Genomic DNA, 142,239 nt, shown 5'->3' with positions numbered 1-142,239 from the left:
CATCTACTAGTACTCTACTAGTCTGTGGTACTCTACTAGTCTGACATCTACTAGTACTCTACTAGTCTGACATCTACTAGTACTCTACTAGTCTGTGGTACTCTACTAGTCTGACATCTACTAGTACTCTACTAGTCTGTGGGGACCTAAATCCCAGAACTGGACAAGAACCTGACACTGTTAGCACACAGGGGGACAAACAGCTACCTGGAGGTGACAGTATTCCCTCCCAAGTATGGCCCCCCTAGACACAACTATGATAAAACAACCAACACAAATGGGTCATAACTCCTGCAGCTCTGTCGCACGCTGTGTCTGTACATAGTCAACATTAGGCTTCGAGGAGACTCCTGGTAGGTACACCTACAGCTCATCCCTTGGCAGTAGTACTGTAGATTCATTTATCACTGACCTCAACCCAGAGTCTCTCAGAGCGTTCACAGTCAGCCCACTAACACCCTTATCTGATCACAGCAAAATCACAGTCTACCTGAACAGAGCAAGACTCAATCATTAGGCATCAAAGCCAAAGCAACTGCACAATATTAAGAAGAAAGTGAAGGTGTAACTTGGCAGTAGAAAGCCTAAACAGTATGAAGACAGAACAACCCTAAAAAAGAAATTGAGAAACCTATCCAACCAAAAACATAGAGACCCAGACAGAAGTAATTATATCATTCGTGCAAATTATGCCTATAGAAACACAATTGGGCAGTTTGGGCTCATTCTGGACAGATTTTGGCGAGAGTGAGCCCTCTCTCTTCGACCTCTTCCTCTCTGCTGAAATGATGTCACCAGAGAAAGCATCAGAGTGAGAGAAACAGCGCCCCTCTATATGTAGACCGTGTATCTGATGCTGTGTGGACAGAAATATTATGACATGCCATACTCTGTTTGTCCAGACAGCATCAGATACATGGTCTACACATACGGAGACAGAGGGGCGCTGTTTCACACGGATGCTTTAACCCTCCATAATCTAAACCCGTCTAAACCGGCGGGGGTTGGGAGGGGGGGGTCATACCGAGGATCATTTAGTTATTTGATTTGGAATTTTAAAAACCATTGAACTATAAAAATATATATATACAAAATTATTTGAAATTGGCCTTAATTATGTTAGCCCATAAACGCATTGACTCACAGATTCACTACATGTCAAACCCCTTGTAGTATAAGAATATACACACTACCGGTCAAAAGTTTTAGAACACCTACTCATTCAAGGGTTTTTCTTTATTTTTACTATTTTCTACATTGTAGAATAATAGTGAAGATATCAAAATTATGAAATAACACACATGGAATCATGTAGTAACCAATTTTTTTTTAACAAATCTAAATATATGTTATATTTGAGATTCTTCAAATAGCCACCCTTTGCCTTGATGACAGCTTTGCACACTCTTGGCATTCTCTCAACCAACTTCATTAGGTAGTCACCTGGAATACATTTAAATTAACAGGTGTGCCTTCTTAAAAGTTAATTTGTGGAATTTATGTCCTCCTTAATACATTTGAGCCAATACGTTTTGTTGTGACAAGGTAGGGGAGGGGTATACAGAAGATAGACCTATTTGGTAAAATAGTAAGTCCATATTAGGGCAAGAATAGATCAAATGAGCAAAGAGAAATGACAGTCCATCATTACTTTAAGACATGAAGGTCAGTCAATACGAAAAATTTTAAGAACTTTGAAAGTTTCTTCAAGTGCAGTCGCAAAAAACATTAAGCACTATGATGAAACTGGCTCTCATGAGGACCGCTACAGGAATGGAGGACCCAGAGTTACCTCTGCTGCAGAGGATAAGTTCATTACCAGCGTTACCAGAGTTACCAGCCTCAAAAATTGCAGCACAAATAAATGCTTCACAGAGTTCAAGTAACAGACACATCTCAACATCAACTGTTCAGAGGAGACTGTGTGAATCAGGCCTTCATGGTCGAATTGCTGCAAATAAACCACTACTAAAGAACACCAATAAGAAGAAGAGACTTTCTTGGGCCAAGAAACACGAGCAATGGACATTAGACCGGTGGAAATTTTGGCCTGGAGTCCAAATTGGAGATTTTTGGTTCTTTGTGAGACACGGTGTGGGTGAACGGATGATCTCCGCATGTGTATTTCCCATTGTGAAGCATGGAGGAGGAGGTGTTATGGTGTGGGGGTGCTTTGCTGGTGACACTCTCTGTGATTTATTTAGAATTCAAGGCACACTTAACCAGCATGCCTACCACAGCATTCTGCAGCGAGACGCCATCCCATCTGGTTTGTGCTTAGTCGGACTATCTTTTGTTTTTCAACAGGACAATGACCCAACACACCTCCAGGCTGTGTAAGGGCTATTTTACCAAGAAGGAAAGTGACGGAGTGCTGCATCAGATGACCTGGCCTCCACAATCACCCGACCTCAACCAAATTGAGATGGTTAGGGATGAGTCGGACCGCAGAGTGAAGGAAAAGCAGCCAACAAGTGCTCAGCATATGTGGGAACTCCTTCAAGACTGTTGGAAAAGCATTCCAGGTGAAGCTGGTTAAGAAAATGCCAAGAGTGTGCAAAGCTGTCATCAATGCAAAGGGTGGCTATTTAAAGAATCTCAAATATAAAATATATTTTGATTTGTTTAACACTTTTTTGTTTCATACATGATTCCATGTGTTCTTTCATAGTTTTGATGTCTTCACTTGTCATTCTACAATGTAGAAAATAGTAAAAATAAAGAAAAACTCTTGAATTAATAGGTGTTCTAAAACTTTTGACCAATAGTGTATATACAAAAATTATTTGAATTTAGCCTTAATGCTATTAGCCCATACAAACGCATTGACTAACAGATTCACAGATAGTCCCCCCAAAAATCTAAAGGAAGTTTGTTCTGAAGTGTCTGTCCCATATCTGAGAGATATAAGAAAGATCAGGAAACGTTTTATTGTATATTTTTTATATATATATGTGTATTTGACCCCTTGTTTTTGGCACTAAACTAGCTCCGTATATGCTTCAATAATGTTTTAAAAACTGGTACCAGGACCTTCATACGAGTCTTGTTAGGCTTGTGGGTGTCCTAGAGCAAAACAACCAACATGTACATGTTCACGAGAGACTCACCTTTCCACGGAGGGGTTATTAGTGTGTAGTCCAGACTGTTCAGACGCTACAGACAGATGTTGGCAGATGTACCGACTTCAGATACTGAAAGAAGTTAACAGATCAGCTGTACAGACTTCAGACTTGTGAGGGTCGCAGAGCAAAATAGAGAACACCATGGTTTTGGTGAGAGTCTCATCTTTCCATAGAGGGGTCATATCAATACAGTTTTTGGTGAATTATATTAACCTGCATTGAACTGCATCCATCTATTCTGACAACATCATGGAATTTGGAGTCAAATATAACCTATTTTAAAAACCTGTTATGAAGTTTTTGCAGCATAAACTGTGAATTTGATATTTTTCACTGATATTTTGATTGTCTGTTTGTTTCATATCTGCTAAATAGTTCAAAGGCTCTCAGTTTCACTTTAAGCTGCTGATGTAACTTTTGTATATTTTATTGAACTTTTTTTTCTGTTGATGTTTTAACCTGCTGACTTCATCACTGAGCTCCAGAGCTGGTGTTTCCTATGTGTGTTTTACCCTGCTGTCTTCATCACTGAGCTCCAGAGCTGGTGTTTCCTATGTGTGTTTTAACCTGCTGACTTCATCACTGAGCTCCAGAGCTGGTGTTTCCTATGTGTGTTTTAACCTGCTGACTCCATCACTGAGCTCCAGAGCTGGTGTTTCCTATGTGTGTTTTAACCTGCTGACTTCATCACTGAGCTCCAGAGCTGGTGTTTCCTATGTGTGTTTTAACCTGCTGACTTCATCACTGAGCTCCAGAGCTGGTGTTTCCTCTGTGTGTTTTAACCTGCTGACTTCATCACTGAGCTCCAGAGCTGGTGTTTCCTATGTGTGTTTTAACCTGCTGACTTCATCACTGAGCTCCAGAGCTGGTGTTTCCTGTGTGTGTTTTACCTGCTGACTTCATCACTGAGCTCCAGAGCTGGTGTTTCCTATGTGTGTTTTAACCTGCTAACTTCATCACTGAGCTCCAGCGCTGGTGTTTCCTGTGTGTGTTTTACCTGCTGACTTCATCACTGAGCTCCAGAGCTGGTGTTTCCTATGTGTGTTTTAACCTGCTGACTTCATCACTGAGCTACAGAGCTGGTGTTTCCTGTGTGTTTTAACCTGCTGACTTCATCACTGAGCTCCAGAGCTGGTGTTTCCTGTGTGTTTTAACCTGCTGACTTCATCACTGAGCTCCAGAGCTGGTGTTTCCTGTGTGTGTTTTAACCTGCTGACTTCATCACTGAGCTCCAGAGCTGGTGTTTCCTATGTGTGTTTTAACCTGCTGACTTCATCACTGAGCTACAGAGCTGGTGTTTCCTATGTGTGTTTTAACCTGCTGACTTCATCACTGAGCTACAGAGCTGGTGTTTCCTATGTGTGTTTAACCTGCTGACTTCATCACTGAGCTACAGAGCTGGTGTAGGAGCGGAACTTCCTGTGTGTTTTTGACAGTAGGCATGCTCACCTTGGCTGAGAGTAACATTGGCTGATAGTAACCTTCTCTCCATCTTTTTATCTTCCCCTCTTTCCCTCTTTCAACTTATCTCTCCACTCCCCTTCTGTCCACGTTAAAGGGCAACCTATCACGGCCCCAGAGCTAGTGTGTGGGCGGAGCCTGGTACAGGTGAGTCTCAACAGGACTAACCTGGAGGCTGCTGGTCTGAACGCTTCCTCTTCTTACCTGGCTGACAACAAGGAGGCTAACGGCAAGGTGTGGTACCAGGTTGGAACACTCTGGAGGTGAGAACAAATTTCCTCAATTTGTGCCAAAAGATTATGGAGGAGGAGGAGTAACTGACTTTGTAAATAAAACATCTACCTTACTGCCTTTTGTCTTTTCTCCAGACCAACGCCACCCGTGCTGTCTACTCCAACAGCCATTTAGTTTAAGAAGCTGCTGGACTCCCTCACTCGACCAGTGAGCCTTCCTTTCTCCTGTATCTTTCCCCTGGAGAGCAGACGAGCCTTCCTTTCTCCTGTATCTATCCCCTGGGGAGCAGACAAGCCTTCCTTTCTCCTGTATCTATCCCCTGGAGAGCAGACGAGCCTTCCTTTCTCCTGTATCTTTCCCCTGGAGAGCAGACGAGCCTTCCTTTCTCCTGTATCTATCCCCTGGAGAGCAGACGAGCCTTCCTTTCTCCTGTATCTATCCCCTGGAGAGCAGACGAGCCTTCCTTTCTCCTGTATCTATCCCCTGGGGAGCAGACAAGCCTTCCTTTCTCTTGTATCTTTCCCCTGGAGAGCAGACGAGCCTTCCTTTCTCCTGTATCTATCCCCTGGAGAGCAGACGAGCCTTCCTTTCTCCTGTACCTATCCCCTGGAGAGCAGACGAGCCTTCCTTTCTCCTGTATCTTTCCCCTGGAGAGCAGACGAGCCTTCCTCTCTCCTGTATCTATCCCCTGGAGAGCAGACGAGCCTTCCTTTCTCCTGTATCTATCCCCTGGAGAGCAGACGAGCCTTCCTTTCTCCTGTATCTATCCCCTCGAGAGCAGACGAGCCTTCCTTTCTCCTGTATCTATCCCCTGGAGAGCAGACGAGCCTTCCTTTCTCCTGTATCTATCCCCTGGAGAGCAGACGAGCCTTCCTTTCTCCTGTATCTATCCCCTGGAGAGCAGACGAGCCTTCCTTTCTCCTGTATCTTTCCCCTGGAGAGCAGACGAGCCTTCCTTTCTCCTGTATCTATCCCCTGGAGAGCAGACGAGCCTTCCTTTCTCCTGTATCTTTCCCCTGGAGAGCAGACGAGCCTTCCTTTCTCCTGTATCTATCCCCTCGAGAGCAGACGAGCCTTCCTTTCTCCTGTATCTATCCCCTGGAGAGCAGACGAGCCTTCCTTTCTCCTGTATCTTTCCCCTTTAGAGCAGACGAGCCTTCCTTTCTCCTGTATCTATCCCCTGGAGAGCAGACGAGCCTTCCTTTCTCCTGTATCTATCCCCTGGAGAGCAGACAAGCCTTCCTTTCTCCTGTATCTATCCCCTGGAGAGCAGACGAGCCTTCCTTTCTCCTGTCTCTTTCCCCTGGAGAGCAGACGAGCCTTCCTTTCTCCTGTATCTATCCCCTGGAGAGCAGACGAGCCTTCCTTTCTCCTGTATCTATCCCCTGGAGAGCAGACGAGCCTTCCTTTCTCCTGTATCTATCCCCTGGAGAGCAGACGAGCCTTCCTTTCTCCTGTATCTTTCCCCTGGAGAGCAGACGAGCCTTCCTTTCTCCTGTATCTTTCCCCTTTAGAGCAGACGAGCCTTCCTTTCTCCTGTATCTATCCCCTGGAGAGCAGACGAGCCTTCCTTTCTCCTGTATCTATCCCCTGGAGAGCAGACGGGCCTTCCTTTCTCCTGTATCTATCCCCTGGAGAACAGACGAGCCTTCCTTTCTCCTGTATCTATCCCCTGGAGAGCAGACGAGCCTTCCTTTCTCCTGTATCTATCCCCTGGAGAGCAGACGAACCTTCCTTTCTCCTGTATCTATCCCCTGGAGAGCAGACGAGCCTTCCTTTCTCCTGTATCTATCCCCTGGAGAGCAGACGAGCCTTCCTTTCTCCTGTATCTTTCCCCTGGAGAGGAGACAAGCCTTCCTTTCTCCTGTATCTATCCCCTGGAGAACAGACGAGCCTTCCTTTCTCCGGTATCTATCCCCTGGAGAGCAGACGAGCCTTCCTTTCTCCTGTATCTATCCCCTGGAGAGCAGACGAGCCTTCCCTTCTCCTGTATCTTTCCCCTGGAGAGCAGACGAGCCTTCCTTTCTCCTGTATCTTTCCCCTGGAGAGCAGACGAGCCTTCCTTTCTCCTGTATCTATCCCCTGGAGAGCAGACGAGCGTTCCTTTCTCCTGTATCTTTCCCCTGGAGAGCAGATGAGCCTTCCTTTCTCCTGTATCTATCCCCTGGAGAGCAGACGAGCCTTCCTTTCTCCTGTATCTATCCCCTGGAGAGCAGACGAGCCTTCCTTTCTCCTGTATCTTTCCCCTGGAGAGCAGACTGGATGTAGCCGTCACACCTTCCTGGGAGAAATATGACATGTTTACACAGTGTGTTTGCCAAATTACATTTTTCCTGGTTTTCATTTACATTCAAATTGAACCTGTGATCCTTGACGTTGCTAATGCCGTGCTCTATCAACTGAGACATATCTGACTTAAATTGATACTTTGACTCCATTTCTTTTGCTAAATAGCTTTAGCGAGCGCTAGTCGGCTGTACATGCAACTAAACTCCAGTATTTTTCATCCTATATCTTGTTCTCCATCTTGTTTTTAAATAGTGAGTCAACATGTTTTCAACACTTTTATTTCCATGACTGATCAGAACTCATTTTCTCATGATCTCTTGTCTCTCTGCAGCAGACATATATTGAGCAATATGTTTAGAACATCACACATATATTAAGCAATATGTTTAGAACATCAGACATATATTGAGCAATATGTTGGGAACAGCAGACATATATTGAGCAATATGTTCAGAACAGCAGACATATATTGAGCAATATGTTGGGAACAGCAGACATATATTGAGCAATATGTTTAGAACATCACACATATATTAAGCAATATGTTTAGAACATCAGACATATATTGAGCAATATGTTGGGAACAGCAGACATATATTGAGCAATATGTTTAGAACATCACACATATATTAAGCAATATGTTTAGAACATCAGACATATATTGAGCAATATGTTGGGAACAGCAGACATATATTGAGCAATATGTTCAGAACAGCAGACATATATTGAGCAATATGTTCAGAACAGCAGACATATATTGAGCAATATGTTGGGAACAGCAGACATATATTGAGCAATATGTTCAGAACATCAGACATATATTGAGCAATATGTTCAGAACAGCAGACATATATTGAGCAATATGTTTAGAACATCACACATATATTGAGCAATATGTTTTGAACATCAGACATATATTGAGCAATATGTTTAGAACATCACACATATATTAAGCAATATGTTTAGAACATCAGACATATATTGAGCAATATGTTGGGAACAGCAGACATATATTGAGCAATATGTTCAGAACATCAGACATATATTGAGCAATATGTTCAGAACATCAGACATATATTGAGCAATATGTTCAGAACATCAGACATATATTGAGCAATATGTTGGGAACATCAGACATATATTGAGCAATATGTTCAGAACATCAGACATATATTGAGCAATATGTTCAGAACATCAGACATATATTGAGCAATATGTTCAGAACATCAGACATATATTGAGCAATATGTTGGGAACATCAGACATATATTGAGCAATATGTTCAGAACATCAGACATATATTGAGCAATATGTTTAGAACATCAGACATATATTGAGTAATATGTTCAGAACATCAGACATATATTGAGCAATATGTTCAGAACATCAGACATATATTGAGCAATATGTTTAGAACATCAGACATATATTGAGCAATATGTTCAGAACATCAGACATATATTGAGCAATATGTTTAGAACATCAGACATATATTGAGCAATATGTTGGGAACATCAGACATATATTGAGCAATATGTTTAGAACATCAGACATATATTGAGCAATATGTTTAGAACATCAGACATATATTGAGCAATATGATCAGAACATCAGACATATATTGAGCAATATGTTTAGAACATCAGACATATATTGAGTAATATGTTCAGAACATCAGACATATATTGAGCAATATGTTTAGAACATCAGACCAAACAATAAAATAATTACTTGGGTTTGATGTGTTTCTATGAGATTGTGATATATATATATTAATGTTTAAAACATGTTAGGGTAACTGAGGGCAGGCGCCTCTTTCCCACTGCGTCCCGAGAGGCTAGCAAAAGGCAATTACCAGTTAGCTGATCAGCAGGCAGGCTTGGGGCGGCTCGTCATTGGGTGAAGAGTTCAGAGGTCAGAAGGTCATGTGTTAGTTGCCGGTGGCGGCTCTGTCTGCGGTCACAATCCTTTGGTAAGGATGTGTTTGTCACTGGTAACCTTGTATTTTCACTGCTTGTCTTCTAGGGACCAAAGGGTCAGAGTGAACCAAACAGCACTGCAATGGGACAACAGAGAGCTTCTGTATCTTAACGACTGAGATAATAAAGTTAACTGTACCTTTTTACTATTACATCAGTCTGTTGTGTCATTATATCAATGTCTGCTGTTGACTTTAGGTTAAGCAGAGTTAGGGCTAAGCTGAGGTTCTGATAGAATTTCATCTTGTTCATGTCATTTATTTTCATCATTATTTTTCGACTTAATGTTTCACAGTTAACGTGACTAAACAGCAGGACTTAAATCATTAAGAGAAGTTGCTTCCTTCTTCCTCTATTAAAGGGTTCATGTATTTTTTGTTGGTCCTAATTTGAGAACGGTAGACCCATTTCTTTTATTATGTACAGAAGGATACATGACATGACCATATTGGTCGTAGGCCCGTTGCTAAGGTGTTGAGTATGTTATTTACTAAGTTTTTCTAATTGATTGATCAGGCTTAATGTTATTTGACTCCCTTGTAAGCAATAAAAACAATGTTTTAAAGTATGTGCTAACTTCATAACTGCCAAACCAAGCGGTGATGCAGCCAGTCACGATCCTCTCAATGGTGCAGCTGTAGAACATTTTGAGGATCTGAGGGCCAAAACCAAATCTTTTCAGCGTCCTGAGGAGAGAGGAAGCGTTGTCAGGCCTCGTCACGACTTAAAATATAAGGGTGCAACAATTTTTTTTTTAAGTATGTGCTTAACTTCATACATGAGTTTCATGGATTCACAGGGACTCTAAACATTAAATACAAAGCTCTCAAATTGTTCAAGCATGTGGAAGTGACTTAACACTAAAACAAAATAACTAAACTTGCTGTATCGTCTATAAGCCATAGAGAGAGGGATAATGCCTGTGGAACACTATGGATCTGTTTCAAATGGCACCCTATTCCCTATTTAGTGCACTACTTTTGACCATCTTAGTGAACAAAAGTTGTGCACTATACAGGGAATAGGGTGCCATTTGAGTCTGTGTTTAGATGAGTGGGAACAGTTCACCTTTCCCTCAGTGTGAATAGTTGATATAATGTCATCATGGTGACAACTGGCTATTGTTGGTCATCTAGAGCAAAGAGAAAAGGGTTTGGAATAAGACAAAGGGATTGGGTCAGATCTTTTCCTGTTATTAATCCGCTGACTAATTGGAGATGTGTTACGCAACACAGTTGAAACAGGCATATCTATAGTACAAACAGAAGACAAAAAACTGAACGATAAAGGGAACAGTGACAAGAACACTGGACAGTGAGCTCCAAAAGTATTGGGACAGTGACACATATTTAATTGTTTTGGCTCTGTACTCTAGCACTTTTGATGTGAAATGATTGGCTAATGTTGAGGCTAAATTGCAGACTGTCAGCTTTAATTTGAGGGTATTTTCATCCATATCAGGTGAACTGTTTAGAAATTACAGCACCTTTTGTATACGGTCGACTGATTTTAGGAGACCAAAAGTATTGGGACAAATTCACTTATATTCACTTATATTAAAGTAGTAAAAAGTACAGTATTTAGTCCCATATTCATAGCACACATTGACTACATAAATGAGTTGGATGCATTTGCTATTTGTTCTTGTTGTGTTTCAGATTATTTTGTGCCCAATAGAAATGTATGTTAAATAATGTATTGTGTTATTTTGGCGTCACTTTTAATGTAAATAAGAATAGAATATGTTTCTAAACACTTCTACATTAATGTGGATGCTACCATGGTTACAGATAATCCTAAATGAATTGTTAATAATGAGTAAGAAAGTTAAAGGCATACATTTCATACTCTCACCCCTGTTATTGTAATGGTGAGAGGTTCGCATGTCTTGGGGGTAAGAAGTTGTTCTCTGGGTTATTGTCAGACATTAATCACCTCATAAATCATATGGTGTTGACCTAATGCCTCCCATCAGCCACCACACCTGTCCTGTTGATTTAAGGTTTTAGAGATTTCTTTTAAGTTTGCTTAATTCGTTTGAAAACATCCAATTTATTCGACATGCCACCCAACAGAGCATATAGACTTTAGCTTAATCACAGCCCAGGTTTCCATGGTTATCAGGCGATTGTTGCATTCCTTACGTATGAACGTTGATAGTTGCCATTGAATCTCTTCCAGACCCATTGTTAGCCTGAAATCCAGTCAGGTTGGGCTGACGTTTCACTCCTTTACTCAGGGTCATTGCCAAACAGTTTATCATGACAAGGAGTGTCAAGGAGTGGTATGAGAGCTAAACATACTGGGACCCAGGCTAAGGTATTGTCCCTGGGAATATTGCACAATGTGTCCCGTTTCCCCCACTCCCCGATAACCAGGGTATAAATGCTGAGCTTACAGGTGGGTCCAGCAGTCAGCATCAAGATTTGGTAAGTCAGTACTCCTCTCAGATCACTATTCATACTGTATGGTGAAACAAAGTTATTTTTGGTTTGGTGAAATTAATATATCTGAACTGACTAAGTTTGAAATGTTATATTACCCTCCAGAGGATGTGTGTGTCCACGCTTAATATCTGTAGTTGTATTTGATGTTTTGTAACGTGGTTTATTGCAGTCTTGTGACAGAAAATTAAATATTTTTTATCACAATAGGATGACCTGTATAGATACAGTCAAATTAAATCAATTCAAACTTGAATTTAAAAGTGACTGACTATCCAGTATATGTAAATTGTGGATAAATATAATATAATAAGTGTATTTTCCTTCAGGTTGTGTTCCTCGTTTCTGCCCCTGTAGAAGTAACTACTGTTGATGAGGATGATCCTGGTAGCTCTGCTGGTGCCTCTACTGGTTCTGTCCAGCGCTGGACATACCTCAGGTACACACAATTATACTATATATTTAATACATCAACAGCTGGAGATACCTCAGGTACACACAATTATACTATATATTTAATACATCAACAGCTGGACATACCTCAGGTACACACAATTATACTATATATTTAATACATTAAAATATTTACAGTACCAGTCAAAAGTTTGGACACACCGACCCATTCAAGTTTTTTTTTAAATGTTTACTATTTTCTACATTGTAGGATAATAGTGAAGACATCAAAACTATGAAATAACACATATGGAATCATGTAGTAACCAAAACAAGTGTTAAACAAATCAAAATATATTAAATATTTTTGAATCTTCAAAGTAGCCTCCCTTGCCTTGATGAGAGCTTTGCACACTCTTGGCATTCTCTCAACCAGCTTCATGAGGTAGTCACCTGGAATGCATTTCAATTAAAACTTCTTATGGCTTAGATCCCGCTACCGGGATCGATATGACAACAGCCAGTGAAAGTGCAGTGCGCCAAATTCAAACAACAGAAATCTCATAATTAAAATTCCTCAAACATACAAGTATTTTACACCATTTTAAAGAAAAACTTGTTGTTAATCCCACCACAGTGTCCGATTTCAAAAAGGCTTTAAGACGAAAGCACACCAAACGATTATGTTAGGTCAGTACCTAGTCAAAGAAAAACACAGCCATTTTTCCAGCCAAAGAGAGGAGTCACAAAAAGCAGAAATAGAGATAAAATGCATCACTAACCTTTGATGATCTTCATCAGATGACACTCATAGTACTTCATGTTACACAATACATGTATGTTTTGTTCGATAAAGTTCATATTTATATCCAAAAATCTCAGTTTACATTGGCGCGTTACGTTCAGTAATGTTTTGCTTCCAAAACATCCGGTGATTTTGCAGAGAGCCACATCAATTTACAGAAATACTCATCATAAATGTTGATGAAAATACAAGTGTTATGCATGGAACTTTAGATAAACTTCTCCTTAATGCAACCGCTGTGTCAGATTTCAAAAAAGCTTTACCGAAAAAGCACACCATGTAATAATCTGAGTACGGCGCACAGACACAAAAATAAGCCATACAGATATCCGCCATGTTGTGGAGTCAGTAAAAGTCCGAAACAGCGTTATAAATATTCACTTACCTTTGATGATCTTCCTCAGAATGCACTCCCAGGAATCCCAGTTCCACAATAAATGTTTGTTTTGTTCGATAAAGTCCATAATTTATGTCCAAATACCTCCTTTTGTTCACGCGAGTTCACAAATCCAAATTCACGACGCGCAGGTCAGATGAAAAGTCAAAAAATGCCATTACAGTTCGTAGAAACATGTCAAACGAAGTATAGAATCAATCTTTAGGATGTTTTTAACATAAATCTTCAATAATGTTTCAACCGGATAATTCCTTTGTCTTTAGAAATGCAATGGAACGCAGGTCGCTCTCACGGGAGCACGCGTGATCAGCTCATGCCAGACACCTGATTAAAAGAGCTCTTATTCCCCCCTCCTTCATAGTAGAAGCCTGAAACAAGGTTCTAAAGACTAGTGGAAGCCTTCGGAAGTGCAATATGAGCCCATAGACACTGTATATTCGATAGGCAATGAGTTGAAAAACTACAAACCTCAGATTTCCCACTTCCTGGTTGGATTTATTCTCAGGTTTTTGCCTGCCATATGAGTTCTGTTATACTCACAGACATCATGCAAACAGTTTTAGAAACTTCAGAGTGTTTGCTATCCGAATCTATCCTATATATTACTCTGGGCACCTTATTCATCCAAGCTACTCAATACTGCCCCCCAGCCATAAGAAGTTTTAACAGGTGTACCTTGTTAAAAGTTAATTTGTGGAATTTCTTTCCTTCTCAATGCGTTTGAGCCAATCAGTTGTGTTGTGACAAGGTAGGGGTGGTATACAGAAGATAGACCCTTCAATGAGTAGGTGTGTCCAAAATATATATTACATAATGAATACTATATATGACAGACAATATATAATTTGTAAAATAGATTTTCTCATTGAGTGTCTGCCATATTAAGAGATCAAGTATATTTGGTTAGACAGTATAGGGATAAATGTATCATGTATTAAGTATTGTATTTACTAAGTATTTAATAGAGTTTTTATAAACTGGGTGGTTCGAGCCCTGAATGCTGATTGGCTGACAGCCGTGGTTTATCAGACCGTATACCAGGGGTATGACAAAACATCTAGTTTTACTCCTCTAATTACATTGGTAACCAGTTTATAATAGTAATAAGACAACTGGGGTTTGTGATATAGGGCCAATATACAGGGCTAAGGGCTGTGTCCAGCTCCACGATGCATCGTGCCTAAGAACTGCCCTTAGCCGTGGTATATTGGCCACATACCACACCCCTTCATGCCTTATTGCTTAAACAACCCACCACACAATTGACTTCTGTATTTTCTCTGCTCTTTAGTCTCAGAACCTTAAAATGGAGGCATCAAAACAATGCAGGTTTATCATGATAACTCAACCTAGAAATGGAGGCATCAAAACCATTCAGGTTTATCATGATAACTCAACCTAGAAATGGAGGCATCAAAACAATGCAGGTGTATCATGATAACTCAACCTAGAAATGGAGGCATCAAAACCATACAGGTGTATCATGATAACTCAACCTAGAAATGGAGGCATCAAAACAATGCAGGTGTATCATGATAACTCAACCTAGAAATGGAGGCATCAAAACCATTCAGGTTTATCATGATAACTCAACCTAGAAAGACAAAGAACCCATATATTCCCATATTCCCACAGGTACGATTGTCACCAGCTGCGAGGCGTGTCACGAACAAGCCGTCTGCCGCACCTCGCCGATGGCAGGTGACATCACATGCACCTGTAAGAAGAGCTTCTCCGGCGACGGCCTCATCTGTTTACCTGGCCACACCGCCGCCGACGACCACCACCACGCCCCTCGCCGTGTCCGCCGCTCCTATCCCACCTCCAACACCAACCTCGCCCATGTCCGGTTCAGCTGCGGCTTTTATGAGTGCGCCGACGGGGAGGACTGCATCACGGTCGACGGCATCCAGCAGTGCGCCAACCCTTGCAAGATCTACACGGTCCTGAACGACGCGTGGCGTTCCACCAACAACAATGGGGGCGAGAAACACTGCGACCGCAACGTCCACTGGGACGGCTATTACCGCATGTTCATCGGCAACCAGAGTGTGTCCATGCCGGACAAGTGCGTGGATTCGTTCAAGTGCGGCACCCAGGCTCCCTTGTGGCTGGCGTTTCCTCCCCCCCAGCAGGTGGATGAAATTGTCCGGAGTGCAGTCTGCGCCAGCTTCAATGAGGACTGCTGCTGGGTACAGTCTCAGCCCATCCACGTCAAGGCATGCCCTGGGAACTACTTTGTGTACAAGTTGGTCATGCCTCCCGGGTGCTACTTCGCCTATTGTGCATGTAAGGTTTCGCCCCCTGCTTTGCCAAGTTCTGAGTGGGACTTGTTGTTGTTGTTCTGCCTTTTGAATTGAAGTTATTGTATTTACTTCTTTAACTGTTTACTGCTTAGTCATTCACCAGCTGGTTATATACACCATGATGTTCTTCTTATGGCCCTAGATATCAACAGTACTCAGCATATTCATCCATTCATTCATATAGGTGTATTGTATGATCCTGGTAATACCAGCATACTTGTTCTTTCAAAACATGAGCGATGAATGTTCCCTCGTAACTGTGTCTCCTGTTTAACTCCTTGTTCCAGATGTGACAGCTCCCACCACAACACCAAAACCAGTCACAACAACAACCACCACAACAACAACCACCACAACAACAAAAGCACCTGTAAAGGTCACCACGACAACAAAAGCACCTGTAAAGATCACCACGACAACACAAACACCTGTAAAGGTCACCAAGACAACAAATGCACCTGTAAAAGACACCCCAACAACACAAATACCTGTTACGATACCCACGACAACACAAACACCTGATAAGATCACCACAACACCGCAAACACCTGTTAAGATTACCACGATAATGCAGACACCGGTTAAGGTCACCACGACAACACAAACACCTATTAAGATCACCACGACAACACAAACATCCGTAAATATCACCACTACGACAAAATCACCAGTAGATGTTGTCACCTCGACAAGAACACCAGTAGACAACAATCGCACCACAACAACAACACAGTCACAGGTTGCCACGACTACGCCAAAAGCAATGTGTGGTACCTGCAGAGCGGGGGAGACCTGCGTGAGCAATGATGGGGTCACTTGGCGGTGTGAGAGGCCAGGTGAGTTCTCAGAAAACACCTGTTTGAGGGACCTATGTACACTCTTAGAAAAAAAGGTGCTATCTAGAACCTAAAATGGTTCTTCGGTTGTACCCATAAGAGAACCCTGTGAAGAACCCTTTTTTGGTGCCAGCTATAACCCTTTTGGTTCCAGGTAGAACCCTATTGGGTTCCAAGTAGAACCCATTCCTGGAACCAAAAAAGGTTCTACCTGGAACCAAAAAGGGTTCTACCTGGAACCAAAAAGGGTTCTACCTAGAACCAAAAAGGGTTCTACCTAGAACCAAAAAGGGTTCTTCGGCTGCCCCCATAGGAGAACCCTTTGAAGAACCCTTTTTTGGTTCCAGGTAGAAGCCTATTGGGTTCCAAGAGGAACCCCTTCCCTAGAGGGTTCGACATGGAACCAAAAAGGGTTCTCTTATGGGGACATTCGAAGAACCCTTTTGGAACCCTTTTTTCTAAGAGTGTATATGAGAATTTGTAATTCCTTCTTTTCATTTTGGGTTCTTGAATAACTTCTTTCCTGTTGTGTTTCTTTTCTCATCCCTCTGTCGCTCTCCTTCTCTCTTACAGATCAGCCTGTTTTGCTGCACCCAGCGGTAGTGTGTGGGCGGAGCCTGGTACAGGTGGGTCTCAACAGGACTAACCTGGAGGCCGCTGGTCTGGATGCCACCACCGCTAACCTGGCCGACCCCCGGTGTAACGCTCACGAAGAGCGTGGCGGCATGGTATGGTACCAGGTGGAGCGCACGGAGGGCACCTGCGGAAACACTCTGGAGGTGAGAACAGACCCCGACCCGTTCACCCCGTTCCTCACCAAAACCTTCAACAGAGAACACTTCCTGTGAGACATGTTGCCATCAACAGAAAATGATGAACAGATGAACTGAAATACAATAGTCCAAGAATTGTATTATTCTGAGGACTGGTGAGAGGTCCTCTCCTGGCTTCTAATCTTCTTCCCTTTTCCCCCTTTCACCAGACAAACGGATCTGATGCCATCTTTTCCAACAGTTTATTCATCTACCACATTCACAACGTGTCCTTCAGCCGACCCGTGAGCGTGCCCTTCTCCTGTGCCTACCCTCTGGAATCAGAGACCAGCCTGGATATGGCCATCAAACCCTACCTGTCGTAAGTGGAGACGTTGCAGTAAACAATGTCAAACATGGACAATGTAACACAACAGGGGTGCAACTTTCACTTGGGACGGGGGGGGACATGTCCCCCTCCTCCACATTCTGAATTTACATTTTTGTCCCCCCCCCAAGTTTTATCATTGGAATGTGATTCAATAAAGGCAATGGTGTACTTTAGGACCATGCAGACGCCTCCGAGCAGTCGGGTAGGCTGTTTGGAGGGTTTATACGACTGGATTTAAACATGATAATAATTATGTCCCCCCCACTTCTAAAACCAAACCCTGTAACACAATGTAACACAATGCAGGCGAACACATGTCGGACTGTCAGTATCCTGTTAATGTATAGACAGTTATTACTTTAAACCTGTGGTTCTTGATGATCCTTTAGATAACTAGATAAGAGTTTTGCACCTCCTCTGTCCGCTCATCACAGTACTGGTTGTTCTGGTTGTTCTGGTTGTACTGGTTGTTCTGGTTGTACTGGTTGTACTGGTTGTTCTGGTTGTAGTGGTTGTTCTGGTTGTACTGGTTGTTCTGGTTGTAGTGGTTGTTCTGGTTGTTCTGGTTGTACTGGTTGTTCTGGTTGTTCTGGTTGTACTGGTTATTCTGGTTGTACTGGTTGTTCTGGTTGTACTGGTTGTTCTGGTTGTACTGGTTGTTCTGGTTGTACTGGTTGTTCTGGTTGTTCTCGTTGTTCTGGTGGACTGGTTGTTCTGGTTGTACTGGTTGTACTGGTTGTTCTGGTTGTTCTGGTTGTACTGGTTGTTCTGGTTGTACTGGTTGTTCTGGTTGTACTGGTTGTTCTGGTTGTACTGGTTGTACTGGTTGTTCCAACAAAATACTCAGCTGAAGCTGGCTGTGTAATAGTGTTAAAACTATAATAATAATCATTTCTTATCTTATCTAAAGTCACTTTGGGTGTCTTGAAAAGTGCTTCAAAAATAATGTGTATTTATTGTTATTATTATTATTATTATTTTAATTATAATTATTGTTATTATAAATAATAATATAAACGATTCATTTTACTGAGCCTGTAAAGTGCATTTCTCGCATTTCTCACCCAAGTCACTTTGTTTGTCCTTCACCATCTCTGACGGCATCTCTTATTAACCAAATCTCCTATTTGCCCATTTGACAGGCTGAAGGATGTCCAAGTCGGTAAGGGCTCCAAAGTGGGCTCCAACATGACTCTGTACCACAGCGACAACTTCACAAAGGCTTACCCAGCGGGCGGAGTCACCTTGCCGGTGGGTTCCGTGCTGCACGTGGGTGTGTCCGTAGAGGAGTCCGAGACGGAGCGTTTCGTGGTCGTTCTGGAGGACTGCTATGCCACACAATCCCCCGACCCTGAGGACATCATGCGATACTACATCATTCAGAACAAGTATGTGTGTCTTGGTTTATACTCAAGGAACACATGGAGGTTTTCCCAGACACAGATTATGTCTGGTCCAGGACACTTTAAATTGAGCTTCTCCATTGAGAATGCTTTTTACTCCAGGACCAGGCTTATTCTGTGTCTGAGAAACCGGAACCCTAATATTTGTGTATTTTCTGTTGCGTTATCTAACCTAAACCCTGACCCTCCCTGTTTCTTAGATGTCCGACTGAATTACGTCAGGTGAGGGTGGAGGAGAGCGGCTCGTCTCTCAGGGCTCGCTTCTCTGCTCTGCTGTTCCTGTACCAGGGGGACTACCGGGATGTCTTCCTGCACTGCAGACTCAGCCTTTGTGACCAGAGGAGCTCCTCCTGCACTCCAGTGAGTCCTGCATCTTTCCCGCTGACTCATCCACTCTGTTTGTGGTCTCTCTCTGGTCTCACTAATTTTGTGTGTGGTGGTTTCTGACTCTCCTGAGTCTCTCTGTCTCAGTATCTGGTCTCTCTGACTCCTTCCCGTCTCTCTGTCTCAGTGTCTGGTCTCTCTGTCTCAGTGTCTGGTCTCTCTGACTCCTTCCCGTCTCTCTGTCTCAGTGTCTGGTCTCTCTGACTCCTCGTCTCTCTGTCTCAGTGTCTGGTCTCATTGACTCCTTCTCATCTCTCTGTCTCAGTGTCTGGTCTCTCTGACTCCTCATCTCTCTGTTTCAGTGTCTGGTCTCTCTGACTCCTCGTCTCTCTGTCTCAGTGTCTGGTCTCTCTGGCTTTCCTGAGTCTCTCTGTCTCAGTGTCTGGTCTCTCTGGCTTTCCTGAGTCTCTCTGTCTCAGTAGCTGGTCTCTCTGACTCCTCATCTCTCTGTCTCAGTGTCTGGTCTCTCTGACTCCTCATCTCTCTGTCTCAGTGTCTGGTCTCTCTGGCTCTCCTGAGGCTCTCTGTCTCAGTAGCTGGTCTCTCTGACTCCTCATCTCTCTGTCTCGGTGTCTGGTCTCCCTGACTCCTTCTCGTCTCAGTGTCTGGTCTCTCTGAGTCCTTCTCGTCTCTCTGTTTCAGTGTCTGGTCTCTCTGACTCCTTCTCGTTTCAGTGTCTGGTCTCTCTGACTCCTTCTCGTCTCTCTGTCTCAGTGTCTGGTCTCTCTGACTCCTCGTCTCTCTGTCTCAGTGTCTGGTCTCTCTGACTCCTCGTCTCTCTGTCTCAGTGTCTGGTCTCTCTGACTCCTTCTCGTCTCAGTGTCTGGTCTCTCTGACTTCTTCTCGTCTCTCTGTCTCAGTGTCTGGTCTCTCTGACTCCTTGTCTCTCTGTCTCAGTGTCTGGTCTCCCTGACTCCTTCTCGTCTCTCTGTCTGGTCTTTCTGACTCCTCGTCTCTCTGTCTCAGTGTCTGGTCTCTCTGGCTCTCCTGAGTCTCTCTGTCTCAGTAGCTGGTCTCTCTGACCCCTCATCTCTCTGTCTCAGTGTCTGGTCTCTCTGACTCCTCATCTCTCTGTCTCAGTGTCTGGTCTCTCTGACTCCTTCTCGTCTCTCTGTCTGGTCTCTCTGACTCCTCGTCTCTTTGTCTCAGTGTCTGGTCTCTCTGACTCCTCATCTCTTTGTTTCAGTGTCTGGTCTCTCTGACTCCTCATCTCTCTGTCTCAGTGTCTGGTCTCTCTGGCTCTCCTGAGTCTCTCTGTCTCAGTAGCTGGTCTCTCTGACTCCTTCTCATCTCTCTGTCTCAGTGTCTGGTCTCTCTGACTCCTTGTCTCAGTGTCTGGTCTCTCTGACTCCTTCTCATCTCTCTGTTTCAGTGTCTGGTCTCTCTGACTCCTCGTCTCTCTGTCTCAGTGTCTGGTCTCTCTGACTTCTTCTCGTCTCTCTGTCTCAGTGTCTGGTCTCTCTGACTCCTTCTCGTCTCTCTGTCTCAGTGTCTGGTCTCTCTGACTCCTTCTCGTCTCTCTGTCTCAGTGTCTGGTCTCTCTGACTCCTTCTCGTCTCAGTGTCTGGTCTCTCTGACTCCTTCTCGTCTCAGTGTCTGGTCTCTCTGACTCCTTCTCATCTCTCTGTTTCAGTGTCTGGTCTCCCTGACTTCTTCTCGTCTCTCTGTCTCAGTGTCTGGTCTCTCTGACTCCTTCTCGTCTCAGTGTCTGGTCTCTCTGACTCCTTCTCGTCTCAGTGTCTGGTCCCTCTGACTTCTTCTTGTCTCTCTGTCTCAGTGTCTGGTCTCTCTGACTCCTTCTTGTCTCAGTGTCTGGTCTCTCTGACTCCTTCTCATCTCTCTGTTTCAGTGTCTGGTCTCTCTGACTTCTTCTCGTCTCTCTGTCTCAGTGTCTGGTCTCTCTGGCTCTCCTGAGACTCTCTGTCTCAATGTCTGGTCTCTCTGACTCCTTCTCGTCTCTCTTCTCAGGTATGCACCAAAAGGAAATATCGCTCTGTCACCCCCTCCGTCCCCCTCGAACCCCTCACCATCGGACCAATCACCTGTGAGTACGACCTCATAAGTTATCAATCAAAACCAATAAGTGAATAGATGTCAATCAAACAAATTATTTTGATGTCAGTGATGGACACTCAGGTAACTAACTAAATAACTAACAGTGTATTTGATTTTGACTTTCAGGGTCCCAAAATGAAGTTTGAACTTCATGAATCCCTGTCATGCTTCCTGTATCCTAAATAAACAATGAACTCAGTTATTTAAATGATTTATGTGAAGTTCATAAACCTATCTCACCTATACATCATTTATGTCGTAAACCAAGCCATTTCATATTTAACATCTTACATACATCCAGTTATAAATAAGGATATTTTTAGGATATTTTAATATTTTTCTTATGACTAGAATAATTGGGAAAACATTTATTTATTGAATCAACACAAATTCATTGTTGAACCTTTAACTAAGGCGTGAGGCCAGAAAGTGTATGTGCTGGACACTAATGTTTGAAACTAAATGGACATCTAGTTGGGATTATAGCAACACAAACATCTCCCTTTTCTAGTTCACACTGCAGCTATAATATTATTTCATCCTATTATTCTAAAATGCTTTGTTTATGCAGTAATTTAATAGTGTTATTAAAGATGATAAATGCATGTATCAATGTATTAATGTACTGTGCATGTAGTGTACTATTGCTCTAAAATGCTTTGTTTATGCAGTAATTTAATAGTGTTAATAAAATATAAATGATAAATCTATGTATAAATGTATTAATGTATGAATAATGTACAGGGAATGTAGTGTACTATTGCTATAGCTTAGTTCTTTCTCTTTGGGATCAGTCAAGACAATGATGAACCAGTAGGTGTCAGTATTACCACAGAAACACTGGTAGAAGTCTGCATCATGACGACACAACAACAGCACACTTACAAAACCTTTTTTATTAATTCAATAATTAACTGGCAATTCCACCCATTTTCGACCTCCTTTTTATTATTTCCAGCACAATACCATTGTCTACATATGTGAAAACTGCAAATTTCTACCTTTTGTAGAAAATAATATATAAAGTTCTACCTGATGACATCGAAAGTTAAAAAATAAATAAATATTGATTTTCAAATACTGAGATTATGAAAAGTACCCTCCTCTGGCTAGAAAAATCACTGCTTTTAAAAACACTTTAGATCCTGACATTTTTTAAGGACCTTTCTTCTTCTCTTTTTAACCACCGATCATAGAAACATGCCATTTTCACATACAGCGAGGTCGGAAATGATTGACATCCTTGATAAATATGAGCAATAATGACTGTTTAAAATAAATCATTCAAATACTGAGATATATTTAATCCTAAAAAAAAAGTGATTTTTTTATTTTTATACTAATTGCTCAGAGAAAGAGATTTTGTTTAACAAGTAAAATTATTTACACCCCTTAAAGATTCTTATAAATAATGTAGTCAAAAGTTTAGTATTTTGTCCCATACTCCCAATACATTTTCAACTCCCCTGTTATTGTAATGGTGAGAGGTTAGCATGTCTTGGGGATATGATATATAATGCTAACCTCCCTGTCATTGGTCATGGTGAGAGGTTAGCATGTCTTGGGGGTATGATATATAATGCTAACCTCCCCTGTCATTGGTCATGGTGAGAGGTTAGCATGTCTTGAGGGTATAACATATAATGCTAACCTCCCCTGTCATTGGTCATGGTGAGAGGTTAGCATGTCTTGGGGGTATGATCTTTGACCCTCTGTAACTTTCTCACTCATCATTATTCTTCGATTCACATAGGAGTATCCATAACAATGGTAGCATCCACATTAAATGTAGGTGTTCAGAAACATATTATATTCTTATTTACAATAAAGGTGTCTCCAAAATGACAACACATTATTTACCATTACCATCTATTGGGCACATAATAATCTGAAACACAACCAAAACTCACTGCAAATGCATCCAACAAGTTTGTAGTATCACAACCTTGATGTAGTCATTGCGTACTAGGAATATGGGACCAAATACTAAACTCTTGGCTTCTTTATTAATAAGAATTCTTAAAGGGTGCAACTAATTACCTTTTTGAGAGAAAAAGTATTACTATATATATATGTATCTGATCAATTGTATTAGTATAAAATAGTTTATACCACAGCATTGTTGAATATTAGTTTATGATTAGCTAGAAGGGCAATCTAGAATGGACATTAAAACAAAAAAAACAAAAAATAATTAAATAAGATATCGGGACACGTTGTAATCAAACTCCGCCCCACCTCGTCCCGCTGCGTCATCCATTGTTTCCGAGGTAATATACAGAACGTCTGCGTTTATTATTTACATCATTTCCCCCCCAAAAAATAGCATACAACATAGCACAGTATTTGAATTATTTATTTTATACAGTCCTGGTTGATCATATTTTATCAAGGGTGTCAGTAATCTCGTTCCACACTGTACATCGATACTGACATCGTGCTGGAGATAATGAATATGAGGTTGAAAAGTGGAGTAATTGTACTTTTTATATTGTTTCTTCATGTGTTGAATCTCTTCATCTTTTTAAAAGTAATTGTATTCTCCCGAGCGGCGCAGGGGTTTATTTTGTAAATAAGGTATTTCAGTTGTCATTTTTTTTAAACATTTGATGATGATCATTTGATGATGGCCCTTCATACCACATGTCACTGATGGCCCTTGATACCACATGTCACAGATGGCCCTTCATACCACATGTCACTGATGGCCCTTCATACCACATGTCACTGATGGCCCTTGATACCACATGTCACAAATGGCCCTTGATACCACATGTCACTGATGGCCCTTGATAGCACATGTCACTGATGGCCCTTGATACCACATGTCACTCATGTGGGTAATAATTGTTTAATTGCATTTCTGCTACTTCTGTTAATGATAGAATATCTGCATCATGAAATTAACAAACATGCTGATATTGAGGACGTACGGAGGTAAACACAGTTGGAGCAAAGTATTTGTGCCTAAGTGTGAACAACAGGAGAGTCTGTCCTCTTGACTCACCAAGATAAACGTGGTTATTTTATCCAACTGAAGTAGAGATTGTAATCACACATCTTCCGCTGCAGGAAACAGTCTAGAACAAACCCTTGTTGTAGCCTTTAAGGGCGAACCGAAGTACTTATAGTTGTGATCCGCGGTAGACTGTTCATTAACATTGTTCCACATTTTGGATGTTAATTTAATATCTGGTCTGCTGCTTTGTTATGTACTGCAGGGAGCTGATCCAGCATCTAAGTGGTAAAGGAGGATGGTGATGTTTGTATATTTAATGTGTCTTCAGCTTTTGTATCAACCAGTGCTGTGTTTTCTGATTTAGGTGGAGGACAGTCATACGTGGTGGCATTAATGAGTACAGCCGCCTCGTTGTGTTTCTCCGTGCTTCCAGCAACAGTCGCAGCAGTACTGTCATGGATTGCTTCATGAATGCTGTCTGCAGATGTGGTCTTCCCTCCAGAGTTAGGACGGACCAGCGAGGAGGAAACAACATTGCTTGTTGAATGTAATAGATATTGAAAATATTATTTAGAAAATAGAGCTACATGCATCATTAAAAGGTCTTCTTGACCTACACGTTGATTACATTCTGTAGTGAGTGATGCATGCGGCTACATTTTCTTCTGTAAATGATGTTTGACAGCTTTATTGCTTTCTCCATGCTTTTGAAATGTATAAGCCTTTAAATTACTTTTTACAGACTACTTCTACAAATGAGGTTACACCTGCGGCAGCACCTATTCCTGTGGCCGCCCATCTTCTGCACCACTTCTTGTAAATATGTATACTTTAACTTTTGATACTAAGTATATTTTAGCAATTACATTTACTTTAGATACTTAAGTAGAATTTTATTAACCAAATACTTCTAGACTTTTTCTCAAGTAGTATTTTACTGGGTGACTTTCACTTTTACTAGAGTCATTTTCTATTAAGTTATCTTTACTTTTACTCAAGTATGACAAGTGGGTACTTTTTCCACCACTGGGTTAAGACCGTATTCTCTTGTATCAAACGGAGCAGATCCCTTGGCTTTAATGTCATGGTAGGGGACACAATGGTTACTGCCAAAGATACTGTAAGCTACCTTGGATGGAAGTTAGATAGGTGACTACCTGTACCACATCCATACTGTAATGCAATTGTTTTATGCATTAAAGAAAAAAGCATCAGTGTTGCTGCACAGTCATTGCATGGGCCACGTTCAGTCTCCAGATAGAAATGCCAGGAATAGAGCCGACATGATTCATTGTTTTACATGTCATAGAGACATGTTTGTTCTACATAACATTATTTCTATCTGAAGGTTCCAGAACGTTGTGTCCTGCTGAACACGCCCCTTGTCTAGGCCGTGTGTGTTTTTAATTGCACAAATCACGTCTACAATACAAAACAGATGAAAGTGTAGACTACAAAGCTTAGCATAGGCTTTTACAAAAATACCTTGACGTACATCCCACAGGTGTTTTATAACTCTGTTGGTTTCTTAGCCTCTAGCCTAGTTTCTAATGACCGTCTCTGAACAGAACATAAGAAACGTGTACAGGAATTTGTTTTTTCTTGGCAAATCATGAATGGTAATCATGGTTACCTGGGGGGGGGGAGGCTACGCTGCAGTAGATGGGGCAGACTTAGTGATTTGGAGGCCCATGTCTATAGAGAGCAATAGAAATTGTGTATTTTTGTAGGCACCAATGCTAGTCGGAACTAGGAAACTCAGAAATATCCAACTTGTTGATTCGTTGGACACTGCACGTATATAACTACTACCAGTTAGCAAGTCGGAAATGTGAGGGGTTTTTTTTCTAGTTACGACTAGCATGTGAAAGCAGCGCAACTCTGCCATGGCTCGTTGGCCAAAGCCTATGGGAAAATTCATGTTTTTGGGGGGATAAATGGTGAAAATAAGGTCTGTGCCTTGACTAATTAAGCAAATACATAAATAGATATTCTCTCAGAATAAAATCGCTCAAAAAATGTATTACAAACTAACAAGCCTGTCTGAGAGAAATATTTGGATCAGTTCGGCCTATGGGTCTCCTTTCGATAGGTTACCAGGTATAGTGATGCACATTAGTAGGACAGTCATATTGTTACTGGTCTCCTTTCCATAGGTTACCAGATATAGTGATGCACATTAGTAGGACAGTCATATTGTTACTGGTCTCCTTACGATAGGTTACCAGGTATAGTGATGCACATTAGCAGGACAGTCATATTGTTACTGGGATATACTGTATATTGGTATTAACAGATAGAATCAGGAGAAGCACATAACTCTAATTGTGAGATACGCTGCCTGTCCTGGTCTGGTGGAACATCATTCTTCTGAGTGCACTCTAGCCTATTCGTATCGCAATTTGAAACAGTTCAATCATTTTAAAATCATGGCCACACATTTCTCTATCCCAGGCCCATCGAACATTGGAGCCCTTGCTCTGCCAGTGACTACAGCTGAGAGACAGCAGTAGTCTTTTTCTTGATACAGAGTGAAACCCTCCCAGCCCACATCAATTCTCGGAATTTGAGACCCAGCCTGGTAAAATCCTCAAGCATGAACATTAAGGCAAATTATGTAGGCCATGTTTTATTTTGTTACCATAATTATATATATTTTTTAAATACATATTTTTAAATAAAGATGGTGGACAAATGAAGATAGCTTACTCAGGCCTTTTATCATTGAAAAACATTGTCAGTTCCGGACTGGGTGACTGCCATAGACACCAATGGAATAGCAGCTGGGTTTGGTCTACTATAGTTCATTGACTTTAATTGAACCAGAAAAAAAAGTGAGTGGCGTGTCTAGCTTCCGCTTCCGTCTCGGTTGACTGTTATGCCTAATGGTAAATCTGCCACTGAGACGAGCAATTACAGGCGTTTTCTGATAAAGCCATTTCTTGAGTTAAATTACACCCAGTGATGCTCGTCATTGGTCCGTGGCCGTTTCTTTCGCATTTGGGACAACAGCTGTTGAAGACTGGCAATAGCTAGGTTTCCATCCAATTGATGACAGATTTTCATTCGAATATTCTCAAATCCGCATATAAACAATATGCGCATTTTCCCTACAGACAGGTGTTTTCATCAAATTGACTTGTTGCAGATAAAAGGCTGTGCGTGATGACGTAGTGCACATAAAATACACTTTGCTGTAAAATTCCCCATGTACCAAATAAAATAAAGATAAATCACTTTTGCATTGGAACACACAGAATAGTACTCATCAATCCACGTTCTAAATTAAGTCACATCTGTTTTCCCCCGACTTCGCCATAGGCCAGGGAAGGAAGCCAGGTTCCAAATCGAATGCGATCAACTTTCAGCTGGTGTTAAACGGGCGAGATTAATCGAACCTACTCACTGTAGTGAAGCCTAACCCGCCACGTCAGTTATCCTAACCTGCTATATAATACAAATAATTAGTGTCGAGAAACGGTCAGTCTCACTATCATCGGAATTGACCAAAGACAAGCACCAATGGGCGTTTCCTGCTGTCAAGAAACGATCACATCAAGAAACGCCCCGAAATGCGTTCTGCAATTACACCATATTGGAGACTGCGTAAACTACAAAGTGGTTACATGCACACAATAATACGATTATTGTGGATAGTCAGATTAATATAATAGTTCGTTTAAAAACGTTTACATGTTTTGCAAGAATAACGATTTATCTAATAAGCCAATTTATATGGCCACATCTGAAATCAGGATACTGCTTTGCCATTTGATAAATGCAGAAAATCGCCAATCAAAATAAACGTTCTACCACGGGTGACCATGTTATCTTTGCGAAGACTATTTGATTCTGATTTAGGACATATAAAGACAAAGTTTGTCTGTGAATTTTGTTTATAAGATGCATACTTTCAGTTTTTCCGAACTCCTCTCATTCGCGCAAAAGAGCGAAGCTTCGCGCTACCGGCTGCTGGCCCATCAGCAGATTAAATGCACCGCAGACCACGCCGATTCTGCTGTTTACGTGTCCTAATAATGTTTTTGAATTGCTCAGAAACCCAGGTGTGTTAATCAACGTATGCTTACTTCGATCATGACCTTGCGCCGATTAAGATAAGAAGAACAAGGTGTTTACATGACTATTGCCATACTCGGCCTTCATCCATAATCAGTTTAATATCAAATAGTTAGTGTGAATGTGAACGTACTTAGTGATCGATTGACCGACAACCAATTAGAATGTTGTTGTTGAGGAAACGTTGTGTCGAGTGGGCGGGGAGAGAACGACAGACTGACTGCTTCACAAACTCTTGACACTTTCACTCACAGTCGCCCTAGTAGGATAACCTACTTTCGCACTTCTGACCCTCGACATGTCAAACAACAACGCCAGCAGCAACTTGGTCGTCGCTCAGAGAGTAGTGAAACAGCTGCGGTTGGAGGCCAGTGTCCGTAGGATCAAGGTAAAAGGGATAGTAGCAGCAACACTAACACCAAACAAACACGGAAGAGCTGTTAACGACACTCCTGTCGCTGGAACAGCGTAGCGGCTTGGAGTAGGCTAGGCTAGTGACGTGAAACAAAGTAACAAACACGACGTTACAATGATGCAAAGGTTGCTTTATGAAGTTGTTATGTTAGGTATAATACAGTCGTACATGTTGCTACCTTGTATCAATGTTGTCATGTTACAAATGTCTATTGAACAGTAGGCTGGTCTACATCGTCGCCTCCTGTCAGTAGGCTAGTATTGTTGACATAGCCAAAAATAATAAAGGAGATCAAATAGGAAAGTAATTCATAATTGCATCAACTTTTGCCTGCTATCGAGACAGTCCTAGGACCATGGTCCTGCATCGGTGGCCTAGTGAACTAGATTGAAAGTCGGGTCAGAGTGTAGGCCTATCTTGGATGAGTCAGTTCACTGACATTCCCACGGGTTAGTAATATTCCGAAGCCATTTTTTTCTTTCTCCAAGTAAACTTGTCATATCTCTGCCTAGTGTAGCTAGGCTACTCCTAGCTCCCGAAAACCCTTTTCCGCATGTATGGTTTTCAGCCATTACATTTGGCTCTATGTATGTAAACTACAATTCTGAAGCTGTGCTTTAACATCAATAATCATCGCTTTCGGAACCTATGCTAATATGCCTCTTGTCTCAGAATATTTTAAATAAATAATACATATACAGTTACTGTAGCCATAGACGCTGGTTGGGTGGGTGGGGAGGGGCTGTGTCTACAGTAAGTGTATATTTTTTATTTGAAATATTATTTCTAGCTGACATTAAAGATAAGGGGCATATCAGCATATGTTGCGAAAACCGTTTCGGGAAATCGATGATTAATGACGTGTGTATCTTATTGTAGCCATGGGGGGCGGCATTTCTCCCCGCACTGCTGACCAGTATTTTGCTCAGCCCTTTCACGAGTAGACTAAAAGGCCTAGTGCACTAATTTGATTTGATGGGGGGGAAATATGAATGACCTTTATAACTGATTTACCAGGGGTGCTGCAGCACGCCCAGGACCACTCCCCTTGGCTATGTGCATTTCACACTATGTTGAGGTTAAATCTGACTAATTTTTGTATGGATGTCAACCCCAATACTTGTTTACGTCACCAATCAACTGCATTAGTTTAACGACTGACTACCACCAATGATTTCTGTAAGCTAGTTATGCTACCAGTTTATATGAATGGTAGTTAGCATTTAGCAGTCACTTCTTCTAAACCTGAAAAGGAACAACTTCTAAATGTTATGCAGTGAAAACAGTCAAATATATCTAAATCAGATTTTAGTAACCACTCTTACAATACATCAATCATGACGGATTTGACAAATATCCACTTTATTTCAGATTTGTTGGCTGTGCACCAATCCAGCATCCTATCCCCCACTGTCTGCATTCCAATTACCTCTTTACCACATCTATCCCCATTACCTCCCGGATCTCTTTCCAGGAGTTCAAACCAATCCCCCCAACTCCACCCCCACCGTCAACCAATCATGTCAATGTGGAGCCCTTCGCATTGTTACAAAATGTGGCGCGCGTTACGCACAGGTGTTTGGAGCAGCTAGATAGGCCGCCACCTGTGCTAATTATCTATGTCTTCCGCAAACAAGCGCTGTAACATGGCCATGTAGGAACACTAACCGTAACTCTTATGGTGTGTAATCATTTACATGTTGTTGTTTTTTTAATGTATTTCTCGCTGAAATTATAGATTTAATTTATTTATTTAACCTTTATTTAACTAGGCAAGTCAGTTAAGAACAAGTTCTTATTTACAATGCCAGCCTACCCCGGCCAAACCCGGACGACGCTGGGCCAATTGTGTGCCGCCCTATGGGACTCACGATGACAGCCAAATGTGATACAGCCTGGAATCGAACCAGGGACTGTAGTGATGCGTTCCTTATGTTTCCAAAACGGTACCACAAGCGATGTGTTTTCATGTTTATAGCAAAGCATCAGGGCTCCTAACAAAGATCCCCTGGTCAGCAGACACTTATCGTCAATAAGCACTAAAGTGGTTGTTCCACTGGATATCATAAGGTGAATGCACCAATTTGTAAGTCGCTCTGGATAAGAGCGTCTGCTAAATGACTTAAATGTAAAATGTAAATGTAAAGTAGTTAGAATCTATGAATGGGGTAGGCTACTTCCTGTACAGGGCATGAAGTACTCTCTTCTTTGCATTGGAAATCCAGCTGTAGCCTAACTGTTGTTTAGTCACTAGAAAATGTATTCAAAACTTCTGTGTTAATCTGTTACTATGGAAATGAGGCTGTGTAGTAACACCAGTGCGGTACAAGTTTTAATGTCACATGCACAAGAACAGTGAAATGCCATTTTGGTCAACTCAAAACCCGACAATGCAATAATCAATAACAATGTATTACTAGAAAAAAAAACACGTGAAATAAGAAATATCAAGTACAGGATAAAGTACAGTATGTAGGTCGGCATTCTATATACAGGAAATATTTTGAGTCAGTTCCAATACCATATTTACATGTGCAGGGATACTGGAGGGATGGAGGTAGATATGTATAGGGGCAAGGAGACAGGGACACTGGAGGGATGGAGGTAGAGATGTATAGGGGTAAGGAGACAGGGATACTGGAGGGATGGAGGTAGATATGTATTGGGATAAGGGGACAGGGACACTGGAGGGATGGAGGTAGAGATGTATAGGGATAAGGGGACAGGGATACGCCATGCGATCCAGGGCGGTGCTATTGCCATACCGAGCAGTGATGCAGCCAGTCAATATGCAGTACGGAGCCCTTGTTTCCTCTGTCAGCTCTCCACTGTGTCGACACCTGTCATGTGTTAGTAGCATACAGGCCCGGGTTCCCAGGTTAAACCTAGTCCTGGTGTGTCTACACCTGTCATGTGTTAGTAGCATACAGGCCCAGGTTCCCAGGTTAAACCTAGTCCTGGTGTGTCTACACCTGTCATGTGTTAGTAGCATACAGGCCCGGGTTCCCAGATTAAACCTAGTCCTGGTGTGTCTACACCTGTCATGTGTTAGTAGCATACAGGCCCGGGTTCCCAGATTAAACCTAGTCCTGGTGTGTCGACACCTGTCATGTGTTAGTAGCATACAGGCCCGGGTTCCCAGGTTAAACCTAGTCCTGGTGTGTCTACACCTGTCATGTGTTAGTAGCATACAGGCCCGGGTTCCCAGATTAAACCTAGTCCTGGTGTGTCTACACCTGTCATGTGTTAGTAGCATACAGGCCCGGGTTCCCAGGTTAAACCTAGTCCTGGTGTGTCTACACCTGTCATGTGTTAGTAGCATTCAGGCCCGGGTTCCCAGGTTAAACCTAGTCCTGGTGTGTCGACACCTGTCATGTGTTAGTAGCATACAGGCCCGGGTTCCCAGGTTAAACCTAGTCCTGGTGTGTCTACACCTGTCATGTGTTAGTAGCATACAGGCCCGGGTTCCCAGGTTAAACCTAGTCCTGGTGTGTCTACACCTGTCATGTGTTAGTAGCATTCAGGCCCAGGTTCCCAGGTTAAACCTAGTCCTGGTGTGTCTACACCTGTCATGTGTTAGTAGCATACAGGCCCGGGTTCCCAGATTAAACCTAGTCCTGGTGTGTCTACACCTGTCATGTGTTAGTAGCATACAGGCCCGGGTTCCCAGATTAAACCTAGTCCTGGTGTGTCGACACCTGTCATGTGTTAGTAGCATACAGGCCCGGGTTCCCAGGTTAAACCTAGTCCTGGTGTGTCTACACCTGTCATGTGTTAGTAGCATACAGGCCCGGGTTCCCAGATTAAACCTAGTCCTGGTGTGTCGACACCTGTCATGTGTTAGTAGCATACAGGCCCGGGTTCCCAGGTTAAACCTAGTCCTGGTGTGTCGACACCTGTCATGTGTTAGTAGCATTCAGGCCCGGGTTCCCAGGTTAAACCTAGTCCTGGTGTGTCGACACCTGTCATGTGTTAGTAGCATACAGGCCCGGGTTCCCAGGTTAAACCTAGTCCTGGTGTGTCTACACCTGTCATGTGTTAGTAGCATACAGGCCCGGGTTCCCAGGTTAAACCTAGTCCTGGTGTGTCTACACCTGTCATGTGTTAGTAGCATTCAGGCCCAGGTTCCCAGGTTAAACCTAGTCCTGGTGTGTCGACACCTGTCATGTGTTAGTAGCATACAGGCCCGGGTTCCCAGGTTAAACCTAGTCCTGGTGTGTCTACACCTGTCATGTGTTAGTAGCATACAGGCCCGGGTTCCCAGGTTAAACCTAGTCCTGGTGTGTCGACACCTGTCATGTGTTAGTAGCATACAGGCCCGGGTTCCCAGGTTAAACCTAGTCCTGGTGTGTCGACACCTGTCATGTGTTAGTAGCATACAGGCCCGGGTTCCCAGATTAAACCTAGTCCTGGTGTGTCGACACCTGTCATGTGTTAGTAGCATACAGGCCCGGGTTCCCAGGTTAAACCTAGTCCTGGTGTGTCGACACCTGTCATGTGTTAGTAGCATACAGGCCCGGGTTCCCAGGTTAAACCTAGTCCTGGTGTGTCTACACCTGTCATGTGTTAGTAGCATACAGGCCCGGGTTCCCAGGTTAAACCTAGTCCTGGTGTGTCTACACCTGTCATGTGTTAGTAGCATACAGGCCCGGGTTCCCAGATTAAATTTAGGCCTGGACTAAAAGCATGCTCCATTGAGATTCTCTATTTAAAGCTCATTTTGATCCAGAACTAGGCTTGATATGTGTCCGGGAAACCGGCCCATAGTGTATATAGCTCCTGTATGTTTTCACTCCAACCCCAGGTGTAACCAACCTGGTTCAACGCATCAACCAGCTAATTATTAGAATCAGGTGCGCTAGATTAGTGTTGGAGCGAAAACCTACAGGAGGGTATCTCTCCAGGAACGGGGTTGGAGTGAAAATACAGGAGGCTATCTCTCCAGGAACGGGTTTGGAGTGAAAATACAGGAGGCTATCTCTCCAGGAACGGGGTTGGAGTGAAAATACAGGAGGCTATCTCTCCAGGAACGGGGTTGGAGTGAAAATACAGGAGGCTATCTCTCCAGGAACGGGGTTGGAGTGAAAATACAGGAGGGTATCTCTCCAGGAACATGGTTGGAGTGAAAATACAGGAGGGTATCTCTCCAGGAACATGGTTGGAGTGAAAATACAGGAGGGTATCTCTCCAGGAACATGGTTGGAGTGAAAATACAGGAGGGTATCTCTCCAGGAACATGGTTGGAGTGAAAATACAGGAGGGTATCTCTCCAGGAACATGGTTGGAGTGAAAATACAGGAGGCTATCTCTCCAGGAACATGGTTGGAGTGAAAATACAGGAGGGTATCTCTCCAGGAACGGGGTTGGAGAGCCCTGGTATCTAGGGGCAGTTTCCCGGACACAGATTAAGCCTGGTCCTGGACTAACTACAGCTTTTAATAGACATTCTCCATTGAGATCACTGTCTAGTTCAGGACTAGGTTTAATCTGTGTCTGGGAAGCCGCCCCATAATGCATCAGTCCCATTCGTATATCTTCTTGTATTCTGTAATGAATAATTATTGTAATGAACCCCCAGGTGTCTCAGGCTGCAGTGGAGCTGAAGAACTACTGTCTGCAGAATGCTCACCAGGACCCTCTCCTGATGGGGGTACCCTCCAGTGACAACCCCTTCAGACCCCCCAAGTCCTGCAGCCTGTTCTGAGGTAGTCTAGAACACCTTCGTCCACTCTCCTCCTCTTCTCGACAGGTCGCCTCGAGGTTAGAGCACTGGACCAGTAACCAAAAGGTCGCTGGTTCGGACACCGGAGCTGACAAAATGAAAAATCTGTCGCTGTACCCTTGAGCAAGGCACTTAACCCGAATGACTCCAGGGGCGCTATACAATGGTGACCCTGGTCGTGACCCCACAGGGGGAGTTGGGATATGCAAGAAACACATTTACATTACACACTTGTGTAACAGGACAAATATATGCCCCCACCCCCAAATTAAAGTCCTGCAGCTTGGTCTGAGGTAACCTAGTACACAATCTCCTGTCCTCCTCTTCCTCCTCTTCTTCTTTTCTCACCCCCCTAATTCCTGCAGCCTGTTCTGAGGTAGCCTAGAACACCTTTATCCACTCTCCCCCTCTTCTCCTTCTCTCTCCAGAGTCCTGCAGTCTGTTCTGAGGTAGTCTAGGACACCTTTATCCACTCTCCCCCTCTTCTCCTTCTCTCTCCAGAGTCCTGCAGTCTGTTCTGAGGTAGTCTAGGACACCTTTATCCACTCTCCCCCTCTTCTCCTTCTCTCTCCAGAGTCCTGCAGTCTGTTCTGAGGTAGTCTAGAACACCTTTATCCCCTCTCCCCCTCTTCTCCTTCTCTCTCCAGAGTCCTGCAGTCTGTTCTGAGGTAGTCTAGGACACCTTTATCCACTCTCCTCCTCTTCTCCTTCTCTCTCCAGTGTCCTGCAGCCTGTTCTACGGATGTACACCTTCGTCTCCTCTTTTCCCTCCCTCTCTCTTCTCCACTCTCTCCCCTGTTCCAGTCTCCTCTTCTCCACTCTCTCTCCCCTGTTCCAGTCTCCTCTTCTCCACTCTCTCCCCTGTTCCAGTCTCCTCTCCACTCTCTCCCTTCTCTACTCTCTCCCCTGTTCCAGTCTCCTCTTCTCCACTCTCTCTCCCCTGTTCCAGTCTCCTCTTCTCCTCTCTCTCCCCTGTTCCAGTCTCCTCTTCTCCTCTCTCTCCCCTGTTCCAGTCTCCTCTTCTCCACTCTCTCCCCTGTTCCAGTCTCCTCTTCTCCACTCTCTCCCCTGTTCCAGTCTCCTCTTCTCCACTCTCTCTCCCCTGTTCCAGTCTCCTCTTCTCCACTCTCGCTCCCCTGTTCCAGTCTCCTCTTCTCCACTCTCGCTCCCCTGTTCCAGTCTCCTCTTCTCCACTCTCGCTCCCCTGTTCCAGTCTCCTCTTCTCCACTCTCGCTCCCCTGTTCCAGTCTCCTCTTCTCCACTCTCGCTCCCCTGTTCCAGTCTCCTCTTCTCCACTCTCGCTCCCCTGTTCCAGTCTCCTCTTCTCCACTCTCGCTCCCCTGTTCCAGTCTCCTCTTCTCCACGCTCGCTCCCCTGTTCCAGTCTCCTCTTCTCCACGCTCGCTCCCCTGTTCCAGTCTCCTCTTCTCCACGCTCGCTCCCCTGTTCCAGTCTCCTCTTCTCCACGCTCTCTCCCCTGTTCCAGTCTCCTCTTCTCCACTCTCTCTCCCCTGTTCCAGTCTCCTCTTCTCCACTCTCTCTCCCCTGTTCCAGTCTCCTCTTCTCCACTCTCTCTCCCCTGTTCCAGTCTCCTCTTCTCCACTCTCTCTCCCCTGTTCCAGTCTCCTCTTCTCCACTCTCTCTCCCCTGTTCCAGTCTCCTCTTCTCCACTCTCTCTCCCCTGTTCCAGTCTCCTCTTCTCCACTCTCTCTCCCCTGTTCCAGTCTCTTCTCCTCTCTCTCCCCTGTTCCAGTCTCCTCTTCTCCACTCTCTCTCCCCTGTTCCAGTCTCCTCTTCTCCACTCTCTCTCCCCTGTTCCAATCTCCTCTCCTGTCTGGGTTTTAGGATGGGATAGATGCTGGTGAATTGGCAATATGTCAGATCCTCCTAATTAGAATAATTATGTGTGTGGTTGATAGTGTTTTGTTTATTTACCATACCTCTCTGTGCCCCCCCCCTCTCTCTCTTTGTCTCTGTGTGTCTCTCCCTCTCTGTGTGTCTCTCCCTCTCTCTGTGTGTGTGTCTCTTTCCCCCCACCCCCTCTGTCTGTCTCTCTCTGTGTCTCTCCCTCTCTCTGTGTCTGTCTCTCTCTCTCCCCCCACCCCCTCTGTCTGTCTCTCTCTGCAGCAGCAGTCAGTGTATGGAGGAGGAGTTGTTGCTGTATGTCCTATGAGGGACCCTTCCTCTTCTCTCTCTACTGCTGGTCTGTTTGTGTGCTGCAGCTATCCCAATGTTAACCTCTAGCCTGATCCCAGATCTGGCATGCCAAGGCACGACAATGACCATATAGATGTTGTCAAGACCGCAGAAACAGATCTGGGACCAGGCTAGACAGTCCATGTATTAAGATAAAGCCTAGTAGTGCCATTATACATGTATGTTCAGGATGTTGATGTGATATCCTATTTGTTATGATGATGATGATGACATTGTATTAGGGTTGTAACTTCCTGAAAATTCCCCAGTTTTCCAGAAATTCCTGTTGGAAGATTCCTGGAATCAGGAGGGAATAAGCAGAACATGCAGGAATCTTCTACTGGAATTTCAGGAAAATCTGGAAAGTTACTGTAGTTCTGAAACCCTACATTGTATCTATGCACTGTACTTTCCATCAGTATGATATCAGCCTCTGACAGGCAGCCAGTGAATGTGCCTTTTGAGGTTGTCTCTCTTGTGTCTCCCAAATAGCACCCTATTCCCTATATAGTGCACTACTTTTGACCAGAGCCCTATAGTGCAGTATATAGAGAATAGGGTGTTATTTATGTGTCCGACGACATGTACAGCACAATAAGGAAGTGACCAACAGTTGACTGTTTTAACCAGGGTATGTATTGATATTTAGCCTACAGTTCTTAGCCTATTTGCCTACATGCTGTCTTGTCACCTTCTATTGCTCGTGTTCCACATGCAGTATACTTCCTGGTACAAACTACCACATGGTACAGGTTGACATTCTCAACCCAGGGATACAGAACCATAGAATTAGAATATAGAATTCATGCAGAACACTAACCACATATTCCCCAGTTGTTCTCTATACAAGAGACTGGCAGGTACATGTTTCTTTTAAACTTTCCTCTACCTATTTTATTTAAGGTTTTATGAAATAATCTGCCTTTTTATCGAAGGGTTCGTTCATTCGGTCATGATGATACTGATGTGATCTTAAATGTTACATTGTTGTGCCCTCCTGTACCTTTTTTAGGAAGACACTCCTGTCCTGGCCTTTCTCCCTGGAAATTCTCATGTCCTTCTCACATTTTTCCACTAGCCTACATTCAGTCACCGATAACACTGTAGCACGTTGTTCCACTGGCCTACATTCAGTCACCGATAACACTATAGCACGTTTTTCCACTAGTCTACATTCAGTCACCGATAACACTATAGCACGTTGTTCCACTAGCCTACATTCAGTCACCGATAACACTGTAGCAAACGGGAACGTATTTAACTAAGACAAACACTCATTTCCATATGCCACAGCTGGTGCTTCAGCTTGTATCAGATTACTGATTAGCCACATCACCATGACTGCCATTTTTATGATTCCATCAGCCTATATAAGTTTATATTTATATCGTGGAACTGTCTAGCCTAGCTACCTGCCTTGAATGAGGAGTTTTAATTTGATACCTGATGTACTGTCGATCCTCTGTGCCTTAACTTTGTAACTGAGTTTCCAACCTAGTAAATCACATTTACCACTGTGTGTGTGTGTGACTACTTTATGTATGTATGTGGGTGGTTTTCTGGATAGATTGTTGACGCCTAAACATTTTTGAAAGGCATTCTTCCAATGTGCCGACAAAGCAACAAAACAAACGTCAGGTCCTTGGCAGCAGGCCAGCATTCAGGAGTCACCTCTCCACTGTTGAGACTGGTGTTTGGCGGGTGCTATTTAATGAAGCTGCCAGTTGAGGACTTGTGAGGCATCTGTTTCTCAAACTAGACCGTCTAATGTACTTGTCCTCATGCTCAGTTGTGCACCGGGGCCTCCCCCACTTTCTATTCTGGTTAGACCAAGTTGGTGCTGTTCTGTGAAGGGAGTAGTACACAGCGTTGTACGAGACCTTCATTTTCTTGGCAATTTCTCAAATGGAATAGCCTTCATTTCTCAGAACAAGAATAGACTTACGAGTTTCAGAAGAAAGTTGTTTGTTTCTGGACATTTTGAGCCTGTAATCGAACCCACAAATGCTATTGCTCCAGATACTCAACTAGTCTAAAGAAGGCCAGTTTTATTGCTTCTTTAGTTAGCACAACCGTTTTCAGCTGTGCTAACATAATTGCAAAAGGGTTTTCTAATGATCAATTAGCCTTTTAAAATTATAAACTTGTATTAGCTAACACAAAGCGCCATTGGAACACAGGAGTGATGGTTGCTGATAATAGGCCTCTATCCCTATGTAGATATTCCATTAAAAATCTGCTGTTTCCAGCTGCAATTGTCATTTACAACATTTAACAATGTCTACACTGTATTTCTGATCAATTAATGTTATTTTAATGGGCAAAAAAATTGCTTTTCTTTCAAAAACAACAATTCTAAGTGACCCCAAACTCTTTAATGGATATATATATATACACACACATTATTGGACTACACTCTATCCACCAGGTTTGAGAAACAAGGTCAGATAGCCTTGGTATTTCACAAGATGCAGCTTCTGTTATGCCCCGACTGACTGTGGGTGGCAGTATAGCAACAGTTTGCTTGATCGTCAAGTCTGAGCCGACGAAGCAAAGTCAAGTAGCAAAGATGGCGGTATCGGTGTTTCCCTGTGTGCGGTTGCGGTCCATCGGGGACGTGAACGGAGAGATCCAGCGGCACTCCGAGCAACAGCCCCTGAGGTTGGAGGTCAAAAGCACCCCAGACACGGCTCTCCTAAATCTCTCCAATAGTAAGTAGCTGCTATAACCAGCTCCCGGCGTATTGATTATCCGCTAGTTAGATAGCGCTTCCTGCCTTGTGGTAGCCCGAGAACCCTTCACGATGCTATGAAGAATGAATAGGATTCAGTGAAGCAGCGGCTAACTAACTTTAGCATCTAGCTAGTTAGCCAGGTAGCATTTCACTGTGATGGGCCGGTGCGTTGGGATAGCACAAGTTTACCCAAAATGTGTTTTTCAAAGTGAACTAATGTTACTGTTGTATAAACTGGGTGGTTATTACCAGAATATTGATACACTACATATAAAATAGCATCTTATTAACGTTATGAGATAGCTAGGTAACTAGCATGCTAAGTTTGAGGCTGGCTATGCCTATACATCTTGGTGGCTTTGTCCTGTAACTACAAATCTTCATTGTAGAGTAACGTTAGCCCGTCAGTTAGCCTGGAAACCTGACGTTGAATTTCATTGAATTTGATGTTGGGCATAATTTAATCGTTGTGATCAGGAAAGTTAACTCTCTCGACCTCTGCAAGCCAGAATGTTGAATAAAAATATATTTTAACTTACTTTACCCGTGCGGTTGGTCCATTACACGTAGGAATGAGACAATACAAAAAAAGTGTAATTAAATCAACTTTTCAAAGTACTAGTGTGTTAAAATGTCTCTCACCTGAAGCATGTGCACAAGATGAGAATAGAAGCATGCGTGCTTGCCAAGCTCTTGCACCTGTTTACCTGCTTCTGCAGATGCTTCAGGTAGTGCCACTGATAGTGCCATTTTAACTCCCTACCAGTGCTTTGAAAAGTTGGTTTAATTCGACTTTGTAAATATTGTGTGTGTGTGGCTTTATCTGACCTGTCTGATGGTTTGTCAACAGGCGATGAGACCTCAGTCTTCAAGTGTTCGTTGTCCAGGGAAACGGAATGCAGCCGTGTGGGGAAACAGTCATTCATCATCACACTGGGCTGCAACAGTGTCCTGCTACAGTTCTCCACACCTGCAGGTAGGCTGTGTGGATGTTTACAAACGTTGTGCAGTGATTGCCTCGTCGGTGGTGATGTTCAGTCTGTTTCTAACTGTGTGTGTGTGTGTAGAGTTTACTTCCTTCTATAACATTCTGAAGAGTTGCCGGGGCCACAATGCAGAACACTCCGTCTTCAGTGACCGGACGGAAGAGTCCTCTGCTGTGCAATACTTTCAGGTGGGCACGCGCACACACACACACACACACACACACACACACACACACACACACACACACCTGCGCTGGACTACTGTGAGTCCAAGGCATTTCCTGCAGTTCCATCTAATCCAACTCTCACACGGTGGTGTAGTGGAGGGGTAACGCAAGTTAACACAGTTTACACATCTTTTTTTAGGCCCAACAGTTTACACATCTTTTGCCGAAAAAATGCATTGAAAGAAAAGGAAGCGTTACTTTTTCCACTGTGACCGGCCATCAGTTTACCCACCTATTATTTATTTTATCACTGCGCGCACACACACACACACACACACACACAGCGTTATCAAGTCTAAAAGACATTGGAGATAACTGCTGAATTTTGACTGGTTGGCCTCTGAATGACCTTTGCCTTCTCCCTTTTGACCCTCGTCTCCCTCTAGTTCTATGGCTATCTCTCTCAGCAGCAGAACATGATGCAGGACTACGTTCGGACCGGAACCTACCAACGTGCCATCCTTCAGAACCATGCTGACTTTAAGGACAAGGTACCACACACGGGCACAGACACACGGGTCACAGACACACGGGTCACAGACACACGGGTCACAGACACACGGGTCACAGACACACGGGTCACAGACACACACGGGTCACAGACACACACGGGGCACAGACACACACGGGGCACAGACACACACGGGGCACAGACACACAGAGCACAGACACGCGGTGACTGATTTTATGTGTGCTGCCAATCCAATGATCTGTGATCTCTCTCTCCCCCTCTTCCTCCCTCCCACTCTCTCTAGGTGGTGTTAGATGTGGGCTGTGGTTCAGGTATTCTGTCGTTCTTTGCGGCGCAGGCCGGAGCCAGGAAGGTCTACGCTGTGGAGGCTAGCACCATGGCCCAGCATGCAGAGGTAACACACAAACACTGACCACCACACTGACCACCACACTGGCCACCACACTGGCCACCACACTGGCCACCACACTGACAGTACGAGTGTGGGTTTGTTTCTTTTGCTGTGATGTATTTTTATTATGGTGATTCGTAGTGATAAAGCTGTTGTTAATTAGACTACAATGAGAGGCCTCCTCAACCATGCGCACTATCACACACACACCCTACCTCACACACACACACACCCTAACCCCGTGTGTGTGTGTAGGTGCTAGTAAACTCCAACGGAATGGGGGATCGTGTGGTGGTGATAGCAGGGAAGGTGGAGGAGATCTCTCTACCAGAGCAGGTGGACATCATCATCTCTGAACCCATGGGATACATGCTCTTCAACGAGAGAATGCTGGAGAGTTACCTCCACGCCAAGAAGTTCCTCAAGCCCAACGGTGAGGAGGGATGGAGGGAGGGAGGGAGGAGGGAGGAATTAGAGAATGCTGGGGAGCTTCCTACACGCCAAGAAGTTGTTAAAGCTGAGAGAGGGAGGTTTTGATTGATGAGTGAGGAGGTGATTGATGAGGGAGGGAGTGAGGAGGTGATTGATGGGGGAGGGAGTGAGGAGGTGATTGATGGGGGAGGGAGTGAGGAGGTGATTGATGGGGGAGGGAGTGAGGAGGTGATTGATGGGGGAGGGAGTGAGGAGGTGATTGATGGGGGAGGGAGTGAGGAGGTGATTGATGGGGGAGGGAGTGAGGAGGTGATTGATGGGGGAGGGAGGAGGTGATTGATGAGGGAGGGAGGGAGGGGGTGATTGATGAGGGAGGGAAGGAGGGGGTGATTGATGAGGGAGGGAAGGAGGGGGTGATTGATGAGGGAGGGAAGGAGGGGGTGATTGATGAGGGAGGGAAGGAGGGGGTGATTGATGAGGGAGCGAGGGAGGGGGTGATTGATGAGGGAGCGAGGGAGGGGGTGATTGATGAGGGAGCGAGGGAGGGGGTGATTGATGAGGGAGGGAGGGAGGAGGTGATTGATGAGAGGGAGGGATGAGGTGATGGATGAGAGGGAGCGAGGGAGGGGGTGATTGATGAGGGAGCGAGGGAGGGGGTGATTGATGAGGGAGCGAGGGAGGGGGTGATTGATGAGAGGGAGTGATAGAGGAGGTGATGGATGAGAGAGGGAGGGATAGAGGAGGTGATGGATGAGAGAGAGAGGGATAGAGGAGGTGATGGATGAGAGAGGGAGGGATAGAGGAAGTGATGGATGAGAGAGGAATACAGCCCAACGGTAAGATGGATGGAAAGATGGAGGGGGATGAGGCAATGGAATTAGTAGAAGGTGTATACAGGTGTTGCCGACAGCCCTAACCCTCTCTCCTCTCCTAGGTGACAGCCCTAACCCTCTCTCCTCTCCTAGGTGACAGCCCTAACCCTCTCTCCTCTCCTAGGTGACAGCCCTAACCCTCTCTCCTCTCCTAGGTGACAGCCCTAACCCTCTCTCCTCTCCTAGGTGACAGCCCTAACCCTCTCTCCTCTCCTAGGTGACAGCCCTAACCCTCTCTCCTCTCCTAGGTGACAGCCCTAACCCTCTCTCCTCTCCTAGGTGACAGCCCTAACCCTCTCTCCTCTCCTAGGTGACAGCCCTAACCCTCTCTCCTCTCCTAGGTGACAGCCCTAACCCTCTCTCCTCTCCTAGGTGACAGCCCTAACCCTCTCTCCTCTCCTAGGTGACAGCCCTAACCCTCTCTCCTCTCCTAGGTGACAGCTCTAACCCTCTCTCCTCTCCTAGGTGACAGCTCTAACCCTCTCTCCTCTCCTAGGTGACAGCCCTAACCCTCTCTCCTCTCCTAGGTGACAGCCCTAACCGTCTCTCCTCTCCTAGGTAACAGCCCTAACCCTCTCTCCTCTCCTAGGTGACAGCCCTAACCCTCTCTCCTCTCCTAGGTGACAGCCCTAACCGTCTCTCCTCTCCTAGGTAACAGCCCTAACCCTCTCTCCTCTCCTAGGTGACAGCCCTAACCGCTAACCGTCTCTCCTCTCCTAGGTAACATGTTTCCCACTTTAGGTGACGTCCACCTGGCTCCCTTCACAGACGAACAGTTATACATGGAACAGTTCACCAAGGCCAACTTCTGGTGAGTAACCTTTCATCTTTACCTGGAAAGTGTTTTTGTGGGGGGGGGGGTTCACCAGGCCTTTGTTACAACTATACAAAAATATTTAATTGTCACTAAGTCAAATAACTAAAGTCACTTCCCACGGTCTCTCTCTCTCTCTCTGTCTGTCAGGTATCAGCCATCGTTCCATGGTGTTGATCTGTCATCACTGAGAGAAGCTGCAGTAGACGAGTATTTCAGACAACCCATTGTGGTGAGTCTCTCTCCTCTCTCCTGTATCTGGTTCTCATCCTCAGTTCTCTCTCTCTCCTGTATCTGGTTCTCATCCTCAGTTCTCTCTCGCTCCTCTCTCTCCTGTATCTGGTTCTCATCCTCAGTTCTCTCTCGCTCCTCTCTCTCCTGTATCTGGTTCTCATCCTCAGTTCTCTCTCTCTCCTGTATCTGGTTCTCATCCTCAGTTCTCTCTCGCTCCTCTCTCTCCTGTATCTGGTTCTCATCCTCAGTTCTCTCTCGCTCCTCTCTCTCCTGTATCTGGTTCTCATCCTCAGTTCTCTCTCGCTCCTCTCTCTCCTGTATCTGGTTCTCATCCTCAGTTCTCTCTCTCTCCTCTCTCTCCTGTATCTGGTTCTCATCCTCAGTTCTCTCTCGCTCCTCTCTCTCCTGTATCTGGTTCTCATCCTCAGTTCTCTCTCTCTCCTGTATCTGGTTCTCTCTCGCTCCTCTCTCCTCTCTCTCCTGTATCTGGTTCTCATCCTCAGTTCTCTCTCGCTCCTCTCTCCTCTCTCTCCTGTATCTGGTTCTCATCCTCAGTTCTCTCTCGCTCCTCTCTCTCCTGTATCTGGTTCTCATCCTCAGTTCTCTCTCGCTCCTCTCTCTCCTGTATCTGGTTCTCATCCTCAGTTCTCTCTCGCTCCTCTCTCTCCTGTATCTGGTTCTCATCCTCAGTTCTCTCTCGCTCCTCTCTCTCCTGTATCTGGTTCTCATCCTCAGTTCTCTCTCGCTCCTCTCTCTCCTGTATCTGGTTCTCATCCTCAGTTCTCTCTCGCTCCTCTCTCTCCTGTATCTGGTTCTCATCCTCAGTTCTCTCTCGCTCCTCTCTCTCCTGTATCTGGTTCTCATCCTCAGTTCTCTCTCGCTCCTCTCTCTCCTGTATCTGGTTCTCATCCTCAGTTCTCTCTCGCTCCTCTCTCTCCTGTATCTGGTTCTCATCCTCAGTTCTCTCTCGCTCCTCTCTCTCCTGTATCTGGTTCTCATCCTCAGTTCTCTCTCGCTCCTCTCTCTCCTGTATCTGGTTCTCATCCTCAGTTCTCTCTCGCTCCTCTCTCTCCTGTATCTGGTTCTCATCCTCAGTTCTCTCTCGCTCCTCTCTCTCCTGTATCTGGTTCTCATCCTCAGTTCTCTCTCGCTCCTCTCTCTCCTGTATCTGGTTCTCATCCTCAGTTCTCTCTCGCTCCTCTCTCTCCTGTATCTGGTTCTCATCCTCAGTTCTCTCTCGCTCCTCTCTCTCCTGTATCTGGTTCTCATCCTCAGTTCTCTCTCGCTCCTCTCTCTCCTGTATCTGGTTCTCATCCTCAGTTCTCTCTCGCTCCTCTCTCTCCTGTATCTGGTTCTCATCCTCAGTTCTCTCTCGCTCCTCTCTCTCCTGTATCTGGTTCTCATCCTCAGTTCTCTCTCGCTCCTCTCTCTCCTGTATCTGGTTCTCATCCTCAGTTCTCTCTCGCTCCTCTCTCTCCTGTATCTGGTTCTCTCTCGCTCCTCTCTCTCCTGTATCTGGTTCTCTCTCGCTCCTCTCTCTCCTGTATCTGGTTCTCTCTCGCTCCTCTCTCTCCTGTATCTGGTTCTCTCTCGCTCCTCTCTCTCCTGTATCTGGTTCTCTCTCGCTCCTCTCTCTCCTGTATCTGGTTCTCTCTCGCTCCTCTCTCTCCTGTATATGGTTCTCTCTCGCTCCTCTCTCTCCTGTATCTGGTTCTCTCTCGCTCCTCTCTCTCCTGTATCTGGTTCTCTCTCGCTCCTCTCTCTCCTGTATCTGGTTCTCTCTCGCTCCTCTCTCTCCTGTATCTGGTTCTCTCTCGCTCCTCTCTCTCCTGTATCTGGTTCTCTCTCGCTCCTCTCTCTCCTGTATCTGGTTCTCTCTCGCTCCTCTCTCTCCTGTATCTGGTTCTCTCTCGCTCCTCTCTCTCCTGTATCTGGTTCTCTCTCGCTCCTCTCTCTCCTGTATCTGGTTCTCTCTCGCTCCTCTCTCTCCTGTATCTGGTTCTCTCTCGCTCCTCTCTCTCCTGTATCTGGTTCTCTCTCGCTCCTCTCTCTCCTGTATCTGGTTCTCTCTCGCTCCTCTCTCTCCTGTATCTGGTTCTCTCTCGCTCCTCTCTCTCCTGTATCTGGTTCTCTCTCGCTCCTCTCTCTCCTGTATCTGGTTCTCTCTCGCTCCTCTCTCTCCTGTATCTGGTTCTCTCTCGCTCCTCTCTCTCCTGTATCTGGTTCTCTCTCGCTCCTCTCTCTCCTGTATCTGGTTCTCTCTCGCTCCTCTCTCTCTAATTCAGTATGCTTTACATGATTGACAAGGTGAATGTTGCTGAAGCCAAGTTACTCAGAACAATTATCAAAACAACAATAAGAATAGTGGCTATAATACAAAATTTAAAAAACTATATATACATACAGTTGAAGTCGGAAGTTTTCATACACCTTAGCCAAATACATTTAAACTCAGTTTTTCACAATTCCTGAAATTTAATCCTAGTAAAAATTCCCTGTTTTAGGTCAGTTAGGATCACCACTTTATTTTAAGATGGTGAAATGTCAGAATAATAGTAGAGAATAATTAATTTCAGCTTTTATTTCATTCATCACATTCCTAGCGGGTCAGAAGTTTACATACACTCAATTAGTATTTGGTAGCATTGCCTTTAAATTGTTTAACTTGGGTCAAACGTTTCGGGTAGCCTTCCACAAGCTTCCCACAATAAGTTGGGTGAATTTTGGCCCATTACTCCTGACAGAGCTGGTGTAACTGAGTCAGGTTTGTAGGCCTCCTTGCTTGCACACACTTTTTCAGTTCTGCCCACAAATGTTCTATAGGATTGAAATCAGGGCTTTGTGATGGCCACTCCAATACCTTGACTTTGTTGTCCTTAAGCCATTTTGCCACAACTTTGGAAGTATGCTTCAGCTCATTGTCCATTTGGAAGACCCGTTTGCGACCAAGCTTTAACTTCCTGACTGATTTCTTGAGATGTTGCTTCAATATATCCACGTAATTTCCCTCCTCATGATGCCATCTATTTTGTGAAGTGCACCAGTCCCTCCTGCAGCAAAGCACCCCCTCAACATGATGCTGCCACCCCCGTGCTTCATGGTTGGGATGGTGTTTTTTCGGCTTGCAAGCATCCCCCTTTTTCCTCCAAACATAACGATGGTCATTATGGCCAAACAGTTAAATTTTTGTTTCATCAGACCAGTGGACATTTTTCCAAAAAGTACGAGCTTTGTCCCCATGTGCAGTTGCAAACCGTAGTCTGGCTTTTTTATAGCGGTTTTGGAGCAGTGGCTTCTTTCTTGCTGAGCGGTCTTTCAGGTTATGTCGATATAGGACTCGTTTTACTGTGGATATAGATACTTTTGTACCAGTTTCCTCCAGCATCTTCACAAGGTCCTTTGCTGTTGTTCTGGGAATGATTTGCACTTTTCGCACCAAAGTACGTTCATCTCTAGGAGACAGAACGCGTCTCCTTCCTGAGCAGTATGACGGCTGCGTGGTCCCATGGTGTTTATACTTGCGTACTATTGTTTGTACAGATGAACGTGGTACCTTCAGGCATTTGGAAATTGCTCCCAAGGATGAACCAGACATGTGGAGGTCTACAATTGTTTTCTGAGGTCTTGGCTGATTTCTTTTGATTTTCCTATGATGTCAAGCAAAGAGGCACTGAGTTTGAAGGTAGGCCTTAAATACATCCACAGGTACACCTCCAGCTGACTCAAATGATGTAAATTAGCTTATCAGAGGCTTCTAAAGCCATGACATAATTTTCTGGAATTCTCCAAGCTGTTTAAAGGCACAGTCAACTTAGTGTATGTAAACTTCTGACCCACTGGAATTGTGATACAGTGAAATAATCTGTCTGTAAACAATTGTTGGAAAAATGACTTGTGTCATGCACAAAGTAGATGTCCTAACCGACTTGCCAAAACTATAGTTTGTTAACAAGAATTTTGTGGAGTAGTTGAATAACTAGTTTTAATGACTCCAACCTAACTTTATGTAAACTTCCGACTTCAACTGTCTATCTCTATCTATCCAATACAGAAATGTAATGATCTCTCTCTCTCAGGACACCTTTGATATCCGTATCCTCATGTCCAAGTCTGTCAAATACACCGTCAACTTCCTGGACGCAAAAGAGGGGGATCTGCACAGGTGAGTCCATCGCCTCCTCTCTCCTTCTGGGACATGTATTTAGAGAGCTCTCCTTCTGGGACCTGTATTTAGAGAGCTCTCCTTCTGGGGCCTGTATTTAGAGAGCTCTCCTTCTGGGGCCTGTATTTAGAGAGCTCTCCTCCTGGGGCCTGTATTTAGAGAGCTCTCCTCCTGGGGCCTGTATTTAGAGAGCTCTCCTTCTGGGGCCTGTATTTAGAGAGCTCTCCTCCTGGGGCCTATATTTAGAGAGCTCTCCTCCTGGGGCCTGTATTTAGAGAGCTCTCCTCCTGGGGCCTGTATTTATAGACTTGGGAGTAGGAGTGCGGATCCAGGATCAATTTATCTATTTTTAGATGATAATGAATGGACAGGGGGGCCTGATCCTAGATCAGCAATCTGAGACTGGTTATGAATCCAGGGCCTGATGTTGTTTAGTCTGAGGGTTGTGGTGACTGAGGTTACTGCTGAGAGTTTACTCATCCTTAAACTATTCCATCTCTCTCTCCTCTCTCTAAATACTCTCTCGCTCCTCTCTCGCTCCTCTCTCGCTCCTCTCTCGCTTCTCTCTCTTCTCTCTCTCTCCTCTGTCTCTCAGGATGGAGATTCCCTTTAAGTTCCACATGATGACATCAGGTCTGGTCCATGGTCTGGCCTTCTGGTTCGACGTGGCTTTCATCGGCTCAGCGTGAGTCCCTGTGTTGTTGTGTAAACTCTGTCCGTCTAACTGTGTTGTTGTGTAAACTCTGTCCGTCTAACTGTGTTGTTGTGTAAACTCTGTCCATCTAACTGTGTTGTTGTGTAAACTCTGTCCATCTAACTGTGTTGTTATGTAAACTCTGTCCATCTAACTGTGTTGTTGTGTAAACTCTGTCCATCTAACTGTGTTGTTGTGTAAACTCTGTCCGTCTAACTGTGTTGTTGTGTAAACTCTGTCCATCTAACTGTGTTGTTGTGTAAACTCTGTCCATCTAACTGTGTTGTTGTGTAAACTCTGTCCATCTAACTGTGTTGTTGTGTAAACTCTGTCCATCTAACTGTGTTGTTGTGTAAACTCTGTCCGTCTAACTGTGTTGTTGTGTAAACTCTGTCCATCTAACTGTGTTGTTGTGTAAACTCTGTCCGTCTAACTGTGTTGTTGTGTAAACTCTGTCCGTCTAACTGTGTTGTTGTGTAAACTCTGTCCGTCTAACTGTGTTGTTGTGTAAACTCTGTCCGTCTAACTGTGTTGTTGTGTAAACTTTGTCCGTCTTGATTGACTCAGCGTGAGTCCCCTGTGTGTGTTATCATCTAACTGTGTGTGTGTGTCCATCTAACTGTGTTGTTGTGTAAACTCTGTCCGTCTAACTGTGTTGTTGTGTAAACTCTGTCCATCTAACTGTGTTGTTGTGTAAACTCTGTCCGTCTAACTGTGTTGTTGTGTAAACTCTGTCCGTCTAACTGTGTTGTTGTGTAAACTCTGTCCGTCTAACTGTGTTGTTGTGTAAACTCTGTCCGTCTAACTGTGTTGTTGTGTAAACTTTGTCCGTCTTGATTGACTCAGCGTGAGTCCCCTGTGTGTGTTATCATCTAACTGTGTGTGTGTGTCCATCTAGCTGTGTGTGTGTTATGTAAACTCTGTCCGTCTTGATTGACCTGCTGGCCTTAATCGTCTGTGTATGTGTGTGTGGTCATCTGTGTGTCTGTCCATCTAGCTGTGTGTGTGTGTGTGTGTGTGTGTGTCCGTCTAGCTGTGTGTGTCCGTCTAGCTGTGTGTGTGTGTGTCCGTCTAGCTGTGTGTGTGTGTGTCCATCTAGCTGTGTGTGTGTGTGTGTGTCCATCTAGCTGTGTGTGTCCATCTAACTGTGTGTGTGTCCATCTAACTGTGTGTGCAGGGTAACAGTGTGGCTCTCCACCTCCCCTACGGAGCCTCTGACCCACTGGTACCAGGTCCGCTGTCTGCTCCAGTCCCCTCTCTTCACCAAGGCAGGAGACACGCTGTCCGGCACTGCAACGCTCATTGCCAACAAGAGGTGAGACACACACACACACACCCGGGTAACTTTACCATACACACGCCTAAACAGGTAACTACCATGCACACCCACCTACACACCTAAACAGGTAACTACCACACTGAACACACACACCTGCCAAGGTTCCCCCTTAAAGGATTCATCTGACCTGTGCTCCCAGACAGAGCTATGACATCAGTATGGTGGCCCAGGTGGACCAGACAGGAAGCAAGTCCAGCAACCTGCTGGATCTCAAGAACCCCTTCTTCAGGTCAGAAGCACTTTTCCTCTCTCTACCTCTTCTCACTCTCTCTCTCTGTTCCTTCCCTTTCCTCTCTCTACCTCTCTTCTCACACTCTCTCTCTCTTTTCCTTCCCTTTCCTCTCTCTACCTCTCTTCTCACACTCTCTCTCTCATTTCCTTCCCTTTCCTCTCTCTTTTCCTTCCCTTTCCTCTCTCTACCTCTCTTCTCACACTCTCTCTCTCTCTCTCTCTGTTCCTTCCCTTTCCTCTCTCTACCTCTATTCTCACACTCTCTCTCTGTTCCTTCCCTTTCCTCTCTCTACCTCTCTTCTCACACTCTCTCTCTCTCTCTCTCTTTTCCTTCCCTTTCCTCTCTCTACCTCTCCTCACACTCTCTCTCTCTTTTCCTTCCCTTTCCCCTCTCTACCTCTCTTCTCACACTCTCTCTCTCTTTTCCTTCCCTTTCCCCTCTCTACCTCTCTTCTCACACTCTCTCTCTCTCTCTTCCTTCCCTTTCCTCTCTCTACCTCTCTTCTCACACTCTCTCTCTCTCTCTCTCTTCCTTCCCTCTCTCTGCCTCTCTTCTCACACTCTCTCTCTCTCTCTCTCTCTTCCTTCCCTTTCCTCTCTCTACCTCTCTTCTCACACTCTCTGTCATTTCTTCAGGTCAGGTCAGCATGGACATTCTACCATTTCCTTGTTTTCTCCATCTCTTTCCTTTTACAATTCTACTCACTCCCTCTCTCTTACTCCCCCTCTCTTACTCCCCCTCTCTCACTCCCCCTCTCTTACTCCCCCTCTCTTACTCCCCCTCTCTCACTCCCCCTCTCTTACTCCCCCTCTCTCACTCCCTCTCTTTCACTTTCTATCCTTCTGTTGTTCCTAAAGCTGTTATTTATCTGCTATCTATCCTCTTCATCGTGGTCTAAAACCTCCTCTTTCCCTGCTAAACATGTTAAAGTCCTTTGTATACTGACTGTCCCTGAGCTCGCCTCCATCTGATTGGTTGATTGTGTGTTCCGCAGGTACACAGGCAGCACGTCAGCCCCGCCCCCAGGCTCTCACTACTCCTCCCCCTCAGAGAACATGTGGAGCAATGGAGGAGTCTACAACATGAACCAGGGTACGTACACACACACACACACACACGGCATGAATCAGGTACCACACACACACACACACACACACACACACACACACACACACACACACACACACACGGCATGAATCAGGTACTACACACACCACACACAGGTGAATACAGAATAGTTTATTTCCTGTTGTTAATTTGTCTCTCTGTCTATCAGGGGGGATGCCTGCGGTGTATGACCTGAGTACAGTCATTGGTGGCGGTGGCTCCACCGTGTCCCACAACAATCTCATCCCTCTTGGTACGCTGTGTGTGTGTGACTGACCAATCCCTACCCTCCTTACTGTATAGCCCTTCAATTCACATCTGGATCTCTAAGCCAGTTTCACTGCTTTTTAAAGATGCATCCCTTCTAATCAGGGAGGGATTTCCACCTGGGAGACCAGGTGGGGGTCCAGGTGGGAGACCAGGTGGGGTCCAGGTGGGAGACCAGGTGGGAGACCAGGTGGTGGTCCAGGTGGGAGACCAGGTGGGGGTCCAGGTGGGGGTCCAGGTGGGAGACCAGGTGGGAGACCAGGTGGGGGTCCAGGTGGGAGACCAGGTGGGGGTCCAGGTGGGAGACCAGGTGGGGGTCCAGGTGGGAGACCAGGTGGGAGACCAGGTGGGGGTCCAGGTGGGAGACCAGGTGGGGTCCAGGTGGGGTCCAGGTGGGAGACCAGGTGGGAGACCAGGTGGGAGACCAGGTGGGGGTCCAGGTGGGAGACCAGGTGGGAGACCAGGTGGGGGTCCAGGTGGGAGACCAGGTGGGAGACCAGGTGGGAGACCAGGTGGGGGTCCAGGTGGGAGACCAGGTGGGAGACCAGGTGGGGGTCCAGGTGGGAGACCAGGTGGGGGTCCAGGTGGGAGACCAGGTGGGGGTCCAGGTGGGAGACCAGGTGGGGGTCCAGGTGGGGGTCCAGGTGGGAGACCAGGTGGGGGACCAGGTGGGGGACCAGGTGGGAGACCAGGTGGGGGTCCAGGTGGGGGACCAGGTGGGGGTCCAGGTGGGGGTCCAGGTGGGGGTCCAGGTGGGAGACCAGGTGGGGTCCAGGTGGGGGTCCAGGTGGGAGACCAGGTGGGGTCCAGGTGGGAGACCAGGTGGGGGTCCAGGTGGGGGTAATGAGTCATCAGGTAGAAAAGCAGCACTAGTCTAGACTTTACAGTGTTACATGTGAATAGCTCTGCTGTAGAGGGTTACAAAATACTGGCCCCCACGTTTTCCACAAACCCCAGTTAGATTATTCCAGGAAATCCGTTGGTCGTCCTACCAGGATTTCTGTAAAGGTTGGGAAAGTTCCTGGAACGTTGCAACCCTAACTGTGCTGTGTGTAATGGCAGTTGTGTGTCTATATGTTGAACTCCAGCTATATCTGTAACTGGCCTTTTTGTATTCTAGTTCTGCTGTGTTTTGTTGCTCCAAATAAAACGTGTCAATTTGTGAATTATCTCCTCTGTGTGTGTGGGCAGTGAACACAGGGGTAGTGAACCATACATCGTCTAGAGTTGGGTCTATCATGAGTACAGGCGTGGGCCAGGGTGAGTGAGTGTGTCGCCATAGTTACAGAGCTACAGCTGTTTACTGTTGCTAATGTCGTAGTCTTGTCTTCAGTTCGTGGATGGTCTGACATTGTTTTACTGTTTGTTTTATTTGAGATATAAAGTGTTTCTTAGTCCAGGACTAGGCTTAATCTGGGTCTGGGAAACTGCCCCCAGCTGCTCTTTGAAGACCCCAATTCACTTCCTGTTTCTCTCTTCCTCAGGAGTGGCAACTGGCCAATCGGGGCCCGGCAACAGTCCTCAATACCCAATCAACAACAGCCAGTTCACCATGGGCGGGCCTTCCATCTCCATGTCGTCTCCCATGGCGATGCCTAGCAACACTATGCACTACGGGAGCTAAGACCTACCAACCGTCCGTAGCTCCCCTCCTTCCTCCCCTTCTCTGGACCTCCAACAGCTGGAAACCAAACTGGACTGACTCCTCCCGTCATCCCTCCGTTCTCTGGGTTCTGATCTCTCAGGCCCAGTCCAGAATCAACTAGACGCTGAAACGATTGGATAGGTTTAGGGTTGTCAAATGTCCAGGTTTTCCAGAAATTCTGGTTGGAGGATTTCTGAATTCCTACTTATTCCGTCTGGATTGCAACCGTTGATAGGTTTAAGTAATGTTGCTTAAACATATCCTTTTGTCTCAACACCATTCTGAGGCAGACTGAAAGGTGTGTGCTTGTAACCATTATGTTTAATGTATCCACAGCCCTCATAGAAACATTTAGAAGGATCTTATGTACTTACTGTGGCTATAGGGGTTTAGAAACGTACACACACAGTTCTATTATACACACACACACACACACACACAGTTGTATTATACACACACACACACACACAGAGCCTCCTGCAGGACAGAAATGACTTTGAGCTTCTGTGAAGTTTTACCAATCACTTCCCTCTTCCCCAGCCCGTCGCTTTTGACCCAACGTCCCGATCAATAAATTCTTGAATCCTAACCTTTCACCCAAGGTTACCTTTTTCAACCGACCAAGCAAAGCAAACAGTCTTGAGTGTCTAACCAAACCGGTAGCTGCGAGGGAGAGAGGGTGATCCAGGTTTTAGCCAATCGGGCCAGAAGATTGTCTCTGTAGGGTTGAGTTTGGCCAGGTTTTAGCCAATCATGACAGGAGATTGTCTCTGTAGGGTGGTGTCTGTAGCCGCTGTAGACTAGCCAGGGGTTCTGTAGGGTGGGGTCTGTAGACTAGCCAGGGGTTCTGTAGGGTGGGTTTTGTAGACTAGCCAGGGGTTCTGTAGATTAGCCAGGGGTTCTGTAGGGTGGGGTCTGTAGATTAGCCAGGGGTTCTGTAGGGTGGGGTCTGTAGACTAGTCAGGGGTTCTGTTCTGTAGGGTGGGGTATGTAGACTAGCCAGGGGTTCTGTAGGGTGGGGTCTGTAGACTAGTCAGGGGTTCTGTTCTGTAGGGTGGGGTCTGTAGACTAGCCAGGGGTTCTGTTCTGTAGGGTGCATCGCTGCAGATATATAATAATAGTGCAGCATTTCTCTGTCATGTTAAAACAGGAGTCATGTCACCTTACTGAATATGGCCCCTGTTGTTTAGGGTGTACTGTTTTAGCTGTTTAACAAGTGTTTATGGGGAACTGTGAGAGACGTTGTGCAACCTCCTGGGATATCCCAAATGGCTCCATATTCCCCAGTCTACTCATTTGATTAAGGTCCCTTGTGGCTCTGGTCAACAGTAGTATGCTATATAGGGTGCCATTTGGGACACTGGCAGTCTCCTTGCAGACACATCATGTAGAGTGTTGGTCCCATGTTTCATCAGCTGAAATAAAAGATCCCAGCAATTTTCCATACGCACAAAAAATTATTTCACATTTTGTGCACAAATTTGTTTACATCCCTGTTAGTGAGCATTTCTCATTTGCTAATCTACCTGACAGTTAAGGAATATCAAGAAGCTGATTAAACAGCATGATTGTTACACAGGTGCACCTTGTGCTGGGGACAATAAAAGGCCGCTCAAAAATATAAACACAATGCCACAGATGTCTCAAGTTGATGGAGCGTGCAATTGACATGCTGACTGCAGGAATGTCCACCAAAGCTGTTGCCAGATAATTTAATGTTAATTTCTCTACCATAAGCCACATCCAACATAATTTTATAGAATTTGGCAGTACGTCCAACTGGCCTCACAACCGCAGACCACGTGTAACCATGCCAGCCCAGGACATCCATATCCGGTTTCTTCACCTGCGGGATCGTCTGAGGGGTGGTGCTGAGAAGTATTTCTGTCAGTAATAAAGCCCTTTTGTGGGGCGAAACTTATTCTGTTTTGCTTGGCCTGGCTCCCAACTGTGGGCCTATACCCACCCATTGCCTAGTCATGTGAAATCCATCAATTAGGGCCAAATTTCTTTCTTTCAATTGACTGATTTCCTTCTATGAACTGTAACTCAGGAAAATCTTTGAAATTGTGTCATGTTGTGTTTATATAATTGCATTCCAACCTGAAGATCAGGATTGGTTGATTGATGGAGTCAGGTGTAGTAACGGGCTGGAGGAAAAGTGTGACACCAATCAGGCCCCAGAGGACTGGAGTTACCGATCCCTGAGCTAAAGACTCAGTCCCCCCTTACATCTTCTGTTTGGGAGTTACCCATCCCTGAGATAAAGACTCAGTCACTCCTTACATCTTCTGTTTGGGAGTTACCGATCCCTGAGATAAAGACTCAGTCCCCCTTACATCTTCTGTTTGGGAGTTACCCATCCCTGAGCTAAAGACTCAGTCCCCCCTTACATCTTCTGTTTGGGAGTTACCCATCCCTGAGATAAAGACTCAGTCCCTCCTTACATCTTCTGTTTGGGAGTTACCCATCCCTGAGATAAAGACTCAGTCCCCCCTTACATCTTCTGTTTGGGAGTTACCCATCCCTGAGATAAAGACTCAGTCCCCCCTTACATCTTCTGTTTGGGAGTTACCCATCCCTGAGATAAAGACTCAGTCCCCCCTTACATCTTCTGTTTGGGAGTTACCCATCCCTGAGATAAAGACTCAGTCCCCCTTACATCTTCTGTTTGGGAGTTACCCATCCCTGAGATAAAGACTCAGTCCCTCCTTACATCTTCTGTTTGGGAGTTACCCATCCCTGAGATAAAGACTCAGTCCCCCCTTACATCTTCTGTTTGGGAGTTACCCATCCCTGAGATAAAGACTCAGTCCCCCCTTACATCTTCTGTTTGGGAGTTACCCATCCCTGAGATAAAGACTCAGTCCCCCCTTACATCTTCTGTTTGGGAGTTACCCATCCCTGAGCTAAAGACTCAGTCCCCCTTACATCTCCTGTTTGGGAGTTACCCATCCCTGAGATAAAGACTCAGTCCCTCCTTACATCTTCTGTTTGGGAGTTACCCATCCCTGAGATAAAGACTCAGTCCCCCCTTACATCTTCTGTTTGGGAGTTACCCATCCCTGAGCTAAAGACTCAGTCCCCCCTTACATCTTCTGTTTGGGAGTTACCCATCCCTGAGATAAAGACTCAGTCCCTCCTTACATCTTCTGTTTGGGAGTTACCGATCCCTGAGATAAAGACTCAGTCCCCCTTACATCTTCTGTTTGGGAGTTACCCATCCCTGAGATAAAGACTCAGTCCCCCCTTACATCTTCTGTTTGGGAGTTACCCATCCCTGAGATAAAGACTCAGTCCCCCCTTACATCTTCTGTTTGGGAGTTACCCATCCCTGAGATAAAGACTCAGTCCCCCCTTACATCTTCTGTTTGGGAGTTACCCATCCCTGAGATAAAGACTCAGTCCCCCCTTACATCTTCTGTTTGGGAGTTACCCATCCCTGAGATAAAGACTCAGTCCCCCCTTACATCTTCTGTTTGGGAGTTACCCATCCCTGAGATAAAGACTCAGTCACTCCTTACATCTTCTGTTTGGGAGTTACCGATCCCTGAGATAAAGACTCAGTCCCCCTTACATCTTCTGTTTGGGAGTTACCCATCCCTGAGCTAAAGACTCAGTCCCCCCTTACATCTTCTGTTTGGGAGTTACCCATCCCTGAGATAAAGACTCAGTCCCTCCTTACATCTTCTGTTTGGGAGTTACCCATCCCTGAGATAAAGACTCAGTCCCCCCTTACATCTTCTGTTTGGGAGTTACCCATCCCTGAGATAAAGACTCAGTCCCCCCTTACATCTTCTGTTTGGGAGTTACCCATCCCTGAGATAAAGACTCAGTCCCCCCTTACATCTTCTGTTTGGGAGTTACCCATCCCTGAGATAAAGACTCAGTCCCCCTTACATCTTCTGTTTGGGAGTTACCCATCCCTGAGATAAAGACTCAGTCCCTCCTTACATCTTCTGTTTGGGAGTTACCCATCCCTGAGATAAAGACTCAGTCCCCCCTTACATCTTCTGTTTGGGAGTTACCCATCCCTGAGATAAAGACTCAGTCCCCCCTTACATCTTCTGTTTGGGAGTTACCCATCCCTGAGATAAAGACTCAGTCCCCCCTTACATCTTCTGTTTGGGAGTTACCCATCCCTGAGCTAAAGACTCAGTCCCCCTTACATCTCCTGTTTGGGAGTTACCCATCCCTGAGATAAAGACTCAGTCCCTCCTTACATCTTCTGTTTGGGAGTTACCCATCCCTGAGATAAAGACTCAGTCCCCCCTTACATCTTCTGTTTGGGAGTTACCCATCCCTGAGCTAAAGACTCAGTCCCCCCTTACATCTTCTGTTTGGGAGTTACCCATCCCTGAGATAAAGACTCAGTCCCTCCTTACATCTTCTGTTTGGGAGTTACCGATCCCTGAGATAAAGACTCAGTCCCCCTTACATCTTCTGTTTGGGAGTTACCCATCCCTGAGATAAAGACTCAGTCCCCCCTTACATCTTCTGTTTGGGAGTTACCCATCCCTGAGATAAAGACTCAGTCCCCCCTTACATCTTCTGTTTGGGAGTTACCCATCCCTGAGATAAAGACTCAGTCCCCCCTTACATCTTCTGTTTGGGAGTTACCCATCCCTGAGATAAAGACTCAGTCCCCCCTTACATCTTCTGTTTGGGAGTTACCCATCCCTGAGATAAAGACTCAGTCCCCCCTTACATCTTCTGTTTGGGAGTTACCCATCCCTGAGATAAAGACTCAGTCCCCCTTACATCTTCTGTTTGGGAGTTACCCATCCCTGAGATAAAGACTCAGTCCCTCCTTACATCTTCTGTTTGGGAGTTACCCATCCCTGAGATAAAGACTCAGTCCCCCTTACATCTTCTGTTTGGGAGTTACCCATCCCTGAGATAAAGACTCAGTCCCCCTTACATCTTCTGTTTGGGAGTTACCCATCCCTGAGATAAAGACTCGGTCCCTCCTTACATCTTCTGTTTGGGAGTTACCCATCCCTGAGATAAAGACTCAGTCCCTCCTTACATCTTCTGTTTGGGAGTTACCCATCCCTGAGCTAATGACTCAGTCCCCCCTTACATCTTCTGTTTGGGAGTTACCCATCCCTGAGCTAAAGACTCAGTCCCCCCTTACATCTTCTGTTTGGGAGTTACCCATCCCTGAGATAAAGACTCAGTCCCCCTTACATCTTCTGTTTGGGAGTTACCCATCCCTGAGATAAAGACTCAGTCCCTCCTTACATCTTCTGTTTGGGAGTTACCCATCCCTGAGATAAAGACTCAGTCCCTCCTTACATCTTCTGTTTGGGAGTTACCCATCCCTGAGCTAATGACTCAGTCCCCCCTTACATCTTCTGTTTGGGAGTTACCCATCCCTGAGCTAAAGACTCAGTCCCCCCTTACATCTTCTGTTTGGGAGTTACCCATCCCTGAGCTAAAGACTCAGTCCCTCCTTACATCTCCTGTTTGGGAGTTACCCATCCCTGAGATAAAGACTCAGTCCCTCCTTACATCTTCTGTTTGGGAGTTACCGATCCCTGAGATAAAGACTCAGTCCCCCTTACATCTTCTGTTTGGGAGTTACCCATCCCTGAGATAAAGACTCAGTCCCCCCTTACATCTTCTGTTTGGGAGTTACCCATCCCTGAGATAAAGACTCAGTCCCTCCTTACATCTTCTGTTTGGGAGTTACCCATCCCTGAGATAAAGACTCAGTCCCCCCTTACATCTCCTGTTTGGGAGTTACCCATCCCTGAGCTAAAGACTCAGTCCCTCACATCTCCTGTTTGGTCTAAAATGTTCATGGTTTTGTTTTCATCTCTTTGTTTTCTTCCTTTTCCCCCAAAATAAAAAGTTAAAACAGAATGTCCTCCAAATAGCCAAATTAAACATTACTGGATAACTAGTCAGCTTCCTAATTTATATATATCGTATGGATTCTTCCTAATATATAGTTGTGTGCATTCTCAGATTTCTAATGTATGTGGACTGTCTCATGGCAATGTTAAGTATTTAATGAGCTCCATCCATTTTATAGGGAGAAGGTGATGTATGTTGATACTTTCAAATCAAATGTTATTGGTCACATACACATGGTTAGCAGATGTTAAGGCGAGTGTAGCGAAATGCTTGTGCTTCTAGTTCCGACCGTGCAGTAATATCTAACAAGTAATCTAACAACAACTACCTCATACATACAAAGATGTAAAGGAATGAATAATATGTACATAAAAAATATATGAATGAGTGATGGCCGAACGGCATAGGCAAGATGCAGGAGATAGTATAGAGTACAGTATATACATATGAGATGAGAATTGTAGGGTATGTCAACATTATATAAAGTGGCATTGTTTAAAGTGCCTAGTGATACATTTATTACATCAATATTTCACATCAATATTTCATTATTAAAGTGGCTAGAGATGAGTCAGTATATTGGCAGCAGCCTGTACTGTAGGCCCTAGAACCCTCTGACTCCACTCTGGACCTGGAAGTCAGGTCCCCTGCATTCTTTCCATGGTTCCCCTCTAATCAGGGACTGAGTTAGACCTTGGACACCATGTGGGCGCAATTCATTATTAGGTAGAACAGAAGACCAGCAGGCTCCTCGTAGGATAAGAATTGAATACGCCCTCAGTCCCCCCTTACCTCTTCTGTTTGGGAGTTACCCATCCCTGAGCTAAATGCACAATGCAGGTGCTTCTACACCTGCATTGCTTGCTGTTTGGGGTTTTAGGCTGTGTTTCTGTACAGCACTTTGAGATATCAGCTGATGTACGAAGGGCTATATAAAATAAACTTGATTTGATTTGATATAAAGCAGGGTGCCTAACTCAGTTCCTGGAGGGTCGATTGTGCTGCTTTTCACTCCTCCCTTGTACTTTACTGCCCTGCCCATGTTGCATGCATCAACCAATGGTTGTGTGCCATGTCATCGACTGTGCTGTCGGGTACCAGATTGCTATAACTTGGTTAGCTGATACACATTGTATTCTGTAGCGTTAAGGCTTAGCTCGAACCATGAAAACAGCCCCAGACCATTATTCCTCCACCAGACTTTACAGTTGGCACTATGCATTCAGGCAGGTAGCGTTCTCCTGGCATCCGGCAAACCCAGATTTGCCCGTCGGACTGCCACATGGTGAAGATGTGATTCATCACTCCAGAGAAAGCGTTTCCACTGCTCCGGAGTCTAATGGCAGAGAGCTTTACACCACTCCAGCCGACGCTTGGCATTGCACATGGTGATGCTCAGCCATGGAAACCCATTTCATGAAGCTCCTTACGAACAGTTCTTGTGCTGACGTTGTTTCCAGAGGCAGTTTGGAACTCAGTAGGGAGTGTTGCAACCAAGGACAGACTATTTTTACATGCTACGCACTCCAGCACTGGGAGGTCCTGTTCTGTGAGCTTGTGTGGCCTACCACTTCGCGGCTGAGCCGTTGTTGCTCCTAGACATTTCCAATTCACAATAACAGATCTTACAGTTGACCGGGGCAGCTCTAACAGTTGACCGGGGCAGCTCTAACAGTTGACCGGGGCAGCTCTAACAGTTGACCGGGGCAGCTCTAACAGTTGACCGGGACAGCTCTAACAGTTGACCGGGGCAGCTCTAACAGTTGACCGGGACAGCTCTAACAGTTGACATGGCAGCTCTAACAGGGCAGAAATTTTACGAACTGACTTGTTGGAAAGGAGGCATCCTATGACGGTGCCATGTGGAAAGTCACGTAAGGCCATTCTCCTGCCAATGTTTTTCTATGGAGATTGCATGGCTGTGTGCTCAATTGTATACACCTGTCAGCAACTGGTGTGGCTGAAATAGCCAAATCCACTAATTTGGGTGTCCACATACTTTTGTATAGCGTACGTAAAATACCTATCCAGGCATTGTAAGATCTGTTATGCGTCGGCAATGTCTGAGCAGAGGAACGCGACCAAACAGTATGCAAAAAGAATGCTGTGAGCATGTCAATCAATGAGGTTATTGATTAGCTGAAATGCTAGCACCTGGTTGCACTTGCCAGCTGGTAATTAAAGATGGCTGCCAGTGAAGTAGCAAACCTCTGCTCAGGTAGAACGGCCAACAACACCTATAGTACACACACACCCCTGAATACCTGTTAAGCTAGTTACCATTCGTGATAGTAAACGTTAACACAGATGGCTTCTAGATGTGGGCAGGGACGGGCAGCAGGGTCCCAACCTCACAGAAGACGACAGGAGAGCTCAGGTAAAACTTTATATTAACACACACCACCTGTTCCTCTTATATTAGCTCAGAAGTATTGTGGAGCTCCTGCACCTAAATATAAACAGTACTGTCACCCAAAATGAGTACCGGAACCTATTTCAGTCCAAGTCCACTGTATATACCTCTTTCCCTCATCTCACCGAAAATGATTGGGAGGCCCATAGGGAGGTGTTCAATTGGCCCAGCGTCGTCTGGGTTTGGCAGGTGTAAGCCGTCATTGTAAATAATTGTTTGTTCTTAACTGACTTGCCTAGTTAAATAAAAATCGTAAAAAATAATCTTACCACCTCTGCCCCTCCCTCTCTCCACTCATACCACCATCCAATCCCCTCTGTCTCCAGACCTCCAGGACACATACCTCCTCCATGGGGAGCCTAGCCCTCCTCTCAGTAACCTGTCTCTCCACGCCTCCTGGTGGTCCGGCAGGGACGAGCACACAGAGACTGGGCCCTCCCTTGGGGTAAGCTTGTGCGTGTGGTGTGTACTTAACAAATTAACATTGTGAGTTTGAGTCAGTCAGGTGAGAATGCGAGTGATAGAATAGTGTGTTTTTCTGTGTTAACAACTTATGCCAGCAGTATACCACCCTGCATACCACCCTGCATACCACTGCTGGCTGGCTTCTGAAGCTAAGCAGGGTTGGTCGTGGTCAGCCCCAGGATGGGAGACCAGATGCTGCTGGAAGTGGTGTTGGAGAACCAATAGGACCCACTCTTTCCTCTGGTCTAAAAAAAATATCCCAATGCCCCAGGGCAGTGATAGGGGACATTGCCCTGTGCTGTCTTTCGGATGGCAGGTATGTACCTCGGCCTAAACATCAGTGCCACAGGTAACTTCCACAAAGCTGTGAACGATCTGAGAGACAAGGCAAGAAGATCCCATGGGACTCATCGTAAGAGTAGAGGTGTTAACCCTGGTGTCCTGGCTAAATTCCCAATCTGGCCCTCATACCATCATGGCCACCTAATCATCCCCAGTTTAGAAATGCCCCCCCCCCCCTCCATTCCCCAGGTCGTTGCTGTTAATGAGAATATGTTCTCCATTAACTTACCTGGTAAAATATGGGTTGATTAAAAAGAAAGTATTTTGTTCACAGGAGCAACTGGTTGAGAGAAATCAGCACGTTGCCAGACTACAGGATGCACTGAGACGCGAGAGAGAGAAGGTGTGTCTCAGGTATCATGAGTTTGATGGAAAATATCAACCATGTTGATGAATAACCTTTTCCCTCTTCTCTCTTTCACACACACACACACACACTCTGAAGGGTTCCAGCCTGCAGTCTCGGTGTAATCAGCAGGGGTCAGAGTTGAGGCGTAGAGAGCAGCACGGCGCCAGACTGAAGGAGAGACTAACCCAACTTGCAGAGAGACACAGAGAGAGAGGCGCCTGTAAGGATCTCTGTCTAACCATCTCTCTCACACTTAATGTGCCCTCTCATATTCTATACCACTCCATCTTTCTCTCAATTTCTCTTAGTCTTACACACACACACCATTCTATCACTCTCCTTCTACCTACCTATTGTAATGACCTCTGCACAGAGGGAGTGGGCTTCAAAGGCCTCTGCATTTGGGTGGGGGGGGGGGGCTGTGAAACTCTCCTGCCATTGTTGGGCTCATGAGCTTTGACACCTCACTTCACACCTCAGTGCTAATTGAAGTTGCTAGCAACCAAGGTAACCTTAGCATTCAGTCCTTATAAATAAATTACAGTGATATATTTTACCTTTTCTTATTGGCTTTAAGGATTTGCCCCTTTTTTCAATTTTTGCCTAAAATGACATACCCAAGTCTAACTGCCTGTAGCTCAGGACCTGAAGCAAGGATACACATTCCTGATACCATCTGAAATAAAACAGTTTATGGAAATGTGAAATGAATGTAGGAGAATATAACACGTTAGATCTGGTAAAAGGTAATACAATGGTACAAAAAAAACTACTTTTTTACCATCTTTGAAATGCAAGAGAAAGGCCGTAATGTATTAGTCCAGCCCAGGTGCAATTTAGATTTTGGCCACTAGATGGCAGCAGTGTATGTGCAAAGTTTGACTTATCCAATGAATCATTGAATTTCTGATCAAAATGTTGTATCAAGACTGCCCAAATGCGCCTAATTTGTTGAACAACTTTTCCAGTTCAAAACTGCACTCTCCTCAATAGCATGGTTTTCTTTCACTGTAATAGCTACTGTAAATTTGACAGTGCAGTTGGATTAACAAGAATTTAAGCTTTCTGCCAATATCAGATATGTCTATGTCCTGGGAAATGTTCTTGTTACTTACAACCTCATACTAATCGCATTAGCCTACGTTAGCTCAACCGTCCCGCAGGGGGACCCACCAATCCTGTGGAGGTTTTAAAAGTAACTTCAGACTAAACATGACTCGCTCTCTCTCAATTCAATTTCAATTTAAGGGGCTTTATTGGCATGGGAAACATGTTCACATGAGAAATAGATCATAAACAATACAATAATGTACAGTAAACATTACACTCACAAGTTACTAAAGAAGACATTTCAAAAGTGAAAATAAATATACCTACATCTGGGTTGTAACAGGTCAAATCTTGCTGCTGTGATTGCACACTGATATTTCACCCAATAGATATAGGAGTTTATCAAAAATTGGGTTTGTTTTCAAATTCTTTGTGGGTCTGTGTAATCTGAGGGAAATATGTGTCTCTAATATGGTCATACATTTGGCAGGAGGTTAGGAAGTGCAGCTCAGTTTCCACCTCATTTTGTGGGCAGTGTTCACATAGCCTGTTTTCTCTTGAGAGCCAGGTCTGCCTACGGCGGCCTTTCTCAATAGCAAGGCTATGCTCACTGAGTCTGTACATAGTCAAAGCTTTCCTTAAGTTTGGGTCAGTCACAGTAGTCAGGTATTCTGCCACTGTGTACTCTCTGTTTAGGGCCAAATAACATTCTAGTTTGCTCTGTTTTTTGTTTATTACTTGACATATTAGAAATAATTATTTTTGTTTTCTCATGATTTTGTCTAATTGTGTCCTGGGGCTCTATGGGGTGTGTTTGTGAACAGAGTCCCAGGACCAGCTTGCTTAGGGGACTCTTCTCCAGGTTCATCTCTCTGTAGGGGATAGCTTTGTTACGGAAGGTTTGGGAATCGCTTCCTTTTAGGTGGTTGTAGAATTTAACAGCTCTTTTCTGGATTTTGATAATTAGTGGGTATCGGCCTAATTCTGCTCTGCATGTATTTGGTGTTCTACTTTGTACACAGAGGATATTTTTGCAGAATCTCAATTTTGTGTTTGTCCCATTTTGTGAATTCTTGGTTGGTGAGCGGACCCCAGACCTCACAACCATTAAAGGCAATGGGTTCTATAACTGATTCAAGTATTTTTAGCCAGGTCCTAATTGGTATGTCAAATTGAGTTCCTTTTGATGGCATTGAAAGCCCTTGCCTTGTCTCTCAGATCGTTCATAGCTTAGTGGTAGTTACCTGTGGCGCTGATGTTTAGGCCAAGGTATATATAGTTTTTTTGTGTGCTCTAGGGCAACAGTGTCTAGAGAGAATTTGTATTTGTGGTCCTGGCAACTGGACCTTTTTTGGAACACCATTATTTTGGTCTTACTGAGATTTACTGTCAGGGCCCAGGTCTGACAGACTCTGTGCAGAAGATCTAGGCGCTGCTGTAGGCCCTCCTTGGCTGGTGACAGAAGCACCAGGTCATCAGCGAACAGTTGACGTTTGACTTTGGATTCTAGTAGGGTGAGGCCGGCTGCTGCAGACTGTTCTAGTGCCCTCGCCACATCTTTGATGGCTATGTTGAAGAGGGCGGGGCTTAACTGCATCCCTGTCTCTCTCTCTGTAGCCATGGAGCTGTTGAACCCGGTGCCCAGAGGTCAGGTGAAGAGGGACAGACCAGCCAGGACCAACGGAAGGTAAGAGGCTGAGTCCAAAATGGCACCCTATTCCCTTTATAGTGCACTACTGTTGACCAGCATGACACCCTATTCCCTTTATAGTGCACTACTGTTGACTACTGGGGCTGTGGATTCCGGTTGGAACCCCAGAGATCACCTATTCCCTTTATAGTGCACTACTGTTGACTACCGGGGCTGTGGATTCCGGTTGGAACCCCAGAGATCACCTACTCCCTTTATAGTGCACTACTGTTGACTACTGGGGCTGTGGATTCCGGTTGGAACCCCAGAGATCACCTATTCCCTTTATAGTGCACTACTGTTGACTACTGGGGCTGTGGATTCCGGTTGGAACCCCAGAGATCACCTATTCTGATCCAGGAAATTGAGACGCAGGCTTTTGTTCGAGCCCAGCCCTTAATGCACCTGATTTAACCTTCAACCCCCCAGGAAGGAGGAGGCAGCGCTACGTGTGATGCTGGAGCGGCGAGAGGCGGAGTTAAGGGAGGCCATGAAGCTCCGACACAAACTCACCACGCTACTGCACGCGCTCAGAGCAGACATGGAACGGGTTAGACGGCCCCTATAGCTCAGAGCAGACAGGGAACGGGTTAGACGGCTCCTATAGCTCAGAGCAGACAGGGAACGGGTTAGACGGCTCCTGTAGCTCAGAGCAGACAGTGAACGGGTTAGACGGCTCCTATAGCTCAGAGCAGACAGGGAACGGGTTAGACGGCTCCTATAGCTCAGAGCAGACAGGGAACGGGTTAGACGGCTCCTGTAGCTCAGAGCAGACAGGGAACGGGTTAGACGGCTCCTATAGCTCAGAGCAGACAGTGAACGGGTTAGACGGCTCCTATAGCTCAGAGCAGACAGGGAACGGGTTAGACGGCTCCTATAGCTCAGAGCAGACAGGGAACGGGTTAGACGGCTCCTGTAGCTCAGAGCAGACACGGAACGGGTTAGACGGCTCCTATAGCTCAGAGCAGACAGGGAACGGGTTAGACGGCTCCTGTAGCTCAGAGCAGACAGGGAACGGGTTAGACGGCTCCTATAGCTCAGAGCAGACAGGGAACGGGTTAGACGGCTCCTATCTTGGGGTCTTGGGGTGGGAGGAAGGGACAGGGTCTTGGGGTGGAGGAAGGGACAGGGTCTTGGGGTGGAGGAAGGGACAGGGTCTTGGGGTGGGGGGAAGGGAAGGGACAGGGTCTTGGGGTGGGGGGAAGGGACAGGGTCTTGGGGTGGGGGGAAGGGAAGGGACAGGGTCTTGGGGTGGGGGGAAGGGGGAAGGGAAGGGACAGGGTCTTGGGGTGGGGGGAAGGGAAGGGACAGGGTCTTGGGGTGGGGGGAAGGGAAGGGACAGGGTCTTGGGGTGGGGGGAAGGGACAGGGTCTTGGGGTGGGGGGAAGGGACAGGGTTTTGGGGTGGGGGGAAGGGACAGGGTCTTGGGGTGGGAGGAAGGGACAGGGTTTTGGGGTTGGAGGAAGGGACAGGGTCTTGGGGTGGGAGGAAGGGACAGGGTCTTGGGGTGGGAGGAAGGGACAGGGTCTTGGGGTGGGAGGAAGGGACAGGGTCTTGGGGTGGGAGGAAGGGACAGGGTCTTGGGGTGGGAGGAAGGGACAGGGTCTTGGGGTGGGGGGAAGGGGCTACGGATGGGAACTGGAACTTGGACACGGTCAGCAGGAGACAACATTTTGGAACGTTCAGCTATAAACATGTTATGTAGAACTAACATGCCTCTCGATACATAGAATAAGGAGTCATGTCAGCTCTATTCATGGCATTTCTATCTGCAACATTTGGCAACTGAACCCAACCCTGGGTATGATTGAGCTGATTGGCCGAAAGCTACTACTTTGTCACTTTTCCCACAGACCCTATTGGACACTGTGGGTGACCAGGAAGAGGACCCAGACAACGCCAAGATGCTGGTCCAGTCAGAGGAGTCCCTGGGCGACCATGTGACAGGGGGTGTGGTCCAGGGATGGAAGAGTGTGCAGAGGAGACTACGGGACCTCCTGAGTCGGGGTGAGAGGGGATGAAGCACCAAATGGCACCGTATTCTCTATGTAGTGCACCACTTATGAACATAGGGCCACTTCGGACGCACACAGCGACTTGTATGAGAGAAACATGAATTTGTTTATGACTAAAGAAATATTCAGTGGTGTTTGTGTGTTTAGGTCACGTGGCTGTGGGGACTGACCAGGATAAGCTCTTGGCCCAGCTAGAGACAGAGTTGGATCAGAGTCAACAGTTGGTCAAACTGCAGCAGCATCTACTACAGGTGGACTACACCCGCAACAATGTTACGGCTCGTTACTAAAGAAACCGACACCCGCAACAATGTTACGGCTCGTTACTAAAGAAACCGACACGCTACAATGTTACGGCTCGTTACTAAAGAAACCGACACCCGCAACAATGTTACGGCTCGTTACTAAAGAAACCGACACGCGCTACAATGTTACGGCTCGTTACTAAAGAAACCGACACCCGCAACAATGTTACGGCTCGTTACTGTCACGTTCCTGACCTGTTTTCTGTTAGTTTTTATGTGTTAGTTGGTCAGGACGTGAGTTTGGGTGGGCAGTCTATGTTTTCTGTTTCTATGTTGGTTAATGGGTACCTAATATGGTTCTCAATTAGAGGCAGGTGGTTTTCATCTCCTCTGATTGAGAATCATATTAAGGTAGGTGTTGTCACATTGTTTGTCGTGGGTGGTTGTCTCCTGTGTCAGTGTCTGTTGCACCATACGGGACTGTTTCGTTCGTTCGTCGTTTTGTGTAGTCATTTCCCTGTTCGTGCGTTCTTCGTGTTTCATGTAAGTTCGTATGTTCAGGTTTGTCTACGTCGTTTGTTGTTTTGTAATTATTAAAGTGTTCGTCGTATTTTCTTTTTTTCTTTTTTTTTTATACTTAGACATGATATTTATTTAGACACGACAAAACAACGAAGACAAAAAACGAACTATACTTGAATTAACTAACAAAATAACAAAACGAATGTAGACAGACCTGGACGTAAGAACTTACATGTAACACGAAGAACGCACGAACAGGGAAATGACTACATAAAAACCGAACGAACAAAATGAACAAACAAACCGAACGAACGAACAGTCCCGTATGGTGCAACAGACACAGACACAGCGACAATCACCCACGACAAACAATGTGACCCCACCTACCTTAATATGATTCTCAATCAGAGGAGATGAAAACCACCTGCCTCTAATTGAGAACCATATTAGGTACCCATTCACCAACATAGAAACAGAAAACATAGAGTGCCCACCCAAACTCACGTCCTGACCAACTAACACATACAAAAACTAACAGAAAACAGGTCAGGAACGTGACAGTTACTAAAGAAACCGACACCCGCAACAATGTTATGGCTCGTTACTAAAGAAACCGACACCCGCAACAATGTTATGGCTCGTTACTAAAGAAACCGACACCCGCAACAATGTTATGGCTCGTTACTAAAGAAACCGACACCCGCTACAATGTTACGGCTCGTTACTAAAGTTACCGACACCCGCAACAATGTTATGGCTCGTTACTAAAGAAACCGACACCCGCAACAATGTTACGGCTCGTTACTAAAGAAACCGACACCCGCAACAATGTTACGGCTCGTTACTAAAGTTACCGACACCCGCAACAATGTTATGGCTCGTTACTAAAGAAACCGACACCCGCAACAATGTTATAGCTCGTTACTAAAGAAACCGACACCCGCAACAATGTTACGGCTCGTTACTAAAGTTACCGACACCCGCAACAATGTTACGGCTAGTTACTGAAGAAACCGACACCCGCAACAATGTTACGGCTCGTTACTAAAGAAACCGACACGCTACAATGTTACGGCTCGTTACTAAAGAAACCGACACGCTACAATGTTACGGCTCGTTACTAAAGAAACCGACACGCTACAATGTTACGGCTCGTTACTAAAGAAACCGACATACGGTACAATGTTACGGCTAGTTACTAAAGAAACCGACATACGGTACAATGTTACGGCTAGTTACTAAAGAAACCGACACGCTACCATGTTACGGCTCGTTACTAAAGAAACCGAAATACGGTACAATGTTACGGCTAGTTACTAAAGAAACCGACACGCTACAATGTTACGGCTCATTACTAAAGAAACCGACATACGGTACAATGTTACGGCTCATTACTAAAGAAACCGACATACGGTACAATGTTACGGCTCATTACTAAAGAAACCGACATACGGTACAATGTTACGGCTCGTTACTAAAGAAACCGACATACGGTACAATGTTACGGCTCGTTAATAAAGAAACCGACATACGGTACAATGTTACGGCTCGTTACTAAAGAAACCGACATACGGTACAATGTTACGGCTCGTTACTAAAGAAACCGACACGCTACCATGTTACGGCTCGTTACTAAAGAAACCGACATGCTACCATGTTACGGCTCGTCACTAAAGAAACCGACACGCTACAATGTTATGGCTATTTACTGAAGAAACCGACACGCTACAATGTTACGGCTCATTACTAAAGAAACCGACACGCTACAATGTTATGGCTATTTACTGAAGAAACCGACACGCTACAATGTTATGGCTATTTACTGAAGAAACCGACATACGGTACAATGTTACGGCTCGTTACTAAAGAAACCGACACGCTACCATGTTACGGCTCGTTACTAAAGAAACCGACATGCTACCATGTTACGGCTCGTCACTAAAGAAACCGACACGCTACAATGTTATGGCTATTTACTGAAGAAACCGACACGCTACAATGTTACGGCTCATTACTAAAGAAACCGACACGCTACAATGTTATGGCTATTTACTGAAGAAACCGACACCCGCAACAATGTTACGGCTCGTTACTAAAGAAACCGACACGCTACCATGTTACGGCTCGTTACTAAAGAAACCGACACGCTACCATGTTACGGCTCGTTACTAAAGAAACCGACACGCTACCATGTTACGGCTCGTTACTAAAGAAACCGACACGCTACCATGTTACGGCTCGTTACTAAAGAAACCGACACGCTACAATGTTACGGCTCGTTACTAAAGAAACCGACATACGGTACAATGTTACGGCTAGTTACTAAAGAAACCGACACGCTACCATGTTACGGCTCGTTACTAAAGAAACCGACACGCTACAATGTTACGGCTCGTTACTAAAGAAACCGACACGCTACAATGTTACGGCTCGTTACTGAAGAAACCGACACCCGCAACAATGTTACGGCTCGTTACTAAAGAAACCGACACGCTACAATGTTACGGCTCATTACTAAAGAAACCGACATACGGTACAATGTTACGGCTAGTTACTAAAGAAACCGACACACGCTACAATGTTACGGCTCATTACTAAAGAAACCGACACGCTACCATGTTACGGCTTGTCACTAAAGAAACCGACATGCTACAATGTTATGGCTATTTACTGAAGAAACCGACACGCTACCATGTTACGGCTCGTTACTAAAGAAACCGACACGCTACAATGTTACGGCTCATTACTAAAGAAACCGACATACGGTACAATGTTACGGCTCATTACTAAAGAAACCGACATACGGTACAATGTTACGGCTCGTTACTAAAGAAACCGACATACGGTACAATGTTACGGCTCGTTACTAAAGAAACCGACATACGGTACAATGTTACGGCTCGTTACTAAAGAAACCGACACGCTACCATGTTACGGCTCGTTACTAAAGAAACCGACACGCTACAATGTTACGGCTAGTTACTAAAGAAACCGACACGCTACAATGTTACGGCTCATTACTAAAGAAACCGACACGCTACCATGTTACGGCTCGTTACTAAAGAAACCGACACACGGTACAATGTTACGGCTCGTCACTGAAGAAAGCGACACACACTGGCGAAACACACAAGTATGTGACCAGCTGGGTTCAAACCTGTGAAACGCAGGAATGTTAATCCACTGAGCTAGTCTAGTCTAGGCATTAACTTGGTAGCTAAAGCAAGCTTTGAACTTTTGGACAAAGTTACTTAGTCATCTTTCTCTCCAGTTCTCCATGTCATCCACCTTCTTCCATGCCCTCTCTCTCCCCCCGCCCCTCTCTTTCTCCTCTCCTCCATCTCTACCTACCTTCCCTCCCCATTTCTCCATGTCATCTCCCCCTCCCCAGGACAGTGTGATCACTCCGGTCCCGGACGCTCTGACAGACTGCTACTTCCTGGAAGAGTGGGAGCGGCTTCAGGACAGCTGGGCGGAGCTAGAACACCAGAAGCGGACCTTCCATAGGGAGAGACAGGCCTTCACCGATGCCGCCATCCGATTGGGCCACGAGGTGAGGGACGGGAGAGACAGGAAGGGGGAGGGAGTGAAACCGGTCTCCTTGGATTGAAAGAAAGAGGGATGGGTGGTTAGGGAAAGGGGGATGGGTGGTTAGGGAAAGAGGGATGGGTGGTTAGGGAAAGGGGGATACCTGGTCAGTTGTACAACTGAATGTGTTCACCTGAAATGTGTCTTCTGCATTTAACCCAACCCCTCTTAGTGTTTGACTGTGGTTATTTTATTACGGACTTACAGTGTCTCAAATCAATTCAGATGGTTATTGGTCACATACACATGGTTAGCAGATGTTAATGGTCACATACACATAGTTAGCAGATGTTACTGGTCAAATACACATGGTTAGCAGATGTTATTGGTCACATACACACATGGTTAGCAGATGTTATTGGTCACATACACACGGTTAGCAGATGTTACTGGTCAAATACACATGGTTAGCAGATGTTAATGGTCACATACACACGGTTAGCAGATGTTAATGGTCACATACACACGGTTAGCAGATGTTAATGGTCACATACACACGGTTAGCAGATGTTAATGGTCACATACACACGGTTAGCAGATGTTAATGGTCACATACACATGGTTAGCAGATGTTATTGGTCACATACACATGGTTAGCAGATGTTAATGGTCACATACACACGGTTAGCAGATGTTAATGGTCACATACACACGGTTAGCAGATGTTAATGGTCACATACACATGGTCAGCAGATGTTATTGGTCACATACACACGGTTAGCAGATGTTAATGGTCACATACACACGGTTAGCAGATGTTAATGGTCACATACACACGGTTAGCAGATGTTAATGGTCACATACACACGGTTAGCAGATGTTAATGGTCACATACACACGGTTAGCAGATGTTATTGGTCACATACACACGGTTAGCAGATGTTATTGGTCACATACACATGGTTAGTAGATGTTATTGGTCACATACACACATGGTTAGCAGATGTTATTGGTCACATACACACATGGTTAGCAGATGTTATTGGTCACATACACATGGTTAGCAGATGTTATTGGTCACATACACACATGGTTAGCAGATGTTATTGGTCACATACACACATGGTTAGCAGATGTTATTGCTAGTGTAGCGAAATGCTTGTAATACATTTAAAAAAATACGTGTGTGTGTGTGTGTGTGTGTGTGTGTGTGTGTGTGTGTGTGTGTGTGTGTGTGTGTGTGTGTGTGTGTGTGTGTGTGTGTGTGTGTGTGTGTGTGTGTGTGTGTGTGTGTGTGTGTAGAGACGTGAGTTTGAGCAGCAGAGGGCCTGTGTGGTGAAGCAGCAGTATCTGTTTGACTCTCCGTTGGGGAAGACGTTGCAGCGTCACAACAGGAGAGAGAGCACCGTCCTCAGTGAGTCAGCATACATCTTGTTCTATACATCCACTGTATATACATGACCAGTTGTATGTGAACACCTGTTGGTCAAACATATCGTTCCAAAATCATGGGCATTAATATGGAGTTAGTCCCACTCCACTCTTCTGGGAAGGCTTTCCACTAGATGTTGGAACATTGCTGCAGGGACTTGCTTCCATTCACCCATGAGCACATTAGTGAGGTCGGGCTCTGTTGGACAATTAGGCCTGGCTCACAGTCGGCGTTCCAAATTTTACCTAAGGTGTTCGATGGGGTTGAGGTCGGGGCTCTGAGCAGGCCAGTCAAGTTCTTCCACACCGATCTCGGCAAACCATTTCTGTATGGACCTTACTTTGTGCACGGGAAAATTGTCATGCTGAAACAGGAAAGGGCCTTCCCCAAACTGTTGCCACAAAGTTGGAAGCGAAGAATCGTCTAGAATGTCATTGTATGCTGTAGCATTAAGATTTCCCTTCACTGGAACTAAGGTGCCCGAACCATGAAAAACAGCCCCAGAACATTATTCCTCCACCACCAAACTTTACAGTTGGCCTTATACATTGGGGCTGGTAGCGTTCTCCTGTCATCCTCCAAACCCAGATTTGTCCGTCGGACTGCCAGATGGTGAAGCGTGATTCGTCACTCTAGAGAACGCATTTCCACTGCTCCGGAGTCTGATGGCAGTGAGCTTTACACCACTCCAGCCGACGCTTGGCATTGTGTATGGTGATCCTAAGCTTGTGTGCGGCTGCTCGGCCATGGAAACCCACTTCATGAAGCTCCCGACGAACAGGTATTGTGTTGATGTTGCTTCTAGAGGCAGTTTGGAACTGGTTAGTGACTTTTGCAACCGAGGACAGACTATTTTTACTCGTTACGTGCCTCAGCACTCGGTGGTCCCGTTCTGTGAGCTTGCGTGGCCTACCACTTTGCAGCTGAGCCGTTGTTGCTCCTAGATGTTTCCACTTCACAATAACGGCACTTAGTTGACAGGAGCAGCTCTAGCAGGGCAGACGTGATGAACTGACTTGTTGGAAAGGCAGCCATGTTGAAAGGCAGTCAGGCCATTCTACCTCCAATGTTTGTCTATGAAGATTGCATGGCTGTGTGCTCGATTTTATACACCTGTCAGCAACGAACGTGGCTGAAAAAGCCGAAGCTACTAATTTGATGGGGTGTCCGCATACTTTTGTCATGTAGTGTTTATTGGGGATTCCCGAGTGGAGCAGCGGTCTAAGGCACTGCATCTCAGTGCTGATGCGTCACTACAGACACCCTGGTTTGATTCCAGGCTGTATCACAACCGGCCGTGATTGGGAGTCCCATAGGACGGCGCACAATTGGCCCAGTGTCGTCCGGGGTAGACCGCCATTGTAAATAAGAATTTGTTCTTATCTGACTTGCCTAGTTAAATTTTAAATATTGGCCATATAGCACAAACCCCTGAGGTGCCTTATTGCTATTATAAACTGGTTACCAATGTAAATTTTACTTTGTTTTTGTCATACCCATGATGCATGTCTGATATACCATGGCTTTCAGCCAATCAGTATTTATGTTCCAACTACCCAGTTTATAATCAACAATGAACACTACATACTGCTAGATATTTGCAAAAGCTTTACTAGTTTGGTTACAACTATAGTTATTACTTTACTAACCGGTTTTACTATAGCATCGCATTTTAGTCACTTCAGGGGATTCCTGTGTGCACTCGCAGATCTCTCAGATTCTGATCACATGATCTTGTCCGGCTGCCGGCTGGCCACGCCCTCCTCTGCCGAGTCTGGGATCATGCCCTGGTTAGGGTCATCGGGGTCTCTGCAGGTTCATGGCAGGGTCAAAGTTCACACGCCCAGCACCCCAGAGCTCTACTCTGCCCTCCAACTGCCCTACAGCTGCAGGTCAGGCCCAGACATGTCCTGGCTCTGTTCCAAATGACCCCCTATTCCCTATTTGGTGCTCTCTTATTGACCAGGGCCTGGTCAGAAGTAGGCCACTATATAGGGAATGGTGTGTCATTTAAGATGTAGATCTAGTTACTAAACTGTTAAATCCATCCAGTCTTTGTCCTCTTTCTTCAATAAGATTGATTTTAAACATATCTTTATTAATTATCCCCAAAGTGGAAATCATTATTAATGATTGAGGTAATCACAGATCTTATATGATTACAGATGGATTTTTGTTGTGGTGTGTGTGTTTGTGATATATATAAATTCTGCCATTACCGCGCCCCCGTCCCTCGAACTCCGCAGGTCCAGTGAGAGTGATGCCCAGTCAGAGTGCTGGGATGTGGGGGCAGAGAGGCTCCAGGTCGCCCCCCCTGGTACTCGCCTGGACTGGTCATTTCAGTAGGATTGCTGTTTATGTAGTTTCCATTGTATGTTTTATAATATTGTCTGTTTCAGTTGTATGTTGTTACTTTGTCGTTTCTGTTGTGTTTTATGAAATCGTTTTTCAATGTGATTAATAAAGATTGATTGTTTGACACGTACCTTCTCTACTAATGATTACTGAATTGACGCGATGAGCCAGGAGAAATGTTACAATAACTTAATGGTGGTAGTAGTGAACAGCAAGGAAGTCGACGCAGTTTTGAATTTTAACAGAGAAAGAAGACGACCCGCTCAGTGATATTTTGTTATTAAAATAGGCTATTATCAAACAGCTCCCTATAACTAAGAATTAGAAGTCCTATCAATTTAGACCCTAGAATAGATTCAACACTTATATTTTAAGTTTTCTAATATTGAGTAAAATTGTATCCAAAATAGTTGATCTTCTAAAATGACCAATTTAGCAGTTGTCAGTTTGAAACCATTTGATTGGCTGTTGTCGCGTGCCACGGACTCTGCACTGCTCGCGCACGACACCATCTGATTGGCTGCTTTCCAAAACACGGACAAGCCCAAAGATGCATGTTGTCAAGCCTTCAGTCGAGTTGTCAATTAATTGAACACATCGCACTGTTCATAGGTTTAGACACCGCGTTCTTTATTCTGGCACATTCTGACCGTTATCAGACACTAGTCTGTTGGGCTATTAAAAAAAAGTGTGGGTATGAACGCTATGATTTGTCAACTCCATGACCTACCGCGTTACATGGAGTCCGAAAACAGGAGATTCCAACCGTGGCGGGACTACATGAAGCTAGCGGACGCAGTGCGGGAAATGCAGTTAGGAAACTTCACCTCAGAACCGTCAACCGTTGAGGGTCATGACTCCGGGATATGCTCGACCATGGTGGAATTTGAAGAGTTTCTGCCGCGAGCCTTGCTGTCACCGATAACACCTGTGGCGACACCACCCCTACGGCACGAAATGGTACCCCTGGATTCAGAAATCGTCCTTTTGCATAAAGACGCTCCTTTACATCCGAGCCGCAGCGAGGGTCCCGAGCCCCCTACAGCAGCGTCCAGACCCTCCGTGGGCACCCGGGGCCAGAGTGAGAGAAAGAAGGCGACCCGCTCCAAGACGCCGGAGGAGGTGCCATCGCCTGAGCGCAAGTTCTGCAGCTTCTGCAAACACAACGGGGAGTCAGAGTCTGTGTTTGGGTCCCACAGTCTCAAGAACCAGGATGGGGACGTGGTGTGCCCGTACCTGCGGCAGTATATCTGCCCTCTCTGCGGGGCCACCGGGGCCCAAGCCCACACCAAGCGCTTCTGTCCCCGGGTGGAAACCACCTACAACTCGGTCTATGTCAAGTGATAGAAGCGCTAGCTCTGGTCCAGGCCGTTACTGCGCTACCCTCTAGACCTACTAACATAGTCAACTTGTTGTTGCGAGATGGGTGGGACCAGAGCTAGAGAAGCGCTGAAGAGACTGCTGTTGTGTTGGCGACTTCCTTTAGCGTCTCTAACACACTGGATGCGGACAGTTGTAAGAGGATTTACGAGTGGATATTTAGCTTAGAAGTCGTTTGGAACAGACTGACTAGTTTGTAGACTGTGTAATAGCCTGTTAGTCGTGTGATTTTATTTATTTCCTTTACTTTTTCTCGTGTGTGTTCAACTATCGTCGCTTATTTCTATGTATTTATAACGTGTGGTTTGTGATTATTTGCATGCCCGTTCACTTGTTCTTTACAATACATTTTGGTCGTTTTTTCCCCTTTAAAGTGTAAATGTCTCTGTCTGTCTGTGACCAAACTAACTGCTTCTTTACATGTTGGTGGTGTGAGATTTTGTAAAACCTCCCAACCTCTTACTGTGTCGCCTACTGAACCGCCCTTATCAACAAACTCTCACTAGAGAATTAGACGTTCATCCACGTTTCTCCCTGCTACTTTGGGGAGGAAAAAACGGAAGTGTTTTCTTGTTTTGAGTCTTGTTTTGAGACTTGTTTTCCTGACTTTAAAACGACATGCTCTAATCTAACTGTACATCTGCTAGTCTACAGGCCTAAAATAACATGTATCAGAACATTACCATTGACAAGACAACTGCTAGTTTATGACGTGGTGTGCAGAGCTACTTTGTATGTCTCATTTACCGTGCTAGCTACTATTTTAAACTGTTATACTTGTATTTTAATTACTTCAATAGATCTAGAAGTGTTATTTTTTTATTTTAAATTTGACTTTTCAACCTCTGCATCTTACATTGGCTGTACAGGACTTTTAATGTTAAGTCTAATCTCACTTTAAAGAACATTATGTTGAATAGTATGTTTGTTTATTATTATGCATGTCTTCTATAATAATAACAATAAAATCTGCACTGGCTACTCCTGTGTGTCTTAATTATCAGCGAGGTGTCCCTAAAAAGGTGTCTGCACATCATGTATGTGTCCCAAATGGCATTCTTATTCCTAAATAGTGCCCTACTTTTGATCAGGGGCCATAGGGCTGTGGTCTAAAGTAGTGCACTATATAGGCCTGTGGTCTAAAGTAGTGCACTATATAGGGCTGTGGTCTAAAGTAGTGCACTATATAGGTCTGTGGTATAAAGTAGTGCACTATATAGGTCTGTGGTATAAAGTAGTGCACTATATAGGGCTGTGGTCTAAAGTAGTGCACTATATAGGGCTGTGGTCTAAAGTAGTGCACTATATAGGCCTGTGGTCTAAAGTAGTGCACTATATAGGCCTGTGGTCTAAAGTAGTGCACTATATAGGGCTGTGGTCTAAAGTAGTGCACTATATAGGTCTGTGGTCTAAAGTAGTGCACTATATAGGTCTGTGGTCTAAAGTAGTTCACTATATAGGCCTGTGGTCTAAAGTAGTGCACTATATAGGTCTGTGGTATAAAGTAGTGCACTATATAGGGCTGTGGTCTAAAGTAGTGCACTATATAGGGCTGTGGTCTAAAGTAGTGCACTATATAGGGCTGTGGTCTAAAGTAGTGCACTATATAGGGCTGTGGTCTAAAGTAGTTCACTATATAGGGCTGTGGTCTAAAGTAGTTCACTATATAGGGCTGTGGTCTAAAGTAGTGCACTATATAGGGCTGTGGTCTAAAGAAGTGCACTATATAGGGCTGTGGTCTAAAGTAGTGCACTATATAGGGCTGTGGTCTAAAGTAGTGCACTATATAGGTCTGTGGTCTAAAGTAGTGCACTATATAGGCCTGTGGTCTAAAGTAGTGCACTATATAGGTATGTGGTCTAAAGTAGTGCACTATATAGGTCTGTGGTCTAAAGTAGTGCACTATATAGGTCTGTGGTCTAAAGTAGTTCACTATATAGGCCTGTGGTCTAAAGTAGTGCACTATATAGGTCTGTGGTATAAAGTAGTGCACTATATAGGGCTGTGGTCTAAAGTAGTGCACTATATAGGGCTGTGGTCTAAAGTAGTTCACTATATAGGGCTGTGGTCTAAAGTAGTTCACTATATAGGGCTGTGGTCTAAAGTAGTGCACTATATAGGGCTGTGGTCTAAAGTAGTGCACTATATAGGGCTGTGGTCTAAAGTAGTGCACTATATAGGCCTGTGGTCTAAAGTAGTGCACTATATAGGGCTGTGGTCTAAAGTAGTGCACTATATAGGCCTGTGGTCTAAAGTAGTGCACTATATAGGCATGTGGTCTAAAGTAGTGCACTATATAGGTCTGTGGTCTAAAGTAGTGCACTATATAGGTCTGTGGTCTAAAGTAGTTCACTATATAGGCCTGTGGTCTAAAGTAGTGCACTATATAGGTCTGTGGTATAAAGTAGTGCACTATATAGGGCTGTGGTCTAAAGTAGTGCACTATATAGGGCTGTGGTCTAAAGTAGTGCACTATATAGGGCTGTGGTCTAAAGTAGTGCACTATATAGGGCTGTGGTCTAAAGTAGTGCACTATATAGGTCTGTGGTCTAAAGTAGTGCACTATATAGGTCTGTGGTCTAAAGTAGTTCACTATATAGGCCTGTGGTCTAAAGTAGTGCACTATATAGGGCTGTGGTATAAAGTAGTGCACTATATAGGGCTGTGGTCTAAAGTAGTGCACTATATAGGGCTGTGGTCTAAAGTAGTGCACTATATAGGGCTGTGGTCTAAAGTAGTGCACTATATAGGGCTGTGGTCTAAAGTAGTGCACTATATAGGGCTGTGGTCTAAAGTAGTGCACTATATAGGTATGTGGTCTAAAGTAGTGCACTATATAGGTCTGTGGTCTAAAGTAGTGCACTATATAGGTCTGTGGTCTAAAGTAGTTCACTATATAGGCCTGTGGTCTAAAGTAGTGCACTATATAGGTCTGTGGTATAAAGTAGTGCACTATATAGGGCTGTGGTCTAAAGTAGTGCACTATATAGGGCTGTGGTCTAAAGTAGTGCACTATATAGGGCTGTGGTCTAAAGTAGTTCACTATATAGGTCTGTGGTCTAAAGTAGTGCACTATATAGGGCTGTGGTCTAAAGTAGTGCACTATATAGGGCTGTGGTCTAAAGTAGTTCACTATATAGGGCTGTGGTCTAAAGTAGTGCACTATATAGGGCTGTGGTCTAAAGTAGTGCACTATATAGGGCTGTGGTCTAAAGTAGTGCACTATATAGGTCTGTGGTCTAAAGTAGTGCACTATATAGGTCTGTGGTCTAAAGTAGTTCACTATATAGGCCTGTGGTCTAAAGTAGTGCACTATATAGGGCTGTGGTATAAAGTAGTGCACTATATAGGGCTGTGGTCTAAAGTAGTGCACTATATAGGTCTGTGGTCTAAAGTAGTGCACTATATAGGGCATTGTCTACAGGTGGACTTTAGATCTTAGTGGTAAAGGTGGTCTTTATGCTGGGAATCTTTTTAGACTGGTTAGTTATTCCAAAGGCAATGGAACATCTGAGCTATCTTTGTTGCAGATGCCTGGTAACAGTTGAGTAAGTAAGAGAAAACGTAATAAACCTGCCACTGCTCTTCATTAAGCTTTAAGCATCGGCCTCGAGACCTTGCTCAGAGCTGTTTCTAATTTGCACCCGTATGTAGACATTGCTCCGCCCACATCCGTTCAATGCATCGAATGGGGTTGGAGTACAGGGAACACACGCGTATGTTACCACATATAACAATGTGCATTTCATAAGTATTCTTATAAGGTGTGTATAGAAAGTATTAAATTATACTGTAAAACCACAACGATGAAGTTTTTATAAATCATCGCGTACTGTGCAAGAAAAAGCGTCAGAGTAATATGAAGTGGAGACATCAACTCATGTTCACATTTACAGCATAACATGCACGGACATTTCATTATTAATTAAGACCTTTAGGCAATAATGTCTGGAGGGTGAAAATCCCAAAACATTCTCTTTTACAAAGAGTATTATTTATATCAACCTCCCCTGTCTGATATCTTGACTTTCTCTATGCCACAAAATCTGAAGGTAACGGGAGAAGAGCCGTCAGACTGTATGGCATTACTCAATGACACTGACCCCAATCTCAAATTCACTATGGAATGTGACACTAAACGTGTTCATTACCTCGATATGTGGATTGAGAAATCAAATGGAACCCTGTTTACAACTCTGTATAGAAAAGAAACGGACATAAATACTCTAATACAGGCGAACAGCTTCCACGCCGAGCCGTTTAAAAAGAGGACTTCCAAGAAGCTCGTTTTTCAGTCTGCGCCGTATATGCCACTCCACTCCGGACAATCTAGAAAAAGAAGCGGTGCGCAATAGGGCTCTAAGAAGCCGCTACTCTCCGCAATGTGTGGCTGGAGCTTGATTTGGCGATGGGGAAAACACGAGATGGAGTCCTACAAAATTGACCCACTAGCTAAAGAACACTGTAATGTTCACCACCACATATACTTTGAACTCGCGCAAAGTGGGAGATGCTGTCAAGACACACATTGACATGTTTTATCATCGGACCCAGCTCTGCCAGCTGAATTTAAGGACCCACCACATATTGTATATAGGAGAGGTCGCAATTTACGCAACAAATTGGTCCATGCCAACTACCAGCTACAAAATAAAGTGAGCCAGGCGCTTTTACGCCCTCTTCCGAATGGTAGCTATAAATGCAGAGGCTGCGCACTGTACTACAGTGCCACATACCTAGTGTTTAGAGCGTTGGGCTAGTAACCGAGAAGTTGCAAGTTCGAATCCCCGAGCTGACAAGGTATAAATCTGTCATTCTACTCCTGAACAAGGCTCCACTGTTCCTAGGCCGTCATTGTAAATTAGAATTTGTTCTTAACTGACATGCCTATTTAAATAATAAATCCCTGTGCGTGTTATGTTGTAAATGTGGACATGAGTTAATGCCGCTACTTCAAATTACTTTGATGCTTTTTCTTGCACTGTACCCGACGATTTATGAAAACTTACTTGATAGGTCGATGTCCTCGTTGTGGTTTTACAGTCATTTTTAATACCTTTTATGTACACATTTCATTAGAATACATAATATGACATTTGAAATGTATTTATTCTTTTGAAACGTTGTGTAATGTTTACTGTTCATTTTTTATTTCACTTGAAACATTGAATTGAGAGAGAGAAGAGATGGAGGAGGGTTTGGAGAGTTTAGGACCTCATCCCTGTTCTCCTCCTCTCCTGTGTTAACTAAGGTTAGGACCTCATCCCCTGTTCTCCTCCTCTCCTGTGTTAACTAAGGTTAGGACCTCATCCCTGTTCTCCTCCTCTCCTGTGTTAACTAAGGAGGAGAGATCCTAATCTATGTGTCCATTTGAGCAGACAGCCATCTAGCCAATCAGAGCTCAGAGATCTGTGGGGCGGATCAGGCTGACTTCTAAAGTTCATTAGGTCAAAGGTCATCACTAGGAGAAAGTGGTGAAGAAGTAGAAGGATGGAGGGAGAGGAGGGAAAAGAGAGGAAGACTCACTTTAGGTAGGAGAGTTCTCTGATCAGGCCACAGACCAGTTCTGTAGCGTCTTCATGTCCTTCCTCTTTCTCCTCTTCCTCTCTCTCACTAGTTAAGGGGAAGAGAGAGACAGAGAATGGCATCATTCCCTATATAATGCACTACTTTTCACCAGGGCCACATGTGCATTATATGGGGAATAAGGGTTTATCGTAGGCTTCAAAACAAGCGAATACAAAGTTCTAAAATAGTGTACTGGTTCTAGGAAGATGGATAAATGTAACTGACCAGTAATGTTCCTGAAACCAGATGAAATATCTAGGTCAGTGGTTATCGCTGGGTACTGCAGGTGGGCCGCAATATTGGGGGGATAAAAATAAAACAATCTTCCAAAAAGAATAACAGTTGAGGTTACTGAGCTCTTCAGTAAGACCATTCTTTATTTTGTTTGACTTTTTACCCCTTTTTCTGCCCAATTTCGTGATATCCAATTGGTAGTTACAGTCTTACCCCATCACTGCAACTCCAGTACGGACTCCGGAGAGGCGAGGTTCGAGAGCCATGCGTCCTCCGAAACAATACCCGTCAACCTCTCCTTCACCCCCATTCCCTCCACCCATCCCTCCAACTCCGCAGTACCAATACCAATATTTACTGGAATGATTCGATGAGCCAGGAGAAATGTTACAATAACTTAATGGTGGTAGTAGTGAACAGCAAGGAAGTCGAAGCAGTTTTGAATTTTAACAGAGAAAGAAGGCGACCCGCTCAGTGATATTTTATTAAAATAGGCTATTATAAAACATCTTATAACTAAGTATTATAATCTAAGTCCTATCAATTTAGACCCTAGAATAGATTAAACAATTATCTTTGAAGTGTTTGAATATTGTTGAGGAGTAAAATTGTATCCCAAATAGTTGATTTTCTAAAATGACCAATTTAGCAGCTGTCGGTTTGAAACCATTTGATTGGCTGTTGTCACTTGGCACGGCCCCCGCACAACACCATTTGATTGGCTGCTTTCCAAAACACGGACAGGTCAAAACCTGCGTGTTGTCCAACTTGCCTTCAGTTTAGTTCTCAATTCATTGAACCATGGCATCGTTTAGTTATCAACTCCAACATCTACCGAAAATGGAGTCCGAAAATAAGACTTTCCAACTGTGGCGGGACTACATGAAGCTAGCGGACGCAGTGCGGGAGATGAAGTTAGGGAACTTCACATCAGAACCGTCAACCGTTGACGGTCATCACTCCAGTATATGCTCGACCATGGTGGAATTTGAACAGTTCCCGCCGCGAGCCTTGCTGTCGCCGATAGCACCGGTGACGATACCACCCCTACGGCACGAAAAGGAATCCCTGGGTTCCAAAATTGTCCCCTTGCGTAAAGACGCTCCTTTATGGCCGAGCAGCGCCGAGGGTCCCGAGCCCCCTACAGCAGCGTCCAGACCCTCCGTGGTCACCCGGGGCCAGAGGGAGAGAAAGAATGCGACCCGCTCCAAGACGCCGGAGGAGGTGCCATCGCCTGAGCGCAAGATCTGCAGCTTCTGCAAACACAACGGGGAGTCAGAGTCTGTGTTTGAGTCCCACAGTCTCAAGAACCAGGATGGGGACGTGGTGTGCCCGTACCTCCGGCAGTATATCTGCCCTCTCTGCGGTGCCACCGGGGCCCAAGCCCACACCAAGCGCTTCTGTCCCCGGGTGGAAACCACCTACAGGTCGGTCTATGTCAAGTGATAGAAGCGCTAGCTCTGGTTCAGGCCGTTACTGCGCTAACCTCTAGACCTACTAACATAGTCAACTTGTTGTTGCGAGATGGGTGGGACCAGAGCTAGAGGAGCGCTGAAGAGACTGCTGTTGTGTTGGCGACTTCCTTTAGCGTCTCTAACACACTGGATGCGGACAGTTGTAAGAGGATTTACGAGTGTATATTTAGCTTAGAAGTCGTTTGGAACAGGCTGACTAGTTTGTAGACTATGTAATAGCCTGTTAGTCGTGTGATTTGTTTTATTTATTGCCTTTACTTTTTCTCGTGTGTTTTCAACTTTTTTTCACTTATTTCTATTTGTTTATAACGTGTGTTTTTTCATTATTTGCATGCCCGTTCACTTGTTCTTTACAACACATTGTGGCTTTGAGTGTAAATGTCTCTGTCTGTCTGTGACCAAACTAACTGCGTCTTTACAAGTTGCTGTGAGATTTTGTAAAACCTCCCAACCTCTAATACTGTGTCGCCTACTGAACCGCCCTTATCAACAAACTCTCACTGCAGAATTAGACGTAAATCCACGTTTCTCCCTGCTACTTTGGGGAGGAAAAAACGGACGTGTTGTCTTGTTTTGAGACTTGTTTTCCTGACTCTTATTTTATAACGACATGCTCTAATCTAACTGTAGAGCTGCAAGTCTACGGGCCTAAAATAACTTTTATCAGAACATTACTATTGACAACAACACAACTTCTGTTTTATGACGTGGTGTGCTGAGCTACTTTTGTGTAATTGTAATTTACCATGCTAGCTACTATTTTAAACTGTTATACTTGTATTTTAATAGATCTAGAAGGGAGGTTTCTTGTTTTTTTACTTTCCAACGTGTATGCTACTTAGATTGGAGAGGAAGGCCCTACAAATGGTTGAAGTCATCCAAATCATAGACTGCTCTCTCTGCCTCTGCACGGCAAGCGATACCAGAGCGCCAAGTCTAGGTCCAAAAGGTTCCGTAACAGCTTCGACCCCGAGTCATAAGACTGCTGAACAATTAATCACGTGGCCACCCGGAGTATTTACATTCACACACCCTCCCCCCCTTTGTTATTACACTTCTGCTACTTGCTGTTGATTATCAATGCATAGACACTTTACCCCAACCTAAATGTACAAATGACCTGGACTAACCTGTACCCCCGCACATTGACTCGGTACCGGTACCGAGCCTCCTTATTGATATTTTATTGTGTTACTTTTTATTGTTTACTTTCTTTAGTAAATATTTTCTTAACTATATTTCTTAAACTGCCTAGTTGTTTAAGGGCTTATAAGTAATTAATTCACGGTAAGATCTACCTACACCTGTTGTATTTGGCGCATGTGACGAATAAAATGTGATGTCATTTGATTGGCTGTATATGACTTTAACGTTAAATCTAATCTCACTTTACAGAACCTTATATTTAAATAGTATGTTTCTTTATTATTATGCATGTCTTCTATAATAATAACAATAGTATCTGCATTGGCTGCTCCTGTGTGTCTTAATTATCAGCGAGGTGTCCCTAAAAAGGTGGGATGCCGTCTGGCCCGGTAACCTTGCGAGGGTTAACATGCTTAAATGTCTTACTGAAGTCGGCCACGGAGAAGGAGAGCACACAGTCCTTGGTAGTGGCCTCGTTGGTGGCCCTGTGTTATCCTCAAAGCAGGTGTCCCTGTCTGCACATCATGTTTGTGTCTCAAATGGAATTGTATTTCCTAAATAGTGCCCTACTTTGATCAGGGGCCATGGGGTCAACAGTAGTGCACTATATGGGGCTGTGGTCTAAAGTAGTGCACTATATAGGGCTGTGGTCTAAAGTAGTGCACTATATAGGGCTACGGTCTAAAGTAGTGCACTATATAGGGCTGTGGTCTAAAGTAGTGCACTATATAGGGCTACGGTCTAAAGTAGTGCACTATATAGGGCTGTGGTCTAAAGTAGTGCACTATATAGGGCTGTGGTCTAAAGTAGTGCACTATATAGGTCTGTGGTATAAAGTAGTGCACTATATAGGGCTGTGGTCTAAAGTAGTGCACTATATAGGGCTGTGGTCTAAAGTAGTTCACTATATAGGGCTGTGGTCTAAAGTAGTTCACTATATAGGGCTGTGGTCTAAAGTAGTGCACTATATAGGGCTGTGGTCTAAAGTAGTGCACTATATAGGGCTGTGGTCTAAAGTAGTGCACTATATAGGGCTGTGGTCTAAAGTAGTGCACTATATAGGTCTGTGGTCTAAAGTAGTGCACTATATAGGCCTGTGGTCTAAAGTAGTGCACTATATAGGTATGTGGTCTAAAGTAGTGCACTATATAGGTCTGTGGTCTAAAGTAGTGCACTATATAGGTCTGTGGTCTAAAGTAGTTCACTATATAGGCCTGTGGTCTAAAGTAGTGCACTATATAGGTCTGTGGTATAAAGTAGTGCACTATATAGGGCTGTGGTCTAAAGTAGTGCACTATATAGGGCTGTGGTCTAAAGTAGTTCACTATATAGGGCTGTGGTCTAAAGTAGTTCACTATATAGGGCTGTGGTCTAAAGTAGTGCACTATATAGGGCTGTGGTCTAAAGTAGTGCACTATATAGGGCTGTGGTCTAAAGTAGTGCACTATATAGGGCTGTGGTCTAAAGTAGTGCACTATATAGGTCTGTGGTCTAAAGTAGTGCACTATATAGGCCTGTGGTCTAAAGTAGTGCACTATATAGGTATGTGGTCTAAAGTAGTGCACTATATAGGTCTGTGGTCTAAAGTAGTGCACTATATAGGTCTGTGGTCTAAAGTAGTTCACTATATAGGCCTGTGGTCTAAAGTAGTGCACTATATAGGTCTGTGGTATAAAGTAGTGCACTATATAGGGCTGTGGTCTAAAGTAGTGCACTATATAGGGCTGTGGTCTAAAGTAGTGCACTATATAGGGCTGTGGTCTAAAGTAGTGCACTATATAGGGCTGTGGTCTAAAGTAGTGCACTATATAGGTCTGTGGTCTAAAGTAGTGCACTATATAGGTCTGTGGTCTAAAGTAGTTCACTATATAGGCCTGTGGTCTAAAGTAGTGCACTATATAGGGCTGTGGTATAAAGTAGTGCACTATATAGGGCTGTGGTCTAAAGTAGTGCACTATATAGGGCTGTGGTATAAAGTAGTGCACTATATAGGGCTGTGGTCTAAAGTAGTGCACTATATAGGGCTGTGGTCTAAAGTAGTGCACTATATAGGGCAGTGGTCTAAAGTAGTGCACTATATAGGTATGTGGTCTAAAGTAGTGCACTATATAGGTCTGTGGTCTAAAGTAGTGCACTATATAGGTCTGTGGTCTAAAGTAGTTCACTATATAGGCCTGTGGTCTAAAGTAGTGCACTATATAGGTCTGTGGTATAAAGTAGTGCACTATATAGGGCTGTGGTCTAAAGTAGTGCACTATATAGGGCTGTGGTCTAAAGTAGTGCACTATATAGGGCTGTGGTCTAAAGTAGTTCACTATATAGGTCTGTGGTCTAAAGTAGTGCACTATATAGGGCTGTGGTCTAAAGTAGTGCACTATATAGGGCTGTGGTCTAAAGTAGTTCACTATATAGGGCTGTGGTCTAAAGTAGTGCACTATATAGGGCTGTGGTCTAAAGTAGTGCACTATATAGGGCTGTGGTCTAAAGTAGTGCACTATATAGGTCTGTGGTCTAAAGTAGTGCACTATATAGGTCTGTGGTCTAAAGTAGTTCACTATATAGGCCTGTGGTCTAAAGTAGTGCACTATATAGGGCTGTGGTATAAAGTAGTGCACTATATAGGGCTGTGGTCTAAAGTAGTGCACTATATAGGTCTGTGGTCTAAAGTAGTGCACTATATAGGGCATTGTCTACAGGTGGACTTTAGATCTTAGTGGTAAAGGTGGTCTTTATGCTGGGAATCTTTTTAGACTGGTTAGTTATTCCAAAGGCAATGGAACATCTGAGCTATCTTTGTTGCAGATGCCTGGTAACAGTTGAGTAAGTAAGAGAAAACGTAATAAACCTGCCACTGCTCTTCATTAAGCTTTAAGCATCGGCCTCGAGACCTTGCTCAGAGCTGTTTCTAATTTGCACCCGTATGTAGACATTGCTCCGCCCACATCCGTTCAATGCATCGAATGGGGTTGGAGTACAGGGAACACACGCGTATGTTACCACATATAACAATGTGCATTTCATAAGTATTCTTATAAGGTGTGTATAGAAAGTATTAAATTATACTGTAAAACCACAACGATGAAGTTTTTATAAATCATCGCGTACTGTGCAAGAAAAAGCGTCAGAGTAATATGAAGTGGAGACATCAACTCATGTTCACATTTACAGCATAACATGCACGGACATTTCATTATTAATTAAGACCTTTAGGCAATAATGTCTGGAGGGTGAAAATCCCAAAACATTCTCTTTTACAAAGAGTATTATTTATATCAACCTCCCCTGTCTGATATCTTGACTTTCTCTATGCCACAAAATCTGAAGGTAACGGGAGAAGAGCCGTCAGACTGTATGGCATTACTCAATGACACTGACCCCAATCTCAAATTCACTATGGAATGTGACACTAAACGTGTTCATTACCTCGATATGTGGATTGAGAAATCAAATGGAACCCTGTTTACAACTCTGTATAGAAAAGAAACGGACATAAATACTCTAATACAGGCGAACAGCTTCCACGCCGAGCCGTTTAAAAAGAGGACTTCCAAGAAGCTCGTTTTTCAGTCTGCGCCGTATATGCCACTCCACTCCGGACAATCTAGAAAAAGAAGCGGTGCGCAATAGGGCTCTAAGAAGCCGCTACTCTCCGCAATGTGTGGCTGGAGCTTGATTTGGCGATGGGGAAAACACGAGATGGAGTCCTACAAAATTGACCCACTAGCTAAAGAACACTGTAATGTTCACCACCACATATACTTTGAACTCGCGCAAAGTGGGAGATGCTGTCAAGACACACATTGACATGTTTTATCATCGGACCCAGCTCTGCCAGCTGAATTTAAGGACCCACCACATATTGTATATAGGAGAGGTCGCAATTTACGCAACAAATTGGTCCATGCCAACTACCAGCTACAAAATAAAGTGAGCCAGGCGCTTTTACGCCCTCTTCCGAATGGTAGCTATAAATGCAGAGGCTGCGCACTGTACTACAGTGCCACATACCTAGTGTTTAGAGCGTTGGGCTAGTAACCGAGAAGTTGCAAGTTCGAATCCCCGAGCTGACAAGGTATAAATCTGTCATTCTACTCCTGAACAAGGCTCCACTGTTCCTAGGCCGTCATTGTAAATTAGAATTTGTTCTTAACTGACATGCCTATTTAAATAATAAATCCCTGTGCGTGTTATGTTGTAAATGTGGACATGAGTTAATGCCGCTACTTCAAATTACTTTGATGCTTTTTCTTGCACTGTACCCGACGATTTATGAAAACTTACTTGATAGGTCGATGTCCTCGTTGTGGTTTTACAGTCATTTTTAATACCTTTTATGTACACATTTCATTAGAATACATAATATGACATTTGAAATGTATTTATTCTTTTGAAACGTTGTGTAATGTTTACTGTTCATTTTTTATTTCACTTGAAACATTGAATTGAGAGAGAGAAGAGATGGAGGAGGGTTTGGAGAGTTTAGGACCTCATCCCTGTTCTCCTCCTCTCCTGTGTTAACTAAGGTTAGGACCTCATCCCCTGTTCTCCTCCTCTCCTGTGTTAACTAAGGTTAGGACCTCATCCCTGTTCTCCTCCTCTCCTGTGTTAACTAAGGAGGAGAGATCCTAATCTATGTGTCCATTTGAGCAGACAGCCATCTAGCCAATCAGAGCTCAGAGATCTGTGGGGCGGATCAGGCTGACTTCTAAAGTTCATTAGGTCAAAGGTCATCACTAGGAGAAAGTGGTGAAGAAGTAGAAGGATGGAGGGAGAGGAGGGAAAAGAGAGGAAGACTCACTTTAGGTAGGAGAGTTCTCTGATCAGGCCACAGACCAGTTCTGTAGCGTCTTCATGCCCTTCCTCTTTCTCCTCTTCCTCTCTCTCACTAGTTAAGGGGAAGAGAGAGACAGAGAATGGCATCATTCCCTATATAATGCACTACTTTTCACCAGGGCCACATGTGCATTATATGGGGAATAAGGGTTTATCGTAGGCTTCAAAACAAGCGAATACAAAGTTCTAAAATAGTGTACTGGTTCTAGGAAGATGGATAAATGTAACTGACCAGTAATGTTCCTGAAACCAGATGAAATATCTAGGTCAGTGGTTATCGCTGGGTACTGCAGGTGGGCCGCAATATTGGGGGGATAAAAATAAAACAATCTTCCAAAAAGAATAACAGTTGAGGTTACTGAGCTCTTCAGTAAGACCATTCTTTATTTTGTTTGACTTTTTACCCCTTTTTCTGCCCAATTTCGTGATATCCAATTGGTAGTTACAGTCTTACCCCATCACTGCAACTCCAGTACGGACTCCGGAGAGGCGAGGTTCGAGAGCCATGCGTCCTCCGAAACAATACCCGTCAACCTCTCCTTCACCCCCATTCCCTCCACCCATCCCTCCAACTCCGCAGTACCAATACCAATATTTACTGGAATGATTCGATGAGCCAGGAGAAATGTTACAATAACTTAATGGTGGTAGTAGTGAACAGCAAGGAAGTCGAAGCAGTTTTGAATTTTAACAGAGAAAGAAGGCGACCCGCTCAGTGATATTTTATTAAAATAGGCTATTATAAAACATCTTATAACTAAGTATTATAATCTAAGTCCTATCAATTTAGACCCTAGAATAGATTAAACAATTATCTTTGAAGTGTTTGAATATTGTTGAGGAGTAAAATTGTATCCCAAATAGTTGATTTTCTAAAATGACCAATTTAGCAGCTGTCGGTTTGAAACCATTTGATTGGCTGTTGTCACTTGGCACGGCCCCCGCACAACACCATTTGATTGGCTGCTTTCCAAAACACGGACAGGTCAAAACCTGCGTGTTGTCCAACTTGCCTTCAGTTTAGTTCTCAATTCATTGAACCATGGCATCGTTTAGTTATCAACTCCAACATCTACCGAAAATGGAGTCCGAAAATAAGACTTTCCAACTGTGGCGGGACTACATGAAGCTAGCGGACGCAGTGCGGGAGATGAAGTTAGGGAACTTCACATCAGAACCGTCAACCGTTGACGGTCATCACTCCAGTATATGCTCGACCATGGTGGAATTTGAACAGTTCCCGCCGCGAGCCTTGCTGTCGCCGATAGCACCGGTGACGATACCACCCCTACGGCACGAAAAGGAATCCCTGGGTTCCAAAATTGTCCCCTTGCGTAAAGACGCTCCTTTATGGCCGAGCAGCGCCGAGGGTCCCGAGCCCCCTACAGCAGCGTCCAGACCCTCCGTGGTCACCCGGGGCCAGAGGGAGAGAAAGAATGCGACCCGCTCCAAGACGCCGGAGGAGGTGCCATCGCCTGAGCGCAAGATCTGCAGCTTCTGCAAACACAACGGGGAGTCAGAGTCTGTGTTTGAGTCCCACAGTCTCAAGAACCAGGATGGGGACGTGGTGTGCCCGTACCTCCGGCAGTATATCTGCCCTCTCTGCGGTGCCACCGGGGCCCAAGCCCACACCAAGCGCTTCTGTCCCCGGGTGGAAACCACCTACAGGTCGGTCTATGTCAAGTGATAGAAGCGCTAGCTCTGGTTCAGGCCGTTACTGCGCTAACCTCTAGACCTACTAACATAGTCAACTTGTTGTTGCGAGATGGGTGGGACCAGAGCTAGAGGAGCGCTGAAGAGACTGCTGTTGTGTTGGCGACTTCCTTTAGCGTCTCTAACACACTGGATGCGGACAGTTGTAAGAGGATTTACGAGTGTATATTTAGCTTAGAAGTCGTTTGGAACAGGCTGACTAGTTTGTAGACTATGTAATAGCCTGTTAGTCGTGTGATTTGTTTTATTTATTGCCTTTACTTTTTCTCGTGTGTTTTCAACTTTTTTTCACTTATTTCTATTTGTTTATAACGTGTGTTTTTTCATTATTTGCATGCCCGTTCACTTGTTCTTTACAACACATTGTGGCTTTGAGTGTAAATGTCTCTGTCTGTCTGTGACCAAACTAACTGCGTCTTTACAAGTTGCTGTGAGATTTTGTAAAACCTCCCAACCTCTAATACTGTGTCGCCTACTGAACCGCCCTTATCAACAAACTCTCACTGCAGAATTAGACGTAAATCCACGTTTCTCCCTGCTACTTTGGGGAGGAAAAAACGGACGTGTTGTCTTGTTTTGAGACTTGTTTTCCTGACTCTTATTTTATAACGACATGCTCTAATCTAACTGTAGAGCTGCAAGTCTACGGGCCTAAAATAACTTTTATCAGAACATTACTATTGACAACAACACAACTTCTGTTTTATGACGTGGTGTGCTGAGCTACTTTTGTGTAATTGTAATTTACCATGCTAGCTACTATTTTAAACTGTTATACTTGTATTTTAATAGATCTAGAAGGGAGGTTTCTTGTTTTTTTACTTTCCAACGTGTATGCTACTTAGATTGGAGAGGAAGGCCCAACAAATGGTTGAAGTCATCCAAATCATAGACTGCTCTCTCTGGCTCTGCACGGCAAGCGATACCAGAGCGCCAAGTCTAGGTCCAAAAGGTTCCGTAACAGCTTCGACCCCGAGTCATAAGACTGCTGAACAATTAATCACGTGGCCACCCGGAGTATTTACATTCACACACCCTCCCCCCCTTTGTTATTACACTTCTGCTACTTGCTGTTGATTATCAATGCATAGACACTTTACCCCAACCTAAATGTACAAATGACCTGGACTAACCTGTACCCCCGCACATTGACTCGGTACCGGTACCGAGCCTCCTTATTGATATTTTATTGTGTTACTTTTTATTGTTTACTTTCTTTAGTAAATATTTTCTTAACTATATTTCTTAAACTGCCTAGTTGTTTAAGGGCTTATAAGTAATTAATTCACGGTAAGATCTACCTACACCTGTTGTATTTGGCGCATGTGACGAATAAAATGTGATGTCATTTGATTGGCTGTATATGACTTTAACGTTAAATCTAATCTCACTTTACAGAACCTTATATTTAAATAGTATGTTTCTTTATTATTATGCATGTCTTCTATAATAATAACAATAGTATCTGCATTGGCTGCTCCTGTGTGTCTTAATTATCAGCGAGGTGTCCCTAAAAAGGTGGGATGCCGTCTGGCCCGGTAACCTTGCGAGGGTTAACATGCTTAAATGTCTTACTGAAGTCGGCCACGGAGAAGGAGAGCACACAGTCCTTGGTAGTGGCCTCGTTGGTGGCCCTGTGTTATCCTCAAAGCAGGTGTCCCTGTCTGCACATCATGTTTGTGTCTCAAATGGAATTGTATTTCCTAAATAGTGCCCTACTTTGATCAGGGGCCATGGGGTCAACAGTAGTGCACTATATGGGGCTGTGGTCTAAAGTAGTGCACTATATAGGGCTGTGGTCTAAAGTAGTGCACTATATAGGGCTACGGTCTAAAGTAGTGCACTATATAGGGCTGTGGTCTAAAGTAGTGCACTATATAGGGCTACGGTCTAAAGTAGTGCACTATATAGGGCTGTGGTCTAAAGTAGTGCACTATATAGGGCTGTGGTCTAAAGTAGTGCACTATATAGGTCTGTGGTATAAAGTAGTGCACTATATAGGGCTGTGGTCTAAAGTAGTGCACTATATAGGGCTGTGGTCTAAAGTAGTTCACTATATAGGGCTGTGGTCTAAAGTAGTTCACTATATAGGGCTGTGGTCTAAAGTAGTGCACTATATAGGGCTGTGGTCTAAAGTAGTGCACTATATAGGGCTGTGGTCTAAAGTAGTGCACTATATAGGGCTGTGGTCTAAAGTAGTGCACTATATAGGTCTGTGGTCTAAAGTAGTGCACTATATAGGCCTGTGGTCTAAAGTAGTGCACTATATAGGTATGTGGTCTAAAGTAGTGCACTATATAGGTCTGTGGTCTAAAGTAGTGCACTATATAGGTCTGTGGTCTAAAGTAGTTCACTATATAGGCCTGTGGTCTAAAGTAGTGCACTATATAGGTCTGTGGTATAAAGTAGTGCACTATATAGGGCTGTGGTCTAAAGTAGTGCACTATATAGGGCTGTGGTCTAAAGTAGTTCACTATATAGGGCTGTGGTCTAAAGTAGTTCACTATATAGGGCTGTGGTCTAAAGTAGTGCACTATATAGGGCTGTGGTCTAAAGTAGTGCACTATATAGGGCTGTGGTCTAAAGTAGTGCACTATATAGGGCTGTGGTCTAAAGTAGTGCACTATATAGGTCTGTGGTCTAAAGTAGTGCACTATATAGGCCTGTGGTCTAAAGTAGTGCACTATATAGGTATGTGGTCTAAAGTAGTGCACTATATAGGTCTGTGGTCTAAAGTAGTGCACTATATAGGTCTGTGGTCTAAAGTAGTTCACTATATAGGCCTGTGGTCTAAAGTAGTGCACTATATAGGTCTGTGGTATAAAGTAGTGCACTATATAGGGCTGTGGTCTAAAGTAGTGCACTATATAGGGCTGTGGTCTAAAGTAGTGCACTATATAGGGCTGTGGTCTAAAGTAGTGCACTATATAGGGCTGTGGTCTAAAGTAGTGCACTATATAGGTCTGTGGTCTAAAGTAGTGCACTATATAGGTCTGTGGTCTAAAGTAGTTCACTATATAGGCCTGTGGTCTAAAGTAGTGCACTATATAGGGCTGTGGTATAAAGTAGTGCACTATATAGGGCTGTGGTCTAAAGTAGTGCACTATATAGGGCTGTGGTATAAAGTAGTGCACTATATAGGGCTGTGGTCTAAAGTAGTGCACTATATAGGGCTGTGGTCTAAAGTAGTGCACTATATAGGGCAGTGGTCTAAAGTAGTGCACTATATAGGTATGTGGTCTAAAGTAGTGCACTATATAGGTCTGTGGTCTAAAGTAGTGCACTATATAGGTCTGTGGTCTAAAGTAGTTCACTATATAGGCCTGTGGTCTAAAGTAGTGCACTATATAGGTCTGTGGTATAAAGTAGTGCACTATATAGGGCTGTGGTCTAAAGTAGTGCACTATATAGGGCTGTGGTCTAAAGTAGTGCACTATATAGGGCTGTGGTCTAAAGTAGTTCACTATATAGGTCTGTGGTCTAAAGTAGTGCACTATATAGGGCTGTGGTCTAAAGTAGTGCACTATATAGGGCTGTGGTCTAAAGTAGTTCACTATATAGGGCTGTGGTCTAAAGTAGTGCACTATATAGGGCTGTGGTCTAAAGTAGTGCACTATATAGGGCTGTGGTCTAAAGTAGTGCACTATATAGGTCTGTGGTCTAAAGTAGTGCACTATATAGGTCTGTGGTCTAAAGTAGTTCACTATATAGGCCTGTGGTCTAAAGTAGTGCACTATATAGGGCTGTGGTATAAAGTAGTGCACTATATAGGTCTGTGGTCTAAAGTAGTGCACTATATAGGTCTGTGGTCTAAAGTAGTGCACTATATAGGGCATTGTCTACAGGTGGACTTTAGATCTTAGTGGTAAAGGTGGTCTTTATGCTGGGAATCTTTTTAGACTGGTTAGTTATTCCAAAGGCAATGGAACATCTGAGCTATCTTTGTTGCAGATGCCTGGTAACAGTTGAGTAAGTAAGAGAAAACGTAATAAACCTGCCACTGCTCTTCATTAAGCTTTAAGCATCGGCCTCGAGACCTTGCTCAGAGCTGTTTCTAATTTGCACCCGTATGTAGACATTGCTCCGCCCACATCCGTTCAATGCATCGAATGGGGTTGGAGTACAGGGAACACACGCGTATGTTACCACATATAACAATGTGCATTTCATAAGTATTCTTATAAGGTGTGTATAGAAAGTATTAAATTATACTGTAAAACCACAACGATGAAGTTTTTATAAATCATCGCGTACTGTGCAAGAAAAAGCGTCAGAGTAATATGAAGTGGAGACATCAACTCATGTTCACATTTACAGCATAACATGCACGGACATTTCATTATTAATTAAGACCTTTAGGCAATAATGTCTGGAGGGTGAAAATCCCAAAACATTCTCTTTTACAAAGAGTATTATTTATATCAACCTCCCCTGTCTGATATCTTGACTTTCTCTATGCCACAAAATCTGAAGGTAACGGGAGAAGAGCCGTCAGACTGTATGGCATTACTCAATGACACTGACCCCAATCTCAAATTCACTATGGAATGTGACACTAAACGTGTTCATTACCTCGATATGTGGATTGAGAAATCAAATGGAACCCTGTTTACAACTCTGTATAGAAAAGAAACGGACATAAATACTCTAATACAGGCGAACAGCTTCCACGCCGAGCCGTTTAAAAAGAGGACTTCCAAGAAGCTCGTTTTTCAGTCTGCGCCGTATATGCCACTCCACTCCGGACAATCTAGAAAAAGAAGCGGTGCGCAATAGGGCTCTAAGAAGCCGCTACTCTCCGCAATGTGTGGCTGGAGCTTGATTTGGCGATGGGGAAAACACGAGATGGAGTCCTACAAAATTGACCCACTAGCTAAAGAACACTGTAATGTTCACCACCACATATACTTTGAACTCGCGCAAAGTGGGAGATGCTGTCAAGACACACATTGACATGTTTTATCATCGGACCCAGCTCTGCCAGCTGAATTTAAGGACCCACCACATATTGTATATAGGAGAGGTCGCAATTTACGCAACAAATTGGTCCATGCCAACTACCAGCTACAAAATAAAGTGAGCCAGGCGCTTTTACGCCCTCTTCCGAATGGTAGCTATAAATGCAGAGGCTGCGCACTGTACTACAGTGCCACATACCTAGTGTTTAGAGCGTTGGGCTAGTAACCGAGAAGTTGCAAGTTCGAATCCCCGAGCTGACAAGGTATAAATCTGTCATTCTACTCCTGAACAAGGCTCCACTGTTCCTAGGCCGTCATTGTAAATTAGAATTTGTTCTTAACTGACATGCCTATTTAAATAATAAATCCCTGTGCGTGTTATGTTGTAAATGTGGACATGAGTTAATGCCGCTACTTCAAATTACTTTGATGCTTTTTCTTGCACTGTACCCGACGATTTATGAAAACTTACTTGATAGGTCGATGTCCTCGTTGTGGTTTTACAGTCATTTTTATTACCTTTTATGTACACATTTCATTAGAATACATAATATGACATTTGAAATGTATTTATTCTTTTGAAACGTTGTGTAATGTTTACTGTTCATTTTTTATTTCACTTGAAACATTGAATTGAGAGAGAGAAGAGATGGAGGAGGGTTTGGAGAGTTTAGGACCTCATCCCTGTTCTCCTCCTCTCCTGTGTTAACTAAGGTTAGGACCTCATCCCCTGTTCTCCTCCTCTCCTGTGTTAACTAAGGTTAGGACCTCATCCCTGTTCTCCTCCTCTCCTGTGTTAACTAAGGAGGAGAGATCCTAATCTATGTGTCCATTTGAGCAGACAGCCATCTAGCCAATCAGAGCTCAGAGATCTGTGGGGCGGATCAGGCTGACTTCTAAAGTTCATTAGGTCAAAGGTCATCACTAGGAGAAAGTGGTGAAGAAGTAGAAGGATGGAGGGAGAGGAGGGAAAGAGAGGAAGACTCACTTTAGGTAGGAGAGTTCTCTGATCAGGCCACAGACCAGTTCTGTAGCGTCTTCATGCCCTTCCTCTTTCTCCTCTTCCTCTCTCTCACTAGTTAAGGGGAAGAGAGAGACAGAGAATGGCATCATTCCCTATATAATGCACTACTTTTCACCAGGGCCACATGTGCATTATATGGGGAATAAGGGTTTATCGTAGGCTTCAAAACAAGCGAATACAAAGTTCTAAAATAGTGTACTGGTTCTAGGAAGATGGATAAATGTAACTGACCAGTAATGTTCCTGAAACCAGATGAAATATCTAGGTCAGTGGTTATCGCTGGGTACTGCAGGTGGGCCGCAATATTGGGGGGATAAAAATAAAACAATCTTCCAAAAAGAATAACAGTTGAGGTTACTGAGCTCTTCAGTAAGACCATTCTTTATTTTGTTTGACTTTTTACCCCTTTTTCTGCCCAATTTCGTGATATCCAATTGGTAGTTACAGTCTTACCCCATCACTGCAACTCCAGTACGGACTCCGGAGAGGCGAGGTTCGAGAGCCATGCGTCCTCCGAAACAATACCCGTCAACCTCTCCTTCACCCCCATTCCCTCCACCCATCCCTCCAACTCCGCAGTACCAATACCAATATTTACTGGAATGATTCGATGAGCCAGGAGAAATGTTACAATAACTTAATGGTGGTAGTAGTGAACAGCAAGGAAGTCGAAGCAGTTTTGAATTTTAACAGAGAAAGAAGGCGACCCGCTCAGTGATATTTTATTAAAATAGGCTATTATAAAACATCTTATAACTAAGTATTATAATCTAAGTCCTATCAATTTAGACCCTAGAATAGATTAAACAATTATCTTTGAAGTGTTTGAATATTGTTGAGGAGTAAAATTGTATCCCAAATAGTTGATTTTCTAAAATGACCAATTTAGCAGCTGTCGGTTTGAAACCATTTGATTGGCTGTTGTCACTTGGCACGGCCCCCGCACAACACCATTTGATTGGCTGCTTTCCAAAACACGGACAGGTCAAAACCTGCGTGTTGTCCAACTTGCCTTCAGTTTAGTTCTCAATTCATTGAACCATGGCATCGTTTAGTTATCAACTCCAACATCTACCGAAAATGGAGTCCGAAAATAAGACTTTCCAACTGTGGCGGGACTACATGAAGCTAGCGGACGCAGTGCGGGAGATGAAGTTAGGGAACTTCACATCAGAACCGTCAACCGTTGACGGTCATCACTCCAGTATATGCTCGACCATGGTGGAATTTGAACAGTTCCCGCCGCGAGCCTTGCTGTCGCCGATAGCACCGGTGACGATACCACCCCTACGGCACGAAAAGGAATCCCTGGGTTCCAAAATTGTCCCCTTGCGTAAAGACGCTCCTTTATGGCCGAGCAGCGCCGAGGGTCCCGAGCCCCCTACAGCAGCGTCCAGACCCTCCGTGGTCACCCGGGGCCAGAGGGAGAGAAAGAATGCGACCCGCTCCAAGACGCCGGAGGAGGTGCCATCGCCTGAGCGCAAGATCTGCAGCTTCTGCAAACACAACGGGGAGTCAGAGTCTGTGTTTGAGTCCCACAGTCTCAAGAACCAGGATGGGGACGTGGTGTGCCCGTACCTCCGGCAGTATATCTGCCCTCTCTGCGGTGCCACCGGGGCCCAAGCCCACACCAAGCGCTTCTGTCCCCGGGTGGAAACCACCTACAGGTCGGTCTATGTCAAGTGATAGAAGCGCTAGCTCTGGTTCAGGCCGTTACTGCGCTAACCTCTAGACCTACTAACATAGTCAACTTGTTGTTGCGAGATGGGTGGGACCAGAGCTAGAGGAGCGCTGAAGAGACTGCTGTTGTGTTGGCGACTTCCTTTAGCGTCTCTAACACACTGGATGCGGACAGTTGTAAGAGGATTTACGAGTGTATATTTAGCTTAGAAGTCGTTTGGAACAGGCTGACTAGTTTGTAGACTATGTAATAGCCTGTTAGTCGTGTGATTTGTTTTATTTATTGCCTTTACTTTTTCTCGTGTGTTTTCAACTTTTTTTCACTTATTTCTATTTGTTTATAACGTGTGTTTTTTCATTATTTGCATGCCCGTTCACTTGTTCTTTACAACACATTGTGGCTTTGAGTGTAAATGTCTCTGTCTGTCTGTGACCAAACTAACTGCGTCTTTACAAGTTGCTGTGAGATTTTGTAAAACCTCCCAACCTCTAATACTGTGTCGCCTACTGAACCGCCCTTATCAACAAACTCTCACTGCAGAATTAGACGTAAATCCACGTTTCTCCCTGCTACTTTGGGGAGGAAAAAACGGACGTGTTGTCTTGTTTTGAGACTTGTTTTCCTGACTCTTATTTTATAACGACATGCTCTAATCTAACTGTAGAGCTGCAAGTCTACGGGCCTAAAATAACTTTTATCAGAACATTACTATTGACAACAACACAACTTCTGTTTTATGACGTGGTGTGCTGAGCTACTTTTGTGTAATTGTAATTTACCATGCTAGCTACTATTTTAAACTGTTATACTTGTATTTTAATAGATCTAGAAGGGAGGTTTCTTGTTTTTTTACTTTCCAACGTGTATGCTACTTAGATTGGAGAGGAAGGCCCAACAAATGGTTGAAGTCATCCAAATCATAGACTGCTCTCTCTGCCTCTGCACGGCAAGCGATACCAGAGCGCCAAGTCTAGGTCCAAAAGGTTCCGTAACAGCTTCGACCCCGAGTCATAAGACTGCTGAACAATTAATCACGTGGCCACCCGGAGTATTTACATTCACACACCCTCCCCCCCTTTGTTATTACACTTCTGCTACTTGCTGTTGATTATCAATGCATAGACACTTTACCCCAACCTAAATGTACAAATGACCTGGACTAACCTGTACCCCCGCACATTGACTCGGTACCGGTACCGAGCCTCCTTATTGATATTTTATTGTGTTACTTTTTATTGTTTACTTTCTTTAGTAAATATTTTCTTAACTATATTTCTTAAACTGCCTAGTTGTTTAAGGGCTTATAAGTAATTAATTCACGGTAAGATCTACCTACACCTGTTGTATTTGGCGCATGTGACGAATAAAATGTGATGTCATTTGATTGGCTGTATATGACTTTAACGTTAAATCTAATCTCACTTTACAGAACCTTATATTTAAATAGTATGTTTCTTTATTATTATGCATGTCTTCTATAATAATAACAATAGTATCTGCATTGGCTGCTCCTGTGTGTCTTAATTATCAGCGAGGTGTCCCTAAAAAGGTGGGATGCCGTCTGGCCCGGTAACCTTGCGAGGGTTAACATGCTTAAATGTCTTACTGAAGTCGGCCACGGAGAAGGAGAGCACACAGTCCTTGGTAGTGGCCTCGTTGGTGGCCCTGTGTTATCCTCAAAGCAGGTGTCCCTGTCTGCACATCATGTTTGTGTCTCAAATGGAATTGTATTTCCTAAATAGTGCCCTACTTTGATCAGGGGCCATGGGGTCAACAGTAGTGCACTATATGGGGCTGTAGTCTAAAGTAGTGCACTATATAGGGCTGTGGTCTAAAGTAGTGCACTATATAGGGCTACGGTCTAAAGTAGTGCACTATATAGGGCTGTGGTCTAAAGTAGTGCACTATATAGGGCTACGGTCTAAAGTAGTGCACTATATAGGGCTGTGGTCTAAAGTAGTGCACTATATAGGGCTGTGGTCTAAAGTAGTGCACTATATAGGCCTGTGGTCTAAAGTAGTGCACTATATAGGGCATTGTCTTCAGGTGGACTTTAGATCTTAGTGGTAAAGGTGATCTTTATGCTGGGAATCTTTTTAGACTGGTTAGTTATAAAAGCAACATGCTTCATAGAGCCACGATTGAGATGAGATGTACAATAACCAAAGATTCACCTTAGTAATGATTTATTTATAACACATTCTACAAAACACAGTAACTACATACTGTTCCACACTGATGTCCTCAGCATTAGGAAAGACAGAGGAGAAGAAAATAACCCTTAAACCCGGTGGTAGCTTTTTATGCCAATTCAACCCTGCAAGTTAGAGGCTGCTGCACTAAATACACAGACATGGAATCACTGGCTACTTTAATAATGGAACATTAATCACTTTAATAATGTTTACATGCTGCTTTACTCATCTCATATGTATATACTATATTCTATTCTACTGTATTTTAGTCAATGCCACTCCGACATTACTCAGCATAATATTTATATATTTCTTCATTCCATTATTTTAATTTTAGATTTGTGTGTATTGTTGTGAATAGTTAGATACTACTGCACTGTTGGAGCTAGGAACACAAGCATTTCGCTACACCCACAATAACATCTGATAAATATGTATATGTGACACAATAAAATGTGATTTATAGACCTGCATTATTATTATAACGTTGGGCCCATATAACTTCACACACTTTCATTTCAAATCTGGGTTGATACTTGGGATGGGAATGGGGTGTCATTTAAGACGCAGACCTCGTTACTAAACTGTTTAAATCCTTCCTTCTTTGCCGTCTTTCTTCAATTCGATGGATTTCAACGTAAATGTATTAATCATCCCCAAAGGGAAAATCATTATTGGTGATTGAGGTAATCATTGATCTTATATGATAACAGATGGTATTTTGTGTAGATTGTTGCGTGTGTATTTATTTGACTGTAAGTAAATTCCTCCATCTCCCCATTCCTCTAATCCCGGTATTCCCCTCCGTCCCCCATCCCTCTCTCCAAACCCCGACTCCCCCAACTCCCGTCCCCGTCCCTGCCTGGACTGGTAATTTCAGTAGGATGGCTGTTTATGTAGTTTCTATTGTGTGTTTTATAATATTGTCTGTTTCAGTTGTTGTTTCTTTGTCATTTCCATTGTGTTATAAAATCGTTTTGGTCGTAGTGAACAGCAAGGACGTCGAAGCATAGTGAACAGCAAGGAAGTTCACTGTATATAGACTTTTTTCTATTGTGTTATTGACTGTACGCTTGTTTATTCCATGTGTAACTCTGTGTTGTTGTTTGTGTCGCACTGCTTTGCTTTATCTTGGCCAGGTCGCAGTTGTAAATGAGAACTTGTTCTCAACTGGCCTATCTGGTTAAATAAAGGTGAAATAAAATAAATATTTAAAAAAGCAATTTTTAATTTTAACAGTTATTTTACTGATATTTTCTTATTAAAATAGGCTATTATCAAACAGCTTCCTATAACTAAGAATTAGAAGTCCTATCAATTTAGAACATAGAATAGATTAAACAGTTATATTTGAAGTTTTTAATATTGTGAGGTGTAAAATTGTATCCCAAAAAGTTGATCTTCTAAAATGACCAATTTAGCAGTTGTCAGTTTGAAACCATTTGATTGGCTGTTGTCACGTGCCACGGACTCCGCACAACGCCATCTGATTGGCTGTTTAACGAAACACCGACAGGTTAAAACGTGAACGTTGTCAAATTTGCCTTCAGTTGAGTTGTCAGTTGAGATCCAGCGTTCTTTATTCTGGTACATTCTGATCGTTATCAGACACTAGTCTGTTGGGCTAAAAAAATACAAGTGTGAGAATGAACGCTATGATTTGTCAACTCATAGACCTACCGCCTTACACGGAGTCCGAAAACATGAGTTTCGACCCGTGGCGGGACTACTTGAAGCTGGCTGACCTAGTGCGGGAGATGCAGTTAGGAAACTTCACCTCAGAACCGTCAACCGTTGAGGGTCATGACTCCGGGATATGCTCGACCATGGTGGAATTTGAAGAGTTTCTGCCGCGAGCCTTGCTGTCACCGATAACACCTGTGGCGACACCACCCCTACGGCACGAAATGGAACCCCTGGATTCAGAAATCGACCTCTTGCATGAAGACGCTCCTTTATGGCCGAGCAGCACCGAGGGTCCCGAGCCCCCTACAGCAGCGTCCAGATCCCCCGCTGGCACCTGGGGCCAGAGTGGGACAAACACACCGGAGGAGGTGCCATCACCTGAGCGCAAGTTCTGCAGGTTCTGCAAATACAACGGGGAGTCTGAGTCTGTGTATAGGTCCCACAGCCTCAAGGACCAGGATGGGGACATGATGTGCCGGTACCTGCGGCTGTATGACTGCCCTCTCTGCGGGGCCATTGGGGATCAAACAGCCAACAGGCACCATTGTCCCCTGGTCGAAACCACCTACAGCTCTGTCTATGTCACATCCATTGGTGTAAAGTACTTTAGTGAAATACTTGAAAGTACTACTTAAGTCGTTTTTGGGGTATCTGTCCTTTACTTGGGCTTCCGAGTGGCGCAGCGGTCTAAGGCACTGCAGCTCAGTGCTTGAGGCGTCACTACAGACACTTTGGTTCGAATCCAGGCTGTATCTCAACCGGCCGTGATTGGGCGTCTCGTAGGGTATCGCACAATTGGCCCAGCGTCGTCCGGGTTTGGCCGTCATTGTAAATACAATTTGTTCTTAATTGACATGCCTAATTAAATGAAGGTTTTTACTTCACTACATTCCTAAAGAAAATGATGTACTTTTTACTCCGTACATTTTCCCTGATACCCAAAACTATTCTTTACATTTTGAATGCTTATCAGGACACGACAATTGTTTAATTCACACACTTATCAAGAGAACATCCCTACTGCATCTGATCTGGCCGACTCACTAAACACATGCTTCGTTTATAAATGATGTCTGAGTGTTGGAGTCTGTCCCTGGCCATCTGTAAATTAATAAAGAACAACAAAAAGGTGCCATCTGGTTTGCTTTACTTTTGATACCTAAGTATATTTTAGCAATTACATTTACTTTAGATACTTAAGTATATTTTAAACCATTTACTTTGAGACTTTTACGCAAGTAGTATTTTACTTATACTTGAGTCATTTTATATTAAGGTATCTTTACTTTTACTCAAGTTTGACAAGTGGGTACTTTTTCCACGTGGAGCTACAACAACGATGTGTGCTGTTGGGGGACTGGAGTTGGGAAACACTGATGTAAGGAAACAGACACCGTTTCAATCTTGTCAATAGGCAATATTTTACTCTCAAATGAACAGACTAAGTAGGGCAGTAGAAGACACACAACCAGCTTTCTGGATCAGTCCTTCTAGAATGCTCCACAGATGGACAGTCATCAAACCATTGTTGTCTAGGACCCTGAGATGGGCCATTAATCATCACTGTTCTGTAAATCAAGGTTAGCGACCCAACCCTGGCAGTCTCCTGTGAATTGACGTGTGCCCAATTGAATTGAGTGGTTTGCTATTATTCTGTAAATGTATTGTAAATAAATTGTAAATGGTCACTCAAAACCGGTTCAGGCCAATTTGACAACACAATCTCACATTCAATTCGTGCATGTACATAATGTATTTCAGCATGTTGTTTTGTTGTTTAATTCGTGAGAAAAGACAAGAATTTAAACACGATAGCCTATATTTCTATTTTTCTTCGTTATTGAATGTTATGAATATACCTTAATGTTATATTTATTTAATCCCGTTTATAAATGGTGTTTGTATTGCTATATATATTGTTTTCGATTTTTCTGAGCAGACTTTCTGATCAGAATTTGTGAGAAAAGACACACATTTATGTGCGACTTAATCCGTGGGAAAAACATTTTTATTAATGCCACTGCTGTTTTCTATGTTTGATTTCGCTTATAAATTAAAGTAGTGCACTATATAGCGCTGTGGTCTAAAGTAGTGCACTATATAGGCCTGTGGTCTGAATACATTCTTCATAACGCATTTCATATTTCGTGGAGCCTAAATCACACAATTTTGAATTGATACTTGTGTTTTCCTGACTCTTATTTTAAAACGACATGCTCTAATCTAACTGTAGAGCTGCAAGTCTACAGGCCTAATCATAGGCGGAAATCCCAGGGGGGACGGGGGGGACACGACCCCCCCATCCTGGGAAAAATATGATTTGTCCCCCCCAATCTATCACTGTAAACATAACTATGTAATTTCAATAATATTAATAATACGCAATGAAAGCAGTTGTGCTGATTATAGACACTTAATAGCGCCTTTTTAAGTTTCAAAAGATTGCGACCACCCCTCCCTTTGCCTCACAATGGTTTGATCCACTGCCAGTTCTTTAGCTGGCAAGGTAATAGAGGGTTCGTATCTACTGTCTGAAAGGCACATGTACGTAACTGACGTGAGGTTAATCCAGTCAATCGCGCCATAGCAATGTTTACATTTTTATGTTGGCAGGGTTCACACACTAGCTGAATTTGCAGAGCTAGCGCGCAAACTAAAGCAAACATTAACTAGCAAGCTAGCTAGTACCTATTCCATGAATGTGGCGTCGTCAAAGATGGAATCTTTGCTATCGTTAGTTTATTCCAAGATCAGCTGCTGTAGTGCTTCAAAGTCCCTGTGATAAGGTTGGCGATAAACTGAAGTCCAAACTGAACAGAACTACACTCTCTTATACCATTGTCTTAAATATATTTAATGGTCTCGTTGCAAAAGCTAAATTGTCGCTAGTGAACTTTTTTACATTTATTTTATTTCACCTTTTTTTTTTTTAAGATTATGGCAAACACCACAGAAACGGAGTTGGTGCTCGCTAGCTTTACAAATTCAGCTATTGTTGGAAGCCAGCCAATATGAAACAAACTATATTAAAATTAGAAAAGGTTGTAGCATATGTTGTGTAAATGTGTGTGTGTGCAGCTAGACCGGCCAGCCAGCCAGCCAGGTAGAAAAATTGCAGAAAAAAGTAAAAAGACGGACATCAGAGTATTTTTCAGTACACCAAAACGCAAAGTAAGAACTCTAGTAGCCTAATATCTCAAAGACGAGTTGATAAAATGTTCATAAGAAAGAAGTGAAATGCTAATGGAATGTTTCACAATGATGTCATTAGGCAGAGCAGGCAACAGATGGCACACAGACAGCAGAGCTGGGGACAGATAGGCAGGGACAGACTGGCAGAGACAGGGAGTCTCAGGTAAGTTTGTTGAGTCTTTGTTTGGCAACATTATGAAAGGTTCTCAATTTTTTTTACTTGTAAAATAGGGACATAATTGGAAAATGCCATGGATACCCCCGCTCTCAACTTAAACTGATGACTAAACTAAGATTTGTTTATGGCAATGGTATTGCTGTTGTGATTAATTGTGTAGTTTTGGGTACCGGTAGTTAGGAGTACGGCAAACACCTTATTTATTTTCTAGGAGACAGACTGAGTCTGTGAGGGTGGTGAAAGGGAAAGAGCCAGGGAGAGAGACTTCAGAGAACAATGTCACAGCCACGGCAGGACCAGGTGTCACCCTTGTTGCCAGCAGCACCAGTATAGGGGACAGTGGCACAGCATTGTCCAGTTACCTCAGTGATGGCACAAAACCATATCAGCCACACCCACAATTTTTGAACTGCAAACTCTTGCCAACAGAGTGTTGACGTTTCAAGAGGCCCCAAAGCACAGAATGAAATTCTGAACATCATGGCCAATACAATCATTCGAGGCATTGCAGCTGAGATTAGATCTCTTCCGATTGTACAATTTTCATTAATTGTTGATGGTACTCAAGATGTCTCTGGTGCTGAACAGGAGAGTGTCTTTTTGCATTATGTTGACCATGACCTTGTCCCTCACGAGGAGTTTATTGGGCTATACAGGGTGTCGGAGACAACAGGCGAGGGCATTGCGAAAGTGGCAACTGAAGTGTTGTTGAGGCTCAATTTGCCCATGTCTGGCTTACGTGGGCAGAGTTACGATGGTGCCTCAAACATGGCAGGAAAATACACAGGTGCACAGGCAATTGTGAGAAGGCAGCAGCCATTAGCCCTCTATGTCCATTGTGGAGCACACTGTGTAAATCTGATTACACAGGCTGGCTGCTCAGCCTCCCCACTGATCCGGGATTCCCTTTCTTGGGTCCATCAGTTAGGTGTCCTCTATGACCAGTCAGGAAAGTTTAAGAGCATGTTTGAATCAATTGCCACGTCCAAAGAAACACATCTGCCCACCCGGAAACCCCTATGTCCAACAAGGTGGACTGTGCGGAATACTGCTATTAGAGCTGTGCTAGGGCAGTATGAGCGGGTACTAAGCAGCCTAGAGGAGAGTAGTTTTTAGTACATGACAGTACACGACAGTACACTTACAAATTATTTATTTCATGTTATTTTATTTAAAATTGCATACTTTGACAATGCCCTATATAGTGCACTACTTTAGACCACAACCCTATATAGTGCACTACTTTAGACCACAGCCCTATATAGTGCACTACTTTAGACCACAGGCCTAAATCGTGCCCTACTTTAGACCACAGTCCTAAATCGTGCCCTACTTTAGACCACAGGCCTATATAGTGCACTACTTTAGACCACAGCCCCATATAGTGCCCTACTTTAGACCACAGCCCTATGGCCCCTGATCAAAAGTAGGGCACTATTTAGGAAATACAATGCCATTTGGGACACAAACATGATGTGCAGACAGGGACATCTTTTTAGGGACACCTAGCTAATAATTAAGACACACAGGAGCAGCCAATACAGATATTATTGTTATTATTATAGCAGTTGTGTTGTTGTCAATAGTAATGATATTATAATAGTGATATTAGGCCCAGGGGCGAAAATCTGATATCAACCTTGGAGGGGACAATTACATTACATTTTCTCAAGAGCAATTCCTGAGGGGGACACCAAAAGTAGTGCTGTAACACATAGCCTACGTTGTAATATGTTAAATGTATATTGAGGAACCATAATTCCTACAACTGAATAATTGATAGGTACAGTAGTTAACTGAAGGGTTTAACCAACTTGTTCAAATGTTTAAATCATTATAATACTACTACTAATAATAGTTATAGCAGTGCTCCTTACCAGTCCAGTATGTATGCAGGTATTCATACTTACAACTAGCAATATCAAGAAAGGCCAGTAGGTAGCAATGGTACTGTACACTGTATGGGTGTAGTTTTCATAAATACAATGAACATGGTGTGATCTCATCTAAAATAATCTCCATTGAGAACCATCACAAAGTTAGTCTCCGTATTGAATTGACCTTTTAATTTGACTTTTTCTGATACGTTTATATAGTCATTAAATGTGCCACTGGCCTGAGTCTACTACAATATCTTTACAAGAACAAAAAGCTTAAAATAAGTACAGTTCTAAAAGCAAAATAACTACTTCAATGAAAAACCCAAATAAATCAAACAAAATATCCTTCAGTCAGTGTCTCAACTCTTCAAACAGCAGCTATGGACAAGTATGTCACACAAAGTATGCAATTTAAAATAAAATAACATGAAATAAATAATTTGTAAGTGTACTGTCATGTACTAAAAACTGAAAACTACTAAACAAAAGAACAAATATCAATTACACCAGGGGTTCTCAAACAGGGGTCCATGGACTAATTGCAAGGTGTCCGTGAAATAAAAAAGTTTAATGAATGTAGTCAGTACCACAAGGTTTCCAGTAAGTTTACATATAATATAGAGGGGGTGGTGGTCCCTGAGGACCGCTGAAAACCTTGCCTGCCTTGCCTCAAAATATGCAGGGGTTCCAGTACCCAAAAAAGGTTGAGAACCACTGCTATACACACTACTGAACAAAAGAACCGAACATATGTTTGCGGGTTTCAATGGATCCAACAAATTGCTGGCAGATATTTTCCCTCTTGAGACTGTCCAGCCTGTCTTTATGTACATTACAGACAACTACGCCGTTCAGTCTCTCTTGGCCCATGCTAGCCCGTAGCCAAGTCTTTAACCTGCGGAGTGCACTGAAACTCCTCTCAGCCTCACATGAAGACACTGGCACCACAAACAAAATTCTGATCAGCACCTCAACTTGGTCAAACAACCCCCGCACCTCCACTGGAAGCCTCCTGAGGACCTCTGCTGCCTCTCCACTGCTGCTACAGGGGTATTTGTTGTGAAAGAGAGGGATCTGCACTGAAAGAGAATCTATGTTCAGCTCAGGGTACTGATCTAGAGACTCATCCAACTCCCCCGTGAGAAGCGCTCTTTCCAACTTTTGCAGGACGTTTAGACTGTCCTGGTCAAAACGGTCGCCAAACTGAACCTCCACACCATCCAACACTTAAAAAAATTCTGCCCTATAGTGATCCACTGCTTTGCCAGCAAATCGTCTTGAGTGCGTCTCAATGGATTCAATGGATTCAATAGAGTCAATCAAAGTTGTTGCTTTCTCATACAGTGCAAGGTAGCTTTCGTCATTTCTCTTGCCCCTAAGAGATGACCGCACACACTCGACTGCAGCCTGCATACCAGAGACAGTCTGAGTTTTCTTCTGCAGTGAAATGTTTAGACATTCAAGCTCTCCAAGAACAGCAGAGGCAAGTGTGAGGCCCAACACAGTCTTGCCTTTGCTGAAGTGCTCGAATAAGCCACTGGCAGTTGAAGCTGTCTTGGATGCAGTTTTTGCCATCTCCTCTAGGCTGCTGAGTACCCGCTCATACTGCCCTAGCACAGCTCTAATAGCAGTATTCCGCACAGTCCACCTTGTTGGACATAGGGGTTTCAGGGTGGTCAGATTTGTATCTTTGGACGTGGCAATTGATTCAAACATGCTCTTAAACTTTCCTGACTGGCCATAGAGGACACCTAACTGATGGACCCAAGAAAGGGAATCCCGGATCAGTGGGGAGGCTGAGCAGCCAGCCTGTGTAATCAGATTTACACAGTGTGCTCCACAATGGACATAGAGGGCTAATGGCTGCTGCCTCCTCACAATTGCCTGTGCACCTGTGTATTTTCCTGCCATGTTTGAGGCACCATCGTAACTCTGCCCACGTAAGCCAGACATGGGCAAATTGAGCCTCAACAACACATCAGTTGCCACTTTCGCAATGCCCTCGCCTGTTGTCTCCGACACCCTGTATAGCCCAATAAACTCCTCGTGAGGGACAAGGTCATGGTCAACATAACGCAAAAAGACACTCTCCTGTTCAGCACCAGAGACATCTTTAGTACCATCAACAATTAATGAAAATTGTACAATCGGAAGAGACCTAATCTCAGCTGCAATGCCTCGAATGATTGTATTGGCCATGATGTTCAGAATTTCATTCTGTGCTTTGGGGCCTGTGTACATTGTGGTACGCTCTGTTAACCACTTCAATAAAATGGGATCATCCTCTTCTGCCCTGAGTTTCAAAAGCTGGTATAAATTCCCACTGTCATCCGTGTGGCCTCTAAAGGCTTGTCCCTGTCTTACTACATGCCGCACCGAACTAACAATTTTCATCAAGCAATGCCTTGCGTCCTCCTGCTGTTTACCCCACGCGCTGGATAACTGGACACTGATTGGATTTAGCTGGTGTGCTGTTACAGTTACAAAGTGGCGGTGGGTTTGGCAGTTTTGATGTGCTGTGAATTTTTCAATGGCTTTTCTCCAGTTCCTAAATCCTGCACTAATGAAGGCAGCATCTGCTCTTTGGCCAAAAGATGGCTGGCTTAAAAACCCTTGTCTACAGTGAAAACACAACACTCCTTTTATTGATGGATTATAATGTAGCCAGGGGAAATCATGAAACCATCTCTCTTGAAACGTCAACACTCTGTTTGCAAGAGTTTGCGGTTCTATAAATTGTGGGTGTGGCTGATATGGTTTTGTGCCATCACTGAGGTAACTGGACGATGCTGTGCCACTGTCCCCTATACTGGTGCTGCTGGCAACAAGGGTGACACCTGGTCCTGCCGTGGCTGTGACACTGTCCTCTGAAGTCTCTCTCCTTGGCTCTTTCCCTTTCACCACCCTCACTGACTCACAGTCTGTCTCCTAGAAAAGAAATAAGGTGTTTGCTGTACTCCTAACTACCGGTACCCAAAACTACACAATTAATCACAACAGCAATACCATTGCCTTAAACAAATCTTGGTTCAGTCACCAGTTTAAGTTGAGAGTGAGGGTATCCATGGCATTTTCCAATTATGTCCCTATTTTACAAATCAAAAAAATTGAGAACCTTTCATAATGTTGCCAAACAAAGACTCAACAAACTTACCTGAGACTCCCTGTCTCTGCCAGTCTGTCCCTGCATATCTGTCCCCAGCTCTGCTGTCTGTGTGCCATCTGTTGCCTGCTCTGCCTAATGACATCATTGTGAAACATTTCCATTAGCATTTCACTTCTTTCTTATGAACATTTTATCAACTCGTCTTTGAGATATTAGGCTACTAGAGTTCTTACTTTGCGTTTTGGTGTACTGAAAAATACTCTGATGTCCGTCTTTTTACTTTTTTCTGACATTTTTCTACCTGGCTGGCTGGCTGGCTGACCGGTCTAGCTGCACACACACACATTTACACAACACATGCTGCAACGTTTTGAAATTTTAACATAGTTTGTTTCATATTGGCAGGCTTCCAACAATAGCTGAATTTGCAAAGCTAGCGAGCACCAATTCCGTTTCTGTGGTGTTTGCTATAATCTTTGCTACCTGGTTAAAGGTGAAGAAAAAAAAAAATTCACTAGCGACAATTTAGCTTTTGCAACGAGACCATTAAATATATTTAACACAATGGTATAAGAGAGTGTAGTTCTGTTCAGTTTGGACTTCAGTTTATCGCTAACCTTATCACAGGGACTTTGAAGCACTACAGCTGCATGCTAATCTTGGAATAAACTGACGATAGCAAATATTCCATCTTTGACGACGCCACATAAATGGAATAGGTACTAGCTAGCTTGATAGTTAATGTTTGCTTTAGTTTGCGCGCTAGCTCTGCAAATTCAGCTAGTGTGTGAACCCTGCAACATTAAAAAAATATATACATTGCTATGGCGCGATTGACTGGATTACCTCACGTCAGTTACGTACACTGAGTGCCTTTCGGACAGTAGATACAAACCCTCTATTACCTTGCAAGCTAAAGAACTGGCAGTGGATCAAATCATTGTGGGGCAAAGGGCGGGGGGGTCGCAATCTTGTGAAATTTAAAAACGCGCTATTAAGTGTCTATAATCAGCACAAGTGCTTTCATTGCGTATTATTAATATTATTGAAATTACATAGTTATGTTTACAGTGATATATTGGGGGGGACAAATCATATTTTTCCCAGGATGGGGGGGGTCGTGTCCCCCCCGTCCCCCCTGGGATTTCCGCCTATGTACAGCTCTATCTATGTCTCGCCCAGTGGTGTAAAGTACTTTAGTGAAATACTTGAAAGTACTACTTAAGTAGTTTTTGGGGTATCTGTCCTTTACTTGGGCTTCCGAGTGGCGCAGCGGTCTAAGGCACTGCAGCTCAGTGCTTGAGGCGTCACTACAGACACCTTGGTTCGAATCCAGGCGGTATCTCAACCGGCCGTGATTTGGAGTCCCATAGGGTATCGAACAATTGGCCCAGCTTCGTCCGGGTTTTTCCGTCATTGTAAAGATGAATTTGTTCTTAATTGACATGCCTAATTAAATGAAGGTTTTTACTGTTACTTCACTACATTCCTAAAGAAAATTATGTACTTTTTACTCCGTACATTTTCCCTCATACCCAAAACTATTCTTTACATTTTGAATGCTTATCAGGACACGACAATTGTTTAAATCACACACTTATCAAGAGAACATCCCTACTGCATCTGATCTGGCCGACTCACTAAACACATGCTTCGTTTATAAATGATGTCTGAGTGTTGGAGTGTGTCCCTGGCCATCTGTAAATTAATAAAGAACAACAAAAAGGTGCCATCTGGTTTGCTTTACTTTTTTACTTTTGATACATAAGTATATTTTAGCAATTACATTTACTTTAGATACTTAAGTATATTTTAAACCATTTACTCTTAGACTTTTACTCAAGTAATATTTTACCGGGTGACATTCACGGAGCTACAACAACGATGTGTGCTGTTGGGGGACTGGAGTTGGGAAACACTGATGTAAGGAAACAGACACCGTTTCAATCTTGTCAATAGGCAATATTTTACTCCCAAATTAACAGACTAAGTAGGGCAGTAGAAGACACACAACCAGCTTTCTGGATCAGCCCAGTCCTTCTAGAATGCTCCACAGATGGACAGTCATCAAACCATTGTTGTCTAGGACCCTGAGATGGGCCATTAATTATCACTGTTCTGTAAATCAAGGTTAGTGACCCAACCCTGGCAGTCTCCCGTGAATTGACGTGTGTCCAATTGAATTGAGTGGTTTGCTATTATTCTGTAAATGTATTGTAAATAAATTGTAAATGGTCACTCAAAACCGGTTCAGGCCAATTTGACAACACAATCTCACATTCAATTCGTGCATGTACATAATGTGTTTCAGCATGTTGTTTTGTTGTTTAATTCGTGAGAAAAGACAAGAATTTAAACACGATAGCCTATATTTCTATTGTTTCTTCCTTATTGAACGTTATGAATATACCTTAATGTTGTATTTATTTAATCCCGTTTATAAATGGTGTTTGTATTGCTATATATACTGTTTTCGATTTTTCTGAGCAGGCTTTCTGATCAGAATTTGTGAGAAAAGACACACATTTATGTGCGACTTAATACGGGGGAAAAACATTTTTATTAATGCCACTGCTGTTTTCTATGTTTGATTTCGCTTAATAATTTGGGATACTGGTGCACTTGTAGCCAGAAAGGCCCTTTTTCGTGAAGGCAACAGTACACGATATTCTTCATAACGCATTTCATATTTCGTGGAGCCTAAATCACACATTTCTCTTCATAATGCATTTAATACAAGTTAAACAGGTTAATGTAAAATAATGAATTGTGTTGGTTGACACTTGTGGCTCTTACAAGGCCGTTTCATTATGATTATTACGGTGTCAATCATGTTAGCGAGTCAGAAATGTCAGTTTTCAAGTACTGACAAGCACTTGAATGCTGTCTAATGCTGGCTTCATATTCTCCTGGGACACTGGACAATGGGAAGTCGTATCTCCGACATGATTGTGTTCAAGTTCTTTTCAAGTCGGAACAATTCATTAACCAATAGATTGACAACAACATTTTCAATATTTCCCACCTGTATTTACATTTTTTAGGGTAATTCAAGTGAAACTTCCCAGTCGGAACTAGGTATTTCCGATAATTCCGATTGCACGTGAACGTGGCATTAGTATGTGTGATCGACAACAGTTGGGGCTGGTTCGCGGTGTGTCCAGCCCCAAAACGCATTCCCGACCACCGCGGACTGAGTGTCAGTATCCTGCTGTGTGTCCGTGCAGTCAACTAGTAGAATTATTGTCTGTGACGTAAGTGTGGGGATTATTATTAAGGTTCTGGTCGTCTGAGACACCAACAAGTAGGCTATACAATAAACAAGATCACTTTAGAACGAAGAAACTAAAGTAATAATAATTAAACAATCAAATAATATATATATATACAATTATCATATGTTTGGTTGCTTTGAGACTGAGTCGTGTCTACACAATATTATTTACAACGAGCGGTTCCCATCCTTTTCAAGTAGACTAAATCTGTCTGCAGTTTTATGTTGTAGGGGATCTTTTCCATTAAATACAGTTCTTTCAGTGTACCGCTCCACTCTTCCATAGTATGAATGTCCTCATTTAACCAATGCTCTATAATACATGTCTTGTCTGCAGACAAGAGGATATTCAACAGGTAGGCATCTTGAAACCGTTCAGGGTTTACTCAAGGTAATGGACCTCTTTGGGCTCTCTGCCAGGGAACATTTAAATACATATATGTGTATATATATATATTTTTTAAATGCAGTCAGAAAACACATGTTGGCCGACCAAAACCCTTGCCGGTGATATGCAGTCATAAAACATATGTTGGCCGACCAAAACCCCTGCCGGTGATATGCAGTCAGAAAACACATGTTGGCCGACCAAAACCCCTGCCGGTGATACGCAGTCATAAAACATATGTTGGCCCACCAAAACCCTTGCCGGTGATATGCAGTCATAAAACATATGTTGGCCGACCAAAACCCCTGCCGGTGATATGCAGTCATAGAACATATGTTGGCCCACCAAAACCCTTGCCGGTGATATGCAGTCATAAAACATATGTTGGCCGACCAAAACCCCTGCCGGTGATATGCAGTCATAAAACATATGTTGGCCGACCAAAACCGTTCAAAAGTTTGGGGTCACTTAGAAATGTCCTTTCCAAAAGAAAAGCATATATTTTGTCCATTAAAATAACATCATTGATCAGAAATACAGTGCTTAATGTTGTAATGTTGTGCCATTGGATGGTTGCTGATAATGGGCCTCTGTACGACTATGTAGATATTCCATAAAAAATCTGCCGTTTCCAGCTACAACAGTCATTTACAACATTAACAATGTAATTCTCTCTCATTAGAGAATTAGACGTTTATCCACGTTTCTCCCTGCTACTTTGGGAAGGAAAAAACGGAACTGTTGTTCCCTTTACCCCTACCTACACCTACAAATGACCTCGACTAACCTGTACCCCTACCTACACCTACAAATGACCTCGACTAACCTGTACCCCTACCTACACCTACAATTGACCTCGACTAACCTGTACCCCTACCTACACCTACAAATGACCTCGACTAACCTGTACCCCTACCTACACCTACAAATGACCTCGACTAACCTGTACCCCTACCTACACCTACAAATGACCTCGACTAACCTGTACCCCTACCTACACCTACAAATGACCTCGACTAACCTGTACCCCTACCTACACCTACAAATGACCTTGACTAACCTGTACCCCTACCTACACCTACAAATGACCTCGACTAACCTGTACCCCGACCTACACCTACAAATGACCTCGACTAACCTGTACCCCTACCTACACCTACAAATGACCTCGACTAACCTGTACCCCTACCTACACCTACAAATGACCTCGACTAACCTGTACCCCGACCTACACCTACAAATGACCTCGACTAACCTGTACCCCTACCTACACCTACAAATGACCTCGACTAACCTGTACCCCTACCTACACCTACAAATGACCTCGACTAACCTGTACCCCTACCTACACCTACAAATGACCTCGACTAACCTGTACCCCTACCTACACCTACAAATGACCTCGACTAACCTGTACCCCTACCTACACCTACAAATGACCTCGACTAACCTGTACCCCTACCTACACCTACAAATGACCTCGACTAACCTGTACCCCTACCTACACCTACAAATGACCTCGACTAACCTGTACCCGTACCTAAACCTACAAATGACCTCGACTAACCTGTACCCCTACCTACACCTACAAATGACCTGGACTAACCTGTACCCCTACCTACACCTACAAATGACCTCGACTAACCTGTACCCCTACCTACACCTACAAATGACCTGGACTAACCTGTACCCCTACCTACACCTACAAATGACCTCGACTAACCTGTACCCCGCACATTGACTCAATACTGGAACCCACATCCTCCTTATTGTTATTTTATTGTGTTTCTTTTGATTTTTTTATTTAGTTCATTCAGTAAATATTTCTTAACTCTATTTCTTGAACTGCATTGTTGGTTAACCTTGTAAGTAAGTATTTCACGGTCAGGTCTAAACCTGTTGTATTCGGCGCATGTGACAAATACAATTTGAATTGATACTTGTGTTTTCCTGACTCTTATTTTAAAACGACATGCTCTAATCTAACTGTAGAGCTGCAAGTCTACAGGCCTAATATCACTATTATAAGAGCATTACTATTGACAACAACACAACTGCTTTAATAATAACAATAATATCTGTATTGGCTGCTCCTGTGTGTCTTAATTATCAGTGAGGTGTCCCTAAAAAGGTGTCCCTGTCTGCACATCATGTTTGTGTTCCAAATGGCATTGTATTTCCTAAATAGTGCCCTACTTTTGATCAGGGGCCATAGGGCTGTGGTCTAAAGTAGTGCACTATATAGGGCTGTGGTCTAAAGTAGTGCACTATATAGGGCTGTGGTCTAAAGTAGTGCACTATATAGGGCTGTGGTCTAAAGTAGTGCACTATATAGGGCATTGTCTACAGGTGGACTTTAGATCTTAGTGGTAAAGGTGTTCTTTATGCTGGGAATCTTTTTAGACTGGTTAGTTATAAAAGCAACATGTTTCATGGAGCCACGACTGAGATGAGAAGATGTACAATAACCAAAGATTCACCTTAGTAATGATTTATTTTATAACACATTCTACAAAACACAGTAACTACATACTGTTCCACACTGATGTCCTCAGCATTAGGAAAGACAGAGGAGAAGAAAATAACCCTTAAACGGTCCACCCTTAAACCGGGGTGGTAGCTTTTTATGCCAATTCAACCCTGCACGTTAGAGGCTGCTGCACTATATACACAGACACTCCGACATTGCTCATCATAATATTTATATATTTCTTCATTCCATTATTTTAATTTTAGATTTATGTGTATTGTTGTGAATAGTTAGATACTACTGCACTGTTGGAGCTAGGAACACAAGCATTTCGCTACACCCACAATAACATCTGCTAAATATGTGTATGTGACACAATAAAATGTGATTTATAGACCTGCATTATCATTATAACGTTGGGCCCATATAACTTCACACACTTTCAGTTCAAAACTGGGTTGACACTTGGGATGGGAATGGGGAGTCATTTAAGACGCAGACCTCGTTACTAAACTGTTTAAATCCTTCCTTCTTTGCCGTCTTTCTTCAATTCGATGGATTTCAACGTAACTTTATTAATCACCCCAAAGGGAAAATCATTATTGGTGATTGAGGTGATCATTGATCTGATATGATAACAGATGGACTTTTGTGTAGATTGTTGCGTGTGTATTTATTTGACTGTAAGTAAATTCCTCCATCTCCCCATTCCTCTAATCCCTGTATTCCCCTCCGTCCCCATCCCTCTCTCCAAACCCCGACTCCCCCAACTCCCGTCCCCGTCCCTGCCTGGACTGGTCATTTCAGTAGGATGGCTGTTTATGTAGTTTCTATTGTGTGTTTTATAATATTGTCTGTTTCAGTTGTTGTTTCTTTGTCATTTCCATTGTGTTATAAAATCGTTTTGGTCGTAGTGAACAGCAAGGACGTCGAAGCATAGTGAACAGCAAGGAAGTTCACTGTATATAGACTTTTTTCTATTGTGTTATTGACTGTACGCTTGTTTATTCCATGTGTAACTCTGTGTTGTTGTTTGTGTCGCACTGCTTTGCTTTATCTTGGCCAGGTCGCAGTTGTAAATGAGAACTTGACCTCAACTGGCCTATTTGGTTAAATAAAGGTGAAATCAAATAAATATTTTAAAAAGCAGTTTTGAATTTTAACAGTTATTTTACTGATATTTTCTTATTAAAATAGGCTATTATCAAACAGCTTCCTATAACTAAGAATTAGAAGTCCTATCAATTTAGAACATAGAATAGATTAAACAGTTATATTTGAAGTTTTTAATATTGTTGAGGTGTAAAATTGTATCCCAAATAGTTGATGTTCTAAAATGACCAATTTAGCAGTTGTCAGTTTGAACCATTTGATTGGCTGTTGTCACGCATCGCGGACTCCGCACAACGCCATCTGATTGGCTGTTTAACAAAACACCGACAGGTTAAAACGTGAACCTTGTCAAATTTGCCTTCAGTTGAGTTGTCAGTTTAGACCCAGCGTTCTTTATTCTGGTACATTCTGATCGTGATCAGACACTAGTCTGTGGGGATATAAAAAATACAAGTGTGAGAATGAACGCTATGATTTGTCAACTCATAGACCTACCGCCTTACACGGAGTCCGAAAACAAGAGTTTCGACCCGTGGCGGGACTACTTGAAGCTGGCTGACCTCGTGCGGGAGATGCAGTTAGGAAACTTCACCTCAGAACCGTCAACCGTTGAGGGTCATGACACCGGGATATGCTCGACCATGGTGGAATTTGAAGAGTTTCTGCCGCGAGCCTTGCTGTCACCGATAACACCTGTGGTGACACCACCCCTACGGCACGAAATGGAACCCCTGGATTCAGAAATCGACCTCTTGCATGAAGACGCTCCTTTATGGCCGAGCAGCACCGAAGGTCCCGAGCCCCCTACAGCAGCGTCCAGATCCCCCGCTGGCACCTGGGGCCAGAGTGGGAGAAACACGCCGGAGGAGGTGCCATCACCTGAGCGCAAGTTCTGCAGCTTCTGCAAACACAACGGGCCAGGATGGGGACATGATGTGCCCGTACCTGCGGCTGTATGTCTGCCCTCTCTGAGGGGCCACCCGGGCCCAAGCCGCCACCGAGCACCATTGTCCCCTGGTCGAAACCACCTACAGCTCTGTCTATGTCTCGCCCAGTGGTGTAAAGTACTTTAGTGAAATACTTGAAAGTACTACTTAAGTAGTTTTTGGGGTATCTGTCATTTATTTGGGCTTCCGAGTGTCGCAGCGGTCTAAGGCACTGCAGCTCAGTGCTTGAGGCGTCACTACAGACACCTTGGTTCGAATCCAGGCTGTATCTCAACCGGCCGTGATTGGGAGTCCCATAGGGTATCGAACAATTGGCCCAGCATCGTCCGGGTTTGGCCGTCATTGTAAAGATGAATTTGTTCTTAATTGACATGTCTAATTAAATGAAGGTTTTTACTGTTACTTCACTACATTCCTAAAGAAAATTATGTACTTTTTACTCCGTACATTTTCCCTGATACCCAAAACTATTCTTTACATTTTGAATGCTTATCAGACACGACAATTGTTTAATTCACACACTTATCAAGAGAACATCCCTACTGCATCTGATCTGGCCGACTCACTAAACACATGCTTCGTTTATAACTGATGTCTGAGTGTTGGAGTGTGTCCCTGGCCATCTGTAAATTAATAAAGAACAACAAAAAGGTGCCATCTGGTTTGCTTTACTTTTTACTTTTGATACCTAAGTATATTTTAGCGATTACATTTACTTTAGATACTTAAGTATATTTTAAATCATTTACTTTTAGACTTTTACTCAAGTAGTATTTTACCGGGTGACATTCACTTATACTTGAGTCATTTTATATTAAGGTATCTTTACTTTTACTCAAACTTGACAAGTGGGTACTTTTTCACTTGGAGCTACAACAACGATGTGTGCTGTTGGGGGACTGGAGTTGGGAAACACTGATGTAAGGAAAAAGACACCGTTTCAATCTTGTCAATAGGCAATATTTTACTCCCAAATGAACAGACTAAGTAGGGCAGTAGAAGACACACAACCAGCTTTCTGGATCAGCCCAGTCCTTCTAGAATGCTCCACAGATGGACAGTCATCAAACCATTCTTGTCTAGGACCCTGAGATGGGCCATTAATCATCACTGTTCTGTAAATCAAGGTTAGTGACCCAACCCTGGCAGTCTCCCGTGAATTGACGCATTCCCAATTGAATTGAGTGGTTTGCTATTATTCTGTAAATGTATTGTAAATAAATTGTAAATGGTCACTCAAAACCGGTTCAGGCCAATTTGACAACACAATCTCACATTCAATTCGTGCATGTACATAATGTATTTCAGCATGTTGTTTTGTTGTTTAATTCGTGAGAAAAGAGAAGAATTTAAACACGATAGCCTATATTTCTATTGTTTCTTCGTTATTGAACGTTATGAATATACCTTAATGTTGTATTTATTTAATCCCGTTTATAAATGGTGTTTGTATTGCTATATATATTGTTTTCGATTTTTCTGAGCAGACTTTCTGATCAGAATTTGTGAGAAAAGACACACATTTATGTGCGACTTAGTCCGTGGGAAAAACATTTTTATTAATGCCACTGCTGTTTTCTATGTTTGATTTCGCTTATAAATTAAAGTAGTGCACTATATAGCGCTGTGGTCTAAAGTAGTGCACTATATAGGCCTGTGGTCTGAATACATTCTTCATAACGCATTTCATATTTCGTGGAGCCTAAATCACACAATTTTGAATTGATACTTGTGTTTTCCTGACTCTTATTTTAAAACGACATGCTCTAATCTAACTGTAGAGCTGCAAGTCTACAGGCCTAATATCACTATTATAATATCATTACTATTGACAACAACACAACTGCTATAATAATAACAATAATATCTGTATTGGCTGCTCCTGTGTGTCTTAATTATTAGCTAGGTGTCCCTAAAAAGATGTCCCTGTCTGCACATCATGTTTGTGTCCCAAATGGCATTGTATTTCCTAAATAGTGCCCTACTTTTGATCAGGGGCCATAGGGCTGTGGTCTAAAGTAGGGCACTATATAGGGCTGTGGTGAAAAGTAGTGCACTATATTGGGCTGTGGTGAAAAGTAGTGCACTATATTGGGCTGTGGTGAAAAGTAGTGCACTATATAGGGCTGTGGTGAAAAGTACTGCACTATATAGGGTTGTGGTCTAAAGTAGTGCACTATATAGGGCTGTGGTCTAAAGTAGTGCACTATATAGGGCTGTGGTCTAAAGTAGTGCACTATATAGGGCTGTGGTCTAAAGTAGTGCACTATATAGGGCTGTGGTCTAAAGTAGTGCACTATATAGGCCTGTGGTCTAAAGTAGTGCACTATATAGGGCTGTGGTGAAAAGTAGTGCACTATATAGGGTTGTGGTCTAAAGTAGTGCACTATATAGGCCTGAGGTCTAAAGTAGTGCACTATATAGGGCTGTGGTCTAAAGTAGTGCACTATATAGGCCTGTGGTCTAAAGTAGTGCACTATATAGGGCTGTGGTCTAAAGTAGTGCACTATATAGGCCTGTGGTCTAAAGTAGTGCACTATATAGGGCTGTGGTGAAAAGTAGTGCACTATATAGGGTTGTGGTCTAAAGTAGTGCACTATATAGGCCTGAGGTCTAAAGTAGTGCACTATATAGGGCATTGTCTACAGGTGGACTTTAGATCTTAGTGGTAAAGGTGATCTTTATGCTGGGAATCTTTTTAGACTGGTTAGTTATAAAAGCAACATGTTTCATGGAGCCACGACTGAGATTAGGAGATGTACAATAACCAAAGATTCACCTTAGTAATTGTCACGTCCTGACCATAGTTCTTATGTGTGTTGCTTGTTTTAGAGTTGGTCAGGATGTGAGCTGGGTGGGCATTCTATGTTGTGTGTCTAGTTTGTCTGTTTCTGTGTTCAGCCTAATATGGTTCTCAATCAGAGGCAGCTGTCAATCGTTGTCCCTGATTGAGAATCATATATAGGTTGCTTGTTTTGTGTTGGGGATTGTGGGTGGTTGTCTTCTGTCTTTGTGTTCTGCACCAGATAGGACTGTCTCGGTTTTCACATTTTGTATTTTGTATAGTGTTCACGTTATTGTCTCTTCTTTATTAAATCATGTTGAACACTAGCCGCGCTGCGTTTTGGTCCTCTCCTTCACCCCAGGAAGAAAGCCGTTACAGTACTGATTTATTTATAACACATTCTACAAAACACAGTAACTACATACTGTTCCACACTGATGTCCTCAGCATTAGGAAAGACAGAGGAGAAGAAAATAACCCTTAAACCCGGTGGTAGCTTTTTATGCCAATTCAACCCTGCAAGTTAGAGGCTGCTGCACTATATACACAGACATGGAATCACTGGCTACTTTAATAATGTTTACATGTTGCTTTACTCATGTCATTTATATACTATACAGCATAGCGTAGTGGTTAGAGCGTTGTCCTAGCAACCGAAAGATCGCATCTCCGAGAGGACAAAGTACAAATCTGTCGTTCTTCCCCTGAACAAGGCAGTTAAACCACTGTTCCTAGGCCGTCATTGTAAATAAGAATTTGTTCTTAACTGACTTGCCTAGTTATATTATATTCTACTCTATTTATTTCATACTTTTAGATCTGTGTGTATTGTTGGGAATAGTTAGATACTACTGCACTGTTGGAGCTAGGAACACAAGCATTCCGCTACACCCACAATAACATCTGATAAATATTTTTATGTGACACAATAAAATGTGATTTATAGACCTGCATTATCATTATAACGTTGGGCCCATATAACTTCACACACTTTCAGTTCAAATCTGGGTTGATACTTGGGATGGGAATGGGGTGTCATTTAAGACGCAGACCTCGTTACTAAACTGTTTAAATCCTTCCTTCTTTGCCGTCTTTCTTCAATTCGATGGATTTCAACGTAACTTTATTAATCACCCCAAAGGGAAAATCATTATTGGTGATTGAGATAATCATTGATCTTATATGATAACAGATGGACTTTTGTGTAGATTGTTGCGTGTGTATTTATTTGACTGTAAGTAAATTCCTCCATCTCCCCATTCCTCTAATCCCTGTATTCCCCTCCGTCCCCCATCCCTCTCTCCAAACCTCGACTCCCCCAACTCCCGTCCCCGTCCCTGCCTGGACTGGTCATTTCAGTAGGATGGCTGTTTATGTAGTTTCCATTGTATGTTTTATAATATTGTCTGTTTCAGTTGTTGTTTCTTTGTCATTTCCATTGTGTATTAAAATTGTTTTGGTCGTAGTGAACAGCAAGGACGTCGAAGCATAGTGAACAGCAAGGAAGTTCACTGTATATAGACTTTTTTCTATTGTGTTATTGACTGTACGCTTGTTTATTCCATGTTTATTCCATTTATTCCTCTGTGTTGTTGTTTGTGTCGCACTGCTTTGCTTTATCTTGGCCAGGTCGCAGTTGTAAAAGAGAACTTGTTCTCAACTGGCCTATCTGGTTAAATAAAGGTGAAATCAAATAAATATTTAAAAAAGCAATTTTTAATTTTAACAGTTATTTTACTGATATTTTCTTATTAAAATAGGCTATTATCAAACAGCTTCCTATAACTAAGAATTAGAAGTCCTATCAATTTAGAACATAGAATAGATTAAACAGTTATATTTGAAGTTTTTAATATTGTATCCCAAATAGTTGAACCATTTGATTGGCTGTTGTCACGTGCAACGGACTCCGCACAACGCCATCTGATTGGCTGTTTAACAAAACACCGACAGGTTAAAACGTGAACCTTGTCAAATTTGCCTTCAGTTGAGTTGTCAGTTTAGACCCAGCGTTCTTTATTCTGGTACATTCTGATCGTTATCAGACACTAGTCTGTTGGGATATAAAAAATACAAGCGGGAGCATGAACGCTATGATTTGTCAACTCATAGACCTACCGCCTTACATGGAGTCCGAAAACAAGAGTTTCGACCCGTGGCGGGACTACTTGAAGCTGGCTGACCTAGTGCACGAGATGCAGTTAGGAAACTTCACCTCAGAACCGTCAACCGTTGAGGGTCATGACTCCGGTATATGCTCGACCATGGTGGAATTTGAAGAGTTTCTGCCGCGAGCCTTGCTGTCACCGATAACACCTGTGGCGACACCACCCCTATGGCACGAAATGGAACCCCTGTATTCAGAAATCGACCTCTTGCATGAAGACGCTCCTTTATGGCCGAGCAGCACCGAGGGTCCCGAGCCCCCTACAGCAGCGTCCAGATCCCCCGCTGGCACCTGGGGCCAGAGTGGGAGAAACACACCGGAGGAGGTGCCATCACCTGAGCGCAAGTTCTGCAGCTTCTGCAAACACAACGGGCCAGGATGGGGACATGATGTGCCCGTACCTGCGGCTGTATGTCTGCCGTCTCTGCGGGGCCACCGGGGCCCAAGCCGCCACCGAGCACCATTGTCCCCTGGTCGAAACCACCTACAGCTCTGTCTATGTCTCGCCCAGTGGTGTAAAGTACTTTAGTGAAATACTTGAAAGTACTACTTAAGTAGTTTTTGGGGTATCTGTCCTTTACTTGGGCTTCCGAGTGGCGCAGCGGTCTAAGGCACTGCAGCTCAGTGCTTGAGGCGTCACTACAGACACCTTGGTTCGAATCCAGGCGGTATCTCAACCGGCCGTGATTTGGAGTCCCATAGGGTATCGAACAATTGGCCCAGCATCGTCCGGGTTTGGCCGTCATTGTAAAGATGAATTTGTTCTTAATTGACATGTCTAATTAAATGAAGGTTTTTACTTTTACTTCACTACATTCCTAAAGAAAATGATGTACTTTTTACTCCGTACATTTTCCCTGATACCCAAAACTATTCTTTACATTTTGAATGCTTATCAGACACGACAATTGTTTAATTCACACACTTATCAAGAGAACATCCCTACTGTAGGCATCTGATCTGGCCGACTCACTAAACACATGCTTCGTTTATAAATGATGTCTGAGTGTTGGAGTCTGTCCCTGGCCATCTGTAAATTAATAAAGAACAACAAAAAGGTGCCATCTGGTTTGCTTTACTTTTTACTTTTGATAACTAAGTATATTTTAGCAATTACATTTACTTTACTTGAGTCATTTTATATTAAGGTATCTTTACTTTTACTCAAGTTTGACAAGTGGGTACTTTTTTCACTTGGAGCTACAACAACGATGTGTGCTGTTGGGGGACTGGAGTTGGGAAACACTGATGTAAGGAAACAGACACCGTTTCAATCTTGTCAATAGGCAATATTTACCTCCCAAATTAACAGACTAGGTAGGGCAGTAGAAGACACACAACCAGCTTTCTGGATCAGTCCTTCTAGAATGCTCCACAGATGGACAGTCATCAAACCATTGTTGTCTCGGACCCTGAGATGGGCCATTAATCACCACTGTTCTGTAAATCAAGGTTAGTGACCCAAACCTGGCAGACTCCCGTGAATTGACGTGTGTCCAATTGAATTGAGTGGTTTGCTATTATTCTGTAAATGTATTGTAAATAAATTGTAAATGGTCACTCAAAACCGGTTCAGGCCAATTTGACAACACAATCTCACATTCAATTCGTGCATGTACATAATGTATTTCAGCATGTTGTTTTGTTGTTTAATTCGTGAGAAAAGACAAGAATTTAAACACGATAGCCTATGTTTCTATTTTTCTTCGTTATTGAATGTTATGAATATACCTTAATGTTATATTTATTTAATCCCGTTTATAAATGGTGTTTGTATTGCTATATATATTGTTTTCGATTTTTCTGAGCAGACTTTCTGATCAGAATTTGTGAGAAAAGACACACATTTATGTGCGACTTAATCCGTGGGAAAAACATTTTTATTAATGCCACTGCTGTTTTCTATGTTTGATTTCGCTTATAAATTAAAGTAGTGCACTATATAGCGCTGTGGTCTAAAGTAGTGCACTATATAGGCCTGTGGTCTGAATACATTCTTCATAACGCATTTCATATTTCGTGGAGCCTAAATCACACAATTTTGAATTGATACTTGTGTTTTACTGACTCTTATTTTAAAACGACATGCTCTAATCTAACTGTAGAGCTGCAAGTCTACAGGCCTAATATCACTATTATAATATCATTACTATTGACAACAACACAACTGCTATAATAATAACAATAATATCTGTATTGGCTGCTCCTGTGTGTCTTAATTATTAGCTAGGTGTCCCTAAAAAGATGTCCCTGTCTGCACATCATGTTTGTGTTCCAAATGGCATTGTATTTCCTAAATAGTGCCCTACTTTTGATCAGGGGCCATAGGGCTGTGGTCTAAAGTAGGGCACTATATAGGGCTGTGGTCTAAAGTAGGGCACGATTTAGGCCTGTGGTCTAAAGTAGTGCACTATATAGGGCTGTGGTCTAAAGTAGTGCACTATATAGGGTTGTGGTCTAAAGTAGTGCACTATATAGGCCTGTGGTCTAAAGTAGTGCACTATATAGGGCATTGTCTACAGGTGGACTTTAGATCTTAGTGGTAAAGGTGATCTTTATGCTGGGAATCTTTTTAGACTGGTTAGTTATAAAAGCAACATGTTTCATAGAGCCACGACTGAGATGAGGAGATGTACAATAACCAAAGATTCACCTTAGTAATGATTTAATTTATAACACATTCTACAAAACACAGTAACTACATACTGTTCCACACTGATGTCCTCAGCATTAGGAAAGACAGAGGAGAAGAAAATAACCCTTAAACCGGGTGGTAGCTTTTTATGCCAATTCAACCCTGCAAGTTAGAGGCTGCTGCACTAAATACACAGACATGGAATCACTGGCTACTTTAATAATGGAACATTAATCACTTTAATAATGTTTACATGTTGCTTTACTCATCTCATATGTATATACTATATTCTATTCTACTGTATTTTAGTCAATGCCACTCCGACATTACTCAGCATAATATTTATATATTTCTTCATTCCATTATTTTAATTTTAGATTTGTGTGTATTGTTGTGAATAGTTAGATACTACTGCACTGTTGGAGCTAGGAACACAAGCATTTCGCTACACCCACAATAACATCTGCTAAATATGTGTATGTGACACAATAAAATGTGATTTATAGACCTGCATTATTATTATAACGTTGGGCCCATATAACTTCACACACTTTCAGTTCAAATCTGGGTTGATACTTGGGATGGGAATGGGGTGTCATTTAAGACGCAGACCTCGTTACTAAACTGTTTAAATCCTTCCTTCTTTGCCGTCTTTCTTCAATTCGATGGATTTCAACGTAAATGTATTAATCATCCCCAAAGGGAAAATCATTATTGGTGATTGAGGTAATCATTGATCTTATATGATAACAGATGGTATTTTGTGTAGATTGTTGCGTGTGTATTTATTTGACTGTAAGTAAATTCCTCCATCTCACCATTCCTCTAATCCCGGTATTCCCCTCCGTCCCCCATTCCTCTCTCCAAACCCCGACTCCCCCAACTCCCGTCCCCGTCCCTGCCTGGACTGGTCATTTCAGTAGGATGGCTGTTTATGTAGTTTCCATTGTGTGTTTTATAATATTGTCTGTTTCAGTTGTTGTTCCTTTGTCATTTCCATTGTGTTATAAAATCGTTTTGGTCGTAGTGAACATCAAGGACGTCGAAGCATAGTGAACAGCAAGGAAGTTCACTGTATATAGACTTTTTTCTATTGTGTTATTGACTGTACGCTTGTTTATTCCACGTGTAACTCTGTGTTGTTGTTTGTGTCGCACTGCTTTGCTTTATCTTGGCCAGGTCGCAGTTGTAAATGAGAACTTGTTCTCAACTGGCCTATCTGGTTAAATAAAGGTGAAATAAAATAAATATTTAAAAAAGCAATTTTTTAATTTTAACAGTTATTTTACTGATATTTTCTTATTAAAATAGGCTATTATCAAACAGCTTCCTATAACTAAGAATTAGAAGTCCTATCAATTTAGAACATAGAATAGATTAAACAGTTATATTTGAAGTTTTTAATATTGTGAGGTGTAAAATTGTATCCCAAAAAGATGATCTTCTAAAATGACCAATTTAGCAGTTGTCAGTTTGAAACCATTTGATTGGCTGTTGTCACGTGCCACGGACTCCGCACAACGCCATCTGATTGGCTGTTTAACGAAACACCGACAGGTTAAAACGTGAACTTTGTCAAATTTGCCTTCAGTTGAGTTGTCAGTTGAGATCCAGCGTTCTTTATTCTGGTACATTCTGATCGTTATCAGACACTAGTCTTTTGGGCTATAAAAAATACAAGTGTGAGAATGAACGGTATGATTTGTCAACTCATAGACCTACCGCCTTACACGGAGTCCGAAAACAAGAGTTTCGACCCGTGGCGGGACTACTTGAAGCTGGCTGACCTCGTGCGGGAGATGCAGTTAGGAAACTTCACCTCAGAACCGTCAACCGTTGAGGGTCATGACTCCGGGATATGCTCGACCATGGTGGAATTTGAAGAGTTTCTGCCGCGAGCCTTGCTGTCACCGATAACACCTGTGGCGACACCACCCCTACGGCACGAAATGGAACCCCTGGATTCAGAAATCGACCTCTTGCATGAAGACGCTCCTTTATGGCCGAGCAGCACCGAGGGTCCCGAGCCCCCTACAGCAGCGTCCAGATCCCCCGCTGGAACCTGGGGCCAGAGTGGGAGAAACACGCCGGAGGAGGTGCCATCACCTGAGCGCAAGTTCTGCAGGTTCTGCAAATACAACGGGGAGTCTGAGTCTGTGTATAGGTCCCACAGCCTCAAGGACCAGGATGGGGACATGATGTGCCGGTACCTGCGGCTGTATGACTGCCCTCTCTGCGGGGCCATTGGGGATCAAGCCGCCAACAGGCACCATTGTCCCCTAGTCGAAACCACCTACAGCTCTGTCTATGTCACATCCATTGGTGTAAAGTACTTTAGTGAAATACTTGAAAGTACTACTTAAGTAGTTTTTGGGGTATCTGTCCTTTACGTGGGCTTCCGAGTGGCGCAGCGGTCTAAGGCACTGCAGCTCAGTGCTTGAGGCGTCACTACAGACACCGTGGTTCAAATCCAGGCTGTATCTCAACCGGCCGTGATTGGGAGTCCCATTGGGTATCGCACAATTGGCCCAGAATCGTCTGGGTTTTGCCGTCATTGTAAAGATGAATTTGTTCTTAATTGACATGTCTAATTAAATGAAGGTTTTTACTTTTACTTCACTACATTCCTAAAGAAAATGATGTACTTTTTACTCCGTACATTTTCCCTGATACCCAAAACTATTCTTTACATTTTGAATGCTTATCACGACAATTGTTTAATTCACACACTTATCAAGAGAACATCCCTACTGCATCTGATCTGGCCGACTCACTAAACACATGCTTCGTTTATAAATGATGTCTGAGTGTTGGAGTCTGTCCCTGGCCATCTGTAAATTAATAAAGAACAACAAAAAGGTGCCATCTAGTTTGCTTTACTTTTTACTTTTGATAACTAAGTATATTTTAGCAATTACATTTACTTTACTTGAGTCATTTTATATTAAGGTATCTTTACTTTTACTCAAGTTTGACAAGTGGGTACTTTTTTCACTTGGAGCTACAACAACGATGTGTGCTGTTGGGGGACTGGAGTTGGGAAACACTGATGTAAGGAAACAGACACCGTTTCAATCTTGTCAATAGGCAATATTTTACTCCCAAATGAACAGACTAAGTAGGGCAGTAGAAGACACACAACCAGCTTTCTGGATCAGCCCTTCTAGAATGCTCCACAGATGGACAGTCATCAAACCATTGTTGTCTCGGACCCTGAGATGGGCCATTAATCATCATTGTTCTGTAAATCAAGGTTAGTGACCCAACCCTGGCAGTCTCCCTTGAATTGACGTGTGCCCAATTGAATTGAGTGGTTTGCTATTATTCTGTAAATTTATTGTAAATAAATTGTAAATGGTCACTCAAAACCGGTTCAGGCCAATTTGACAACACAATCTCACATTCAATTCGTGCATGTACATATTGTATTTCAGCATGTTGTTTTGTTGTTTAATTCGTGAGAAAAGACAAGAATTTAAACACGATAGCCTATATTTCTATTGTTTCTTCATTATTGAACGTTATGAATATACCTTAATGTTGTATTTATTTAATCCCGTTTTATAAAGGGTGTTTGTATTGCTATATATACTGTTTTCGATTTTTCTGAGCAGACTTTCTGATCAGAATTTGTGAGAAAAGACACACATTTATGTGCGACTTAATCCGTGGGAAAAACATTTTTATTAATGCCACTGCTGTTTTCTATGTTTGATTTCGCTTAATACTTTGGGATACTGGTGCACTTGTAGTCAGAAAGGCCCTTTTCGTGAAGGCAACAGGACACGATATTCTTCATAACGCATTTCATATTTCGTGGAGCCTAAATCACAATTTTCTTCATAATGCATTTAATACAAGTTAAACAGGTTAATGTAAAATAAGGAATTATGTTGGTTGACACTTATGGCTCTTCCGAGGCCGTTTCATTATGATTATTACTGTGTCAATCATGTTAGCGAGTCAGAAATGTCAGTTTCCTAGTAGCGACTATCACTTGAATGCTGTATTATGCTGGCTTCATATTCTCCTGGGACACTGGACAATGGGAAGTCGTAACTCCGACATGATTGTGTTCAAGTTCTTTTCAAATCGGAACAATTCATAAGCCAATAGATTAGCAACAACATTTTTCCTTTTTCCCCACTTGTAATTCCAATTTTGAGCTGTGCACTATATAGGGCTGTGGTCTAAAGCAGTGCACTATATAGGGCTGTGGTCTAAAGTAGTGCACTATATTGGGCTGTGGTCTAAAGCAGTGCACTATATAGGGCTGTGGTCTAAAGTAGTGCACTATATTGGGCTGTGGTCTAAAGTAGTGCACTATATAGAGCTGTGGTCTAAGGTAGTGCACTATATAGGGTTGTGGTCTAAAGTAGTGCACTATATAGGGCATTGTCTACAGGTGGACTTTAGATCTTAGTGGTAAAGGTGATCTTTATGCTGGGAATCTTTTTAGACTGGTTAGTTATAAAAGCAACATGTTTCATGGAGCCACGACTGAGATGAGGAGATGTACAATAACCAAAGATTCACCTTAGTAATGATTTATTTTATAACACATTCTACAAAACACAGTAACTAAATACTGTTCCACACTGATGTCCTCAGCATTAGGAAAGACAGAGGAGAAGAAAATAACCCTTAAATGGTATTATAAACCGTCTTTATTATTATAAGGTTGTGTCCATATAACTTGACAAACATTCAGTTCTAATCTGAGTTGATACTTTGGATCATTGTTCTCAAACTGATCTTGAGTTTTCAAGTCAAAACATAAATACAAAATAACTTCAAGTGAGCCTCCGCTATGTGAAGACTTTCCCATGAGCCTTTGGGGGCGTTGCGATGATGGTTCGCTGTAGGTCCCAAATGGCACCTTATTCCCTATATAGTGTACTACTGTTGACCAGAGCCTTATTCCCTATATAGTGTACTACTGTTGACCAGAGCCTTATTCCCTATATAGTGTACTACTGTTGACCAGAGCCTTATTCCCTATATAGTGTCTATGGACCCAGGTCAAAAGTAGGGCACTATATAGGGAATAGGGTGCTATTTGGGAGGCAGTCTAGATCTCAGAGCGTCGTGGGGGGAAGACGCGGCGTGGGGGAGGCCTCGCTGTCTTGTTGCCACGGCGAAGAGACTCTAGCTCCCGATGGGTAGCCATCACGACCCGACTGAAAGAGAAAGGGATGAAGGAGGGAGAGATAGAGATGGAGGGAGGAAAGAAAAGAGGGAGAGAAAAGAGAAGGATAGGGGAGGGAGGAAGAGATGCATTGGGAGAGAGTGATATTATTTTCAGTTGCTATTTGTCTGTTTTTACTACTACTTACAAAACATCTGATCACCACTGTCATGCAAATGTGGTTGGTTTGATCTTGAGAGGTGTGAGATTGCTTTAGGCAATGTAAACATATGTTTCCTATGCCAATACTGCCCTTGGAATTGAATTGAAATTGAATTCTATATCAACTCAACTTCCTGTTGAATCTGCAGACGTGTTGCTGTGCGTTTTGTTGCTGTGCGTTTTGCTGCCAACTTTACTTTGCTAGCTGACAACTTTACGTTTTTTTGTTTTGTTTTTGTTTTTAATTACCGTTTATATTTTTTTTTTTTTTTTTTTCCATCGCAACTTTTTTCCCTCATTCAACTTTTTCACTCCGGACGCTTTATCTGGACATGGTTCGTCAACACCTTCAACAGCCGAAGCTAAGTAGTAACATTAACATGATGTCTTCTAATTGCAGTCGCTGTACTCATAATATACAGGAGAACGATCGCCTTACGGCGAGAATAGCTGTGCTACAAGCCCAGCTTCAGACGCAATCGTTAGGCAAGGGTCATTTCAGTGTAGGAAAGGAAGAAACAGCGTCTGTGCCACCAGTAAGTACAGATAGTAACGTTAGTATAAATCCCCCCGCACAGTCCCCGCAGCCGGACAACTTTCTCATGGCTTCTGGAGGGAAATGCTGTTGGAATGCTCAACCGGTGTCGCTCATTCAGCCGACAGAAACTTTCAACCGGTTCTCCCCATTATGTAGCGAGTCGGAGTCTGAGTCTGAGTCTTCTCTTGTCTCTACTCCTCCCGTTACGGGGTCTGAGACGCCGAAGGCTCCCACCATTAGCTCTGACAAATTGAAAACCCTAGTCATTGGCGACTCCATTACCCGCAGTATTAGACTTAAAGCGAATCACCCAGCGATCATACACTGTTTACCAGGGGGCAGGGCTACCGACGTTAAGGCTAATCTAAAGATGGTGCTGGCTAAAGCTAAATCTGGCGAGTGTAGAGAGTATAGAGATATTGTTATCCACGTCGGCACCAACGATGTTAGGATGAAACAGTCAGAGGTCACCAAGTGCAACATAGCTTCAGCGTGTAAATCAGCTAGAAAGATGTGTCGGCATCGAGTAATTGTCTCTGGCCCCCTCCCAGTTAGGGGGAGTGACGAGCTCTACAGCAGAGTCTCAGCACTCAATCGCTGGTTGAAAACTGTTTTCTGCCCCTCCCAAAAGATAGAATTTGTAGATAATTGGCCCTCTTTCTGGGACTCACCCACAAACAGGACCAAGCCTGACCTGCTGAGGAGTGACGGACTCCATCCTAGCTGGAGGGGTGCTCTCATCTTATCTACCAACATAGACAGGGCTCTAACTCCTCTAGCCCCACAATGAAATAGGGTGCAGGCCAGGCAGCAGGCTGTTAGCCAACCTGCCAGCTTAGTGGAGTCTGCCAATAGCACAGTCAGTGTAGTCAGCTCAGCCATACCCATTGAGACTGTGTCTGTGCCTCGACCTAGGTTGGGCAAAACTAAACATGGCGGTGTTCGCCTTAGCAATCTTATTAGGATAAAGACCTCCTCCATTCCTGCCATCATTGAAAGAGATCGTGATACCTCACATCTCAAAATAGGGTTACTTAATGTTAGATCCCTCACTTCAAAGGCAGTCATAGTCAATGAACTAATCACTGATCATAATCTTGATGTGATTGGCCTGACTGAAACATGGCTTAAGCCTGATGAATTTACTGTGTTAAATGAGGCCTCACCTCCTGGTTACACTAGTGACCATATCCCCCGTGCATCCCGCAAAGGCGGAGGTGTTGCTAACATTTACGATAGCAAATTTCAATTTACAAAAAAAAAAATGGCGTTTTCGTCTTTTGAGCTTCTAGTCATGAAATCTATGCAGCCTACTCAATCACTTTTTATAGCTACTGTTTACAGGCCTCCTGGGCCATATACAGCGTTCCTCTCTGAGTTTCCTGAATTCCTATCAGACCTTGTAGTCATAGCAGATCATATTCTAATTTTTGGTGATTTTAATATTCACATGGAGAAGTCCACAGACCCACTCCAAAAGTCTTTCGGAGCCATTATCGACTCAGTGGGTTTTGTCCAACATGTCTCTGGACCTACTCACTGCCACAGTCATACTCTGGACCTAGTTTTGTCCCATGGAATAAATGTTGTAGATCTTAATGTTTTTCCACATAATCCTGGACTATCGGACCACCATTTTATTACGTTTGCAATCGCAACAAATAATCTGCTCAGACCCCAACCAGGGGAGCATCAAAAGTCGTGCTATAAATTCTCAGACAACACAAAAATTCCTTGATGCCCTTCCAGACTCCTTCTGCCTACCCAAGGACGTCAGAGGACAAAAATCAGTTAACCACCTAACTGAGGAACTCAATTTAACCTTGCGCAATACCCTAGATGCAGTTGCACCCCTAAAAACGAAAAACATTTGTCATAAGAAACTAGCTCCCTGGTATACAGAAAATACCCGAGCTTTGAAGCAAGCTTCCAGGAAATTGGAACGGAAATGGCGCCACACCAAACTGGAAGTCTTCCGACTAGCTTGGAAAGACAGTACCGTGCAGTACCGAAGAGCCCTCACTGCTGCTCGCTCATCCTACTTTTCCAACTTAATCGAGGAAAATAAGAACAATCCAAAATTTCTTTTTGATACTGTTGCGAAACTAACTAAAAAGCAGCATTCCCCAAGAGAGGATGGCTTTCACTTCAGCAGTAATAAATTCATGAACTTCTTTGAGGAAAAGATCATGACCATTAGAAAGCAAATTACGGACTCCTCTTTGAATCTGCGTATTCCTCCAGGGCTTAGCTGTCCTGGATCTGCACAGCTCTGCGAGGGCCTGGGATCGGGAGAGACACTTAAGTGTTTTAGTACTATATCTCTTGACACAATGATGAAAATAATCATGGCCTCTAAACCTTCAAGCTGCATACTGGATCCTATTCCTACTAAACTGCTGAAGGAGCTGCTTCCTGTGCTTGGCCCTCCTATGTTGAACATAATAAACAGCTCTCTATCCACCGGATGTGTACCAAACTCACTAAAAGTGGCAGTGATAAAGCCTCTCTTGAAAAAGCCAAACCTTGACCCGGAAAATATAAAAAACTATCGGCCTATATCGAATCTTCCATTCCTCTCAAAGATTTTAGAAAAAGCTGTTGCGCAGCAACTCACTGCCTTTCTGAAGACAAATAATGTATACGAAATGCTTCAGTCTGGTTTTAGACCCCATCATAGCACTGAGACTGCACTTGTGAAGGTGGTAAATGACCTTTTAATGGCGTCAGACCGAGGCTCTGCATCTGTCCTCGTGCTACTAGACCTTAGTGCTGCCTTTGACACCATCGATCACCACATTCTTTTGGAGAGACTGGAAACCCAAATTGGTCTACACGGACAAGTTCTGGCCTGGTTTAGATCTTACCTGTCGGAAAGATATCAGTTTGTCTCTGTGAATGGTCTGTCCTCTGACAAATCAACTGTACATTTCGGTGTTCCTCAAGGTTCCGTTTTAGGACCACTATTGTTTTCACTATATATTTTACCTCTTGGGGATGTTATTCGAAAACATAATGTTAACTTTCACTGCTATGCGGATGACACACAGCTGTACATTTCAATGAAACATGGTGAAGCCCCAAAATTGCCCTCGCTAGAAGCCTGTGTTTCAGACATAAGGAAGTGGATGGCTGAAAACTTTCTACTTTTAAACTCGGACAAAACAGAGATGCTTGTTCTAGGTCCCAAGAAACAAAGAGATCTTCTGTTAAATCTGACAATTCATCTTGATGGTTGTAAAGTCGTCTCAAATAAAACTGTGAAGGACCTCGGCGTTACTCTTGACCCTGATCTCTCTTTTGACGAACATATCAAGACTGTTTCAAGGACAGCTTTTTTCCATCTACGTAACATTGCAAAAATCAGAAATTTTCTGTCCAAAAATGATGCAGAAAAATTAATCCATGCATTTGTTACTTCTAGGTTAGACTACTGCAATGCTCTACTTTCCGGCTACCCGGATAAAGCACTAAATAAACTTCAGTTAGTGCTAAATACGGCTGCTAGAATCCTGACTAGAACCAAGAAATTTGATCATATTACTCCAGTGCTAGCTTCCCTACACTGGCTTCCTGTTAAGGCAAGGGCTGATTTCAAGGTTTTACTGTTAACCTATAAAGCGTTACATGGGCTTGCTCCTACCTATCTTTCCGAGTTGGTCCTGCCGTACATACCAATACGTACGCTACGGTCACAAGACGCAGGCCTCCTAATTGTCCCTAGAATTTCTAAGCAAACAGCGGGAGGCAGGGCTTTCTCCTATAGATCTCCATTTTTATGGAACAGTCTGCCTACCCATGTGAGAGACGCAGACTCGGTCTCAACCTTTAAGTCTTTACTGAAGACTTATCTCTTCAGTAGGTCATATGATTGAGTGTAGCCTGGCCCAGGAGTGTGAAGGTGAACGGAAAGGCTCTGGAGCAACGAACCGCCCTTGCTGTCTCTGCCAGGCCGGTTCCCCTCTCTCCACTGGGATTCTCTGCCTCTAACCCTGTTACAGGGGCTGAGTCACTGGCTTGCTGGTGCTCTTTCATGCCGTCCCTAGGAGGGGTGCGTCACTTGAGTGGGTTGAGTTACTGACGTGATCTTCCTGTCTGGGTTGGCGCCCCCCCTTGGTTTGTGCTGTGGTGGAGACCTTTGTGGGCTATACTCGGCCTTGTCTCAGGATTGTAAGTTGGTGGTTGAGGATTTCCCTCTAGTGGTGCGGGGGCTGTGCTTTGGCAAAGTGGGTGGGGTTATATCCTTCCTATTTGGCCCTGTCCGGGGGTTTCTTCGGATGGGGCCACAGTGTCTCCTGACCGCTCCTGTCTCAGCCTCCAGTATTTATGCTGCAGTAGTTTGTGTCGGGGGGCTAGGGTCAGTTGGTTACCTGGAGTACTTCTCCTGTCTTATCCAGTGTCCTGTGTGAATTTAAGTATGCTCTCTCTAATTCTCTCGTTCTCTCTTTCTCTCTGAGAACCTGAGCTCTAGGACCATACGTCAGGACTACCGGGCATGATGACACCTTGCTGTCCCCAGTCCGCCTGGCCTTGCTGCTATTCCAGTTTCAACTGTTCTGCCTGTGGTTACGGAACCCCTACCTGTCCCAGACCTGCTGTTTTCAACTCTTAATGATCGGCTATGAAAAGCCAACTGAGATTTATTCCTGATTATTATTTGACCATGCTTGTCATTTATGAACATTTTGAAAATCTTGGCTCTCTCTAATTTTCTCCTTCTCTCTTTCTTTCTCTCGGAGGACCTGAGCCCTAGGACCATACGTCGGGACTACCGGCCGTGGTGACTCCTTGCTGTCCCCAGTCCGCCTGGCCTTGCTGCTATTCCAGTTTCAACTGTTCTGCCTGCGGTTATGGAACCCCTACCTGTCCCAGACCTGCTGTTTTCAACTCTTAATGATCGGCTATGAAAAGCCAACTGAGATTTATTCCTGATTATTATTTGACCATGCTTGTCATTTATGGAAATTTTGAAAATCTTGGCTCTCTCTAATTTTCTCCTTCTCTCTTTCTTTCTCTCGGAGGACCTGGGCCCTAGGACCATGCGTCGGGACTGCCGCCCGTGGTGACTCCTTGCTGTCCCCAGTCCGCCTGGCCTTGCTGCTATTCCAGTTTCAGCTGTTCTGCCTGCGGTTATGGAACCGCCACCTGTCCCAGACCTGTTGTTTTTCAACTCTTGATGATCGGCTATGAAAAGCCAACTGAAAATTATTCATGATTATTATTTGACCATGCTTGTCACTTATGAACATTTTTGAACATCTTGGCATAGTTCTGTTATAATCTCCACCCGGCACAGCCAGAAGAGGACTGGCCACCCCTCATAGCCTGGTTCCTCTCTAGGTTTCTTCCTAGGTTTTGGCCTTTCTAGGGAGTTTTTCCTAGCCACCGTGCTTCTACACCTGCATTACTAGCTGTTTGGGGTTTTAGGCTGGGTGTCTGTACAGCACTTCGAGATATTAGCTGATGTACGAAGGGCTATATAAAATAAAATTGATTGATTGATTGATTGAATTGAGAGAGAGATCAAAGAGAGAGCATAGCAAGACAAGATCTCTCTCTGTGACGACTCCCCCATCCTGAGTCAGTCTGAACACACCCCTTCAAACTGTCCTGCAGACGAGGATAGTCACCCCCCCCCCCCCCAGCACTGAACACACCCCTTCAAACTGTCCTGCAGACGAGGATAGTCACCCCCCCCCCCCCCCCCCAGCACTGAACACACCCCTTCAAACTGTCCTGCAGACGAGGATAGTCACCCCCCCCCCCCCCCCAGCACTGAACACACCCCTTCAAACTGTCCTGCAGACGAGGATAGTCACCCCCCCCAGCACTGAACACACCCCTTCAAACTGTCCTGCAGACGAGGATAGTCACCCCCCCCAGCACTGAACACGCCCAGGTCCCACAACTGCACCGGTCCTCCATCATTGAGGGATAAATTTGTAAGTCGCTCTGGATAAGAGCGTCTGCTAAATGACTTAAATGTAAATGTATAAATTCACAGAGCTGGAGAGAGACATGGTGGAGCTCAGAGAGCTAGTCCACACAATACAAACAGAACAAACCCACAAAACAGACCAGCACAACAACACCCCCCAACAAGACGCGGGGGGCCAAAGGTGGAGGTGAACGGCCGTCTGAGAGAGCTGGCTGCTCTATGGACTGAGGTGAGAGAACTTAAAGAGGAGGGAGAGGAACACGTGGCACAGCTAACAGTAGTGAAGGAGGAGAGAGAGGAACACATGGTACAGCTAACAGCAGTGAAGGAGGAGAGAGGAACACATGGCACAGCTAACAGTAGTGAAGGAGGAGGGAGGAACACATGGCACAGCTAACAGTAGTGAAGGAGGAGAGAGGAACACATGGCACAGCTAACAGTAGTGAAGGAGGAGAGAGGAACACATGGTACAGCTAACAGCAGTGAAGGAGGAGTGAGAGGAACACATGGTACAGCTAACAGCAGTGAAGGAGGAAGGAGATGAACACATGGCACAGTTAACAGTAGTGAAGGAGGAGAGAGAGGAACACATGGCACAGCTAACAGTAATGAAAGGGGAGGGAGAGGAACACATGGCACAGCTAACAGCAGTGAAGGAGGAAGGAGAGGAACACATGGCACAGCTAACAGTAGTGAAGGAGGAGAGAGGAACACATGGCACAGCTAACAGTAGTGAAGGAGGAGGGAGAGGAACACATGGCACAGCTAACAGTAGTGAAAGGGGAGGGAGAGGAACACATGGCACAGCTAACAGTAGTGAAGGAGGAGGGAGAGGAACACATGGTACAGCTAACAGCAGTGAAGAAGGAGAGAAGAACACATGGCACAGCTAATAGCAGTGAAGAAGGAGAGAGGAACACATGGCACAGCTAATAGCAGTGAAGGAGGAGAGAGGAACACATGGCACAGCTAACAGTAGTGAAGGAGGAGGGAGAGGTACACATGGAACAGCTAACAGCAGTGAAGGAGGAAGGAGAGGAACACATGACACAGCTAAGAGTAGTGAAGGAGGAGGGAGAGGAACACATGGAACAGATAACAGTAGTGAATGAGGAGAGAGGCACACGTGACACAGCTAAAAGCAGTGAAGGAGAGGAGGGAGAGGAACACGTGACACAGCTAACAGTAGTGAAGGAGAGGAGGGAGAGGAACACGTGACACAGCTAACAGCAGTGAAGGGGAGGGAGAGGTACACGTGACACAGCTAACAGCAGTGAAGGAGAGGAGGGAGAGGTACACGTGACACAGCTAACAGCAGTGAAGGAGAGGAGGGAGAGGAACACGTGACACAGCTAACAGTAGTGAAGGAGGAGGGAGAGGAACACGTGACACAGCTAACAGCAGTGAAGAAGGAGGGAAAGGAACATGTGACACAGCTAACAGTAGTGAAGGAGGAGGGAGAGGAACACGTGACACAGCTAACAGCAGTGAAGAAGGAGGGAAAGGAACATGTGACACAGCTAACAGTAGTGAAGGAGGAGGGAGAGGAACACGTGACACAGCTAACAGCAGTGAAGGAGGAGGGAGAGGAACATGTGACACAGCTAACAGTAGTGAAGGAGGAGGGAGAGGAACATGTGACACAGCTAACAGTAGTGAAGAAGGAGGGAGAGGAACATGTGACACAGCTAACAGCAGAGTTCAGAACCTCATCCCCTGTTCTCCTCCTCTCCTGTGTTAACTAAGGTTAGGACCTCATCCCCTGTTCTCCTCCTCTCCTGTGTTAACTAAGGTTAGACCTCATCCCCTGTTCTCCTCCTCTCCTGTTAACTAAGGTTAGGACCTCATCCCCTGTTCTCCTCCTCTCCTGTGTTAACTAAGGTTAGACCTCATCCCCTGTTCTCCTCCTCTCCTGTTAACTAAGGTTAGGACCTCATCCCCTGTTCTCCTCCTCTCCTGTGTTAACTAAGGTTAAGACCTCATCCCCTGTTCTCCTCCTCTCCTGTGTTAACTAAGGTTAAGACCTCATCCCCTGTTCTCCTCCTCTCCTGTGTTAACTAAGGAGGAGAGATCCTAATCTATGTGTCCATCTGAGCAGACAGCCATCTAGCCAATCAGAGCTCAGAGATCTGTGGGGCGGATCAGGCTGACTTCTAAAGTTCATTAGGTCAAAGGTCATCACTAGGAGAAAGTGGTGAGGAAGTAGAAGGATGGAGGGAGAGGAGGGAAAAGAGAGGAAGACTCACTTTAGGTAGGAGAGTTCTCTGATCAGGCCACAGACCAGTTCTGTAGCGTCTTCATGCTCTTCCTCTTTCTCCTCTTCCTCTCAATTCAATTCAATTCAATTCAAGGGGCTTTATTGGCATGGGAAACATGTGTTAACATTGCCAAAGCAAGTGAGGTAGATAATATACAAAAGTCAAATAAACAATAAAAATGAACAGTAAACATTACACATACAGAAGTTTCAAAACAATAAAGACATTACAAATGTCATATTATATATATGCAGTGTTGTAACAATGTACAAATGGTTAAAGCACACAAGTTAAAATAAATAAACATAAATATGGGTTGTATTTACAATGGTGTTTGTTCTTCACTGGTTGCCCTTTTCTTGTGGCAACAGGTCACAAATCTTGCTGCTGTGATGGCACACTGTGGAATTTCACCCAGTAGATATGGGAGTTTATCAAAATTGGATTTGTTTTCGAATTCTTTGTGGATCTGTGTAATCTGAGGGAAATATGTCTCTCTAATATGGTCATACATTGGGCAGGAGGTTAGGAAGTGCAGCTCAGTTTCCACCTCATTTTGTGGGCAGTGAGCACATAGCCTGTCTTCTCTTGAGAGCCATGTCTGCCTACGGCGGCCTTTCTCAATAGCA

The 142,239-nt window shown here is 43.9% G+C and overlaps 10 protein-coding genes, 2 long non-coding RNA genes and 2 pseudogenes across 17 annotated transcripts; 12 read left to right on the top strand and 2 right to left on the bottom strand.

The window, feature by feature from the left end:
- Positions 1-11,260: 11,260 nt before the first annotated feature.
- Positions 11,261-21,582, top strand: LOC139568206 (pancreatic secretory granule membrane major glycoprotein GP2-like). 2 transcript variants are annotated; one of them, XM_071389946.1, is made up of 10 exons: positions 11,261-11,517; positions 11,862-11,971; positions 14,763-15,416; positions 15,721-16,269; positions 16,843-17,048; positions 17,252-17,403; positions 18,555-18,800; positions 19,016-19,175; positions 21,168-21,243; positions 21,381-21,582. In XM_071389946.1, the coding sequence occupies exons 2-10, from the start codon at positions 11,905-11,907 to the stop codon at positions 21,398-21,400; spliced, it is 2,130 nt and encodes a 709-aa protein (XP_071246047.1). In that variant the 5' UTR covers positions 11,261-11,517; positions 11,862-11,904; the 3' UTR covers positions 21,401-21,582. The 2 variants fall into 2 exon arrangements, with proteins under 2 accessions (XP_071246047.1, XP_071246046.1); XM_071389945.1 differs by lacking the exon at positions 11,261-11,517 and having other exon boundaries at positions 11,787-11,971.
- Positions 21,583-28,480: 6,898 nt separating this feature from the next.
- Positions 28,481-38,139, top strand: LOC139568204 (guanine nucleotide-binding protein G(I)/G(S)/G(O) subunit gamma-5-like). Of its 3 annotated transcripts, none has more exons than XR_011673544.1 (3): positions 28,481-28,678; positions 34,284-34,465; positions 36,554-36,655. XR_011673544.1 is itself a non-coding variant. In XM_071389944.1 (3 exons), the coding sequence occupies exons 1-2, from the start codon at positions 28,589-28,591 to the stop codon at positions 34,407-34,409; spliced, it is 216 nt and encodes a 71-aa protein (XP_071246045.1). In that variant the 5' UTR covers positions 28,482-28,588; the 3' UTR covers position 34,410; positions 36,557-37,099. The 3 variants fall into 3 exon arrangements, 2 of the variants coding, with proteins under 2 accessions (XP_071246045.1, XP_071246044.1); XM_071389944.1 differs by having other exon boundaries at positions 28,482-28,678; positions 34,284-34,410; positions 36,557-37,099; XM_071389943.1 differs by having other exon boundaries at positions 28,483-28,678; positions 34,284-34,410; positions 36,554-38,139.
- A 648-nt stretch (positions 38,140-38,787) lies between these two features.
- On the top strand, positions 38,788-53,819 carry LOC139568203 (histone-arginine methyltransferase CARM1-like). Of its 3 annotated transcripts, XM_071389941.1 has the most exons (16): positions 39,028-39,333; positions 40,207-40,332; positions 40,424-40,530; positions 40,956-41,060; positions 41,325-41,435; positions 41,688-41,865; positions 43,457-43,547; positions 43,701-43,782; positions 47,861-47,946; positions 48,542-48,631; positions 49,818-49,955; positions 50,119-50,208; positions 51,206-51,303; positions 51,488-51,571; positions 52,777-52,845; positions 53,070-53,819. In XM_071389941.1, exons 1-16 carry the CDS (start codon positions 39,105-39,107, stop codon positions 53,207-53,209), a joined length of 1,824 nt encoding a protein of 607 aa, XP_071246042.1. In that variant the 5' UTR covers positions 39,028-39,104; the 3' UTR covers positions 53,210-53,819. The 3 variants fall into 3 exon arrangements, 2 of the variants coding, with proteins under 2 accessions (XP_071246042.1, XP_071246043.1); XR_011673543.1 differs by lacking the exons at positions 52,777-52,845; positions 53,070-53,819 and adding an exon at positions 52,420-52,751 and having other exon boundaries at positions 38,788-39,333; positions 51,488-51,716; XM_071389942.1 differs by lacking the exon at positions 52,777-52,845 and having other exon boundaries at positions 39,033-39,333.
- A 7,475-nt stretch (positions 53,820-61,294) lies between these two features.
- On the top strand, positions 61,295-75,628 carry LOC139568202 (afadin- and alpha-actinin-binding protein-like). Its single transcript, XM_071389940.1, has 12 exons — positions 61,295-61,469; positions 61,832-61,950; positions 62,587-62,655; positions 62,758-62,881; positions 65,329-65,398; positions 65,831-65,951; positions 67,255-67,408; positions 67,564-67,667; positions 71,575-71,736; positions 73,014-73,125; positions 74,852-75,035; positions 75,390-75,628. Exons 1-12 carry the CDS (start codon positions 61,400-61,402, stop codon positions 75,487-75,489), a joined length of 1,389 nt encoding a protein of 462 aa, XP_071246041.1. The 5' UTR covers positions 61,295-61,399; the 3' UTR covers positions 75,490-75,628.
- A 421-nt stretch (positions 75,629-76,049) lies between these two features.
- On the top strand, positions 76,050-77,818 carry LOC139551427 (nanos homolog 3-like). The gene has a single exon (XM_071362881.1). It carries the CDS (start codon positions 76,195-76,197, stop codon positions 76,840-76,842), a length of 648 nt encoding a protein of 215 aa, XP_071218982.1. The 5' UTR covers positions 76,050-76,194; the 3' UTR covers positions 76,843-77,818.
- A 5,632-nt stretch (positions 77,819-83,450) lies between these two features.
- Positions 83,451-85,505, top strand: LOC139551411 (nanos homolog 3-like). Its single transcript, XM_071362880.1, has one exon. It carries the CDS (start codon positions 83,482-83,484, stop codon positions 84,124-84,126), a length of 645 nt encoding a protein of 214 aa, XP_071218981.1. The 5' UTR covers positions 83,451-83,481; the 3' UTR covers positions 84,127-85,505.
- A 5,640-nt stretch (positions 85,506-91,145) lies between these two features.
- LOC139551399 (nanos homolog 3-like) lies at positions 91,146-93,200 on the top strand. The gene has a single exon (XM_071362878.1). It carries the CDS (start codon positions 91,177-91,179, stop codon positions 91,819-91,821), a length of 645 nt encoding a protein of 214 aa, XP_071218979.1. The 5' UTR covers positions 91,146-91,176; the 3' UTR covers positions 91,822-93,200.
- Positions 93,201-98,839: 5,639 nt separating this feature from the next.
- LOC139551388 (nanos homolog 3-like) lies at positions 98,840-100,894 on the top strand. The gene has a single exon (XM_071362873.1). The coding sequence runs from the start codon at positions 98,871-98,873 to the stop codon at positions 99,513-99,515; it is 645 nt and encodes a 214-aa protein (XP_071218974.1). The 5' UTR covers positions 98,840-98,870; the 3' UTR covers positions 99,516-100,894.
- Positions 100,895-103,351: 2,457 nt separating this feature from the next.
- LOC139541636 (nanos homolog 3-like) lies at positions 103,352-104,026 on the top strand. The gene has a single exon (XM_071346511.1). It carries the CDS (start codon positions 103,352-103,354, stop codon positions 104,024-104,026), a length of 675 nt encoding a protein of 224 aa, XP_071202612.1.
- Positions 104,027-111,367: 7,341 nt separating this feature from the next.
- Positions 111,368-112,252, bottom strand: LOC139551381 (uncharacterized). Its single transcript, XR_011670269.1, has 3 exons — positions 111,981-112,252; positions 111,796-111,879; positions 111,368-111,569 (listed from the first exon to the last, which is right to left on the bottom strand). It is a non-coding gene; the product is annotated as an uncharacterized lncRNA (long non-coding RNA).
- Positions 112,253-119,453: 7,201 nt separating this feature from the next.
- On the top strand, positions 119,454-120,090 carry LOC139541630 (nanos homolog 3-like; annotated as a pseudogene).
- A 4,671-nt stretch (positions 120,091-124,761) lies between these two features.
- Positions 124,762-125,622, top strand: LOC139551371 (nanos homolog 3-like; annotated as a pseudogene).
- Positions 125,623-129,214: 3,592 nt separating this feature from the next.
- Positions 129,215-129,889, top strand: LOC139541624 (nanos homolog 3-like). Its single transcript, XM_071346486.1, has one exon. The coding sequence runs from the start codon at positions 129,215-129,217 to the stop codon at positions 129,887-129,889; it is 675 nt and encodes a 224-aa protein (XP_071202587.1).
- A 2,286-nt stretch (positions 129,890-132,175) lies between these two features.
- On the bottom strand, positions 132,176-141,680 carry LOC139551369 (uncharacterized). The gene is made up of 2 exons (XR_011670268.1): positions 141,599-141,680; positions 132,176-132,706 (listed from the first exon to the last, which is right to left on the bottom strand). It is a non-coding gene; the product is annotated as an uncharacterized lncRNA (long non-coding RNA).
- Positions 141,681-142,239: the final 559 nt, after the last annotated feature.

Source organism: Salvelinus alpinus, chromosome 2 (assembly GCF_045679555.1).
Source record: "Salvelinus alpinus chromosome 2, SLU_Salpinus.1, whole genome shotgun sequence".
NCBI lineage: Eukaryota > Metazoa > Chordata > Actinopteri > Salmoniformes > Salmonidae > Salvelinus > Salvelinus alpinus.
The sequence above is the reverse complement of the archived record's forward strand: the minus strand, read 5'-3'. Positions and strand labels throughout refer to the sequence as shown.

Bases quoted from the DNA above. Each gene is read 5' to 3' on its own strand.
- LOC139541624 (XM_071346486.1), top strand. From the start codon at position 129,215: ATGAACGGTATGATTTGTCAACTCATAGACCTACCGCCTTACACGGAG.
- LOC139551427 (XM_071362881.1), top strand. From the start codon at position 76,195: ATGAACGCTATGATTTGTCAACTCCATGACCTACCGCGTTACATGGAG.
- LOC139568203 (XM_071389941.1), top strand. From the start codon at position 39,105: ATGCCCCGACTGACTGTGGGTGGCAGTATAGCAACAGTTTGCTTGATC. The intron at 40,333-40,423 runs GTAGGCTGTGTG...GTGTGTGTGTAG, and splicing joins ACAGTTCTCCACACCTGCAG to AGTTTACTTCCTTCTATAAC. The intron at 52,846-53,069 runs GTGAGTGAGTGT...TCTCTTCCTCAG, and splicing joins GAGTACAGGCGTGGGCCAGG to GAGTGGCAACTGGCCAATCG.
- LOC139551399 (XM_071362878.1), top strand. From the start codon at position 91,177: ATGGCATCGTTTAGTTATCAACTCCAACATCTACCGAAAATGGAGTCC.
- LOC139541636 (XM_071346511.1), top strand. From the start codon at position 103,352: ATGAACGCTATGATTTGTCAACTCATAGACCTACCGCCTTACACGGAG.
- LOC139551388 (XM_071362873.1), top strand. From the start codon at position 98,871: ATGGCATCGTTTAGTTATCAACTCCAACATCTACCGAAAATGGAGTCC.
- LOC139568202 (XM_071389940.1), top strand. From the start codon at position 61,400: ATGGCTTCTAGATGTGGGCAGGGACGGGCAGCAGGGTCCCAACCTCAC. The intron at 71,737-73,013 runs GTGAGGGACGGG...GTGTGTGTGTAG, and splicing joins CCATCCGATTGGGCCACGAG to AGACGTGAGTTTGAGCAGCA. The intron at 75,036-75,389 runs GTCAGGCCCAGA...CGAACTCCGCAG, and splicing joins CAACTGCCCTACAGCTGCAG to GTCCAGTGAGAGTGATGCCC.
- LOC139568206 (XM_071389946.1), top strand. From the start codon at position 11,905: ATGAGGATGATCCTGGTAGCTCTGCTGGTGCCTCTACTGGTTCTGTCC. The intron at 11,972-14,762 runs GTACACACAATT...ATATTCCCACAG, and splicing joins CAGCGCTGGACATACCTCAG to GTACGATTGTCACCAGCTGC. The intron at 17,049-17,251 runs GTGAGAACAGAC...CCCTTTCACCAG, and splicing joins CCTGCGGAAACACTCTGGAG to ACAAACGGATCTGATGCCAT.
- LOC139568204 (XM_071389943.1), top strand. From the start codon at position 28,589: ATGTCAAACAACAACGCCAGCAGCAACTTGGTCGTCGCTCAGAGAGTA. The intron at 28,679-34,283 runs GTAAAAGGGATA...ATGAACCCCCAG, and splicing joins CCAGTGTCCGTAGGATCAAG to GTGTCTCAGGCTGCAGTGGA.
- LOC139551411 (XM_071362880.1), top strand. From the start codon at position 83,482: ATGGCATCGTTTAGTTATCAACTCCAACATCTACCGAAAATGGAGTCC.